Source organism: Tursiops truncatus, chromosome 8 (genome assembly GCF_011762595.2).
Source record: "Tursiops truncatus isolate mTurTru1 chromosome 8, mTurTru1.mat.Y, whole genome shotgun sequence".
NCBI lineage: Eukaryota > Metazoa > Chordata > Mammalia > Artiodactyla > Delphinidae > Tursiops > Tursiops truncatus.
The window spans coordinates 649,073-770,968 of record NC_047041.1 but is presented as its reverse complement, the minus strand read 5'-3'; the positions used below and the strand labels follow the sequence as shown (position 1 = coordinate 770,968).

The following is a 121,896-nucleotide window of genomic DNA, read 5'->3' as shown; positions in this document are numbered from 1 at the left end:
GCTAAGCCTTCCTCAGTCTGATAGCCACTTTTATGTCCCAGTCCATTTCCCTGAGAAAAAGCTCGAGTAGCCACTGTTCTTCATAACAATGTTCCGAAGACAGAAGGCTACGCCGCATGGTTTACAACTGCCTGTGGTAACTTGTTGCCTTTCTTAAAAAATAATTTTTTTTCTTATCAAAGTTACATATGTAGGTCAGAACAGTGCTTTGGAATATAGTAAGTTCCCATTAAATGTTTTTTAACTTAGTGAATAAATAAAAGTTAAAGTGTGGCATCATCCGGAAAGGGAAACTCTCTAATTTTTTCAGGCCCCAGAAGAGAGATATTGAACAGTATTGAAATACCTTGTGTTTAAGTGGGATCTAATTATAACTTGAACTTGATGAAATGATTTTAAAATTTATCTGGAATAATACATGAATAAACAGGAAGCCTCCTTAAATAGAATAACAAAGTCATGGACTTGAGCTATGTAGTGTGCTGTGTTGTGTAAGAATATTCGAATCTATAGAAAACAAATAGAAAGGATAAGACTCGTAAGATGTGTGAAGCATAGATAAATTAGTCACCTGTGGAACTTGTTAGATGATATAGGTAGATCACATGTGTGTAAACACAGAAAGGGATAGAAGGACCAAGCATGGACTAAATATTTACGACGCTGAGAGTGAGGGCCTCCTTAACTTTCGCACCTTGTTTACCCATTCTAGTCCCAGCCCTGTACCGTGGACATAGGCCTGACTGTCCACGGTACGCTAAGTGTGTATGAATCATACAAGGCCCGCAGTACTCATGAGGTCTAATTCCCTCATCCACTGGGGATACTCATTCTGTCCATAGGGTCCTTGACTGCAGAAACACAGAGAAAACCCGTGGCTGTTCTGCAGACTAAATGGAGGACCATTTAGCTATTGGCCATCTCTCCTGTGGGATAAGTGGGTGACCCTGGTCCAGGCACCTTCCTTTTCATGGGGCCCCCTGGGTCCTCATAACCACACCATTAGCAGGACTCAGGCAGTGTCCTTCTGTCCACTGGCACTCTATCCTCAGAGTGCTAACCTACTCTGTCTCTTTCGCTTTTCACTATGTGTTTTTAATTTATTTATTAAACCATGTGATCTGAGTTAATTTGGTCTGTAAGCCTCTCTGTTCCTAGAACTTTGGGATAATTTGCTGGTAGTGTACCTAGAGGTCTACATTGCACTAAAGTAATTTCCCAAACAAAAGGCATTGAAATATTAAAGTATATACTACATGGCCCAGAGGTTAATAGCACAGGCTTTGGAACTCTGTCACCAGGGATTGAATCCTGGGTTTGCCACTAACTGCTGTGCCACCTTGGGCAGGTTACCTAAACTCACTCTGCCTCAGTTCCTTTTTTTTTTTTTTTTTTGGCTGCACTACACGACTTGTGGGATCTTAGTTCCCCAACCAGGGATTGAACCAGCGCCCTCAGCAGTCAAAGCACGGAGTCTTAACCACTGGACTGCCAGGGAATTCCCTGCCTCAGTTCCTAAATCTGTGAAATAGGGATAAAAAGAGTACTAGCTCATAACGTTTTAAGGATGATAAATGAGTTCACAGGTAGTGAGTTTAGAACTGTGTCTGGCATAGTGTAAATTCTCTTTGCAAATTGGATCTGGTCAGACAGATCCAGTGGAATAAATGGAATAAAATACAGAATCCAAAGCAGACACAAGTATATGATAATTTAGTGTATGATAAAGGTCTTTGCAAATTAATAAGGAAAGAATTACATTTAGGAGTAATCTGCTAGCCATTTGGAAAAATACGAAAGGTTCATCCACATTTCAAACTTATATTAAAATAAATTTTTGATGAACCAAAGATTTAAATGAAGAAACAAACTGCAGAAACATTAGAATAAAACATAGGCACCATGGCGTAATCCACAGAATTACTGCCATAATAAGATGTTTAGATCTTAAATGACAGGACTGTAACGAGATCTACAATCAATGCCAAGTGAGTGAATAATTAATATATCCATACAAGCAGCAATACATGTTTTGCAGGAACACATACAACAAAGGACATACAGCCATCTTTCAGTATCTGGGGGGACTGATTCCAGAAACTCCTAAGATACCAAAATCCACTGATGCTCAAGTCCCATCAGCCCTCCACATCCCCAGATATGGAACTTGTGGTACAGAGGGCCAATTGTACAAAAAAACACACTAGAGTGACTAACCATGGAAAGTAGAGGAAAATTAAAGTGGGGAATAGGGATGCTGAAAATTATCTAACAAAATTAAAAGGAAATACAAATTACAAATAATAAATATAAAAGTGTTTAAATACAGCTGATATTTTAGGTTAATTTTTAACGATATTTTAAAACTTTTTAAACTTTTAAAACTTTTTCAGCACTTTTATTTTTTTATTTTTTGCGGTACGCGGGCCTCTCACTGCTGTGGCCTCTCCCGTTGCGGAGCACAGGCTCTGGACGCGCAGGCTCAGCGGCCATGGCTCACGGGTGCAGCCGTTCTGCAACATGTGGGATCTTCCCGGACCGGGGCACGAACCCGTGTCCCCTGCATCGGCAGGCGGACTGTCAATCACTGCGCCACCAGGGAAGCCCAATTTGTTTGTATTTTGTTGAGAATTTTTGCTTCCATGTTCATGAGAGATATTGATTGTTGGTTTTCATTTCTTGAAACATCTTTGTTTGATTTTGGAATTAGGGTCATGCTGGCCTCATACAATGAATTTGGAAAAACTCCCTCCTTTTCTATGTTCTGGAAGGGATTGTGTAGAATTGTTAGTATTTCTTACTTACTGTTTGGTAAAATCCACCATTGAAACCATCTGGACTGGGTGCTTACACCCTTCTTGGCTTGTTGGAATTCATCCACAGGCAGTTTTTCAGGAGGAAGGTTTTACGTCAAGAATATCAAATACAGTGTTGCCTACAATAGCAAAAATGTGAAAAGACCCTAAAAAGTCAACAGAAAAATTGTTATGTATATTATAGTAAATCCATATGATACGATTTTAGGCTTTAAAAAGTCTCCAAAATCTTCAGTGACTGATTTGCCAGTTAGATGCTTAACATTTAGCAAGCTTTATTTTCTACACAAATGTGCTTTTAGGCAGACATGAATAAAATAAACACATTTTATTTCTGCCTCCCCATACTCAGTTGGAAAGGAGGCATCTTTGGCCAGAGAGAGGGTAAGGAGAGAGGGTGTTGTATATGCTGTCTGCAGATTCCTGGTGTGTGTGTGTGTGTGTGTGTGTGTGTGTGTGTGTGTGTGTGTGTGTGTGTGTGTGTGTGTGTGTAGTGGGGGAGATGCAGGGGCAGTGAGCAATGTCTTCACGCTTTTCCCTGCAGTCTGTGTGTCTCTGAGGTGATCTGCTGGGTCACATCCAATCAGAGAAGGAACAGCAGTTTGGTTGTTGGTTCTGGTGTGTGTGTGACAGCAGAACCTGGCATGGAGTGTCTGTGTCTTATCACTCCTGAGCCCTCTGGGTGTAGTCAAAGCTCTTACTGGTAGTGGGCGGATATTGGTGAGAGAAGCCACATAGGCACGAATACTGCAACCAACTTTCTCAAATGACATCACTGGAAAACAATCACATACAGTCATCCCTCCGTGTCCAAGGGGGCTGATTCCAGAACCCCCTGTGGATGCCAAAGTCCACAGATGCTCAAGTCCCTTACATAAAATGGCATACATACTATTTGCATGTAACTTACACAATCCTCCTATATACTGCACTTTAAATCCTCTCTAGATTACTTATACTACCTAATACAATGTAAATGCTATGTAAATAGTTGCTGGCCAGGGACAAATTTAAGTTTTGCTTTTGGGAACTTTCTGATTTTTTTCCTGAGTATTTTTTCTTTTTTTTAAAGTTTTGGCTGCATTGGGTCTTTGTTGCTGTGTGCGGGCTTTCTCTAGTTGCAGCTGAACAACGACTGAGAATAGCAAGGTAAGAACTGTTTTGAGAAACTTCTCATTTAGACTCCGTAAACTCAGCTATAAGAAATTGTCTTAAAGGACCATGAGAAGCCGTCCTTTTGCAGTTTGTTCAGTGAGAAGAAAATGTGCCTGCTTTTTGTTTAACACTTGCATCTATTTTTCATATATTTATTCTGTCTGGATCGAAGACGATTCCTCACAGATGCAGCTGCACGTCATCTTGGAACTCTTTCTCCTCATGAAATTTCAAGGTAGTAAGAATTCCCAGAGAAGATCTTTTCTCCCAAGACTCACAGCTAGAATGAAATTAAGTAATTAAATCCAGTTTATAAAAAGCATGTTGTTTAATGACAGGAATGGTATACATCAAACAGTTCAACAATGATAAAAACTGGTAAAACAATCTTTTAAAATATACCTTATTATCAATATCTTAAATTTTATATATTATATAAATATGTCTATGTATTTTACATTTAAAAATTATCTATTTCATATACATTTAGCTATATCTATTTCATATATCTATTCTTTGTTCAAAGAGGATATTATAGTCTTCCTACCCTTATAAAGCTAGTGTACTCTCTTAATATTCTTATTAGCTGTCAGTGTATTTCCCCATGTGCTTAATTTAAGTATTTGAAAGTTCTTAATAATTGTTTTAGTAGCTTATATTGATAGTTTTCATAATAATCGTTAATCATTGCTTTATTTTACTTCAACTTAATACAATTTTACTTTATTTTTAATTAATTAATTAATTTTATTTTTGGCTGCATTGGGTCTTCATTGCTGCACGTGAGCCTTCTCTAGTTGTGGAGAGCGGGGGCTACTCTTTGTTGTAGTGTGCGGGCTTCTCATCGCAGTGGCTTCTCTTACTGTGGAGCACGGGCTCTAGGCATGTGGGCTTCAGTAGTTGTGGCACACGGGCTCAGTAGTTGTGGTACACAGGTTAGTTGCTCTGAGGCATGTGGAATCTTCCCAGACCAGGGCTCGAACCCGTGTCCCCTGCATCAGCAGGCGGATTCTTAACCACTGCGCCACCAGGGAAACCCCAATACAATTTTAATGTTTCACTTTACGTCACATCTCAGATGCATACATTCAGATATTAACAACAAATTCAAATGACAAGGCTAGTTCTCATTTCTGATTAGTGTCACACTGTTTATATTTGAAATGTCTGTCGCCGAGAAAGCATGATGTCTTGAGTGACCCTGTCAGCTCACCCCAGAGCCTGCCCTTCACAGGCCACTAACCTGTCCACGGCACCTACTCAGATGTAGCTCCAGAAATTCCCCCACTGTCTCTCCTGCTTCAGTGACTTTTCACTCTCTTTGATCACGATCATGTCAGTGTACCATGCTGTGGTTTCTCCCACCTGGAAATGAAAACAGGGCATTACCCTCGATTCAGGGTCATGAGCCACCAGCTACATTCCCATTTATTTATTCCTTCTTCCAGCAAATATCCATGAACGAGACTCATCTGTATCCACCGAGATTCCTCCACTTCCTCTAACCCGTTCCAGTCTCCCCAAACCGCCCCCACCTGCCTGCATCACAGTCACCAAAGTCTTATGTGGTGTATCCACCTGCACGTCTCCTTGATGGCTCAACACCCCCCAGACTGAGCTGGGCTTCTGGGACTCCAACAGGGAAGAGCAAAATAGGACTCCATGTTGGATCTGTTTCTTTGACGTTAACCTTTGCTTTTAGGTGCTTTTGTTATTATAATCACACACAATGGCCTGCCTCAGGGAACCCTGCCCGGCTGCCTGAATGTTAAACTGAAGTGCCTTTGTTCAGCTCAGAGGGAGACAATCTGACCCTGCCCACCTGTGAATGGCTGCAGAAAAGAAGAAATTAACACATCCCCTCCTTGAGGCTGGCCAAGCCAGGCAAAACCAGTGGCCTTTTTACTTTACTTCCTCACCTCCTCCCCCTCTCTGTTCTATAAAAGAAACTGGCATTCCAACGTGATGGAGTCGTTCTTGAATCCTCTTGATTTCTCTCACCCCACAAACGACCCAGGAATCCAGACTCGTCTCCACGCCAGCTGCCACTTGTCTGAACAGCAGCACCTGGCACGCGACCCCTGCGGTAGCCCCTGGCCTGGTCTCCTGTTTTCGACCGCTGCCAGCCCCTGGCACCTGAGTGACCTTTTAAAGCGTAATGGATGCCCCGCCCAGAGCCTGCCCCGGTCCACCCCTGCACACACAGCACCAAGGGGGCGGGCAGACCACCTAAGCTGTCCCTCAGGCCAGAACCCCTGGACCTGCCCCACCCTCACCCCATTTAAGGGAGCAGCCTGCCCCCCTCGGAAGCAGCAAGGGCACCTGTTACTTGTTCTCGCTACCTGGGCTGCAGAGTGAGTCCCAGTCAAGCCTTGCCTGAATTCCTCGTGTGGCCTCTTATCAATTTCTGTTGATTAAAGAGCCTGGGGTCAGTATCACCTTTGAACACACTTTATGGTTTACTAATTCATTTGTTGATTTTTGTTATCCTTCTTCCTCAGCTGGAACAGAAATTTCAGAGGGAGGGGATCTTTGTTTTGTGCACTGATACCTCCCAAACACCTAAAACAGTGTTCAGCACACAGTGGACATTAAAAGTTGTGGATTCCTTCTTAATGAACGAAATGCTGTTGAATCAGACCTTGGCTTTTCAGCCTGAAAAGTGGCATCTTGGCGGCTCTAAGGCCAGCACTGAAGACAGTGCATCCCCCACAAACACACAGGCCCCTCCCAGCCTCAGCGACCTGCCTTTGGGGTGAGAGGCCTTGACTACCCATCTGAACTTGGATCTGTTTTCCTTTTTCTTTTTCCAAGGACAAGGACTTTCTACTTTCTTTTCGTCCAGGGTTGAAATTGCACTCATTTAGTCCCAGGAATTCCCCCTGTTCTTAGTGTTTTGGCTCAAGACTCTTCGGCAACTTGAGTAAAGGAGCTGGAGGGGGTGAGGGCCCAGGGCCCACAGGACTGTTCTGACACAGAAGCCCCATCTTGCATCTTGTCCTAGTGACTTGAAGGGAGATTTTGTCACGTGTTTTCCTACAATTCAGATACACTATATTTAAGGCATTAACACAGTGCGCTCAGAAATAAGATATGCCAATGAATGAATATCTGATCTATAAACCTGTTTGTCACCTTTAAAAATCAAAAGTTAAACAGCTGATGCCGTTAATTTGACGTGACTATTTTGACTTTTTCCGGAGAGTCGCCCCATGCTGACTCCAAGCGAGCAGCTCTTCCTCTCCCGGCTCCTCGTTCACACCTGCTTCCCACCGGCAATGCGGGCTGCGGGAGTTCTCAGGGCGGGTCTGCGAGCTCTGGGTCTGTTGGAGTTCTGACTCAGAGTGGTGGCCTGAGGATATCAACGGGACTTCATTTTTTTAAGAAAACGTTTTTTTTTTCTATTTTCTGAACCCCTGGCATCAGAAAGGCAGCCTGTGCGGGTTATGATCGCCCTGTATCAGGTCCGATCTTCCCACACACCCAGCCAGACCACTTGGTTTACAGCCCCATTAGACAGTTCACCTAACTGTAGCCTCCATGCCCAGTGATTTGAGTATGTCACGGTCCGCTTGGGGTCAAGATCAATCAAGCATTTTGCAAAGGACTGTCTTGAAGGTGTATCTTGCTACAATTTAAAAAACCCAGTCTTGTCTCCTCAGCAAACACATCTGGATTAGAGCTACCTCTGCAGCACCGCCCTGCTATCACAAAGTCCAGATAAAGTAAAACTGTTCTTAAACTGTGAGTAGGGTGTGTCTACAGGTCTGCACTTCCCAGCAGGTTAAGGGGTAATGATTTTTTCTTTAGCACTGAGTTATTTACATTTATCTCTCATAAGTAAAAACAAAGGACACAGGGCTGGGCTAAGGATTTCAGGGTTTTTATAGCCCATGTTAACAAGTTTAAGCTAATATCTGAAAAAAAGAGGAGATGCTGGGACTGTTTAAATACCTTAAGGATGCCCTGGTGTTTAATGGACTGTGCTGTTCACTGCTCAGCAATATCACCAGGAACCAGGGCCGACTGGGCGGGGGCGGGGGGGGAGCGTGGCTGGGGTGCGCCTCCGTGGGTGGCAAGGGGACTAACCTTTGACACCTTCCCCATATGTCTCATGGGCCACCTTTTATCCCAATTACACCAAAATACCTTCATCATAGTCTTAACAACTATCACGCAGTTATGGCTTAAAACGTGGACAGAAGGTACTGACTTTGGAGCATTGGCGAAGGGGGAGAGACTGCTCTTGGGATCCCCAGGGGCGGCTCTGGCCCTGCTGTCAGCCCCAAGCGAGCCCCTGCCACTGCGCTAGGCCTTCCCCCCTTTGTTTGTTCATTTTTTTTTTCTCTCCTGGGTTTAATTTTTGCTACCTGACTAAATATTTGCTGAGTGCTACAAAAAGAACACTTCACACTAAACTCGCCTTGTTTTGTTCCAGAAGTACAATCTCATTGTATTCCTAGCAGCTTTACAAGCACAGGATATGGTTTGAAAACATGCAACGGGGTGTGTGTGTGTGTGTGTGTATTTTCTAGAAACTCTGAGGCTGTGAAGAAACATCAGCCTCCCTAGAAAATGTTTCAGATTTTCTTTCAGTAAAATCTGAATTCTGTTCTTGGGATTAGGTGGGTTTGTGATTGCTAGAAAGCATAAATTTTCCCCACATATTACACAGGCTCCTTTGTGACATAATTCTGTGCCAGAATAAGAATTTTATTCATCCTGGGCGAAGGTGTGGCTGGAAACGGCAAGGGCCACCGTCTGCCACTCTCCGGCGCGTCCTCGGGCTGCAGGCAATGAGCACTGGGGGGCGGGGCTCGCGGCGGCCTGTTGCCCCGGCGACCAGCGCGCGGCCCGGCGACCAGCGCGCGGCCCCGCCCCCGCGCCGAGCTTCCGCTCAGAGTGAGGGCTGGAAAGCAAGCGGGTCCAGGAGCAGCGGACGCGCGATGCCCAAGTGGAATGTCCGGCGGAGGCCTGGCCGCATTCTTGGACTGCTGCTGCTGGTGATCTCGAGCATACTGGTGCTCCGCAGGTGAGCAGACGCCCTGTCCTGTACACCTGCTTTCTCGCCTCCCCTCGCGCCGGGGGAGCCGGCCCGGCAGCGCGCGCACAGCCGCCCGCGGAGCCCGAGTCCCCACGGGGACGGCCCTGTGGTCCCGTCTGATCTGGAGCGCCAGCGCCCGGTCCCTCAGCGCCCCCAGTGCCCTGGGTGACGCCAGGCTCTGCGCTCCCGGTCCCCGGGCGTCTGTACCGAGGGCTCCCCATGCTTTTCCGCGGGAAGTCCGCAGACCTGGCCTCAGACCCCTCTCCGACACTCCCAGCTCTGTGCGCCCCTAGCCCTCTTGCTGAGCCCCAGATCCCCAGCTCTTCTCCCAGGTCCCCACATTTCCTGCCAAGCCTGCTGCGAGGCTTCTCTGTTCGGCAGAGGCCAGAGCTCCCAGGGCTCCCAGCGACGGTCCATCTGGCCGGCCCAGCACGGTCACGGGTCCTACAAGCTTCTCGCTTTGGGTGTAGTTGCCCCGTTCTCGGATTGATGTGTCTTCTCTCTCCACTCTTCCTCCGGTCACCAGCTCATCCCTTCCCACTCTGCCCCCTCCCTTGCAAAGAGTTATCTGGGAGTGCGTTTGGTGATAGAATGATTTACCCACTGCCTGTGTGGGTGCCCGAGCCTAGAATTTTCCTAAACTGTGTCTGTGACCCTATTTTTGAGGTCAATGCCTGGCACTTTCCATATTCAAAACCTCCAGTGTTGCTGGCAGGCCAGCAGCGTCAAGGGCTTTGGTAGGGAAGTTAGTATGGAGGCTGCAGGCTGAGCCCGTGGACCTGCGGCGCGCACGCCACCCTCAGCTTTATCTTCTTCTGCCCCCCTCGTGGCTCCTCTGGACTTCCTCTGGGAGATAGGGACATTTGGGAGGGAGAGAATTCTTTCCATTTACGCCTTTCCAAGACTTAGGCGTCGTCTCTGTTTTGGAGATGGGGAGGGTGTCACAGGGTTGTTGGGAGAAGGAAATGGTGCTCTTCTCCCTCTGGGCTCAGAACACATAGGAGGCATCTTGTTTGCCCAGTTGTTCCCAAGACTTTTCCATTCTGTCTATGATCCCAGCCCCTCCTCTTTGAGGACCGGCCCTGGCTCTTGTAGACACAAGGCTGATGCACACCCCAGAGGGATTCCTCAGAGGAGACGCAGCAGGGGCCTCTGGTATACAGCCAGGTATCCAGGAGCCCACACCCCCAGGGAGAAAGGCCCGAGGTGTGCGAGGAGCATGTGCGTTGTTGTTGGAGGTCAGGGATGTAGCAGCCCATGCAGGGAACCCAGACAGGTCACCATGAAGGGTGGCTCCGAGGGGCTTGAGATGGGCCAGGTAGTACACCCTGACGGTCTGCAGGAGGAGGTGCGGGAAGGAGCCTGGTACTTGTGTCTGGAGGGACAGAAGGTGCAGAAGCATGGGCTCTCACAGGTGAGCGAATGTGTCTCCACCTGGTGGAGTGGCCGCAGGAAGGGTAGGTTTGGGGGGGCTTGTGGGGCCACACAGGAACAGCAGCAGAGGGTGAATGGCTGTGACTCACGACCTGGAAGAGTTTTGGCATGTTTAGGAAAGACGTGGCTTTTCCTGCTGTGCTGTCTTTCTCAGCAGGTAAGATAGAGGCCAGAGAAGCTCTGAATTAGTTCAGGGCCACGTCTTAGGGTCCTCTGGAATACTTGTCTTCTGGGCTTTGTTTGGACTGTATCACCCACACGGATGACTTTCGCTCAATTCCTGCTGTCCAGCTTGGGCTGGACACCAAGGACTATGTCTGGAGGCCAGAGCCAGCACCTTCTTTTTTTTTTTTTTTGCGGTACGCAGGCCTCTCACTGTTGTGGCCTCTCCCGTTGCAGAGCACAGGCTCTGGACGCGCAGGCTCAGCAGCCATGGCTCACGGGCCCAGCTGCTCTGCGGCATGTGGGATCTTCCCGGACCAGGGCACAAACCCGTGTCCCCTGCATCGGCAGGCGGACTCTCAACCACTGCGCCACCAGAGTAGCCCAGCACCTTCTTTGTTGCTCCCTCTTCCTGCCTTACACTAAGGTGACCGGGTCATTAACTGAGTGGGGGCCCAGCTCCCAGCGTTGTAGGGAATGTGGGTGTACCAGTGCGATAGAGGTCACACAGGGACTGGCTGCTCAGACAGCGGCTTTGCCCCTGAGCTGTCAGGATCAGAAGGCAGGTGTTTGGGTGGGGGAGGGGCTGCTGGGTTGCGGCTTTTGTTTTTCTCCTGAACTTTACCTTGGGCTGGTTCGTGGTTAATCACAGCTGTTTGATTACGTCATATCCAAGAAACAGGAGGACCAAGATGACTTTTGAGGAAGATTTCAACCTTCGGCTTTTTAGTTTGAACGATGGTCTTAAAAAAAATTTACCTTCACTGCAGTATAGTCGTCAGGCAATAAACCGCATGTTCAGCAGGTGGAGTCTGCTGGGGTCTGTGTGTGTGTGTGTGTGTGTGTGTGTGTGTGTGTGTGTGTGTGTGTGTGTGTGTGTGTGTGTTTTCCACATCGGAAATACTTTTTTCTTCTATTTTTTTCCTTCTTTTTTAAAATTTTATTTTATTATTTTTTTATACAGCAGGTTCTTACTAGTTATCAATTTTATACATATTCGCTGATGTGTTGCTTTTGGCCACGGGTTATTAGTTGGCATTTTCTGGAGTTTATAGAAGTGTAATCTTCTGTCTTGGTTGGCCTCCCCCTCTAGCGTGTTACTTGGGATCCAGGAACCTCGGCCCTGAGCCTGTCATTCTCCACTAGCACAAGAATGCCTGCTGGGCATGGCTCCCACTCAGGACTTTTCCTCTCAGCATCAGCGCGTCACTGAGCAACGCTCCAGGAGCTCTGCGTCTCTCCAACCCTAGATGTTAGCTGGCAGAGTCAGCAGAGGGGAGGGCTGCCAGGTGGGCGCCGGCCTCCCGCCTCCCACCTCCCTTGGAAGCCTGTCTCTTAGCTGCTTCTGCCCTGCTTGTCTGGGTTCCAGACCCCCGTTCCTCCCGTGCCTCTCAGGCTCCTCGGCAAGGGCAGGTCACTTAGCCATGGAACCAGGCCACTTTCTGTGGTCCAAATCACGGCTGGTCCCGTCCTCTGGGGGCATGTGCAAAAGGTCCCTTCCTGGGCATCTGTGAAGTCACTGATTTTATGAGCTTTGCCTGTTCTGGGCACTGATCTGCATGGGGTCTGAGTAATCGCCCCTGGAACACTCCAGCTCTTTGAGCACCATCCCTCTTGTGTTCTGGCAGTGAAGCTTACAGCCTCTGGAAGTGTCACCCCTGACAGGCGTGGGGAAGTGGGGAGGGGCAGGTATCTGAGCCCCTGTGCCGGAGGAGAGGGTGGGCGTTGAGAGTCGGAAGGGGACCCAGTGTCTCAGTGAACGCACGGACAGTGGAGGTGTATTTGTGATCAAGGGACCGGGGTGCCCAGGAGACCAGCACTAAGAGCTCCAGAGCCTCGGTCCCCCAAGCATCAGGACGTGGGCTAAGGAGTCCTCTACCCCTTGGGGCGAGGAAGGAGCCACCAGTGAAGTAAAAGCACTTCATCTTCGATGATGTGACCCTGACCCCCATCGTATCGCCTGGAATTCTCTTCTGATGAAGAGGCAGGAGATGCCAGGGCTGAGAGAGACCGTCTCAGAACGCGTGGGGCCTGCAGAGGACCCTGGAGCCCAGGCCCTGCCCTGGCACCCAGCAGCGGGGTGTTTGCAGCCCCCTCTGCACTTGGTTTTACCTTTTGCTTAAATCGATTGCTCTGGACGTTAAAGGCCATTGAGAGGGAGTCCCCTTATGTGGTGCCTCCCCTGGGATGGAAGGGCCGGGGATCCTTCGAGGCTCACGGTAACGAAGCAGACGTTTCTCAACAGGGCTTCGTGGACAGAGACCCTTGGTGGGTGCCCCATGCTCCCACCCTCACCCTCCGAGGGACGGTTAGCAGGGCTGTGCCTTTCAAGAGCACATTGCATTGTTCTTGCAAAGGCTATTTTGTGGGTAGGTAATCTAAGAAGAGGATGAAATCTTCAAATAATATAAATGGGAAGATAAGGCCCCCTAGTTCTGGCCCCTGGGCACCCCTCTCCCTGCCCAGAGGCTTCCCTGACCACAGTTTCTCTCCGGAGTGTTCTGTGCACATAGAGACAGCTGTAGACGTTACCCTGTTGGTTCGTTGGGCTCATGAGTTATTTAAACTGCCCCCTTCTGAAGAGTATCCGTGGCTGCAAACCAAGTCGTAGTGAATATCTGCTGGAGATATTTCCGTACATAGAATTGCTGACCGCATGAGATACTCATTTTAAATCTTGATCGACATTTATAATAAGTAAGTAAATAGCACATTCTATTTCTGTTGGATCAGCCTGAGCTCTGTAGGCTCAGGAGCAAATTCCGTTTAATCTGTGTGGGTAGAGTCTTTGTGTCCTGTAAGAACTAGCCCAGCTCTCGTCTATCTTGGTAGGTAAGTCCCACGTGTTGGATTTTAAAAACCCATTTATTTACAATACGTTGTGCCCTGTTTAATGAAATCCTTTTATTCTGATTCCGTGAGTGTCTCTGAGATCAGAGTCTTGTCATCAGGGGTGCCCGGGGGTTAGCTAACAGAGCTTTCCTCTCTTGGCACTTTTCCTATTTATGATGCTGTCAATGGAAATTTCCCCCCAAATGAGAGCACAGTGTCATGTGACATCCGATCACTTTCTGTTGTTGGTATGTGGTTGATTTCGAATGAGGAATTTTTATTGCTGCATGATTGGGTCTCAGGGTTTCCTCTAGTAGACGCTTGTTCACATACAAACTCCTACAGGCTGTAGAAGATGCTGCCTGGCTTGGCCTGCTGGAGCCTGGGTGCGTGACCCACTCTTGACCTACCAGAGCCTTCTCGGAGGGAAGGGCAGAGGTTCCAGGCTTACAATGGTGCCACAGGCTGCAGGGTGCTGCACGATGGCCAGGCATCTCTGCAGAATGAGCGACTCGCTTTTGGATGGAAGGCCTTAGCCCTTTGGAAATATTAAGGCCTCTCCCAGCAAATCAGGAGCCAGAGCCTTGGGCCCAGGCCAAGGAGCACATGCAGGAAGCCAGCGCAGACCTGGGGACAGTGTTTCATTTCCTGGGGGCTGAAGCTCGTGGGGCTCCAGGGTTGGTGCAAGAGGCAGTCTTCTGGGTTGGGGACGTTAGGGGCGCTGGCCGGGACCGGAGCGTGGGTGGGCCCCTCCTTGGGCCCCCAAACCTCCCAGCTGAGGGAGGCGTGCACAGGGCTGAAGGCTGGTGAGACCTAAATACCCCGAGGGGGCAGTTCATGGGGTCCAGCCGAGGAAGCTGCACCTCATGGGAGCCTGTAGCCACATCAGAATCTTGAAAGTGATGAGGAGAAATTTGTAATTTAGACCCAAGTGAGGAGGTTTCTGTGTGTGATGATGTCTTCTGGGCAGTTTAACATGTCCATCTGGGTGATGGTCTCCGGCATGGCCACGTGGATGGGCGGAGTGTTTTCTTGGTCAGCATCTTAATATGAAGCCCTGGACCCAGATTCAGTTGAACATTTGCTTAGGGCAGCCCGAGTGGGGTCACAGTGTACATTATGTATGGAACCAAACTGCTGATGCCCGGGACCAGTGAGGACTCATGTTCTGGGGATGGAAGGACTGTTTCTGCAGGTTCCTACCTCGAGTGCCAGCTTGTTCACACCCTTGTTAGCCTGAAATTGTGTGAGCCTGGCCTGGTCGCCGCTGGAGGCCACACGTCCCGGGAGTTGACGATGCTATTTCTGCCGTGTCTGGTTGCGGCGATGCTGTCCTGCCTGGATCTGGACACATGCGTACGTAGGACGGAAGACAAGGGGGTGGCTGTGTCTCAGTGTGAGGCCTGCCGGTCCCACCATGACCTCGGTTGTAGTCAGTGTCTGCAGCTCTCACAGGGACGCCCTCTGGCTCAGCTGGGACGTTTCAGAGCGGTCCTCATCAGCCTCATGCAAGGAGGTGGCAGGATCTGCCCTTCTACCTCCCGCTGCCCTGAGAGACCCTCTCCGAAAGCGGAGGATCACTTCCTGGGCTCACCTCACAGGAAGGAGGTGGTAAGCTTGTCACCTACACATCTGCCCGTTCTTTTTGTTTGTTTTTTTTTTTTTTGCAGTACGCGGGCCTCTCACTGTTGTGGCCTCTCCCGTTGCGGAGCACAGGCTCCGGACGCGCAGACTCAGCGGCCATGGCTCACGGGCCCAGCCGCTCCGCGGTATGTGGGATCTTCCCGGACCGGGGCACGAACCCGTGTCCCCTGCATCAGCAGGCGGACTCTCAACCACTGTGCCACCAGGGAAGCCCGAGAAACATCTTGTTAAGCCCCTTGCTATATGCCTCACAGAAGAACGTGCTGGACACAGCTGGTAAGGACCATCATGTCACAGGTCCTTCTACTGCATTTCCCTGGTGTCTGATCCCCATGCAGCCCTTGTGAGCAGTCAGGACAGGTGATGGCCCCGTGTTACAGGGGAAGATCATGCCCTCGGAGCCAGAGTCTGTAACCCATGGGGACGGCGCTACCAAGGGGAGGGCCAGGGCTCCCGTCCAGACCCTCCTCTCAAAGATCCTGCATTTGTTTTCACTTCCCCACGTCTGTGGTCCTTTGGGAGAACTGTATTTTGAATTGTCATTTTAAGTCACTTGGAAGGTGGAACTTTTTGGAGAAAGAAACCAGTGCTAGGTTGCCAGGTTATCCACAGACGACCATTCCTGCGATGATGCAGCAGAGCTGGCGTCCACAGCTGCGGTAGAGGGTGTTGGGTGCTGGGGCTGAGAAGGAGAGTAGGTGGAAACTGTTTCCTTTGTCCAGGACTGGCTCTAGACAAATTCCCAAGTGGCCAGTGATGTCTGTGGCACCTTCCGCCCTCTTGGCCTCCTGCGGCCCTGTGTCTGGCCACCCGGGGCCCCCGGCCCTCCTGAAAAACTCAACCCCGCCAGTGGCTCTCAGCCTTGCCCTGAGGATCTTTCTAGGACCAGTGCCTGTGCCCACCTCCAGAGGGAGTTCATTGGTCTGCGGTGCAGACTGGGCTTCAGTTGTTTTTAAAAGTTTACCAGGGATTCAGGTACGCTGCCAGCTTTGAGAACCATCGTGGCCGCATGCAAACCCCCCTACCTCTGGTGTAGCTGAGTCTAGCCGGGTGTCAGGGAGGCCACAGTGGAGACTGCATGTGCTCTGGCCGCTCCCACATCTCCATCCGCTTGGGCCCCACGCTGGTACATTGCCTTGGTCAGTGTGCTTGTCACAACTCCGTCTCCGTGACCACAGCTGCCTGAGGGCAGCCCATTGTTCCTGTCTAGAGCTACGCTTCTCAGCTTCTCAACCTGTTACTTGGTGAAATACAATAAAACCAAATTGCTAGAAAAAGAAAATGGAGAGAAAAAAAATACAAAATACTGCACCAGCCTTTCTTTCTTTAGTTTTTGGGCGCACCCTGCGGCGTGTGGGATCTTAGTTCTCCAACCAGGGATCGAACCTGCACCTCCTGCATTGGAGGGCAGTCTTAACCATTGGACCGCTGGGGAAGTCCCCCCCCACTGCCCCGAGCCTTTAAAAAAAAATGTTCTTTTTAATTAAAAAAAACTGTTTATTGGAGTATAGTTGATTTACAATGTTGTGTTAGTTTCAGGTGTATAGCAAAGTGAATCAATTATATATGCATACATATATCCACTCTTTTTTTTTTTATTCTTTTCTCATATAGGCCATTACAGAGTATTGAGTAGAGTTCCCTTTGCTATACAGCAGGTTCTTACTAGTTATCTATTTTCTATACAGTAGTGTGTATACGCCCATCCCAATCTTCCAAATTTTCCTCCCCACCGTTATCTACTGGTAACCATAAGTTTGTTTTCTACATCCGTGACTTAACTTCTGCTTTGTAAATACATTCATTTGTACCCTTTTTTTAAGATTCCGCATATAAGCAATATCATGTGATATTTGTCTTTCTGCGTCTGACTTACTTCACTCAGTATGATAATCTCTGGGTCCATCCATGTTGCTGTTAGTGGCATTATTTCATTCCTTTTTATGACTAAGTAGTATTCCATTGTATGTATGTACAACATCTTCTTTATCCATTCATCTGTCGGACATTTAGGTTGCTTCCATGTCCTGGCTATTGTAAATAGTGCTGTGATGAACATTGGGGTGCATGTATCTTTTTGAATTATGGTTTTCTCCAGGTATATGCCCAGGAGTGGGATTCCTGGGTCGTATGGTAGTTCTATTTTTAGTTTTTTAAGAAACCTCCATACTGTTCTCCATAGTGGCTATACCTGCCCCAGCCCTTGATGATTAGCTTCTGCAGACGTGCAGTCGCTCTTGTCACTGGGGAGGCGTCTCAGTTTCTGTCCCGACCTCAGCGAGGACCAGGCGGTGATACCACCCCAGCCTGCACAGCTGAGGAGCACGGGCTGGGGTGGGCCGTGCACACTCCCTGTCCCGTGGACGGTCAGAGCTGAAGCCCTTGGCGTGTGGGCAGAGGAGAAGCCGGTGCTGGTGGCGGAGGTGGGGAGAGAGCCGGAGGATGGCGCATCTGCATGGTGCCCGTGGCCGGCGAGGCTCGAGTGGTCCCTTTGAAGACCTCAGCCCATGCCTGGTTCTCCTGTGTCTCTTTCAATCAGTGTGTGGTTTTAGCTTTTGTTTCAAAATGAATGGAAAGAACAGAAGTGATGCAGGGACCTTTTAATTTTAATTAATTAATTAATTAATTTTGGGGGCTGCGTTGGGTCTTCGTTGCTGTGCGTGGGCTTTCTCTAGTTGCAGCGAGCGGGGGCTACTCTTCGTCGAGGTGTGCGGGCTTCTCACTGTGGTGGCTTCTCTTGTTGCGAAGCACGGGCTCTAGGCATGCGGGCTTCAGTAGTTGTGGCTCACGGGCTCTAGAGCGCAGGCTCAGTAGTTGTGGCTCACGGGCTTAGTTGCTCCGTGGCATGTGGGATCTTCCCGGACCAGGGATTGAACCCGAGTCCCCTGCACTGGCAGGCGGATTCTTAACCACTGCGCCACCAGGGAAGTCCAGGACCTTTTTAAAGCAGAGGAAGAGGTACCAACTGAAATTTGCTTTTGCCCCAACTCACTTTTGGTTTTCTGTCTTCAACTTTCCTAAATTTCCAGCTTCTCTTGCTGCTTCTCTCTGGGCTGTCAGGAGATGGGGTGGAGAAGAGAGGGAGAGGTTCTCGGAGCCCCGAGTCACGGGGGTCATGTGAGGGCCTCCCCCTGGCCAACCCACAAGACACCAAGAGGCGCTTTTTGGGAACTCACCCCTCCTGGCAGCCCTCCCGGGTGGGGGGCTCCCTGTCCTGCTCGGGTGCCCCTCAGCCAGCACTCCTTCTCCAGGTGTAACAATTAAGACCTGGAAATTCAGTCAATGAGCAGACACCGTTTCTAACCGGTACCTCTTTCCAGGTATCTGCACCTCCAGCCCGGTGGCTGTGACCTTGAGGTGGCTCAGAGGTACCGTGTCAGGTAGCTGCTGCTTTCATGTGTGTCAGATAGCCTAGCCGTGTGGGCCATTGTAGGCACCCGCATCTGCCCCCGAGTCCCCCCAGCCCTGGCACCTGAAGGCAGCTTCTCGGCCCCAAGAACCTCCTCCCTGTGCTGTGTGTGCCCTGACTTCCCTCCTGTGAGCACGGCCTCCATGTTGAAGGCCGAGTCTGTCGTGTTCCTGGCAGGCCGCAGGGGCTGGGGGTGTGGGTGGTGCTGCGTCTGGCCGCCCGGCACAGGCCTGCTCGGGAAGGGATGCCGGGGGTTGGAGAAGGAGGCGGGGAAGCCTGGCTCCGAGGTGCCCACTCAAGGCCCAGGCTGGCGAGGATGGGCACTGAGGCTGCCTGTGCTCCCTGCAGGGTGAACTGGCACAGGCTGACCCCCTTGTGGCTGCGGCATCGGCGCTTGGGGCTGCAGGCCAAAGGGCAGAACTTCATGCTGGAGGACTCGGCTTTCTGGATCTTCGGGGGCTCCGTGCACTACTTTGGGTGCCCCGGGAGTACTGGAGGGACTGGCTGCTGAAGATGAAGACCTGTGGTCTGGACACCCTGACCACGTGAGTGCGCCCCGACACCCCGGCCACCGTGCCTTGTCGCCAAGGGGGCTCCTGGGCCTGCGTCCAGGCTTCTCCGTCACGTCGGGAGGGTGAGCCCTGCTTGGTCCTCCCCCTGCGCAGCCTGGAGGAGCATCTTCGGGCTGAGCTTTGTGAGGAAAGATTAGCAGGGGCCCAGCCCCTGGGTGGGTGTGAATGGGGGCAGCCTCCCCACCACACACTGTCAGGGGGCCGAGCGGTGGGGGCTGGACGTGGGCTGGGGGCAGAAGGAGCGACACTGGCTGAAAGAACCCAGTGAGCGAGGCCAGCGTACACGCAGCAGGTGGTGAAGTCATCACAGTCTTTCAGCCAGCCCTCCACCTTGCGTCTGTACAGTAGGTGCGTGTACACCTCTCCAGCACAGCCCACGCGGTTTGCAACCTTCCTTTCTGGAATCATCTTCAGAGCTTTGGCTTCCACCCTAGAACAAGCACAGGGTCAGCACGTGGTGGTCACTCAGTGCAGTGCTGACATGTGAATCAGTTAAAAGCGTGCTCAGTGGGGAGAAATATTGGATCATTTTGTGGATTTATTTTTCAGAATTTCCAACGGATATTTGGATCGAAGTCTATGAAATAAAGTGGGTGATCAGGCTGGGTTTTATTAAAATTTCAGGCAAAAATGTGTGATTACAAGTCAAGGACATGGATTTTCTTGGTGACGTATGAACTGCTTTGAAGACAGCCCTAAGTACGGGGGTGTTCTCACCTGTGACAGCACAGTTGAACAAAGTATGTGATTTTCCAGGAAGATTGCCTAATGGGGTCCATTTATTTGCATGTGTAAGTCCTGGTCCTGCGGGTACGTGCTCTTGTTATAGGGCTCCTGAAGCTTGTAGGAATATTGCAGGGGGAGCATTTCGCCTCACGAGAGCAGGATAATCTACATAATCTCTGGAGTGTGAATTGGGAGCCAGCGAGCCCCTCCTTCACCTGGGCACCCTTTGCAGTCAGAGGGGCTCCCCCAGAAGCTGGGGGTGGGGTGGGGTCCAGGAGAGAGGCAGCTGGAATTACTGTCAGCACACTCTACATCAGGCCCTTCAACGAACTTACTTCATTTCCTTATCCTTTCTTCAGAGTAAGAACGTCTGTCCTGTTCCAAGGTTTGGAATTCTGGAGTTTTCATTAAAAATAAGACTGATGATTAGGGTTTCTTCTTACCCTACTTTTGTTACCGACCAGGGTTCTTGGACTCTTTAACCAATAGAATTTGACAGGAGGCCAGATGAGGAATTCAGGCAAAGCTTGACTGGGACTCACTCTGCAGCCCAGGTAGCGAGAACAAGTAACAGGTGCCCTTGTTGCTTCCCGAGGGGGGCAGGCTGCTCCCTTAAATGGGGTGAGGGTGGAGGCAGGTCCAGGGGTCCGGCCGGAGGCAGGGCTTAGGTGGTCTGCCCGCCCCCTTGGTGCTGTGTGTGCAGGGATGGTGCACAGGACCCTGCTCTTGCCCCCAACACCCCAGAAATGGCAGTTGGGTTTGTGGCCTTTTTGTATCTTGTGGTTGATAATTTGCCCCCTGAGCAGGCCTGCAGTTATTTTTAGTCCCTCATAGTTTCTTTGTATCTGTTGTTGGAGGAGACATTTGTCCAGGTGCAGATCCTGCAACAAAGGGCCCAGGTCCCAGCTTGTCCCACATTTAACTGGTTTTCCTATAAAGTTACTTCTTTTTCTTTGATGAAGAGAGAGGATGATGGGGAGGGATGGGGGAAGAGGGAGTCACCAGATCTCCTGGGCCTTCTCTCCCTCCTTCCAGGGAGAGGACTTGCCCTGGCTTCTCCGAGGTCCCAGGTCTCTTCAATTTGTTCTCGGTTCGAGCCCTGACAACACTAAGACAATGTACTTAAGAAATACATCTTTGGGCTTCCCTGGTGGCGCAGTGGTTGAGAGTCCGCCTGCCGATTCAGGGGACATGGGTTCGTGCCCCGGTCCAGGAAGATCCCACATGCCGCAGAGCGGCTGGGCCTGTGAGCCATGGCCGCTGAGTCTGCGCGTCCGGAGCCTGTGCTCCGCAATGGGAGAGGCCACAACAGTGAGAGGCCCGTGTACAGCAAAAAAAAAAAAAAGAAATACATCTTCAACCATCGTGAGGGATTTTAGGGACGAAGGTGCTCATTTGGGAGACAAAGTGGGATAAGTGGAGAACTCATGCCTGTAATTATCATTTCTACCACAGCTACGTTCCGTGGAACCTCCATGAGCCAGAAAGAGGCAAATTCGACTTCTCTGGGAACCTGGACCTGGAGTAGGTGCTCCTGCTGTGCGACCCAGCCCGGGGCAGGGGGGTGCGGGGGCTCCTGGGGTGACTGGGATCCCCAGGGGCACCTGGGCTCTGCCGTGAGAACAGAGGGAGCCTGGGGTCTGCAGCCTGTTCTCAGGACCCGAACGCTCTCCAGCCATGACCCCCTTACTCCCGGGGGCCCGGGCCTGCCTGCCCTGAGCCCAGACCTGTTTGCTGCAGCCCAGAGGGGCCCCATCCCCCAGGTGGGCCCTGCTCTGCAGGGTGGTTCTGCCACCGCCGGGGTGGGGGGCCGGCAGGGTCAGGCTCCCCATCGGGACCCCTGTGCCCCTTCTGAGGCCCGTTGTCCTCATGCCCCCAGAGGTGCTGTGCGGATGTCCTAGACTGGGGGCCACGGCTGTGACCCGGCTGGGCATCCCCTGCTCTGCTGGGGGGTCGCATCCTGCTCTCAGCGCCCCCAGCCCCCCGGGGGAGGGGAGGGGGCGGCAGCTCTGCCCTGCGGTGGTGCTGGGCCATCCCCCCTCGGCTCCGAGGCCTGAAAGCTGGTGACACTGACCCCCCAGGGCCTTCGTCCTGTTGGCCGCGGAGGTGGGGCTATGGGTGATCCTGTGTCCGGGCCCCTACATCTGCGGTGAGATGGACCTCGGGGGCCTGCCCAGGTGAGCGGGGCCGGGGACCTCAGCTGTGTCCGGAGTGGAACATCACTGATGCTGTAGTCCAGTCTAACGATAACAGCGCCTGTCCTGTGTTTCCCCGCGCACGTGTTGTCTCAGGGAACGCGGTGGGTGGTGACGCGCTGAGAGGCCTGTGCTGCTCCAGTCCCCGAATCCCTGGTTCACCGATGAGATGTGGGTCTTGGTCGTGCAGCCAGGAGTATGTGGGGGAGAGGAAGCGTCAGCTGCTCGTGTTTCTTTCCGGGAGGGAGCGAGGCTGGGGGCCTCAGCTGTGGCCGGAGTGGTCCTGTGCGCTTGTGCAAAATGCTAAGCACCAACGTAGGTTTAATTTGGCTGTTAACCTATACTTTTCATTCTGTGCTGAAGTTCCTTTTCAGAATGAGTGGCAGCCAAAGGGCGTCGTTGTCAGCAATGTCAAAGTTGCTGTCCTCTTCAAATTCCACATGGCTTCCCTGCGCGGGCGCGGGGCTGGCCCTCCTCACTCCTCAGGCCTCTGCTGCGGGGCTGGCCCTGTCAGGTCACGTCTGCTGTGGATGGGCCTCACTTTCTGAAAAATGGGAAGAGTCAAACCCGTCCTTCTGTTTCTTAGGGATGTTACCAAGCATTTTTTAAAAGTGCAAGCATTTTGACAAAGTAGAAGAGAAACAAGTTGTTTTAGTTGTAGCTTTCATCTTCAGATCTCGGGCCCTGATGAATTACCTTGGGGTGTGGTCTCCAGGGGGTCAGTAGCGGGTCTGTGGTCAGGTCAGGAGTCAGGTGGGATCAACTGGCACCACGGCCGGCCCTCGTCCTTGTCGTTACTACCACTGGTGTCCAGCACAAGGGTTTTCTGTTGACAGGCACGGGGTCCTGTCCTCCCAGCCTCCGGCCCCGCTGCCCCGGAGGGAAAGATGGTGCTTTGCCTCCTCCGCCCGCCTCGCTCTCATCTCCAGGGCGACCTGGGCCCTCCCTGGGCTCAGGCCGGCCCCCTCCACTGCCTCACCACCCAGGATCCCTTCTCTGTCGCTGGGCCATCCTGCTCGGCGAGGGGCCCCAGACAAGGCTCACACAGCCACAATGGCCTCGCCACCCCTGCGGATTAGAAACCCGTGTGTCAGCGATGTACCTGGGCTCGGGCCCGGGACGAGGACGGATTAAGTCTGAGCTGAGAAGCAGCTCAGACCTCCCTGCGCCCACCTGTCCACTCAGGTCCGGTTGCGTTGGGGAGGGACTCGTGGGTGGGCACCCCCGGGAGGCCGAGCTGGGCGCGCTGGAAACAGGCAGAATCCCAGTGGGGACGAGAAACCCGAGCTGTCCGCGTGCGATGGACGTGAGGTGTCAGACCAGAGGAGACTGCGCTCTCGTCCACAGTTACCTGACACAAATTGGTAGTTTTCTGAGCCTGTTCACTTCTTGCAGATGAGGACGAGAGAAGCATCAGGCGTTTTGTAAGAAAATACAAATGTTTCTCAGAATTTAGAATGCGAAGGGAGAATACCTTGGTCACGCTCTGTGTTACCTGGCGAGTGTGATCGCTACAGACAGGTTGGGGGCAGCTGGACCAGAGCGGGGAGACCAGGGCTAGCTTCTCAGCTGCCGGTTCAGGCTTCTTTTTCTGGGTGACACTGGAAGGTGGCACATGTGTCCTCCAGTCCCAGTGATTCCTGATCCCTTTGTCTTCACCTCTTTGTGATGAGATTGTAGTGTAAACGCTTGAAAAATGGGCCTTGGGTTCAATGAGAAGCTTTTCTCCCTCTGGCAGCCAGACCTATAGCCATGAATCAGAACTAGAATGGCCACCGGTGCTGGTGTCCTCGGGTGGGAAGCAGGCCCAGATCCATGCCCGTGTCTGCCCCGAGTCCTGGCTGAGTGGACGTGGGGGGAGACTGGTCTCCACACTCATTCCTGGGCTCTCTGAAGCTGGTTCCTTTCACCCATCACCCTGCCCAGAGCAAACCCCCAGACAGTAAAACTAATCACCCCTCCCCTTTTCATTCAAGCTGGTTACTCCAAGACCCCGACATGAGGCTGAGAACAACTTACAAGGGCTTCACCGAAGCAGTGGACCTTTATTTTGACCACCTGATGGTCAGGGTGGTGCCACTCCAGGTAAAAGCGAGCAGACCCTTCTCTGCCCTCTCCATCCTCCCACTGGTGATAAAGAGTCCAGGTGAAGCTCTCAGACCAGGGCTCGCAGCCCTTTGCACACGGGACACCTTCCCCCCACTGCCTGGGACGTGCATTTGGAGGGCCTTGAATGGTGGTCTTTGCAGAGGTCTGTCTAGTGCAGTGTTGCCTTAGGTGGGATGCAGATGTTGCTGGCGCCGTGCCAGGGCTGCAGCACTTGACGCCTTGGTAACTGGAACACCCACCCATCTGCGTCCCAGCAGCACAGTGGTCCAGCTCTGCTAGAGGGGAGCTTGTGTGGATAGGCCCTCGCCTGTGAGATGGCAGGACTTCTTGTCATTATAGTTACCACTGATGACTTTCCAAAGTGCATCCTTCTGCTACCAAAAAGGTGCTGCATGGTACATGATTATTATTCAAAACATATGTCTTAAAATGCATTTTGGGGAGAAGGTATCTTAACTTGGCATCTAATAATTGGAAGCAATGAAAAAGCAGAAATGGGAATAATTAACACAATTGCTTCTGTAAGTGTGACACTGAGAAATTTGTACATCAGTAAAATATTAGTTCATCAATAAAAAGTTGTTTTTTATTTTTTTGCGGTACGCGGGCCTCTCACTGTTGTGGCCTCTCCCGTTGTGGAGCACAGGCTCCGGACGCGCAGGCTCAGCGGCCATGGCTCACGGGCCCAGCCGCTCCGCGGCATGTGGGATCTTCCCGGACTGGGGCACGACCCCACGTCCCCTGCATCGGCAGATGGACTCTCAAACACTGCGCCACCAGGGAAGCCCTAAAAATTGTTTTTGAGTCAGTGGTTTGGGATATTCACAGCACACATAGCTCAAAGGAACTGTTGGTCATTTGTAGTGTAGGCAAATAAAACACAGGATACCCAGTTAAATGTGAACTTCAGATAAGCAAGGAATAATTTTTTTTAATTAATGTATATCCTAAATATTGCCTGGGACATACTGACATTAAAAAATTCATTGCTTATTTAAAACTTTCATTGTAAATTCAAGTAGTGTAACTGGGTGTCTTGTATTTTTATTGACTAAATCTGGCAGCCCCAATCATGAAAGAAGCAAGAAGCTAGGACTTTAGCCTAGACTTTTACAAGGAAATGGGATTACTGGGGTGATTCAGTGAGTTGTAGTAGGTTGGGGGGTGGGCGTGGGCATGGAGGCTTTGTCAGGAATGTGGCCCAGAAGCATTCTTAAGCATGGAAAGGGCATCCCCAATCCATTAAAAAAAATTTTTTTCTGGGTATAACATAATTATTTTATTTTTTTATTACGGTTAAATATACGTAACATAAAATTTACCATTTTAAGCATTTCTAAGTGTCCAGTTCAGTGGCATTAAGTGCATTCACATTGTTGTGCAGCTGTCACCACCGTCATCTCCAGAACTGAAACTGTCCCCATTAACACATTATTGACTGGGGGATTTTTGCAGAAACTAACGCCTGTGGCCATAATATGTCTCCTGTCAAGAATGTGTTAAACACGAACTCCCATTCTCCCTTCTCCGTAGCCCCGGCACCCACCATTTTACTTTCTGTCTCTGTGAACTTGACCCCTCTAGGGACCTCATCTAAGTAGAATCGTACAGTCCTTGTCCTTGGGTGACGGGCTTATTTCACTGAGCGCAGTGTCTTCAAGGTTTATCCATGTTGTGGCATAGGTCAGAATTTCTTTCCTTTTTAAGGCTGAGTGAGATTCCATTGCACGTATATACTGTTTTGCTTTATCCGTTCGTTAATCAGTGGACGCTTAGGTGTTTTTGCTCATTGTGAAAAAAGCTGCTCTAAGCGGACTGTATGGATATCTGTTTCAGTCCGTTTTCACTTCCTTTGGATATATACCCAGAAGTGGTATTGCTGGATTACACAGTGATTCTGGGTTTTAAGTTTCTGAGGAACAGCTATAAGTTTTCCACAGTGCACCATTTTACATCCTCAGGGGCAATGCACAAAATTCCAGTTTCTTGACATCCTGGCCAACAGTTGTTGTTTTCTGCTTACTTTATAAAAGCCATCCTAATGGGTGTCAGGTGGTATCTCGTTGTGGTTTTGATTTGAATTTCCTAATAATTAGTGATGTGGAGTATTTTTTCATGTGCTTACTGGCCATTTATATATCTTCTTTGGAGAATTATCTATTCAGATTCTTTGCCCATTTTTTATTGGGTTGTTTGTTTTTGTTGTTGTAGGACTTCTTTATATCTTCAGTATCTGTCAGTATCTTGTCAGATGCATGATTTGCAAATATTTTCTTCCATTCCGAGGGCTGCCTTTCACCCTTGTTGATTGTGTCCTTCCATGTACAGAACTTTTTAATGTTAAGTCACACGTATCTTGTTTTTCCTTTTGTTGCCTGTGCTTTTGGTTCCACCTCCCAGAAATCATTGCCAAATCCAGTGTCATGAAACTTCTCCCCTGTGTTTTCTTCTAAGAGTTTCAAGGTGTTAGCTCTTACATTTAGGTTTGTGATGTCCTTTGAATTAAGTTTTGTAGATGGTGTAAAGTAAGGGCCCAGGTTCGTTTTTTGCACGTGGATATCCAGTTTTCTCACCACCGTTGAAAAGATGACTGTCCTTTCCCCATTGAATGGTCTTGTCATCCTTGTAGAAAATCTTTTGGCCATACGTGTGAGAGTTTATTTCTGGGCCCTCTATTCTATTCCATTGGTCTGTATGTTTGTCTTTTTTTTAATTAATAAATTTATTTATTTATTTATATTTTTGGCTACGTTGGGTCTTCGTTGCTACTCACGGGCTTTCTCTAGTTGCGGTGAGCGGGGGCTACTCTTTGTTGTGGTGCACGGGCTTCTCATTGCGGTGGCTTCTCTTGTTGCGGAGCATGGGCTCTAGGTGCACGGGCTTCAGTAGTTGTGGCACTTGGGCTCAGTAGTTGTGGCTCACGGGCTCCAGAGCGCAGGCTCAGTAGTTGTGGCGCACGGGCTTAGTTGTTCTGTGGCATGTGGGATCTTCCTGGACCAGGGCTTGAACCTGTGTCCCCTGCACTGGCAGGCGGATTCTTAACCACTGCACCACAAGGGAAGTCCTGTATGTTTGTCTTGAGGCCAGTAACACACTGTTTTGATTACCATAGCTGTGTAGTAAGTTTTGAAATCAGCAAGTGTGAGACCTCTAACTTTGTTCTTTTTTTTTTTCCAACATTGCTTTGGGTATTCAGAGTCTCTTGAGATTCCATGTGGATTTTAGGATGGCTTTTTCTGTTTCTTCAAAAACATTGCAGTTTTGACAGGGATTACATTGAATTTGTAGATCACTTTGGGTAGTACTGACATCTTAACAATATTAAGTCTTTCAGTCTATGGACACAGGATGTCTTTCCATTTATTGGCATCTTCTTTAATTTCTTTTGGCAACATTTTGTAGTTTTCAGTGTCTAAGTATTTTGCCTCTTTGATTACATTTATTCATAAATATTTAAATCTGTCTGACGCTATCGTAAGTAGCATTCGTTGGTAGTGTATAGAAGCAACTGATTTTTTTTGTGCATTGATTTTGTATCCTGCAGGTTTGCTGAATTTGTTTATTAGAACTAACAGGTTTTTTTTTAATCCATTCTGTAAATCTGTTTTTGGTTGGGGAGTTTAATCCATTTACATTTAAAGTAGTTACTAATAGGGAAGCACTTACTTTTGTTGTTTGTGTTCTGTATGCCTTATAGCTTTTTTTCTCCCTCATCTCCTCCATTACTTCCTTCCTTTGTATTTAGTTGATTTTTTAATGACAAGTTTTTATTCCCTTTTTTTTCCCTTTTGTGTATCGTCTACAGATATTTTGGTTGTGGTTACCATGGGGATTATATACACTGTCCTGAAGTTAAGACATTCTATTTTATATTTATACCAACTTACCTTCAATCACATACAAAAACTCTACGCTTTAAAAGCTCTGCCCCCTTTATATTATTGCTGTCACAAATTATATTTTTATATATCATGTACCAATTAATATAGATTCATAATATTTTTATGCACTTGTTTTAAATCCTGTAAAAAATAAGAAGTGGAGTTATAAGCTAAAATTACAATAATAGTGGATTTTACATTTTTTCACATATTTACCTTTACCAGAGAACTTTATATTTTCATTTGATTTTGAGTTGTCATCTAGCATCCTTTCATTTCAACTTGAGGAACTCTGTGTAGCATTTCTTGTAAGGCAAGTCTAGTGGTGTAATGAATTCCCTCAGCTTTTATTTGTCTGAGAATGTCTTAGTTTCTCTTTTACTTTTGAAGGACAGTTTTGCTGGATATAGAATTCTCACTTGATAGGATTTTTCCTTCAGCACTTTGAATATAGTATCCCACTGCCTCTGTCCTACAAGATTTCTGATGAGATATCTACTGATAGTCTTATTAGGGATAGTTAGCAGATATTTGGTCCTGTCCAAAATGTTCATAAGACATTTGGTCCACACTAACAGGGCTTTGATGTTTGGTTCTGTCCAAAACCATTTGGCACGGACCAAATATGCTCATGGACATTTTGGATAGAACCAGATTTCAAGGACCTTTTGGCATGAACTAAATATCTTATGGAATGAATGTCTTATGGACGTTTTGGACAGGACCAAATGTCCTGCAAGGTTGGGGTCCTTTGTACATGTCTCGTTGCTTTTCTCTTGCTCCTTTTAAGACTCTCTCTTTGTCTTCTGACAGTTTGATAATGTGTACTGGTGTGGGTCTCTGGTTTAATGCTACTTGGAGTGCACTGAAGCTTCTTGGATTTGTATATCCATGTCTCCTCCATTATGTCTTCAAATAATCTCTCTGCCCCTTTCTTCTCCTTTTGGGGTTCCTGTAATGAGTATATTTGTCTGTTTACTGATTTGCATAAGTCTCTCAGGCTCTGTTCACTTTTCTTCATTCTTTTTTCTTTTTGCCTGTCAGACTCAGTAATTCAAAATGACCTGTCGTCAAGTTTGCACACTCTTTCTTCTGCCTGTTCGAATCTGCTGTTGAACTCCTGTGGTGAATTTTTCTATTTAGATAATGTACTTTTCAGCTCCAGAATTTCTGTATAGTTCTTTTTAAAAATCATTTCTGTCTCTTTATTGATATTCTGACTTTGTCCGTAAGTCCTTTTCCTGATTTCTGTCCATGTTTTTCTTTAGCTCTTTGAGCATATTTATGACAGCTGTTTTAAAGTCTTTGTTTAGTAAGTTAAGTGCGTGTGTTTCTTTAGAGACTGTTTCTAGCTTCTTTACAGACTGTTTCTAGAGACTTATTGTGTTCCTTTGAATGAGCTACGTTTTCCTGTTTCTTTGTATGCCTTGTGTTTTTTGGGTGAACATTGGGCACTTATAAAAACAGTCCTCTCTCCCAGTGTTTGCTGTCTTCTGGGGACACCTTTACTATTTAGTGGGCTCCTGAGCCTTGAGATCAGCCTGGGGTGCAGGCTTAAGATCTTCTCAGATATTTTCTTGGCATGTGTCCTATCTGGCCTGTGTCTGTGCTTTTCTTTCTTTCTTTTTTTTAAAATTTCTCCCAGCTGCTTTTACATCTTGATTTCTCAAAGAGTGTCTCCCTGGCTTCTTCTTGTGACTTCAGGTGTTCTATCGTATTCCTCTGCCTGTAATCCTTTGCCCCCAGGCATCCATGGGTTTGTAGTCCCCCTGAAATGTTTACATGCTGTGACCCTTCACAGCCTTCTGCAGCTTCCAGCCTGAGGTCCAAACTATGCCAACATTTTCTGTCTGATCTCCAAGTCAGGTGAGACAGAAACTAGTCCCCTGGGGAGCCTACAGACAGCCCAGGACATTGCAAACAAGTTCCATCTTGCTCCTTCTGTCCTCAGGGAGGGAACTGGAAATAGGGATGCGTCCTTTTGACTGCACCATGCTACGCCAGGGAGGGGGTGGGACAAAGGTGATCGAAACCATGGAATCTCCTACCATTTTGAACATGTCTTTTTCTTGATTGGGTATTCACTCATTTGCTTAAACATTTCACTTGTTTCCAGAGCTCCTGTAAAGTTATTTCAGTCAGCGTGCAGTTGTTTGTTTGGTGTTTCCATAGGGGAACGAGGGCCTGGCGCTTCCTACTCCCTGTCTTACTGACACCACTCAATTATATACCAAACCTTTTGAGACTTGCGCTTTCTAATGGGTTGTTTTGCTATAATTGGCAGTAAGTGTGGTGACATTAGCTAGTACAGTTCCCACTGCACACTCAGCTTCTGATTGTTCTCTCTTTTCCCAGTACAAGCACGGAGGACCCATCATTGCTGTGCAGGTGGAGAATGAGTATGGTTCCTACAACAGAGACCCTGCCTACATGCCTTACGTCAAGAAGGTAAGAGTCAACTTGGGTCACCTCTTCGTGGGGTGTTCTGGGCTCTGGTGCAGTGTGAGGGTCTGATGTCACCCAGCACCATTTATTAATTGGTGAATCTTTTCTCCAGACCTTTATTCCAACAGGGTCCTCACTTATTTGCCCTCTGTTGGCTGAGTTTAATGGGGATCGCAGTACATACAGGGCTGAGAGTAATGGAACTACCTTGATTGAGGGCGATGGCTGGAGGCCTTCCTGGAGGGGTGGGTTGCTCCTCTCACTCCAGCACCCAAAGCAGCGGCCCCACTGTCAGCTGCACATTGGCTTCATCTGGGGAATCGTTTAAACTCACTGTGCCCAGGCCATATGCCATCCCATTAACTCAGGGTCTTGGGGGTGGAGCTCAGACATCTGATTCCAGCGTGTGGGTGGCTGGGAGCCCTTGACTGTGTGTCAGAGCAGGGAGGGGCAGGCCCAGGGCAACACTTAGAAGAACAGGCTTCTGCTCAGAGGTGGTTCCTGTCACTTGGTGAATGAGACCTGGAATAAATTGCATTCATTTTTCTAAACCCCCACTTCCTCTTCTGTGCAGCTGGGGTAACGAGAGGATTTGCCTCTCCACATTGTGCGTGTAGTGAGGTTGCAGACGCAGTGCCGTTCCAGCATCCAGTGAGCAGTCAGTAAACAGGACCGTGATGTTATCAGCAACACCGGTGTTTTGTGCTTGGAAGGGTCGGCACCCGTGTGAGGTGAGGAAGCTTTAAGTGGCCTCAGTAACTCCACTAATTTAATTAGAGCTGCTCCGGCCCCTGGTGTCCTGGGTGGCATCCCTTCTGCTGTCACAGGCAGAGTTGTGTCCATCTGGAATTCCTTTAGTCCCTGCAGATGGCTTGTAGGTTCTTACCCACTCTCCCCTGCCCCCCACGCCCCCGCAGAAGCCCCCGGTGTAGGGGCAAGGCTGTCTCTGGGGAGGGTGGTGTTCCTGAAGCTGGATGGGGAGAGATCAGTCCTGACGGTCAGGCCCTGTCACACTCTGGCCTCCTCCTTGGGGTTGGCTGGAAGGAGCCCGGCCAGGGCTCAGGCCAGGAGGGCATCTACTGCCCCAGCACAGACCCCGAGACTCTCCTGGGCTGGGCTTCCCCAGCAGGTGCTCACTGAATCTCTGGGCTGCAGAGAAGGAAGCTGCCCTGCTGGGGACGGGGGCAGCCCCGCAGAGACCTCCCCTGCGCAGTCGTGACTCTGGTGTCTGGGAAGGGGTGCATGTGAGACAGGCGGACAAAGGGACGCCTCTGTGGTCGCAGATGGACGGCCTGTCAGAGCCGCTCAGCAGAAGACTGCAGGGCTCCGGGTGGAGGGGCCGGGACCCCAGGGCAGCCCACCCCTCCCTGCGTTGGTCCTTGCTGCAGCCATGCTCCCGGGGAGTTGGGAGGGGCGCCTTGGAGGGTGCGGATCACAGGAGGAAACCGCAGCGCGTTTCGCGCATTCCGCGCGTGGTGCTGGGGCCGACCGGCATCCTTCCCCGGGAGTGGCGGCCGCGGCTCAGGAGCCGCGGCCATCATCACTGAAGACCCTGAGTCGTGCGTAGCTTCTTCGGGGCCCTGCAGATGTGGCGCTGTCTGCATAGGACGGCCATGGGCAGGGCACTTTGCCCTCTGAGCCTTAGGGTCTCCACGCGCACAGCAGAGGCGGGAGCGTCCTTGTCTTGGCCCTGTGGGGAAGCAGTGAGGTGGTCGGCACAGCCCAGCTCTGCCTGGCGGGTGGCGGGTGCTCGGGGGCAGCGACTGTCCCTCGCGGTGCAGGCGGTCAGTCTGTGCCCCTAGGAGATGGACATTGTCAAGTTGTGTTCCCCCCACCCCCCAATGCCGTGCACAGGGGGGCCTGAGCAGGGTCTGCTGAGCATCGGCGACAGGCTGGCTGCTTCGATCCTGCACTGGCCTCCCCCGACTGAAGTCCTGAGAATAAAGGCCTCTCTGCTGCGTCCTCACGGCCTCCGGGCAGATGGGAGCCTTAGTCACTGCTCACTGCCTCACCTCTTTCCAAAGGAGTTTGGTTGAAATAAGCAGTCTTGTCATAATACCTGAGGAAGAAGTGTCAGGAAGGTGCCCTTGCTGGGGTTTCAGGTCCGCAGGCCCCAGGCCCCATGCGGAGCCCAACGGGGATGGACCGGCTCAGGTGCGCACCTGCCCGCCAGCTCTGGACGCTGCAGCCCTTGTCTCTGAGCCTCCTCACCCTGCAGTGAAATGTCAGGTGTGAGGCTGACCAGGATGGCCTATGCAAGGGGCTTGCGGGGACGCCCGCATGATGGTGATTGTTCCTGAGCCGTGGCTGCCGCTCCCGGGGAAGGACGCCGGTCGGCCCCAGCACCACGCGCATTCCTGCTGCGGTTTCCTCCTGTGATTTGCACCCTCCAAGGCGCCTCTCCCATCTCCCCGGGTGCATGGCTGCAGCGAGGCCCAACGCAGGGAGGGGTGGGCTGCCCTGGGGGTCCCGGCCCCTCCATGCGGAGCCCTTCAGTCTTCTGCCTGGCGGCCTTGCCAAGTGGCTCTGACAGGCCGTCTATCCGGGACCAGCAGCCAGCTGCCCAGCGCCCCTCGGGCCTGACAGCCAGCCACGCGGTGGGAGCTCAGTGTGTGATGTGGCAGGAGGTTTGAGGGACAACAGGTTGGCTCATCTCACTCCCCCACAGGCCCTGGAGGACCGGGGAATCGTGGAGCTGCTCTTGACCTCAGACAACAAGGACGGCCTGAGCAGGGGGATTATGGACGGAGGTACCTGCCTGGAGGCTGTGTGCAGGGATGGGGACAGGGGACGGGACGGCGGCCTGGCCTGGCTGTGCTCCCTGGATAGCCTTAGCCACAAAGGAGTCTCTGATGCCTGTTCTCCTGCGTGCGTGGGGCTGGGCCCCAAAGCTCAGGGCCTCAGGGCTGGAGGGGCTGCGAGAGGTGGGCTTGCGTAGCCGAGTCGCTGAGCACCAGGGACGCTCAGGGCCCTGCAGGACACGGGGCAGCGGAGTGGGCATCGGACACGGTCCTACAAAGAGGGCCGGGCAGACCAAGTGCCGGGTGTCCCGTGGGGACAGCTCGCTCAAGTCCTGCCCGGGGCTGCGCAGCCCACAGCGCCGGCCGGTCATCTGGGTGGCGGTGTCCGGGGGTGAGCGCGTGGCTCTCGTCCCGCGTCCCCGTGCCCCTGCTCCGCCTCTCTCCCTGTTGCTGTGGACGCCCCCACCTGGCACCGCTTCCAGGTCAGACACCCCCACCTGGAGCGAAGCCCTTTCTCCTTCTGCCCTGCCCACGTCACCCGATTTCCCTGCCCTGGGTCCTTCCCGCCCGCACACGCCTGTGTAGCTGTTTCCTCCTGAGAAGCCCCCCGGCCCGTTCCCCGCAAAGCTGTCTCTCTATCCCCACTCTCCCCGCGTCCACGCTCACTGGCTCCCCGGCCCCTTTCCTGCTGTCTTAGGTCCTGTGATCATCTCTCCGCTGACACCACCCTTTGCAGGGTCACAGTGACCTCCACCTGACACATTTAAGTTGTCGTGCTCATCACCTCTGACCCGTCTGATGGGGCCTTTGGTCCCTTTTCTTCTCACTGGCGGTCTGGGGCACCATTTCTCCGACCTTGACCTCGGGCAGCTCGGGCAGCTCGCTGTGTCCTGTTCTCCCGAAAAGTTTCCCGTCATGTCCACGCGGTGGCGCTGTGTCCCCGTGGCGGCTTCCAAGGCTCCCCGCGGTCCGCCTGTCAGGGTCGGGTCAGGGCCTGGGAGGGGCTGTGGGGCTTGAGTCCTGCGGGCGGGACCCTCTGGAGGCGGGAGCACGTTTCAGTCGCGGTGTCCGCAAAGGGGGCCTCCTGGGCTTCTGGTCCCCACGCCCCGTCCACCGCAGGCCCTGCCTCTCACCTCGACCCCGGCCCCTGCCCCACGCCTGCCACCTGGATTGACTTTGTTCAATTAGTTAAAAATGTGATTACAGGAAGGCTTTCACAAGGTGTGGAATTAAAACCTTAGAGATGCTTATGAAGAAGCCTCGCCTGCCCAGGAGTGACCATTCTGAGCTGTAGCGTTCCCTCCTGGCTCTTCCTCCATGACTGTAAATACCACGACGCCCAGAGAGCTCTGTACTTAGGGACGTAAAACACTTGTTCCGGTTGAGGGCTCAGGTCTCTCCTGCCACCCTCGCCCCATGGCTTTCCTGGGGCAGGCCCCCCCCTCACGCCCCCCGCCCTCCCCAGCCCTCATGGACGCGATGCTTGGGGCCTGCGTTGCGCTGGGCGCTGCGACCGTTGTTCTGGACAGTGTGGTCGACTCGCTTCCAGTGTAGTTATCTCATTGGTTTAACTTTCCTTTTAAGTTCTTTTCTGTCCCTCCTTCTCCTTGTCTCTCTCTTAAACAAACACTTTATCAACAGCTTCCAAACCCCCATCATGGTGTTTTTAGGCGCCTCTGTGTGTCGGATTCTGATCCAGTCCAATGGCACCGGCGCCCCACTGTCCCCAGCCTGATGGCAGCCCGGGTCCCCTGGAGTCCCACGTCCTGGGACGTTGAAGCTGTCGTCCTGTCGTTTTCTGCGATCCGCTGTCGCTGCCAGAGGACGAACACGTCCTGTTGTGGGATTCGGGTTCAGGGTGTCTCTGAGGGACTCGCCCCTTCGCGGATCTGACCTGGACAGTGTGATGCTTGTGGTGGCCTCTCCCTGCTGTGCTGTCCTGTCTCCTCTCTGCTTTGCTTGTTTCCTTCTACTTTCTGGGTGACCGCCTCAACTTTCTTCCCCCAGTCCTTCTGTTTCCTGCATCACGTTCTTCGTGGAGACATTTCTTTACTCACAGCGTACTTGCCAGCAGCTGTGACCAGTGGTCCCCGCTGTGGGGAGCCAGGAGTGGGGCTGGGAGGGCTGTCTTTCGTGGGATTGACTCCGGAGGGGAGCCCTTTGGGCCGTCATGGCCGGTATCTGGGGGCAGGAAGGGGCAGGAACCGCCTCCTGAGCTGTCCTCGTCCCGTAGGCCCTGGTGCCCGGGGCTGCTGTGCTTGGCTTTCCTGGGGGGCTGGCCACGGGGCGGTGGGGAGGCTGGAGGGGGGCAGGAGGCAGGGTCCGCGGGAGGCCTTGGGCTGGGGTGGGTGGGTGACCTCTGCTCCCACAGGCTGGTTACAGGCCCCCAGACCCTTTTCAAGCTCCCAAGGTGAATCGTGGCCTCTGCTGTGTCTCCCGCCCCGTTCGTTCTCCCTGTGGCCGCCACCTCCTTCACCTGTGTTCGCCGGGCTGTCGGGGGTGTGGGGGGGAGGGATGGGAGCAGGTGCGCTGGGCTCCGAGGTTTCTTCTGCCAGGTTGGTTCAGACCGGCCCCCTGTCTTCAGGGGTCTCCACTTTAGGTGAGGAGGGTCTGGATGTGGGGTACCCACATCGGGTGGGCCTGCTCCCCGGCGCTGTGACCTTGAGGCAAGTTGTTTGGCCTCCCGGAGCCCCCGCTGCCGTTTGTTTGTCTCTAATCACTGGTGATCGGGGCTCGGGTCTGACAGGAGGGCGTCAGGGTGGCTGGGCGGCAGGCTGGTCCAGTGACCATCCCACCTTCCCAGGTGCAGCAGAGCTCAGGCCCGGGCATGCGAGACCCCCCGTCCAGGCACAGGAAGCAGGCGAGGAGCCTCAGAGCCAACTTCTGCTCCAGGGTCGGCCACGTCCATGGCCGTGGGCAACACATAGCACATCTTTCTCGGGCGTACCTCTCCCTGGTGGAAAGCCATGGAAAATATTGCTGGGGTGGGACAGAAAACTAGCTCTCATCTGAGATGTGAAAGGGGAATCTTCGCTTAGATCGTCACCCAGTGCCGGAGGCCGGAGGTGCAAAGTAAAGATCAGACTCCGGGCTCCTGCAAGGAGTAATTAACAGAAATGCACACTCTAGTTGTAAAAATTCCATAAATCGAGCACAGATGCTTAGCAAGTGGATCTCTGTGAGGTCTGTGCTGAGTGGTGGAATTTCCAAGATGATCCGGCTAAGTCTCCTAGTGTCAGAGGAACTAAACTCTGGTTGGAGGTGGAAGATGGTGTCAAGATTAATTTATTTGCAGGTGAGTTGAGAATGGTCAGGGGAATTCTGAGTCCTCCTGGCTTTTGGGTGATAGCTGTTCTCTCTTCGCCTTTCCACCTGCAGTGCTAGCCACCATCAACTTAACAGTCACAACACGAGCTGCAGTTTTTAACCACCTTTCTGCTGAGTGTCCAGGTGAGTCAGGAGGTGAGCTGAGCCGAGCCTGGGTGTCAGGAGCTTAGCTGGGCCAGGGGGCCTCTGGGCCCAGCCTTGCAGCTCTCAGCCCCCCTTCCCCCTGCACGGCCCATGCCGCACCCGCGTGGCCTGCCCCTGGCGACGGAAGCGGTGTGACGGTTGCTCTGAGGGGTCGCTGTGTCAGCTGGTGCTTGGAGGTGGTTTCCAGCTCCTGAGAAGGGGCCCTTTCTGAAGCTGTAGGCGGGTGTGCTCCCAGAGGCCTCTTTACTAGAGTTCTGTGGACTCGGCTGGCCCCAGATGGGCTCAGTGTGGGCCCTGGGGATTGAGGGGAGAGACACGTCCCTGCCCTGTGTCTGACCTTCACTGGTCAGGCTGCTCTGGGCCCAGGACTGCTGTCACCTGCCAGACGGGGGCCTGGTCCGCCCAGGCCAGAGGAGAGAGGCGCGTCGGATGTATCTCAGCATCCATGGGGCTGGTGGGAACTTGCAGTGAAGTCCTGTTTTGTTGATTTCTCCTCTCCCCTAAGGGGAGAGAAGGTCCAGCTGAGGCAGCCCATTGGCAGCATGGAGGCCGCCTTCACCCTGTGTTGTGTACGGGGCCTGGATGCCGCCCTGAGGCCTGTACCCGGCAGGGATGTTGGAGGGTTCGCTCCCCCCACCCCGAGAATAGATGCCGGTGGGGGTGGTGGGGTGCCTCCCGTTCCAGCTACTCCTTTTTTAGAGCAGAGGTGGCGTCCAGAGGCTCGGCCGCAGGAGGCCCCCAGGGCAGTGTGAAGCCCCCAGGGCTGAGGGCCACCATGTGCTGCTTAGAGGGACGGGAAGGGGGTGCCCAGGAGGAAGCAGGATGGGGGGGCCCGGCGGGCTGCTCAGCAGACTGGGGGCGACAGCGTGCAGGTGGGTAAAGGCCCAGCCCCCTCCCTCCTTCCCGCGCCCTGTACCGTGCTTGCTGGGCGTGGGTCCGCGACCACAGGGTCTCTGCCCTCGGGGAGTTTGTGACCCACTTGGAAGAGACGTGTTAGGTACGTAGTTGCCCAGGATCTGAGGGGGGTCGTCCTTGATGTTGTCCAGGACAAGGACGGTGCTGTGACCCTCAGCTTCTCTTCCCTCTTCTGTGAAGTGGGGATAGTGCTGGCACCTACTCGTAGGGCCGTATGAGGGTCAAAGGGATGATGTTTGGAGAGCCCCCAGAACACCCATGCTCCCCACGGGCGCCTGCAGAGTCGTCCGTGGAGAGGTGGCCCCAGGCTGGCTGGCCTGTCCATAGCGCCCGTGGCCACCGGCCTCTCTCCCGCTGCTCAGCCACGTGTTTTCCTCCAAGAAGGGGCCGTGGACTTGTCCCTGTTCAGATCAGAGGCCCCTGCAGATGGTCACTGGTGGCCCTGCTCCGCTTCACTCAGGGTGTCCGGCTGTGCCTTGCCGGCCCGGCCCGTGTCCAGTGACGGGAGCCTGGATGCGGGTGTCTCTGGGCGCTTCCCAGGGCCAGGCAGCGTGTGCTGAGGGCTCCAGGTGCCTCATCTCATGTGACTGTCCCAGTAGCCACGTGACTGGCCTCCGTGTAGCCGTTTTACAGTTGAGGACACAGACTCCAGGACGGTGTCCCCCGGCAGTGGCAGGTCAGGGCACGTAGCACAGGCGGTGCCGAGCCAGCCCTGAGCCACGGTGACCTGGGCCGTTTGGTGGACGGCTCAGCCCAGCCCTCAGGTGGGCCCCTCCTGGCACTGGAAGCTGCTGACCTGTGTGATGTAGTGACGCTCTTTAGTGACCCAAATGTGGTACGAGTGTCCCCTCGGGAGGTAGGCAGCCCTAAGAAAACCAAGCCCCGGGCCTTGCTAGAAAATCGCCGTGACTTACGTGGCCTCTCCCATGGCGTGTTTGGGACCTTCTGCTCAACAGACCCTGAATCTGCTGCCCCCTGGGTGGGGCGGTGATGCTCTGTGTGCCTTGGCCCCGGACGCCAGGCCGACAGCCACAGGGGGTGCTCGGGGCGGGAGGAAGGCTCTGTGGCGCGGAAGCTGCGGGGCCGCCGTCGGGGCAGCACCTCCCCTGCTGCTTCTGTGCACGTGGGCAGAGCGGAGCTGGGCCTGGGCATGGCTGCTGCGTCCTGGGGGCAGTCTTGTGCAGCCTCAGGGTGCCGAAGCAGTGTTAGACCTTCGAGCGTCCTGGCCGAGGCTGGGGGGCCGGGCTGCAGAGCCCGCACTGTGGTAGCTGGAACGCTCTCATGTTCTGGTCCAGTTTTGCATACTTCTGTTGAAACCAAGCTAGACCCGGGAGCGGGGCCGCTGCATAGCCCCCTGACTCCTCCGGCCAGACGGACGCAGCATCTGAGGGTCTGTGTCCATGGTGTGGCTCTCAGAGATGGGGTTTCCCCGATAGAACATCCTCCTGCCCTGAAGAGGACGCACGGGGCTTGATCAGCAAGCCGCTGTCAGGACTGCAGGTCAGGTGCTGCGTTCTTGAGAAAGCTCACCTTGGGCAGGTCCCCGGGTTCCCCGCCAGCGCCGCACGCAGCACCGAAACCACATTAAGGCCTCGGGCCTGCCGTGCCCACTTTGGTAGCTCCATCCACCCCCTGCCACGTGGCGGCCGCATGTGGAGGACGAGCCAGTGCGGGTGCATTGGGGGCTCCCCTGTGCTCTGCTGGCAGCGGCCTCGAAGGCCAGGTGTGCAGTCAGGGAAGGGTTGGGAGGACGGAGGTGCCGGCTAACTTCTCACTTTGTGGTGCGCAGGGCGTCCAGCCCAGGATGGTGATGGAGTGTTGGACGGGCTGGTGTGACTCGTGGGGCAGTCCCCACAGCATCCTGGATTCTGCAGGTGGGTGCTTGTGGGGCCCCCGTCCAGCATGTGTGCTGGCCTCAGATGCAGGAATAAGTTCCAAATAAGGTGCTAATCCATGTGAATTAGCTGAGGGTGTGGGGCTCTGGGAGTCTCTGCGTGGACAGTCAGCCCTGAGCGTCCAGAGCTGTTTGTCTTGACAGGGGACACGAGCGGTCAGACACGGCTTTGGGGTGTCTCTATAATTGCTCTGGAGTAATGCATGCCAATCGCAAACGTCTAGCCAATGCAGGACGTGTATAAAGGAGAAATAAAAACCCCGGAGCCCAGAGCAGACGTTTCGATGTGTGTAGTGTGGGCACCCTCTGTCTCTCTGTCTGCCGCCCCGGGTGCACGTGCAGGTAGAGGTGTGGGCAGGTGTGGGCAGGTGAGGGTGTGTCTGCTCCACCTGCCTGTTCCAGTGAGACACGCGGAAGCCCAGCTGCCTACACTGTGAGGTGTGGATTCCAGCCCTGTTCTAGAGAATGCAGAGAACCCCGTTGGGCTGGTGTCGTACCCACGATCGCTTATTGATGAGGACCTGGGTGCTTCCAGGGTCTGTGTTCACGGACCCCGTGCAGCGGGCGATCCTGCGCGTCAGTTTGGCTCACCTGGCGTGTTTCCCTGCGATAAGTTCCCGGCAGTAGCCCTTCTTCCTCCACGCGGGTTTGATCTGTGTTAACTAAACTGCCCTCCAGGAAGAGGACGATGCTCCCTCCCCTGTTACACGAGATGCCCATCCCCTCAGGTTCATCAACGCCGAGTGTTAAATGATTCCCCTCAGGTTCATCAACGCCGAGTGTTAAATGATGTCAGCGTTTGCTGTCTGATAGGTCCTTGTGTAGGTCTCATTTCTTTGACCAATGCCGGGGTTTTAAACTCTGTATAGATATTTATTAACCATTCATATTCCTCCTCCGCTGTTTCTGTCTGTGTCATGGGCTCATTTTCCAGTCCAGGTGGGGCAAGGAGGTGGTCAGAACCGTGTCTCTAATTAGGTCTCGCTAACTGAGCCAGGTGGGCCTGAGCCGCAGCCCGTGTGAGGTGCAGACTCGCCTGGGACTTGAAAGCAGCTGGAAGCCGGGCTCTGGGGCTGGGGTCCCGTCCTCCCGCCATGCACTGCGGTTGGGTTTAGGGAGACCTAAGGACGGAGCTGTGAGGGGGACCCTGAGCGGGGACCGGGCTCACGGCGTTCCAGGCGCCAGCTCTGCGCACCCTTCTCCTCCCACAGAGGGTTTGAAAACCGTGTCGGCCATCATCAACGCTGGCTCATCCGCCCACCTGTCCATGTTCCACGGTGGCACCAACTTCGGCTTCATCGGTGGAGCCGTGCACTTCCAGGACTATAAGTCCGATGTCACCAGCTACGGCAAGTACCCCTGACGTGGCGCCCCACGCCTGTGCCTGGGCTCTCGCGGGGCATCCCTCGGGGACAGTGGCTGGCACCTCTAATGTGAAGGCAAGGTTTTGTCCGTCACTTTTAAGCTGCCAGGGCCGTAGGCGACAAGCCAGCTGACGTGCCTGGGCCTTTGGATGCCAGCTGGGGAGGGGAGGGGGGCCCAGGCCGGGAGGGAAGGCCCTCAGGTGGGGGTAGCCCCTCCCCTCCTCAGGGCCTTGGGATGAGGTCACCCTGGCCCCTTGCCTGGAATGTAGGGTCTGGGCAGTTTGGGGGCATTCGGTAGTGTCTAGCACGTGTGGTATTTTGACTGACAGCTCACATCAAGTGTTCTGCCTCCCAAATTGCTGGGGCGAGGACCCTGCTGCCCCACCAGCTCCTCCTGTCTCTCTTTGCCTCCACAATGCTGTCCTGGGGGCTGAGGCCTGTGACACGGCTAGTGTCTTGCAGACTATGATGCGGTGCTGACGGAGGCCGGGGATTACACGGCCAAGTACACAGGGCTCCAGGAGTTCTTCGGCTCTGTCTCAGGTAGTTGCACGCGCAGGCGCAGGCCCAGCTGGGCACCGGCTGGCTGTTGCTCTGAGACCCCAGGAGACTTGCTTCTTCTGCCCTCAACCCCTCACCCCCCGCCTCAGCCCCAGGTGATGCATGTGCAGGAACGAGGACGGGCAGGTCTGAGCGACTGTTCTCATCCCAGTTGGGGTCTTGCCGCTTCACTTTCTCCTGGGTGTCAAGGTTCCTGAGGATGTGAGCAAGCCCCTGCCTACCTGCCTCCTGGCCTCGTCTTCCTGGCGGGGTCTCGGCGGGCTGGGAAGGGCCTGTTCTGCTGGGCTGGGGCAGGAGCTGGGGCCGGGGGGGGTGGCGCTGGAGGCACGACTGTTGGGGTTCTTTGGGGACGACTCTGCCATCTGCTTGTGTTGCAGGGCCCCCACTTCCTGCCCCACCTGACCTTCTTCCCAAGACGGCGTATGAGCCAGTGATGCCAGCTTTATACCTGTCCCTGTGGGACGCCCTGCCCTACCTGGAGGAGGTGCGTGCTGCTGGCGGAACGGGCTGGCCCAGAGGAAGCGCCACCGCCTTGGGCTCCACTCCCCAACCTTAGAGCTCAGAGGAAAGAGGACAAACGCACGTGGGGGAGAAGCAGGAGGGACGAAGGGAACCAGAGGAGGAGCTGGTAGCACAGCAGGCAGTAGGCAGAGAGGAGGGAGGAGGCTGGGCGCATTCCCCAGCGCCAGCTCAGGGCTGCCGTGGTGCAGAGATGACACTGGTCACAAAGCGCCGAGGCCACCGTGCGTAGCCTGCCTTCTGTCCTTATCACGTGCCCTCCGTCGCTGTCCCCGAGAACCTGGAGAGCCTTGCAGACTGTGACGAGAAACCAAATTCAGGATTGTGGAGCTTGACTGTGTAATAGAAGTCAAATAGAGAAAACGTTCCACCCCCGCGTGCTGACCCCCGTGGGGGCTGCCGGCTCCCCGCGCCCCCAGAAGGCGAGGCCGCCTTTCTGTGCTGAGCCTCTGCCTCCCGTCTCGTGTCTGTGCAGCCGGTCACCTCGGGAGAAGCCGGTCAACATGGAGAACCTCCCGATAAATGGGGGAAACGGGCAGTCTTTTGGATACACGCTGTACGAGACCACCATCACCTCTGCTGGCATCCTCAGTGCCTATGTGCGGGACCAGGGACAGGTAGGGGCGACCCTCTGAACCGCCGTGACCCACCGCACACCAGACCCCTCCCCTGAGGCTCTCATGTGCAGCACCCGTGTGCGGAGATGGCCCATCCCCGCCGGCCGTGCTGCCCACTGGAACCTGGGGCCTTCGTTTCCCCCCGGCCCCTGTGCCATCACCTCTGAGCGCTCGGCAGGGACCCCCACGCCTCCCCCCTGCTGACACGGGGGGGTCTTGTCTGCTCCTCTGGCCGGTGTTTGTGAACACGGTCTCCATAGGGTTCCTGGACTATAAGAGGGAGAAGGTTGTCATCCCCTCGATCCAGGTTTGTCCCCGGGGTTGGGAGGCTGGTGCCAGGCGCCTCCTGGGCAGGTGTGGCGGGAGGCCTGGAGGGAGGCCTGGACGAGGGGCTGCTCAGCCGCAGAGCTGGGGGTGGGCATGGCTTTCTGATGAGCAGGGACCCCCAGCCCGTCCTCAGAGTTCAGGGAGGACTGGGCTCCACAGCTGTGAGCCGGTGGTTGGGAATCAGGCTTCGTCAGCGCCCTCTGCTCCCAGCAGGGGTTCACGATGCTGAGGATCTTGGTGGAGCATCGCGGGCGAGTCAACTACGGGACTAATATTGACGATCAGCGCAAAGGTGGGTCACAGCACACGCGTGGCTGTCCCTTCTCCACAGCAGCACCTGCAGGTCATGGAGGCTGATGCTATAGGTGGGGCCATGGGGGCCCATCGCGGGGAGGTGGGTCCTGGAGGCCCCTTGGAGGGAGGTGGGGTCATGGAGGCCACCGGAGGGAGGTGGGTCCCGGAGGCCACTGGATGGAGGTGGGTCCCGGAGGCCAGTGGACGGATGTGGGGTCATGGAGGCCCCTGGAGGGAGGTGGGGTCATGGAGGCCACTGGACGGATGTGGGGTCATGGAGGCCCCTGGAGGGAGGTGGGTCCCGGAGGCCCCTTGGAGGGAGGTGGCGTAGGACCCGTGCCTTCTTGGTTCTTCACACTGAGTTTCTTTTTGATCCACCTTGGAAACCTCTGGGTGACCTCCTTTGTGGTGGGGAGGAGGGTACAGGACGTACGTGAACAGCATGCTCTTGGTGGCCCTCCCCGCGGGAATATCCCACCGGGCTCTCTAAACCTCTGCTTGAACTTGCCTCTTTCTCATCATTTATCAAAATGTGGGTGGTTTTATGTAAGTTAGGAAATAGGATCTCAGACAATAAATCCTACCCTGGAGCAAGCCTGGTGGCCTCCTAGCTCTCGTGGCTGTTTGCTTTTGTCACCTCGGGGAAGTGATGTGGCCCAGCCCCGGGGACTTCCTGTGTCCTGGGGATGTGCCCCTCCAGAAGGGCCTTGGTGTGCTTCCGCTCCCCCCCCCGAAAGCCCCCCGAGTTCCTCCCTAGGTCTCAGCTTCTTCCCTTAGGAGCTCGTGGTGCTGGCCGCCCTCACTTCCTCTGTTCTCCTGGGGGCAGAGAGCATGGCAGCCTGCCCAGTCGCAGGCCCTGCCGGGGGTATGCAGTCCTGTCCTCTGGAAGGGTTCAGTGTTCACAAGTCACAGACCTCCTGTCCAGAGCCGTGTGCACCCCCTACACCTGCACCTGCAGTTCAGGAGGGTCTGCAGCCCTCTGAACACCCCCAGCCTGTCTGGGTTCCCAATCTGGCGACTCAGCAGCTCTGTGACTGAGAGGATGCAGGACACCCAGTGGAACCCACCCCGAGGTGCTGGGAAGTCACTGTTCAAGTGTGTGCAGTGCCTTAGCCTTGGGCATCCTGGCCACGGTGGTGTCTGTTCACAATTTAAATACTTGAAAAAAAACCTTTAATGCTGGCTTGTGTAGAAGATTTCTGGCTGAGTTACTAGGTCTGTTTCGTCTGGGACTCCACTGAACAAACCTCGAAGCTAGGCTGGAGCCACTGTGACCTCTTGGAGGACTCCTTTCATGGTGTTGGAATTCTCAGCCCCCAAAAGGGAGCGTCCCCCTCCCAGGGGCCGGAGGCCGACACTGCCCTCGGGCGCCTCCTTCCCTGCACACTAGGGCCTGGCAGGTGCTGCTGTCACTTGCTCTCATGGCTTTGGGGCTGCAGGGAAAGGTTTTATGCGTGCAAAGAGCCCCCTAGGGGTGCTGGCCCTTCAGCAGGAGTCCTTTGTTGAACCTTCCAGAAACGTTCTGTGTATGTGCCCAGCCGGCGGGTCAGCCGTCCCCCCACCGTCGGCCTCGCTCAGTGTCTCTGCCTCGTCCCTACAGGTTTAATCGGAAATATCTATCTGAATGATTCTCCCCTGAAAAAGTTCAAAATCTACAGCCTGGATATGAAGAAGAGCTTCTTTCAGAGGTGGGTCCTGCCCTGCACAGCGTGGGAGCAGCTGGACGGCCTGCAGGAGAGCCAGGAGGCCCGAGGCTGCCCCAGGCTTGGTGCCCGCCCCACACCCCTCCGCCACGGCCTGAGAACCGGAGCCTGAGCGCTCCCCTGCTCCTCCGCCCGGCTGCCACTGCTGTGCCGGTTCACAGTGCGGGAAGGACCTGAGAAGGCGCCCCCCACCCCTCATCTTCTGTCCTGCCCATAGGTTCCACGCAGACAAGTGGAACCCTGTCCCTGACGTGCCCGTGTTCCCTGCTTTCTTCTTGGGGCCGCTGTTGGTCTCCCTCTCCCCCTGTGACACCTTTGTGAAGCTGGAGGTTTGTAGCCCCGCCTGCCAGGTGCTCTGGGCTCCGCTCCTTGGGCCCCCAGCCTGGTGCTTGGCCTCCTGGAGCCCCCCTACCACGTGTGCCCGGAGGGTCTCCGTCGTGGCCTCCCTGGGTGGGGGTGGGATCAGAGCAGAGGGACCACCTGGTGGGCTTCTCAGGTCCGGGCTCCGGTGGTCCGAGTGCCCTGCCGGGACTCAGCGCTAGAGGGAACGGGCTCTGGCGCTCCCCTCCCGGTACCGAGCGGCTGTTGGAACGAGTCTGGTCCCTGGGAAGCTGAGAGGAGAGCCCAGGGCCTGTGTGTGCCTCTGCCTCCCGTGTGACTGTAGGTTCGGTGGTTTATGTGGTCAACTAACACCTCCCCTCCTCTGCTTAAAGGGCTGGGAGAAGGGGGTTGTATTCACCGACGGCCAAAACCTTGGACGCTCCTGGAACATCGGGCCCCAGGAGACCCTCTACCTCCCAGGTGCCTGGTTGGACCAAGGCCTCAACCAGGTGGGAGCACTTTTCCTGGGACCCTTTCTCATCCCTGCCCTCCCTGTCTCACGGTGTTTCTCCGGGGGCCCTTGGTGGGCAGGAGAGGACAGAACCCGATCTGGCTCCGGGACAGACTGGCCGTGTCCCCAGGTCATTGTCTTCGAGGAGAAGAGGGCGGTCCGGTGATACAGTTCACGGAAACGCCCTGCCTGGGCCGACACCAGTACCTGAACTGAGCAGCCCCCAGGCCTCCTGGCAGGGCAACAGCAGGCCCTCCTGCCCACGGCTGCAGTCCAGACCCTCCCCTGCACAACCGGAGAAGCAGGTTGGGGGCGAGGGAGGGCCCCTCCCCGAAGAGCTTCCCGGCTCTGTGGCTGCTGCCGTCCACCTTCACTGCTCCCGCGGGTGGGATGGGGGGGTCTGGCTGGGACTGTCCCCCGTGGGGGTGAGTGGGGCACAGCTCCTGGACAGTCTGCTCGGAGTGTCCCCGTGGGCCCTGTTTCTGAGCCGGGGGGCGCGTCACCATTTGTGGAGGGTGGGGGCACCTGGGCCAGCCTTCTCCGCCATCCAGGGAGGAAGTCGGTGCGGTGGAGGGACCCCGGCCCCCTTCCACCCCGCTTGGATCGCCTCTGACGGTCAGGAATGCTGGGCCTTACCTCCCAAGACAGCATGTTTCCCTCTCATTCCACGAGGGGCAGTGCCAGCCCAGGAGGAGAGGCAGCTGCTCCGGAGGGTCCAGGAGGCTGTGGGCAGAAGGTGCGGTCGCAGGGGCCTGGGCAGGAGTATTGGGGTCCCGGGGCCCCCGCCCTGGGCCAGGCGGCGGGCCAGGGGCAGCCTTCCTTCCAGTTGTCCGTCCAGACCCCAGACAAGCCCCCACGGGATGAGTCCCGTGTTAGGGCTCAGGTTCGCTGCCTTGAATTGCTGTAAAGCCACAGAGTTGCATCTCATCCTCCTTGATGGTGTTTCTCTGACCCCGCTTGTGCCGGGCACACGCTAGCCCGGCCGTCGCCGTGTCAACGAAGACTCGGCTGTTGTGGTGTGGTGGGCAGGGTGGGGCCGTGTTGGGTGGCCAGGAGCGGCACGTGCGCTGGCCACAGTGCTGAGTCTGCCTCCCCAGCGACGTCTGGATCCTCCTGCCACAAACGGACGATCTCCATTCATAGTCCAAGTGGAAGAGCGGATTCCTCCGGGAGTGGGGACCGGGTGGGGAACAGCAGGCTGAGAGCCTCCCAGCAGCGCCCTCCTCCCCACGGCCGGGAGCCCGTGCTTGGCTCAGGAGGGGTCTGCACGGGGGCAGTGGTGCGCAGCCCCTGGGCCCAAAGAGTGGAGCCGGGTCAAGGGCAGACGGTCACAGGGGGCTGGGCCCAAGGGTCCCGCTGGGGGCAGAGAAGTGGAGCTTATTGAAGTGAACTTGGTGGACCATGGCTGGGGGTCCCAGTCCCTGATCTCGTCCAAACTCACCAGCTCTTCCTGTGCCGCCTTGAACGGGGAGCCCGGGGCTGGGCAGTGAGAGCGGGCTCTGTGGACGGGGCCAGCCTGGGCGCTGAGCCACCCTGCCTGATTTATGCCGCGTCCCATGAAGCGCGTGGGGGGCTTCTGCCGGGGAGTGTGCACGGAGCTTGGGTTTGGAAGACTCAGGGTGACGCCGTCTATGTGATGAAGAGTCCCCTGGCATTGCTTTTCCGCACCCACCTGCTCACAGACGTGCGGCCCTTCCTGGGTGAGGTCCCTGGGCCAACCTGCCTGCCCAGTGACCCCAGCTTCCTGTCCAAGCACCTTGGCAGGCAATGCCCTCCTCGTCACCCCGGCCTCCAGGTGCTGGGCATCTCAGGCTGCTCCCAGGCCGCCTCTGCCCTCACTCGGTGTGGAGGCCTCGCCCACGGGCCTTGACAGCAGTCTCCACACTCGTTCTCTCCCACGTTCATCCCCGTCGGGGCTCCAGGCACCACTGTCCACTCACCTCTCCTGTGAGTGTAACAAGCACATGACCCCAAACTTACTGTCACGTTGTCCCCGGCAGTCTGCCCGGAGCAGTGGACACAGTTCTGTTCTGTCTTGGGAACTCGTGGCTGTACTTGCACCTCACGTCCAGCCCATCAGCAAATTCCTGACCCGTGTCCAGAGCCCGCCCGCTGCCCTCTCATCAGGGCTGCGCCTCGTCCGACTCACCGTTGTCTCGGGCCACCTGCCCGTGTCCTGTTTGTTCGCAATACAGGAAGCGAGCGCTTCTTCTAAAAGGCCGGTTAGACTGGGTCCGTCCTCTGCTGCAAACCCTCCGACAGCCTGTTTCACTCCCTAGCTGCAAGCTTCGCCCTGGTTCTGGAGCAGAGTGTCTGTGCCCCCTGCTCCCACGTGTGACCCACCCCCCACCCCCAGTGAGCTGCCCTCAGTGGCCTGTTAGCTAAGCGCTCTCCCGCGGGGGGAGCTTCTCTTTCCTGGACCCAGTTCTCTGCACGTCGGCTCGGAGGCCACCTGGCCAGGGGGGCCTTTCTGACGGCCCAGGTGGGATGCCAGCACCTCCCCAGCTGCACTCCGCCCCGCTTGCCTCATCCGTCACCTTGGAACTGATGACGGTTGTCGGAGGACCTTGGCCCCGAGCACCTGTGTCCTCTCCGGAGAAGGCAGCCCTGGGCAGGCAGAGCTCTGGCTTCCACGGCCCTGTGCTGTCCCAGGAACGAGGCGTGTCCCCCCAAGGCACCTGATAGTACAGGTTGGACGGTTAAATGAATGAGGAAAACTAAGACAGGGCTGAGGAGGATTAAGACTGTTAAAAACCATATTTGACTTTTAATTTCAAAACAAATTAAATACAGTTAAATTAAAACAGACCCGATAGTGCAGCTTGGGGGCTCCACCTTCCCCGTCTCTGTCCTCCGGCCCCCACCCCACTCCTGTACAGGGGGGAGCAGGGAACACACTGCGTTTGGAAAACAAACTAGCCATGGACCCAGTTCTGATTCATAGCAAACTCATTCCCAGTGAAGGCGAAAGCTGCAGTCCATCGGGTTGTAATTATAAATAAACACACGTGCAGCTAAGAGAGGGTATTAGGTGAAAACAATAGAAACACCATCTGCCAAAGAAAAGAGGAGACCATGTTGTCGTTACCAAGTTTCCTGAAACGAGCCCTGGGTTCCGGGCCAAGGCGGCCCGAGCCCAGCCAAGCCGCCCCTGCGTTTGGGGCTGGTCCTGGCGAGTGAGGCAGAGTGGTGCCCTGCATGAGTTCACTCGCTCGACGGTGCCCGCCCTCGCCCACCCTCCCTTCCCCTGCCACCCAGGTGGTTCCCAGGTGGTTCTCAGGCAACCATGGGTGTGGGACGTCCTGCAGGTGGCTCAGGACCCTCAGGGACATGAGCCCTCCCTCGAAGTTTTCGTGACTATGCTGAGGAGTTAAATCCACTTCAAAAACAGGCAGCCGATACTCCGTGAATGTTAGGTCGCTGGGCTGCGGCCCACTGCCCACCCACCCATGCACCCAGGAGTGGGCTCTCCATGGCCCGCAGACCCATCCCATGAGTCTAAGTGGAGTAGGGGCTATTAGCGGTTAAAAGTAAACACCTGTTCAGCGGGCTCAGGCCCTTCCTCTGCCTCCACAGGGGAGGAAAATTGTGCTTCCAACGCTCAGGAGTGTGAGTGGAGACCGGCGGAGGGCCGGCCCCGTCGGGAAGCCAGGGAGACAGGCACCTCTCCTCCTGGCTGAGGGCCGCACACGGTTCCTTGTCTGGGGCGGCTGGGCGGCCGGACATGAGGCCGGCTTGCTCTTCGCGCCCCCAGTTTAAGGAGAAGGGAGGTTTTACTTCCCACTCGGTGTGTAAATCGCATGATTTCCAAAGCAGTGTGTGCTCAGGTATCCTGCCCTCGGGGTCCAGATCATCTCTGCCCCCTTCCTTAAACCCCTCTGCTAATCCAGAGTCCCCCAGCCAGGGGCAGGGAGGAGCCCTGGGACCGCCCGGGCCCCTCCTCTCTCCTCCTGGCCCACCTGCTCCCTCAAGCCCCTGAGGCCTGTGGTTCTCATGGCTTTGGGTTGGGGGCTCCTGCTTCCCCAGTCCCAGCCCAGGCGAGGGGCCCGGAGCCCAGTGGGCGTTGGGGAGGTGCCGTGTGGTCTATACCCTGTGCTGGGTGGAGGACCCACCTCCTTCCTTGCGCTGGGACAAGAGCCGGGGAGGGCGCTCTGCTCCCTCCACGAGGTTGAGGTATGGGGAGAGCAGCCCTCTGGCAGCCTGACTCCCCGCACACAGGGCTGGCTGCCTGCCGGGAGCACAGACAGCCTTACGCTCCGCAAGCAGGAGCCAGAAGAAAGCCGGCCGGAGGGGCTGCATCTCCTCGGAGCAGCTCGTTCCTGATGCCGGGGGTGGGGGCTGCTTGCCGTCTTTCGCAGTCCCTGGCCAGGTGTCCTGTGTGGTCGTGGGGCCTCGAGGGGGAGCTGGGGAGCCCTCTGCTGGACTGCTGGGGTCTTTCGCCCCCTCCCAGCCTGGCATCACTCCCGGGCTTGGGGCCCATGGTGTCTGCCCCGGCCGGCCCTGCCAGGGCAGATGGAACAGAACAACAGGTCTGAGGTTTCTGTGCTTTAGGGTCTCCGTCCTTTGTCCTGGCATCAGGCTGGTCTCTCTGAAGGCCCCAGAGTAGAAAGGAGGGTGACGGCGATTCCACAGGAGTCCGCCTCGGAGGGACCACCCGCGTGGGGAGCACAGGTGGCCAGGAGCAGGTCTGAGAAGGGGGCTCCTGTGACGGGGAGAAGAATGGGGGAGGCGTGAGGGAGCCGCTGGATCCTGGGCCCCTGAAGCGTGACCCAGGGGCTCCGCAGAACCCACCCCCGGGTCCCACTGAGAGGCCGGGAGCGGGAGAGGCAGGGAGTGATGCTCTGTCCCGACACAGTCTCAGTGGCAGCGACTGAGGTGATTTTCTAAGTTCAGGGGACAAGATAAGCAGACCCCCTGCGGTCCCCTGTGGGCAGGGCCATTGCCCAGGTGATACAGAAGCTTCAGCCTGACTCCAAGGCCAGAGGACAGAGGTGTGTCCCACTGTCTGAGCTCCCACCTCTGATGAGATCACAGAGAAGCTCATAGAAAATTCCTGGCTTTGCCAATCACCTGGCACAATTCACTTCAGCTTTACTCCACCTCATTCCTTTGCCTCTAAAACACAGATGGAGCCTGTGACCTACAGCAATACAGGGTTTTAACCAAATAAAGGCACTTCTCCGGAGGTCCAGTGGTTAGGACTCTGCGCTTCCACTGCAGGGGGCATAGGTTCGATCCCTGGTTGGAGAACTAAGATCCTGCATGCTGCGTGGCTTGGCCAAAAAGAATCAAACAAATAAAAATAGCAACACTTAGGCAGGACTTATTATGTGCCAGACTGTTCCTGGTGCCTCAACAACCCATTCTGCAGATGAAGAAACTGAGGCCTACAGAAAGAAAGGTCAAACCGAGCAAAGTGGTAGCTTGGGAGTCAGGCGAGGCTCCTCGGTCCACGCTTTCACCAGGACGGAGGAGGCACCTGCAGGAGACAGAGCCTGGGCGGGTCCACACAGCAGCGCCTCATAAGGGGACTGGCTGGTGGCCAGGATAACAGTGGTGATGACAGGGAGCTGTCACCAGGCAGTGCCTGGAAGGTGAGGCCTTCCAAGCAGCTGGTGGAAGAACCACCCAGCCACGGGGGGAGGCTGGCTCCTGTCGACTTCAGCTATGCTTCCTCTACTCCACGGGGCATTTGCTCTGACCTTCACGATTAAAGACTAAGAGAAAAGTCTTGGCAGATTTACTCTGCATCCAAGCTTGGGTGGCCCGCCCAGTGCATCACCTGCCTGCATCCCCCTACCTGTGTCCTGGGGCTCAGATCTCCACCATGGGGTCAGTGAAGCCTTTTTTCCCCTCGTTCACCAGCACCGGCTTCTCAGTCCGTGTGTGCCAGACCAGGATCTGTGTGTTCAGAGACGTGAGACCACATGGGGCAGGCCCCTGACCTCGCCCTCCCACCCCTGCCCCCTCTCCTTCTGCCCTTGTTCCAGCAAGATTTTCTCCATTGTTCTTTATTTCTACCTACGCCCTCATTCTTGCTTTTTGTACATAGGCTGCATTCAAAATATCTGTTGGAAACAGAAAGTCTACAGCTACAGAAAAGAGACAAACAGGTCTCAAGGTTTCCTCTTGCTTCTCATCCTCCCCTGCATTTCTTGATGGGTCCAGAGGGAGAGAGAGTTCCGGGACCTTCAGCTCAGCTAAGTGACAGCCCAGGCCCTGGCTGGAGAAGTCCAAACTTGAAGCAGCGTGTGTGTATATGTGTGTGTGTGTGTGTGTGCATGCATGAACATATGTGTACGTGTGCCTGTGTTGTGCATACGCACACCCATGTATGTTCCATGCATGCATGTGTGTATGCGTGCACATGCATATGTATGTGTGCGCCCGTGTCTGTGCATGTGTGTGCACACATGGAGGTGTGTCTGGCAGGAGGGTCGTGGAGCCCAGCTGCTTCGAGGTGAGGGAGGGATTCAGTCCTGGGCTCTGTCTCGCCGGTCGCCCCTCCCTGCTCCCCCACCTGCCATCACCGTGGCTCCTGAAGGGCGATAAGCTGCCGTCTTGGGAGGCTGTCTGGGGCCCTATTTCCTTTTCCCTGATCTAGAGGGAGGGCTTTGTGGGCTGGAGAAAGCTTGCATTGCAGCTGTCAGCTCTGCTGAGGGGCTTACCTTGGTGCAGTTGGCCGCCTTGGGCTCCAGGTCACCGAGGGTGACAAGTTCTCGCAGGAGGCTGCTTTCCTGGTAGCCTCCCTTCACGCCGCGGAGCTTGAAGTAGGCCTGGCTTCGCTGCAGAATGAGCCGCAGGTTGACCGCAAACCCCGCCATGTCTATTGCAAACGGCCGGTGGGGGTCGAACACAGTCTTCCAGCCGACCACCTTCCCGGCCCCATTGACCCTCGGGGCCTCGTACCGAAGGCCGCCGACGAAGGCTACGGGCCACACGGACACCCGCCTGGTGCTGCGCATCTACAGAAGGAGAAGGGTCAGGGCGCCTGGGCGGGGATGGGAGTCGGGGCACCCGGGCTGCTCGGGGTGGGCATCTGCGGAGGAGCACGCCTGGGCTGTGGGCAAGGCCACCCCTCCAACCAGCTGATACTCGCCTTGTCACGTGACCTTCCCTCTTTGTCCTTTGCTGCAAAACTTCTGTCTCCCCAATTTAGAGTCTGAAATGACTCCTTCCCTTCCCCCCACACTGTCGTGACTCCCAGACCCGGAGGACACTCAGAGAGTCGACAAGGAACCCCCTTTCCCTGTCCCCCCACTGGAAGCCCTCACGCAGACAGTGCCCGGAAGCCAGGGCTGCGGCCAAGGCCGATCTCCTCCCCCTTCGCCAGCCGGGGCTGAAGGCCGCGCCGGGTCCGCACCCTCCCCGGGCCCCATATACGTCCACGAATCGCGCACCTCCTCGAAAACCTCCAAGCTGTAGGTGTTGTCGTCGTCCGCGAAGTACACGACGCCGGGCTGGCTGGAGTTGCGCGGGAAGGTCTCACGCAGCCAGCGCAGGGCCAGGTTGCGCTGCATGGTGCCCCGCGGGATGCGCGGGTCGCGCGCGTCCCCGCGCAGCTTGTAGTTGCGCGGCGTCTCCACGTGCAGGTGCGTGTAGTTGAGGCCGGTGTCGCGCAGGAGGCGCGCGGTCAGCGGCGTGCGGCGCGGTGCGTCCTCCACCACCAGCCAGTGCAGGTTGGGCACGTGCAGCAGTGTGTTGGCCAAGCGCGTCAGCTCAGCCTTCTGTACCGGGCGGCTGTAGGTGGGCGTCACCACGTGGATGGTGGGCAGCGTGTCGGACCAGGGCGGGGGCCGCGTGTACACGTACTCGGTGCGCACCACCTCCACGATGTCGCGGTCGGACATGCAGTACTCCCTGGGGTCCACGCCGGGTGGCGCCTCGCGTCGGGGATCGCTGCCGTCATCTGCGGGTTGGAGGGGGGGCGGTGTGGGCAGCTCCGCAGCAAGTACCTCGGCCCCCCCGCCCCATGCAGCTCTCCTCTGCTCCACCCGCGGGAACGTCAGCGCATCCCTGCCTGGGGCCCTGTGGGCTGAAGTTGGCGGTCAAGGCTGCTTGCCTGACATCCTCCCCTGGGTTCTGCTAGTTGTGACTCCCGAGATGACACAGAAATAACCTCTCCCTCCTTCTCGCATTTGACAGCTCTGTAGCTATTTGACGGCAACTGGCCAAATTCCAAGATTGCATCCGCGGTTCGGGTTTTATGTGACAAAGTGTCCTCTCCTTACCACCCTATACCCTTCACACCTGGTCAGAGCTGACTGCACTGCCTCGCACCGGCTGGGGCTGCAGAGCCCCGGGCACTGCCTCCCATGCCGGAGGGCAGCGTTAGTGCTGTCGTGGCTACAGCACACCGTGGACCCGGGAGTCTGCGGTTACCTCGCCCCGATTTTTCACAAACCCTGGAGTCAAGCGGGGCTTACTGAATCTTGGTGCAGAGTATCTGATACTTAACTACTGCATTTTCTTCTAGGGTGTTGCCCATAGCTGGCAAGATAATTCTGAACCCTGTGCCTGTCGTCGCTGACTTTATTCTCACATTTGTGCAAAGGGGCAGAGGGTGGAGACCCATCTCAGCTCTTCTGGGGTTTGGTGTCTGTCTCCTAATCTGCAATTTCCGGTCACACTCTTTCAGCCACCTGGAACCCTACCTGCCCCACACCCAGCCACGTGTGCCCATGTGTCCCCAAGGACCCCAGGAGAGGCGTGTGTGAAACCTGGCAGAGGCCTGGCCTCTGTGACACACTCACAGGGATGAGAGCCCCTCTCTCCGGAAGGCACCCTGCGCCCGCTGGGGCGGCTCTAATGACCAAGCTCTCTCTTGCATCCTGGACATTCTCCCCATGGGCAAAGCCAGCAGTCCTCTAATGAGGGGAAATCAGCCTATGGGTATTCTTTTTTTTTTTTTTTTTAAATGGTGTTGATTCATATCTTTTTAAAAAAATTTTTACTTTAAAAAAATTTATTTATTTAGGCTGCGTTGGGTCTTTGTTGCTGGGCGCGGGCTTTCTCTAGTTGCAGTGAGCGGGGGCTACCCTTCATTGTGGTGCGTGGGCTTCTCATTGTGGTGGCTTCTCTTGTTGCATAGCATGGGCTCTAGGGTGCTCAGGCTTCACTAGTTGTGGCATGCGGGCTCAGTGGTTGTGGCTCGCGGGCTCTAGAGCGCAGGCTCAGTGGTTGTGGCGCACGGGCTTAGTTGCTCCGCGGCATGTGGGATCTTCCCGGACCAGGGCTCGAACCCATGTCCCCTGCATTGGCAGGCGGATTCGTAACCACTGCGCCACCAGGGAAGCCCCCACGGGTATGCTTTTTCTTAAAGAGTCCCTTCTCTCTGAGGTGTGTCTTCCTGTTTGAAAGGCTGTGGGCCCCTCACTGCTCTCACACCATCTCAGCAGGAGGTGGCAAGCGTCAGAGGACTGACCTAGGGATCTGAGTGCCTGGGCTCAGACCCTGTGCCACTCTGTACTAACCATACGGCCGTAAGCAGGGTGCTTGGCTTCTGGTGCCTCAGTTTTAGAAACTGCAAAATGGAGCCAATACCTGCATCTCCTTTATCGAGTTGCATGTGTTAAAGGGCTCGTAACTCTGCCCCGAGGCTCACCATCCCTGGTAAGCGGCCCTGTTCCTCATGGCTTCTTGCAACTATGGAAAGGATGGCGTGAGTGGTTACCTGCAGGGGGTGAAGTGGGGTCCAGCCAGCTGCCGCCCCCTCCCTCCTTCCCATGGTTCTTGTTAGCCCGGGTGCTGGCGTGGGGTTGGACGCTGGGCACCGAGGGGCGGGGACACACGTGCTCCCGCCTCTCAGGGAGCTCCCAAAGGCCAACCAGACACCGACAACGAGACACACAGTGGTAGTGGGAGCCTGCGCCTGGGCCGTGGGTGCAGGGTCGGGAGACTAGCGCAGATGCAGGTAGCCAAGAGCACTTGCAGGAGGAGTTTTGGGTCAGACTGTGAAAGACAACAAGCTTGAGGAGAGCAGCTTCTGACCAGGGTATAAGTAAAGTTTAGTTTATCCTGCCGTGAGTAAAGTTTTGGAAACCAAGGCCCGGGAAGGACACTGAGAGTCCCCCCCCCCCCCCCCCGGCTGGTGGGTCTGTGCCCTGGTACATTCTCCGCGCCTATGACAGGGCTGGGTCAGGGCTTCTGCCGCCTTTGGGTCCTAAGGCCTCCCTAACTTCCTTTGCTGCTGCCTTCGTTCTGTCTGTCTTGGCTGCTCTGGGGAGAGTGGATGCCAGTTCCCTGTCCTCAGGCAGGAAGGGCAGTGCTGAGCGAAGCAGCCTGGCGTCTCTGACCCCAGAGCCCTGCCGAGAATGGAAGCCACGTGGTATTATGTCCCTTTACATGTGGTAAATGTAGTGATGTGCTGTTGGGTGACAACTCTAAAATGATAAGCGCCAGGGACTTCCCTGGCGGTCCAGGGGTTAGGGCTCGCACTTTCACTGCCAGGCCCCGGGTTCAATCCCTGGTCGGGGAACTAAGATCCCACAGGCCCAGCAGCATGGCCACAAAAAAAAAAACAAAAAACAAAAGTAAGCACCAAGGAGAGGTGCTGGATTGGGAGGAGGACAGCTCCAGGTGCCCCCGCAGGCAGTGGGCACTTAGCCATCTCCAGCCTGGCCCTTCCTCACGGAAGCCTCAGGACCCACTGGGGCTGAGCAGGCCCCAATGTGTAACTGTGGAGCAGCCCAGCTTCAGACTGTGGCTCTTGGCCCTGCCTGCACCCGAATCATCGATTCCTAGCATCCCCCCACCCACCCCAGTCCTGTCAGCTTTCTCCCTGGGACGTGCCTGGGCACCTCTGTGTTTCATCAGGCTCCCCGGGCTCCCATGGGAGAAGGGATCGAACAGAGAGGGGGGGAGTGTGGGACTGGAGACTGGCCGTGAGGGGCAGGCGCGGGGGGATGCGCACGTGTACGGGTTTGGGGCATAGGGGGCCCTGGTGTGAGAGGGAAAAGCTCTGGGCTGGGAGCCAGATGAAGCCAGTTCTAACCCGGCTCCAGGGGACTTGCCTCTGTCCAGCCTATTTTCAGCAGGTGGCACTGGATCAGGGCTTCCTGATCAGGAAGAGAGGAGCGAACAACACACTCGCCCTGAAAGGTTTTAAACAACGCAGGCCGGGAATCCTGGCCACCCACCCCTGAGCCCTCCCGGGTGCACGTCCTGGGAACAGGTGCAGAGTTGCCCCGTGAGTCTGTGCCTGTATGTGTGGCATCATCAGAGCCCCAAACGGGCCGAGACCCCCCCGCCCACGGGGGTACGGTCATCAGCCTGGCTCGTCCTCGGTTCCCCAGCTACCGAGCGGGTGAGAGTCAGGACTCCAGAAGCCCTGGCTGTGGTCACCCCATCAGCAAAGCCCGGCAGGTGGGGCCGGGCGGGGGCTCACCCTTGTGTGCGGTGAGCAGGGGCGCGATGGTGCTCTGGTGCCACACGGTGACCAGCAGCGTCCAAGGCAGCACGATGAGGAAAATCGCAAGGATGTCCCGTCTCTTCGGCATCTCCAAGGCTGGCTGGGCCCACAGCTCCTCGTTACCTGAGCGACGGCAGCGGACGGCGGCGAGCACAGGGGAGAAAAGAACAGGAATGGGCCGGGTGGGCCAGGCACGGGGCAGCAGGAAGCTGAATGCTGGCCAGCAGGCCTGACCACGCTCACAACCCACCCATTGCCGAAGCAGGTCTGCGGAGTCCGGCCCTACCGGAGTCTGGTGGGTGCTGCCTTCTGAGGTGGGTCAGGAACCCTGCGGGGTGGACACCTGCAAGAGAGAGCAAAGGTGGCGGCCAGAGACCTGGGCAGAACAGGTCCCCGCTGGCCGGCTCGGGACGCACAGCATCGTGTTTTCAGGGTGGAACCTGGCTTCTGCCAGTCCGTGGGGTGCGGCCAGCCTCTGTCCTCACAGGTGGCGGTGGGTGCTGTCCACTCAGGGTTCAGACACACCTGCCTGGGTTTAACCCCAACTCACTTCTGTGCCTCAGTTTTCTCATCTATGAAATGGGCGCCTTCAGCACCTACTTCCCAAGGCTTCTGGGAATTAAATGCGTTAACACCCGTGGAGCCCGTGGGCTGGCACCAGATGGACACAGCAAGCGCTCGGAACGAGTCAGCAGCTGTGATGGTCGCAGGCTTGTGCCCAGGTGGTTATTTCACAGCCTGGATTAAGGAGTGGACCCGGACACGATCTATTCTTGCGAAGCCCCCGCGGAGGTAGGGCGGAGGCCGGGCGCTGCAGCTGGGCGTCAGCCAGGAGACGTGCTCCCGGTGGGGCTGCCACGTCCCGGGGAGATGGCACTCAAATGGCAGCAGCAGGGGCTCCGGGAGCTCCAGGAGAGGTGCCCTGTGGGTAGAGTTCCCCTCTGGCCCGGCTGCCCACATGCCAGGAGACAGGCGCTCAGCCTCCGGACCGCCATGGAAACTGTCACATCCCAACGTTCACCTTCCTCCTCACTTCTGAGCTGAGTGCCGTGCAAGATGCAGCTGGGGTCCACAGGGGGAGGCGTGAGGGAGGACAGCCATGGGCGGCCCTGGCCTGTCCCAGTGTGTGGGCCACCCCAGTGCCCAGCACCGGCACACCGAGCCCCCGAGGCCGCTCGCTGCCCACCCAGCCCCCCGCAGATGCACATTCGTCTCCCGCAGAGCTGAGAGCCAGGGCTGAGCAGGATCTGGGCTCCCGTTTTGGAGGCAGTGTGTCCTCCTCCTTGCCTGGTCCTCTCTCTGCCAGCAGTCCCCATGCCTGGTGCAAGAACCGTGTTGTCTTCCAGTGACAGGCACTGCGGTCTCCCGGGGTGGCCCCGCTGCCCCTGCCACCCCTGGCTCCACAGCCTCCTTGGAGTCAGATGGTGCACGGCCTGCCCCCCTGCCACCGGCGTTAAACGGTGCAGGCACAGAGCAGGGAATGATCCTGGGGTGCGAGCTGTCTCCTCCACACTCCTTGTCGTGGCCCGAGCAGGTGGGAGCCCAGAGTCCCACCCAGGATGCCTGTCTGCGTCTCCTGTGCTGCGTGAGCTCGTGCTACATCCCCGCCCAGCCCCTTCCCTGCTCCAAGGCCACAGGTAGGGCTGCGAAGGGCTGAGCTGGGGCCTCGGTTTGGCGGGGCTGTCTCAGGCCACGTGATGGGGGTCAGAGGCGCTTCCAGTAGAGCTGGCTGGGAGGTCTCCTCTGGTCCTGTGATCGCCTTGGAGCTTTTCCAGGCATCCTGGTCTTGGGGAGGCTCTGGTTCCGGCGGGGAAGCCATGGGGAGCTGGCCTGCCCTGGCACTCAGGCAGCTGCGCTGGGGCAGCCTCCAGCCTCCGGCACCTGCCCCTCCCTCGGCCGCCCGGGCTGCAGTTTGAGCAAAGAACAGCTGGTGGGGAGCATTTGTGGGGCCAGAGATGCACTTGACACTCCACGTTCAGTCTTCCCAACGCCTGGGCCGCAGGCGCTGCCCTCGACCCCTTCCACCTGGAGTTTGCAGAGGCCGTGAGGGTCCGCATCTTGTCCAAGTCACCGTCGGCATGCAGTGGGGCCAGACCTGAATCCGGGCCCTTTGGGTCTGAGCTGCATCAGGAGCTCGGGAAGGAGGGTCAGGCCCCAGAGCCCCTTCCGGGAGGCCCCCTGCAGGGCCCAGCACCCCCCTGGGGGGAGCAGGAGGGGTACCAGGAGAGGAAGGGGGGCCGTGGACGCCAGGGCCTTGGAGGGAGGCTCTGATCCCATCCGCTCTATCTGGTCAAAACTTCTATGAAAGGAAGGGGGTGGGGCGGGCAGAAAAGCTCTAAAAATAAACTTAGCCATAAACCCAGTTGTGCATTAATTACTCTGGAAGCCATTACGGCTTGCAAACCCCATAACTTTAATGGAGGCTATTATAAGCATAGCAGCAAAATCAGGGAGCGAATTACCAGGCGGTTATGAAGCAGAGCAGGGGGAGCCCCCAGCCTTGGAGAGCACCAGCTGGCCAGCAGGGGGCGGGTCTGAGGGAAATGGGGCCTGGGCTTGGGCGTCAGGGAGCAGAGGCCTGGGGGGACCTGGGCTGGGAGCAGCGGAAGCTACCCCAGACCCAGAGGCCCAAGTGTGAGACGGGGCTGCAAGGATGACCACTGGCCTCGGCCCACTTTTCCCGCCTGGCCCTGGAGGGGTGGCGGGCAGCCTGCCTCTGGTCCAGGCTCAAGCAGCCGCAGACCCAGGGCCGCCCTGGGCCCTCGGTGGCCACGGGCAGAGGAGTCAGTGCAAAGATGGAGGAGGGGCTCGGCCGCACCCGGAGCCAGGAGGAGGGGTGCGGCAGGGAGACTGCGGTGCTTGAAGCGAGGTCCTGCCGGCGAGAGCGAGGGTGGGGCCCGGTGTCCGCCGAGGCCAGGACTCCCCACCAGCCACCGCAGTTCATGTCCGTGACTGGCCCCCGCCGCCCAGCCCCTCAGCAAGTGCAGACGGGGGGCCTCGGCTGGACACAGACAAGGCTGCGCCGAGGGGCGTGTGAGGCCCATGGGACGGCACAGGGGACGTGAGGGGGCGGGACAGTGCTCTGGCTGCTGCCCCCGGGTCCCCTGCTTGTCCTCCTCGGCCTCCACCCTCATCTCCACACACAGGGCTGGACTGGGAGGTTCTTATGAAGTTTCAGTTCTGCCATTTTAGCACCTTGAAGTTAAGACAGGGCTCTGGCGGGAAAACGGGGTCGGGTGGCATTCAAGGCCAAAGTCAAAGCAAGAGGCCAGTGTAACAGCTGATTCATGGGCCAAGCAGCCCTGGAGACTGGCCACATCTGGGGAGACCTAGTTATAGGAATTTGCCTATGGGTTTTAGGGTGTCATGGGTTGTGAGAACCAGGGGGTGTCTGGGACCCAGATGGGGGGCTCCGATGTGTCCAAGGCTGGGCTGTAGCCGGGCAGGCTGGACAGGAGAGGCTGGGCCTGGGGAGGCAGGGCCAGGGCAAGGTTGGCTTCCAGGCTGGACGATTCCAAATGCATGGATAGGCTGCCTCCTGAGCTGCAGGATTCAGACGAAAACCTCACCCGCGTCCCAGTACCTGCGGAGGAGGCTGGTTTAATTCCATTCAGCAAATATTAGTTCAGCATCGGTGGTGGGCAAGGCCCTTCTGGATTCCCTGGACCACACGGCAGCAGGGAAAGGGGCTTCACACGGCTCCGTCCCATCCCTCAGGGAGGTGCTCCGGAGATGGCGTGTGCATGTGTGTGGCGGAGGTCAGTTTCACACAGACCACTCCAGCCCTCGCCTCTGGAGCAGGATAGGAGCCGTGGTGCCCATAAGCCCGGGACGGTGGCGGTCACAGGAGGCCGCGGGGTGAAGAGTCCTTCGAGGTGATGCGGACACTGCACGTGTCCCGACAACTGCACGATCAGCGGTCCTGTCCCCGACCACACGCTCTTCACTGGCCAGCGTGGCACTGCCCGCTTGGGAAGCAGGGCTGAGGCCTGTCCTGGGAGTTCGCCACCCTCTGGGAGTTGCCCCGCTGGGCACACCGCCTTTGGCCTCAGCGACGACTTCTCGGAAGTGATCCAAGACCTTGGGACACTCGGTGAGGAACCTGCGCCGCATCCTTTAGAATTGTTATGTTTCCCACCAATCTTCACCTCATTTGGAGAACGTTTTCCCTAGACTCGCCTCACGGAATCTTCTGAGAGCATTCAGCTTAGTTTTCCTAGGAACGACACATTTCTTTCTTTCCAGCTCGTGTTTCTTGGTTTATGTCATATTCCGTGATGATGAGAACAAGCAGAAACTGTTGCAAACAGGCTGGGAACCAACATTATGGACACTTGGATCACTGACCGCCAGAGGGGACCCCCAGCCCCCTGAGGACATCAGTCCTGAGTCACTGGAGGAGAGGTGGTGAGGAGAGCACTGCCGTGCCCGGGAGGAAAGAAACGGGCCCAACACCGGGAGCCTGAGTCCCGCTGGGGCCGAGCAGATGTCAGGGCCCGGGTTATGGGGGGCCGGGTGGTGGTGTGAGAGGACGGGCGGGGGTGCCAGGGGCTGCAGGAAGCAGGACACGGGGAGGGGTTAACAGCAGACAGCAGGCGGGTGCAGTTAGGGCTCCAGTTCTACCCTCCAGCCCCAGACAGTGCCCGGGAGGGAGGCTGGACGCCGTCCCCGAGAACTGCAGGGGCCCTAATGGGATCAAGGGATTAGTATTGATCCTGCGGCCGCTGCTCAGGACAAGCCAGATGCCAGAGCTAATCAGCTCCTGTCCAGTCAATCCACACTCCATTAACTGGCCCCAGGCCTCTCCTCCCTGGCCACTGCACCCACACCGGCTCCACGGGGGAGGGGGCAGGACACGGGGGCCTCTCCACCCACCATCTCTGTCCACTTCCTGCTCCTGTCCCCACCACCCGCAGGGGACTGGACACAGAGGGGTCCACAGCTCCTTCCACCCACGAGGAGGGCGTGATGCCCAGGAGGGCTCAGGGTTGGCCCTGCAGCTCACAGCCCTGCCCTGGGCAGGTGGGATTCATTTCTTCATAAAGCCGGTCCATTATCTCCACAGCAGCCTGTGGGGCAGGCAGGGAGGTTTCATACCCATTGTACACGCGAGGAAACCGAGGCTTGGAAGGGCCCAAGGTCCTGGAGTCAGCGGAGCTGCTCACATCCAGGTGCCCCATGCACAATGCCCCCTGCCTGCAGGCCGGCCCCCCTAGGGCCACCCCAGGAAGGGGCTCCCCAGCGGGCTTTCACGGTGGGGGCTGAGAAGGAGGGGTTCTCGCCAGGAGGCCAGGCCCCGCTGGGGCAGAAGGACGTCGGCTCGGCTCGGGCAGAACAGCTGTGGGTTTCTTTCGCCCGAGAGTCAGGAAACACAGCTCATCGGTCGTCTGTCTGAGGTGGCTCCCTCGTTTTCTTTCTTGGTTTTTCAGATATAGCCTTGGGATCAGGTTTGGATTCTTAGTAAAGAGTGAAAATGGGGGTCTGGTCTGCATGGTCTCCCCTGCATCACTGCAGGAATTTGAATGGAACAAGCTATCAGCAACCGTGGGTTTACTGGAGTTCCCAAATCAGCGGCGTGGTCTTTGGGCAGAAGGGCGTCCACTCGTCCCACAGCCTCCCTGCAGGAGGGCTTCACCTCGGGGGTTTCCTGCTGCTGCTCTGGGCTGGGCCCGGAGCACACGGGTGACCCGCGGCTTGGCTCAAGGTGGGGACAGCGACCAGAGGGACACAGACCGGATGGAGAACTGCACCGTCTGACAGTGGCCGGCTGGGCCGAACGCCCCCTCTGAAGAGCCACCACGCAGAGGGTCTTGGGGTGGCCGTGCAGGGCTGGGCGGGGAGGGCACCCAGCAGCGAGGTGCTGACGGGAGCCCTGGGCAGGCGGGCAGAGAGTGGCACGGCCGCGGTCCTCCCCTGGTGGTGGGGGGGCAGTGAGGGCAGGCCCGGCTCTGCCATCTGTGGACTGGGGAGCGGCCGCTGCATGGAGTCCAGCTTCTGGCCCTCGGCTTGGGGGAGGCTTGGTCTTGGCAGGAGCTGCCTCCCCGACCCCCTCTTCCCCCTTCCTCCCTGTATCTCTGTCCCTGCCCCCTTTTGGCAACCACGCCAGCTTTTAAGAGAACGTCACTGTCCCCAAGACAAGCACCCCTGTGTTCTCCCGCGGCCGACCTGTGGTCACGTGCTTACAGCTCTAACCACCCAGTTCTCTTCCATCTCCACCTTCCGTGGGTCAGGAGCCCAGCCGATGTGCGGGGTCCCCTGCGCAGGGGCTCCTGGAGGGCTGAACAGGCACGCTTGCTTCCACACCCGGGGTTGGGGGGCGGCAGAGGCCACTGCCCCAAAGTCACAGGACCGTGGGCGGCACTGCCCTCGGCTCCCTGCCCCGTGTCCTCGGCCAACATGGTCACCCACGCCCTGGGACAGCAGGGAGGGCACCCGGGGCAAGTCTGCCGCCGGGACGCGTCCTCCAGGACACTGTGAGACCGCAGGAGGGACAGCCCATCACCTTGACCACGTTCTCCTGGTCACAGGCGTGTCCACACTGAAGGCGTGGACAGCGGGCGTCAGAGGTCACGGGGACACCTTAGGGCCTGTCCAGCACAGCAGGGAGGCCAGGTCACTTCCTGACCCCAGCTCCCGTCTGGCCACGCAGCCGGCACACCCGAGGAGCTCCCCGTGGCCTCCCCCTCCCCCTGCCCGCTCTGGTCTCAGTCTCCTCCTCCAGCCTGGAGCTGTTCTGTGTCTGGAATGTTCCATGGACACCTTAAACACAAAAGAGACCCCACCGTCGTCTTCCTCCCAGAGCAGCTCCATCTTCCTCCTCGTCTCGGCGGCCAGCACAGAAACCCCGGGCCGTTCCCACTGCTCCCCGCATCCGCCGGGCCGTGCCCGGATGCTGGTCCAGGCCTGCTCTTTCCTCCACGGCCTCCCATCGAGATCTGTCTGCACAGCCCACCTCACTGCCTGGCCCGCCCCCCTGACGTGCCCTCCCCAAGACCTCCTGAGTCCCCCTCCGTGGCATCTGAGGCGCTCGGCTGTGCTGCCTCACCCCCCACTAACTGCATCCTCTCTGCTTCCCTTCCATCTCCTGCCACCACCGTCCCTGACCCCACGTCCAGCCCGGCGCCTTCCCTCCCTGCAGCGCTCGTGAGAGCTCTGGACACTGGCAGACCTGCCTTGGTCCATCGGACGGTAACTCCCCTCCCACCCCGAGGTCTGGGCCAGCCCCAAGGCCGAGTCCAGAGACCCAAAAAGCAAGCCAGCCCGGCCCTCACGGCCAGCATCCCCTCATGTCCTTCCTCCCTGTGGCCTCTGACCCCCGCTGCCCCCTTTGCCAGGCCTCTGCCATGGCCCAGCATGGGGGCCTGTGTGTCCCTGGGCCCGCTGGCTGCCACGGGGTCCTTGCCCTGTGGAGCCCCGAGTACCAGCTTCGTCACTGTGCCCCCACCCCCTGCCCGCTTGACTCCACCCGACTGGCCCGATGGCAGCGGCCGCGGCACCTGCTCTCCCTCCTCCTGGACGTGGAACTTGTAGTTTCACTCAGGAGTGTGGCTGGGGCCGAGTCCATGCTGCGAGCTCCACGGGGCCACCCTCTCTGGGTGACGTCACAGGGCTGCCCGTTCACGGCTTCACACACGTGTGCATGCATGTGTGCTCGTGGCCAGCACCCTATCTGAATGAGTGCACACGTATCTGTGGGCCCACGCGTGGGTCTCCAGTCAGCCAAAGATGAGCTCTCGAGCTGACCCAGGTGGGCTTCTTTGTGGCCGCAGCACGATCCCGGGGAGCAGAGGGCTCCACTCGCGGCTCCTGGGACCGTCTCCCTGCCCCCCGGCCTGCCCCCCGTCCTCCCGTGCCACAGCTAAGCAGCACCGGCAGGTAGGCCGCCCTGGCACAGGCCGAGGCCCCGCCCGATTCCAACACGGTCACAGCAAACGCCCTGGACTGAACACGCCAACCTTTCCCGCCAGCGCCCAGCTTGCTGCGTCGCCCAGCATCCTGTGAGGGGTGGGGCAGCTTGGGACACAGTGACACCCACCGGATCAGGCCAGTGCCTGTGGGGGCAGGAGCCGAGGGCTCCGCAGATTCTGATACGAGACAGACGGCGGGGCTGGCGCACCGGACGAGCAAAGCCAACAGCTTCTAGTGGACCAGGGCGGCAAGAGCCACCGGGCGGCTGGGCGGGCCTCCCCTCCTGACCGGCCGCCAGCATGGGTGGGAGCGGTGCGCTCCCTGCCGAGGCTGAGGACACCAGAGCTCAGAAGACGGTGGGGCCCTTGCACCCTGGGCTCCGGGAGCTGGGGTGGTGCAACCGGGTCTCCTTGACCCCCCTCCACTGGGGAGGCCCAGGGAGGCTGAGAAGGGCCCAGGGCTGCACTGCCTGGGGGGTATGGAGTGCTGGCTGCAAGGACGGTCCACAGCGTGGAGCCTGGCACAGGTCCTGGGGACCCTGGCTGGCCAGTGAGCAGGGCATGTGGTCTCAGCAAGGCCAGGGGACCAGAACTAAGCAGGCTGGGTAACCTGGAGGTTCTGGCCCTGGAACTGAGGGTGTGACGCCCGGCTGGGCCAGGACGGCTGTGCAGGGCCGTGGGCGAGGCTGGGATTCGGATGCCCTGGAGGGGTGTGAGCGGCCGAAGGCAGTCTGTCCCCACTGCACCATCCCCTGCCCCCGGGCTGTGCAGCCTCCATTTCCTCTGGTGCTGATGGCGAGCAGTTTGGGGTGGGGTGCTGACCGGGGGAGACCACCTGGAGCTCTGCGCCCCCGGCCATATCCCTCCCCCTTCGCAAACTTTCCCAGGCCTGAGCATTCAGCGTCCACACAGCGAACGGCCAGCCCGCATCCTGCGAGAGCTTGTCGGTTTTCGTGTCTGTCCGCAGCCCCCAAGCCACGGACTCCTCTGGATCCACCCCAGGCCCGGGCCAGGCACGGAGCAGGGGCTGCACCAGTGTCCCTGCGACTGAGTCCCTTCTCGGCGACTCTTACCAGGCCACTCTGCGATCAAATGAGGCGTCCATGGAAAACACTATCACGGCGCCTGGCCCACAGGGAGCACCACGAATGCTGGGCGACGTCAACTGTAATAGAAATTATAGCAGCAACCATGTTGTTTGAATCCAGCCGAGTCCAAGTGTCTGGAAGAGAAAGGGAAGCCAGGGCACCTCAGCTCCCCCCGGGTCAGCACTGACCGGCCTCTGGGCAGTTCTTCTAGCAGATTCCTCCCTCCCAAGGACAAGGCTGTGCTGAGGAGGGTGGTCCATGGGCGTGGGCTCCGCGGCGGTGTGATGAGCGGGATGTCCGGGCTCCTGGCCGTGGGCTGCCTGCCGTGGGCTCACGCAGCTCTCTGGGTGGGCACCGCTTTTCTGTTCCTCTTTTACACATTTGGAAACTGAGCTGGGCCTGCCCTGGTGTTGGGACACCTTCCTGTCCCCCCGCATTAGTCCTGTGTCCCTGCCCAACCTCCAAGATTCGCACCCAGGGCAGGACCGGGGATTTCGGAAGGTCAGGGGTCCCCCGTCCCTCCTCCTGTCTCCAGAGCTGTCAGAGCTGCGGTTCTCCTCCTTCGGGCTGAGCTTGGGGGTGTGGGACCATCGACCCCGAGCTGCCCGTTTCATGCCCTTTCCCCCTGGAAGCAGGTGAGGGCTCCCGGAAAGCTGCTCTCACCACCTCTGTTTCCTGTTACTCCTGCCGGGTCCCTCGTCCCCCCACCCCTGCGTGTCAGTTGCTCCCACTGCCTGATGAGAGACAGTTCAGGGAAAGTGTTGCAGGAGGTGCAGGGGGTCCAGCCCAAGAAGGCCTGTGAGCCCGAGTGGGCAGCACGTGCTCCCCCTGAGAGGCATGACGGATGGAGGGTCCCTAAGCTCGGCCCCCAGACGGTAGATCCCGCCGACACTCTGTCTGTTTTACAGGCCGTGCACTATACAGCCGGCAGCAGGGCAGCACGACGGCTGAGACGGGGCTGAGCACCACGGAGCTGCGTGCAGAGGGGCTGGCCCTGCACACAGGGCTCCTGGGTCAGCAGGGCTCCCGGCCCAGGGACAGGCTCTGCGAGGAAGGGTCCCGGGTGGGGTTCTGGAGGGAGCAGGGCAGGCGACCCCACCTGGTGCCTCTGCCTGGCATGCTCTTCCCTGGCCGGGCTCCTGCCCCACCTCTGGGCTGGCCAGGCACACCCTCCTGGGGACGGTCATGAGGGCTGGGCTCTAGGGACACGCGTTTAGTACTGGACAGGCGGGGGAAAGCAGGGCTCCATCCTCCTTGCTCCTCATGGCACCTGGTACTCAGAGCACAGAGGCGTCTGCAGCCTCCCGGAGGGAAGGGCAGTGGGGAGACACCACTGTTGACCACTTCTGCCCCACAGTCTGGCATCAAGTGACCCGCCAGCCTGATGACCAGGCAGACAAAACACATCCACACGGTGCGATCCAGCCCGAGCGAGGACGAAGCCCTGACCCCTGCTCCGACGTGATGACCCTGGAGGACGCTGCACTCAGGGAGGGGCAGGCGCAGCCCGGCTAAGCCCATGTGACCCACTTACAGAGGCGGGTAAGTGGTCAGACTCATAGGGACAGAAAGCAGAAGGGTGGCTGTCAGGGCTGGCGGCGGGGGGTTGAAAGGGTACAGAGTTTCCAGTTTGGAAGATGAAAAAGTTCTTTAAGCAGTTATCCCTGCTTAGAGACAAGACATGAGGGTCACAGAGAGGTTAGGCGATGGCCCAAGCCACACGGCTGTGCGTGGCAGAGCCAGGATGTGAGTCCAGCAGCCCACGCTCTCAGCGCCTCACTAAACCAGCTTTGCAAGATGGAGATGGATGGTGGCATGACACCGCGAACGTACTTAATGCCAGTAAGCACTTAAAAGCGGTTAAGATGGTACATTTTCATTTTACTTTACGTGTTGTTTTTTTTTTTTTAACTACAGAAACGAATCTGTCAACCAGAAGTTCTGGTTAGATGGGTCAGCAATGACCCATCCAGACACCAGGGGGGCATAAGAGGGCTTTCCTTGCAGCGGGGCTGGGTGGGCACCTGTGTGTGGTCCCAGTGCGTGGCCCTCCTGCTGGCTGTCACTTGGGAGCGTTACCGTGAGGAAACATGCACAGGGCACGCCTGGGGGACGCAACCCCAGGGGTTCCAGATGAGCTGCTAGGAGTGAGCAAGACGTGGCCGGAGGATGGAATGCACACACACACACATGTGCACTCACACGCATGCAGGCATGCACACGCTGGAACACACAGGCACGCACACGCAAGGCAGCCTGCTGGGTCTCCAGCCTTGGGTGTGGGGAGGGGTGGAGGCTGGAATGCTGGTTCTCGGAGGGAGATTTACAGGAGGGAGAGGAAGTTAATATCGGCAGGTGATGAGTTAGGTGAGTAATGCTTCGGCTTTAGTTCAGAAGCTTTCTGAGGGAAAAAGAAAAGCACCTGCTCAGAGGCAGTACGGCAACCCAAGCAGAGCCGCCTGGGAGCAGAGCGGGCCCGGGGCCCAACGGGCAGCCCCGCTGTGAGCCGGTCCGTCCTTCTGCTCCGTGCTGTGCGGGGAGGGCTTCCCCGGAGGCCTGGTGTGGCCACTCCACTGGCCGCACCTTCCAGTAACTGGGCCTCCAGGGATGCGGCCTGACACCCCAAGTCCACTCTGACCTCCAAGGGCATCGGGTCAGTGACGGGGGAGGGGGCTGAGGACGAGCCTGGATTTCCTCAGGCTGCAGAGGCCGCCCGGGGGACCCCAATCAGCTAATGGGGACCCAGGGCTTCGGGATTGGGCTGAGTGGAGCTGGGAGCCCCCAGAACCGGTCTCGAGCCAGCGAGGGCCCCGATGGCTCACCCAGCCTGAGGATTTCCAGGCTGACCTCGCCCCTCTGGTCAGAGTGTGCAAGCACATACCACGCAGGCTGATGATTCACTGGTTTAATCAAGGTTTCCAGGGTATTTTTAATGCGTTGCCTGTGGCCTGAACCAGCTGACCTTCCCTGGGGCCCTGTCAGGATAGTTTAGCTGGGTCCTCCTGGGCCAGCTATCATGGGAGGAGAGCGAAGGCCTGTGCCGGCTGGTGGGGGAAAGGAGCCCGGCTCTCAGGCTGGGCCTCTTACCCCGAGCCTGGGGGGCTGCTCCTGTGGTCCTGCTGCCTGTCTCTGTCCTGCCTGTCTCTGTCCACAGGGGACCTGAGAGAGGGAGGGGTGGGCATTGGGAGACTCAGGTCACAGTCTGGGACAAGGCACCAAAGTGCTGTGTGACCTGAAACAGGAGTGGACCCTCCCTGGGCACCGGCTTCCTTATCTGCAGAAAGAAGGAAGCACCTACAGCCACAGAATCCTAATCCCAGGCCAGGCCGTCTGCTGGCCTCAGCGCTAGTCCATGGCTGCGGATGCGAATTCCTGCTCCCAGATCCGTTCCCTCTTCCCTTTGCCTTCTCGGCTGGTGGGCTCCCCACTCCTGCCTCCTGCTCCTGGGGCGTCCGTCATGGAGAGCTTACCAAGGGAAGCGGCGTAATCGCGGTGGGAAATGTTCACATGCTTCATGCTCCTTTCATTTCAGATGAGGAGATAGAGGCTCCTGAGATTCTGTCACCCAGAGAGCGGCCGACACAGCTGGGCCTGGAACCGGGCTCAGCCAGCTGACCGCTAATCCCGTCTGGCCCAGGGCCCCTCTCGCTCCGCTGGACCTTAGGTCCAGGGCTGGGAGCCCAGGCAGAGACCTCACGTCCCCACCGAGATGCTGGCGGAGGCCGGAACCCCATTTGCTCCTTTTACCTTGAACACACGGGGGCTAAGGAAATGCTCTTTGGTGGGAGGTGCGTCTGCTTCCCTGGGGATCTGGCAGTGTTCATCTGCAAAGGCAGACACACACCCCACCTCATTTTCTGTCCCCGGAGAGTGGTGCAGGGCTTATTAGCCGGCCATGCCCCCATCACAGGGGAGGAAACCGAGACTCAGGGTGGCTGGGAGACGGAAGCAAGGCCACACGCTGGGCCCCTCGGCACGCCTGGCACCAAGTAGGCTGTTCCCTAAGTGTCTGTTAGGTGAAATCTTAACTAAATGAGTAATAAAAAAAAATTGCTAAGCAAAGCACTCCTCACGTTCTAAGTGAGTAACATGATTAACTGTAATCCTCATTCCTGCCTCACAAACATCCTGTTATCCCTGCTTAGAGACAAGACATGAGGGGCACAGAGAGGTTAGGCGATGGCGCAAGCCACACGGCTGTGCGTGGCAGAGCCGGGGTGTGAGTCCAGCAGCCCACGCTCTCAGCGCCTCACTAACCCAGCTGTGTAGAGCCCGGAACAACACTTGCCAGGAGAACTTGGGGACGCTGGGCACATCCTACGTGCACCCACGCCATCCAGTATGGTGGCCACAGGACACGTGTGCTACTGCGCTCTTGAAATGTGGCTGGTGTGGCTGCGGGATGCCACCAGGGAGGGAGAGCAGCCGCCCCACGTCCAGTGTTGGGCTCTAAGGCTTCTGAGCGCTGGTTAAATGAACAGCCCAGAGTCCTGAGCCTAAAGACACTCATGGCCTCCGAGGACAGATTGTTCAACTACTTCACGCAGAAGGAAGCAAGACGGGAGAGGAGTGAGGGGGAGGTGACCGCATGCGCCCAGGCTTGCATGGGGGTCAGCAAGGACCCGCAGACCGGGTCCCCTCCTAATACCCACAGCCCTGCCCTCTGGTCTCTGCTCCCCCTGCTTCCCTCCCCCCTCCTCATGAAGCAATAATAACGGCTCACGTCTTCTACCTGCAGGGCAGGAGAAACCCTGCTGACAGCTCTAATACTGCAGGCAAGGCTCATCGCCAATCCAGCCAACTCTTGGAGGTCCAGACTGAGACTCCCCACTTTTGGGCTTATCGGTGGCAAAGCCCTAATCCCTGCCAGGCGCTTGGCTGGAAGGCCGCTGTCCCGCTGTCAGCTGGTGTGCTCAGGGAGTACAGATTCATTTTAATATTGGCTGAAGCTAAACCTCATTAGAAAAGTAAATTTGCTGTAGCTGCGGAAAAAAAAAAAAGCAACCCACACAGTCCTTCCTCCTAAAGCTAAACCGGAAACCTGATTTGATTTTGGATTGTTTGACGCTTTACGTCCCCAGCACTGGCCCAGAGCCTGGAACACAGTAGGTGCTCAGTGAATGTGTGTGGAAGGGGGCTTTTGAGCGACTTCCGCCTACTCTGCCAGCTTCTAAGAGGCCACCGGCCTGGGGTTCTCGTCAGTTGTGTGGATTTTTGGGGACAACCACTGTCTGAGACGTGCAGTGACCACACTGACCACCAATTAGACACGGGACCCATGTTGCTGCCATTCGGCAAGGAGACACCAAGCATGTCTCGATGCAGAGGCATGGCAGGGGCTGGACAAGCCCCAGAGTCCGGAGGCGTGGGAGTCTGAGGGGAGAGCCGGCAACAAGGCCAATGTGACCGGCCCCAGAGTGGGCCAGAGAATTGCTACTCCAAATTCTAGAGCCATCCAGACCCCAGAAGAAGGTGGGGGGGAGGTGAACGCAATGCAGATGTTACAGTAACATCCACCGAGCACTTCACCTACAAACAGCCTGGTGGGAGAGGCTCCTGGATTTATGGGCCTTTGGGAAACCAGGGCTTACAGGGCTCCGCTTTTCCCGAAGTCCACCCAGCTGGTCACAGAGGGGCTGAGGCTGCCTCGGCCTGGCCAAGCCTGTGCCCTGCATGGCACTACCTCCCTGCCCCCCACCCCACGCTCTCAGCAGGGTCCCCAAAGGCCTTCTGGCCTGGAGGTGCAGGAAGGAGGTTTTCCTTTTCCTTCTCCCCAGGTGCTGGATCCCCCAGAGTCCACTGTACCCCGGGGCCGGGAAGGGTGTGGGGCAGGCACCAAGAGATGGGTCTCCCTGAGAGTCCCAGATCTCACAGCCTGTCCCCCTTCTGCCTGAGGACCTCCCTCTGAACCCCACATTCATCCGAGCCTCGGGAAGAGCCCTCCTCAGTAGGCCGTCCCCCCTGCTCCACGGAGGGCCTCCTGCCCTGGCTGATGGCTGCCGGGGGGGGGGGCATCCTGGAAGGAGGCCCGAGGCTAGCCCACCCGTGCCCCTGGGCCCCCGTCATCCGTGCCTCCGTCTTTGTCTGCTGTCTCTCGCACGCTTCCCTGCCTGCCTCAGGCTCTCAGATTCTCTCTCTTCCCCAGCCCTGCCCCTCTCCCCCTTCAGTTCTCAGCAGAGGGGAGTGCTCAGGCCTCTCCACCCCAGCTCAGGCCCTCCTCCGGCCAAAGCTGAACTAACACGCTCCCTGATCCTAGAGCCTGGCTCGGGGCAGCTCACCCTGCCGAACCCGCCACGCTTGCAACGCTCCTGCCCTGCCTCATACGCCGTGCCACGACCAGACAGGTACAGCCGCCCGGGGCCCCTCACCCCTCGCCCTTCAAAACTACGGTGGGAAAATGCAGGTCCGTCCAGAGGCCCGATGCCGGGGACAGGGCAGGCCCCACCGGCATCTTCCTCTGGAGCCCCTGGTCTCTGCCTGTCCCCATGCTTCAGGTGGACGGTCAGTGCCTGCTGGTCCAGAAACCTCTGTGCACGTACTCAACCCAGCACCTGTGAGCCTCCAACAGCGTGAACAAGGAGGGATCCCCCAGCATCTGCGGGTCAGGTACAGAAACGTGCACAGCAAGCCACTCGGCGCCGGTGCTGAATGGGGCACAAATCCATCAACCCTCCCTGTTCCATAACCGGGGCAAGCCTTCCCGCTCCCATCCAAAGGGGCACAGGGGAGTGCATGCAGCTCCAGAAACTTTGGGGGTGATGGGCATGGACTGGGCACAATGGATAGTCTCTTTGAAGGTCTCACGGGGAAGGGTCTTTGTTCCAAACAAAGGAAGGGGGGGACTTGACGTTTGGCCCAGTACGGGCAGTAGCCGTCACCAGCTAAGCAGGTTTGGGAGGAAATGTCTCAATCTCTGTGGTGAGGGACAGAAGGCAAATCTCAGAGGACCCTGGAGCCACCGTCCTGTGAAGCCACGCGCCCCACGACGCCAGTAACTTACGCAGCTGTGCCCCGTTTCCACACAACCACACTGGAGGTACCACAGGCTCTGTACTGGGACATCCGTGCCCAGTCCTTTGAACTGGTACATGTTGCACAGCCCAAGCTCCCGATGGGTACCCCACCCAGACTGGTACCCACGCAGGTAGGGCTGTCCCCACCAGCCTGGGGCGACCAGCTGTCCGCAAGGCTGGCTTCAGCGTCCAGTGCAGAGAGCTCCCCGGAGCCCCTGAGACCCAGTTTCTACAAGAATCCAGGCAAAGGGTGCCCAGCTGAGACTAGGCCCGGCCAGGGGAGGTCGGGGCAGGGGGGCCGGTTGGGGCCTTGTTTATGCATCTGTGTCTGGGTGGGTGCGGTCTCTCCGACCTCAGCTGCTGGGTCCTGGGCTGTCCCCAGGCACAGTTAGATCCCTGGCCTCCTACTCCAGTCTCTCCTGCCTCACCTCTCTGTTCCTTCTCAGAAGTTGCGGGCTCTGGCTTGGGAGGGACTAGGACCCCAGGCCGGAGCCCGGCGGCGGAGGGCGGGTGGTGAACTTGGTCGTGCCTCCCCCGCCCCCTGCACTGTACGTCCTAAGGACGCTGGGTCCTCTCAGCACCGCTCAGCCCCTCAGCCTCCCGGCAGAGCTTCAGAGACTTAACTTGCCAGTGGCTGGAGCCTCAGAGCTTGGGGACGACGCTGGGGAGCCGCTGCGGCGGGTGCTGGCCCCCGGCTCCCGGCCACCGGGAACCACCTGCTGAGGTGGGGAGGGAGGAACCAGCGAGCTAAGAGCCCGGCCGGTTGTTGGAAACTGCCGAGAACCAGCTTCCCCTTCCCGCCGGCCCGAGGAGGGCAGGCATCGCCCAGGTTTCGTTTCGCAGCCCCTCGGCGGCGGCAGCGCCTTCCGCCCCGGCCGGGTCCCCAGCTGGCTCTCCAGCCGCCCCACTGCACGCACAGCCATACACGCGCGCGCACACACACACACACACACACACACACACACACACGGGCGCGCGCATACGCGCTCGGGTGGACATGGCGCGGGGACCGATGCGGAAGCATAAAGGGGCTCTGTGCGCGGCAGCGGGGGCACTGACCTGCGGCGGCGAGTCCGGATCGTCCCCGGCGCGCTCCATCGCGGTGGCGGCCCCTACGCGCCGGCCCCGGCGCCCCCAGGCTGTTGGCCCGGGTCGCGCGCGCCTCCAGCCCCGGGGGCTCTCGGGTTGCGGGCCCCCGGGGGCCCCTTCATCGCTGCGGGGTCCGCGCCGCCCGCCGCCCCGGCCCGGCCCTTCTGCGCTCGGCGAGGCGGAGGCCGAGCCCGGGAGCGCGCGGGGGGCGCGGGGCGGGGAGCCGGGAGGGGAGGCCAGGGGGGCAGAGACGAGCGGGGCGGGCGGGCCCGGGCGCAGGGCGGAGGCGCGGGCACACCGGGGCGCGCGGCCGGAGCCCAGCCGACCGGGCCGGCGCGGAGTCCCCTCGGCGGCGGCGGATGCGCCCGGGCGGCCGCTTCTGTGACAGCGCCGCCAGCCCCGCCCCCGCCCCGCGCCAGCCCCGCCCCGCCTCCGCTCCCCGCCCCGCCCCCGTCCCCGCCCCCGCCCCGAGCGAGCGGAGGCAGCCGGCTGGACCCGCACAGCTGGTGGTCGGTACCACCCTCGCGGGCTGAGGCGGGGCGCGAGGAGGGAAGGACCCCGGAGTGGTACCACCCTCGCGCCCTCCCCGGCCGAGCCGGCCCCGGCCCCTCGCGCTGGAGCTGGGCTGCGGGCGGGGCGACACCGCCAGGCCTCGCTCTCGGGAGTTAAAACCCTCCAACCCCCACCCCGCCTCCATCCAGGCCGTTCCTGGCGCCCAGCTTGGCAGCCTTTCTCAAAGGGTGATTGTTTCCGGGCTGGGCAGTTGGGGGGCGGTTCTCTTGGACAAGGAGGCAGAGCGGGAGAGTGGGGAGGGTGGGCCCCCCCCGCTTGGCTTCAGGCACCCGGAGAGGGAGGTGGCTGGTGGGGGCGGGTGGTACCGATACAGGGTGCCTGTGGGGTGGAGCTGGGGGGGTCCTCGGCTGTCGGGGCACTGCTGCCTTGTCGAAGGCACGCCAAGCTGCTGTGGGTCAGCCTCCCCACCTCCCCCTATCAAAGGACCCTGGACTTTCCAAAGAGAAGGCAGCAGGCCATGTGGGGGTTTGGAGAGAGGCTGGAAAGGGATAACAGGAGCAGAGAGGAGCAAAGGGCCAGCAGGTATCCGGAAATGTCAAGGGCTCCTTGGGCCAGGAAGCCCCTGCATGTTCCTTGCTTGCGTGTGCCCCGTGGGCTAGGGGTGTGAGTCCTATGCGTGCGCATGAGAATGTATGGGGTGCAGCTGTAGCCCTCCGTGGAGATACTGCCAAATGCTCTTTTGTCAAGTTGCCGGAGACTTAGAGGCCATCCTTGTATATGTTTTGAGGTTTTGCACTCCCAGCGGTCCTTCTCCCGGACATCTGTAGTCAGGGCCACCCTGGTCCTCCTTGCAGCCCCAGGAAGGCCAGCTCCAGTAGGTGGGGTTCTGGCCCCAGCGGGACCGGAAACATGTCAGTGCTTTTTAGTTGCTCAGAGGCCTCCTTCCCTCACTCGGTGACTGACTCTCGACCCTCTGTCAGGTGTTTCTGGATCAAAGTGGTACCACTGGGCAGTGTGTCTCTGTGCATTGGGGGACCCCTTCCCCGTCACCTTCTCTGGCCTGATCAGTACGGAGCCAGGCCCTGCTTCTTGTGCTGAGTATGTGAGGCAGGTGGGGCTTGGGTAGAAGCAGGGGTAGGGGCTTCACAATTAGCTGCTTTGGTCAAGATCTTGAAGTGAGGAAAGGGTCCCACCGAACATACCGTCTCAGGGACATTTGAAAATATAGTTAATTACTACCTCTAGGGACAATTGTCCCTTCCTCCACTCCCTCTTCCACCCTTGTGTTTAATGGCCCTCTATGCCATCAGGGAAGTTCTGCCAAATCTAACCTGAGTATCTCCTGCTGCAGTGCAGGATCCTTTCTTCATTCTTGTAATGAGGCAGGAATTACAGCAAGTCCTACTCTGCTTTTTCCTTCCCCTGTTGGAATAATCCTTGCTCCTTGAGACTGCTGAGAGGCCGTCTCCTGATTCAGTGCTCTCCTTGCCTCCTCGAGGACAGTGGGGGTGGGGGGAAGAGGACCGTGCAGAGGAGCCCGGGGCCGGGGGGGGGGGGGCTGGCCTTCACTTTGCATGGATACCCACTGCCCCATTGAGTCATGTGGTACAAAGGGCAGGGCAGAAACCACCCGGAGACCTTTAGTTCTGCCCTCATCATACAGACAGGGAAGAGAGAGTGTGGAGAGTGGGTGTGAGGACATGACGGGGTCACCGCGTCCCTCCATCAGTTCCCCCAGGATGAGGCACTGCCCCCAGCTGCTGAGCTCGGGGGAGGCCGTGTGGAGGCCTGGCTTTCAGGCCGATTCTGAAGGCCCTGCCTGAGTGACCCCCTCCCTGGCCGCCAGTCTCTATAGGAGCAGTCAGTCGAGAGGTTGGACTCACTGTTCTGGTCCTGACTGCCGCGGCCAGGCCAGTGGGCCCTCTCTGCAGCTGTTCCCGCCTGCCCTCCCTTTGTCTAGCAGGAGGGGAGCCAGATGGGACTGGGCGGGGTGACGGGATGTACCCTCACCATTGTTGGAAGAACAACAGTGACAGTAAACCCTTTTCTAGGGACCTGTCTTGCAGTGTAGCCCCAGGCTCTGTTTATGGAATTAAAAAATTTTAATTTTTAGAGCCAACTTAACACAATAAAATAGGATTAAAATTAGCATGGTAAGGTTCGGTGAGGAGAGGACAGCTGCCATTAGTTTAGGTGGGAAGTTTTGGCAACACCCCAAGTGCGTGGACACACACAGATGCGCACACAGCTATGTGGACACAAAACATGCACACAGAGGCAGATACACACACAGACACACGCACCTACGCCCTCTGATACCCCGCAGGCACATGCACATGCGTGGACCCCCGCACACAGGCAGACACACGTGTGCACACCCACAAGCCGCCACAAAGTGGTTGCTGAACGGCTGCCTTCCTGCCCGTTCCCTGTCTTCCTGTTGGCCTGTCAGGTCTGTGGAAATCTCTCCCTTCCACATGTGGATTTAGAGCCCTGGCTCCAGACATCTGGAGCAGCCCCTGGGTCTCCAGAATGACTGACCGTCCCCTCCGACCTCTTCCCCTGCCAGGACTGAGCCCCTCTTCTCAGAGGCCCCCAGAGCCTAGCGCTAAAGTGTTTAGTATGCAAAGCCGAGTCTGTCCTCAGGGACAAGCCTTTATGTGTTTATTGTGTAGTTAAGCCTGACGGGAGCCCTGCCCCGCTCTGGTCCTGGCCCAGCTCCTACAATCTGCCTCCCAGAAGGGTCCCATAAAGCCATCATCTGCAATGCAAAACCCGTAGAACATCTGGAAGGGTCTGTGGGTTTTCTCCAAATCACCTGTGCCCTAATTTAGTATGAATAACAATTAGTTTGCTCGTATCAGCTAATTGTCCCCCTTGTGGGCTCCCTCTGCCTTGGCCCTCTTTCTGCAGGAGCTCTGTTTGCTCCTGATTTCTAAAGATGCTTCCTTTGCCGACAGCCCTTTCTGCTCCCCTGCCCCCCTTCACCCCCACCCCACCAGAGGTGCAGGAAAGCAGCTGAGCCGCTCCCTGCTGGGCCGCTGGGATCCACTGCTCCCCTTAGCTGTCTCATTGCTGGGACCCCCATTTCTAGGAGCCACCCCCCGACCCGGAATCTACAGCAGTGGTGTTGCTGATGTGAGTGTGAAGGTCCAGGGAGAGCCCTCACCACGTGCTGCAGGTGCACAGGCCTCCCTCTTGGCGGGGGTGGGGGGGTGGGGGGAGGAGGCACAGCTGCCCCCTACCCAACCAGGGAGGCGGGGCGAGCCTTGCGGCATCTGGCGGGCACGCGTGAAATGCCCCCGGTGGCTCTGGCTGGCCGTGCACCTGTTGTTTTGGGTGGTTGAGCTCAGGGCCCGGAGAGAAAGGGAAGGAGGCCTTTTAACTCTCCTTCACTGGGTTGGTCTGAGCTCTGGACCCTGAACGTTCCTGCTTCCCGTGACAAATTGGAAATCATCCTTTGATCACCAGGAAGCTCAGCCGCCCTCCCCTCTCCCTCCCCTCCCGGCCATCGGGCTGGCATTCTTCCCGAGCTGAAGCAAACTTCTGCGTCCACAGGAAGAGGCCGTCCATGGCTTCAGACTGCTTCAGTGATGGAATTTTTGTCTCGCTTTGTTTTCCCGAGGCAGAGGGAAGTGTGAGAGGCGGCGGGAGGGCCCTGGACTTGGAGGGGCGTCTCCTTGAGGTGAACGTGGGAAGAGAAAGCAACCCAGGTGGCCCTTGACCTGCCCACTGCTCCCTGACTGCTCCCCAGAGCCCATTACCCCCAGTCCCTCTGGAGCCCCTTACGATCCGGGCTGGGGTCAGTCGAAGAGCAAGGCCTAGGTCCCCCAGATCCCCCAGCTCTGGCCCTGTGCTCTCTTCCTGCAGCCTCTCCGGATTCCCAGGCCCCAGGAGATGGACCGCCTTCCTCAAGTCCTGTCACACTTCTTCCGGTCTAACCCGCAGGCTCTTCTTGATGTGTGCATGCCTTCGTGTGCCCAGCTGACGCTACGTGCCCGTCATGAGCTCCTGTGTTTCGCCAGGCGCTGTTCTGGGAGCCAGGATGTAGCAGGAAATACAGCCGCTGGCAGAGTTAACTTTGATGAGGCCCTTTGTGTGTGCCAGGTGCTGTTTGGAGTCTTCACGGGCAGTAACGAACTCCATGACGTAAGGTATTGTCTGTGACGTGCTGCTTGTGCTCAGGTCCTGTTATAAACTTTATCTTATAGGTCAGGAATCTGGGGCGCAGTATTCAGGTGATTTAATCAAGATCGTGTGTGCAGTAAGTGACAAAGTTGTCATTTGATGCCGGCAGGCGCGTTCCAGGACTCAGCGCTGCTCATCACCCGGATGGCAGGCGGAGAGCCGGGGAGAACCGTTGGAGGGGCTCTTCGCAGTCGAGGGCCAGGGAGGCCCCTGTGAGAGGTCATGGTCCAGCCGGGACCCACGGCTGTGTGTGGAGCTGGAGGCTGGGGCAGGAGTGGGGATGGCAGCCGGCAAAGCTGGGGGGAGGGGCTCCCTGCGTTTGAGAAACAAAATTGAGCAAGTGCCGGGGAGTGGAGACCAGGGGCAGCGCGGTGGGAGCTGGGGTTTGAGGACGCGCGTGTGTGCCTGACCCCCGCGCTACTGTCTTCCAGGGAGGAGTGTTCAGGAACACGACGGGTGTGGTCCTGACTCCCCTGCCCGGCCCCCCAACGGCCGGGGGGGGTGGAGGTGCACATCCCAGACCTTCGGGGTCGGCAGAGCTTCTGCTGAAGTGACTCCCTGCCCCTGAGCCGACACTCACCCTCCGCCATGGGATTTGGAAGAGCTGGGGCAGCAGCCAGGTCTTCCCTATGGGAACTCCTTCATTCCTTCAGCCACCTGCCAGGAGCTCCGATCGGTGCTGAAAAGAGGGAAGCGAAAGCCCAGCTCCTGCTTTCAGCCCGATGGTCCCCTCCCTCAAGCCTTAGGTTTCTGTGTTTCAGCTTCACCGTCTGCTCCTCCCCACGTGAATCCCCTGGACTCTTCGCAAGGAAGGAAGAGAAATACGGAGGGACGGGTTGTCTGTGTGTGTGTGTGTGTGTGTGTGTGACAGGGGCAGACCGAGACCTGGGCAAGGGCGGCTACTGACAGCACACACAGGAGCAGAGGAGGGGCAGCCGTGGGCAGAGGCCCCCACTTTCTCTTTGTCGTTACCCAAGATGCTGGGTGTGATGACGTTCTGGGTGGGAGAGGAGGAAGAGGAGAGTAGAACAGTCGCAGGGAAGTTTCAGACTTAGAGGAGTGAGTTTTCTACCAGGCACCTTCTGAAAGAGAAGTTTTGCATTAAAAGGTTTGAGAAACCTTTTTGTGCTCAGTGTTTCAGAAGCAGGTCTCTCTCCTCCCTCAGGATTCCTCAGGCCTGTGAATTCCTCTCTCCCTCCCTCCCTCCCTCTCTCTTTTTCTTCCTTCCTCCCTCCCTCCCTCTCTCTCTCTCTCTTTTTCTTCCTTCCTTCCTCCCTCCCTCCCTCTCTCTCTTTTCCTCCCTCCCTCCCTCCCTCCCTCCCTCCCTCTCTCCCTCTCTCCCTCCCTCCCTCTCTCTCTCTTTTCCTTCCTTCCTCCCTCCCTCCCTCCCTCCCTCCTTTCCTTCCTTCCCTCCTCTTCCTCTCCCTGGAGCCAAGAGAAGTCACACACCGGGCAAGGGATGCTCAGAATTTGCTGGCCTGATGCTCTTGTCACCCTGCATGTGGCCTGATCTAGCTTTGGCGAGTAGGAAAGAGAACTCACACTTGGGGCTTCCTGAAGCCCGTTGATCTTGGGAAGCTGATGGGCTTGGTGAGGCAGTCCAGTGTGTCAGGATTTCTGGGAAGCAAGAAAGAGGAAGCATGGGCGGATGCACGGAAAGGGTGTGAACGTTCAGGATCAAGATTTTCCTCGACGTTGGGAAGAAGTGATGGGCCGAGGCCACTGGAAGCCTGGACACAGGCCAGCATCAGGCCCTTCCGTGAGAGCCCAGGGCCGGCAGTCCTGCCCAGACATCCTGCCCAGACACGGAGCCCCCAGGCCAGGTGGCTGCTCCCCGGGGCCATGCCCAGGGATGGCTGCACCTGTCTGTGTGCACTTGGGGTCTCTTCCGGGGGGTGGGTGACCTGTCTTCAAGCAGCCTGTGATGGGTGAAGGGCAGGAGTCAGGGAGTCCTCTTATGGGGCCCTCGGGGTCAGGGCACACGTCTGACAGTCCTAATTCTCCAGCCCCGCTTTCTGCAAATGGATGGTCATTTTGGACTTTCTGATCTCTCATTCCTCATTCAGCAGAGCAAGCACCCTAAATCCCCAGCAATGTAGGTTGTACAGCCTCCCATGTACACATGTGTGCTTCAGCACCAAGGCCAGCGCCACTCACACCACGTGTGTTCTCGCATCTGGACACCAGCAGTATCGAGACTCGGGACGCCCCTTGGGCTTGGCAGGAGGGCCACATGTCGTGGGGGCCAGGCTCACAGACGGCCCGTTTCCAGGCCCCGTAGCTGTGTTTCTTTGAAAAGGACAGGACCTTCCTTAAAGTAACAGCCAGATGAGGCATTGAGTAGGACAAAGTATTTGGGGGAGGACCAGAGACGGTTGGGGGGCCCATATTCCAGGCGAGGGGACGAGGGGAGCTCAAGGAGGCCCACCAGCCGGTTCAGCAGTTGGTTGTGGTGTGAGGGTGCGGTGTGAAAAGTCTGAGCCGCCTGGGGTGAGCAGGGCGCGTGTCACGGGCCACGGTGGGGTTTGCCTTGAGTGGGTGGGAGGATAGTAGTGGCTGTTTCTGCCGACTGGATAACATCTCAGATCCCTGAACTCCCAGGATTATTTTAGCCACTCAAAGATCAGTGGCTCTATGTGTTCTCTTCTTTCCGTTCTTTTAAAAAAATCACCCTCATTTGTGCACTCGTTCAGCTGCCGTTTATGGAGCACCTGCTGGTCTCTGGGCAGCTTGGTGACTTACCCTCCATGAGCTTCCAGTCCAACATGGAAGGGGGCAACTAAAGACACGCGACATGTGGGACAAAATCGCTGCTGTGAAACTGGTGATGTGTTCTTGGTGCAGTGGAGATGGGATGTGGTCCTGGCTCAGGGCTCTCCACATCAGGTTCCAGCATTGTCTGCACGCTGGTGCCCACCTGGTGGAACCTGGAGGGGGCTTTCCATGGCCCAGCTGCAAGGGCCAGAAGAGAGGTCCCCAGTGGGCCATCAGGTTGCTGGAAACCCACCTTGACAAGTGGCTTTTGCCTATCGATGCGACAGTCCGCCTGGACGCCTGTGGTCACCCGCACACCACCTGGCAGAACTCCATGGCTGCTACACGGGAAGGCCTAGCAGATCCCCAATTTGAAACCACCTTAAAGCTCCTAGCATTTTTTGAGGGGCACTGGGATGCCCACATTCCAGATTAAGGGCTCAGGGGAAGGATGGGAGTGTGTTGGCAATGAGCAGACTTGGGAACACCACCAGAGATGCTGGGACGACCTGTCCTAATGACCTTTCTCCTTGTTCCCTGGTGAACCGCTATCATCTTGTGAATTTCAGCAGACTCGCTTGTGGTAGACCGGGCTTAAGAAGCCTTCAGCGACGGAAAGTGGACATGTTAACTTCACACCTGGGCCCACAGAGGTGCACGGAGGAAAGGAAGCTGCCCAGGCCGCATTGCATGACACTGGTCCTCCTGCAGCAGGCCCAGGGAGCCAGGACACGACAGCGGTCGGGGCCTCCTGAGGCTGAAGGCTGCAACCCTATTCATTCATCACAGTGGTGAGCAGTGAATCTTTCTGCCTCTATGGAAGATCCCACAATTAAACAGGCAGAGAAATGTATTTCATAAAATATGTATACTGTTTGCTTCATACAAAAGCATTTTAATCTCTCTTAGCTCATAGCCAAGATGAGCAATGCGGGGATCAGTCTTTCACTGCACATTGGAAAGGCTCTGGGCAGCAGCATCTTCCGGGGTGACTGCTTGTCCCGTGGTCTGCATCAGCCATCATCACTATTAGCGCCGTCACCACCATCAGCACCACCAGTAGCATCACCACCGTCTCCACTGTCCATTTGGTCAGTGCTGTCTAATTTCACATCCTGCAGGAGAACAGACTGTGTCTTGCTCGTTAAATCAGCCCTTTCACCTGGTACAGTGTTCAGTACCTGCTAGATGCCAAATGAATATCAGATGTTGTAAATGTTTATTAAAAATGAATGAATGAATAAATGAGGTTTCACCTATGTTAGGGTGTTTGTTTGTTCCTAAGTAAACCCCAGGAGATAGTCTCACCAGCCCCAGTCATACATAAGGAACGGGAGGCCCAGGTGGGTACGTTGTCCTGACCTGGCCCTGTCTTGTGGTCTGACCTCCCAGGGATGAGTGTCCTGCTCTGGCCAGGCGTTCTTCCCTGGGTAGAATCTGGGCCCCGGCCTCCCTGCCCTTGCCTCCCTCCTGGCCCTGGCTGGGTGCCCTGCTGAGGGCTGAGCCAGCCCTCACCCCACTGGTTCCTGCGTCCCTATCAGACTAACCTCACCGCGTGGATAATGGCTCCTGCCAGCCCAGAGCCTGGGGAGCGAACTCTTCATTATCAGATGGAGCTGGCACGCAAGGACAGTGGACTAAATTGACTGTATTTTCCAAATCACCCAGCTTCTAATTCTATCTGGGAGATGGACTAATTTGAACAAGAATTAGCTTCGCAATGCAGAATCCCAGCCCTTGACCAGGAAGGGAGGAAAGGGTCTTTGTGAAATCAGATGGAGGAAGGTTTGTGGGCTTGTGATGGGCACAGCAGCTTCCCCAGAAAAGGGCCCTGTGTGCAGAGGAGCTAAGGTATGGTTGGGACAGGCCCCCACCAGTTTCTGCTGCCCTGCTTTCTCCTTCTACCTGGACTTTGTGATGGTGTCACAAAGCCAGCCTGGGGGGTCCTGGGCTTGTGTGCTGCCCCCCTGGCCCCTGGAGAGAACCAAGGCAGTGGGCAGAGGTGGGATGAAACCCCTCCTACCTCAGAGTGAGCGGGACCCACAGGCCATCCATCCAGCCCTGCAGGATACCTCACCCTTCAGGCAGCACCCCTGAGAGCAGCCTTTCCTGCTTCTGTTCTAGCCCAATGCCAGAGGCCCGTTGGCCTTTGACACAGCCCGTTCCAGCTCGGTCTGCTCCCTGAACTAAGAAAGAAGTTCTTTCTACTGAAACCGAAAAGTGCCTCCTTTTAACTCTTTGGGCCGTGTCCTCGAGGGCGGTGCCTCTCAGACCGCAAGGTTCTTCCTTAGGAATCTCCCGATTCTGATTATAGAGTCTGATGAGAACGTAGATGCTGACTGGGTAGGCCCGAGATCCTGCCTTTTTAAAAAGTTCTGAGGTGATGCTGCTGCCCTGGGTCCCTGAGGTTCACCCTGAGTAGCGAAGGCTCGTGGGCTCAGGACAGGGTAAGAGTTTGGAGGCAGTGATAACATCCATCTTTCAATTTCTTTTCACCAACATAAACTCCTACATTCCACTAAGTTCATAGCAAACAAGTTTTATCAGTTCGTAGATTGTTGAGTCTGGAGGAGACCTCCTTCTAAAGAAATCTTGCTTAAATTTTTTCGTCTTGCAGATGAGGAAACTGAGGCCCAAGAGGGTCGAGAGATTTGCCTAAAGTCACAAGGCTGGCAGAGCCAGGAAGGCTGGCCTGAGCCGGGGTCTTTTCTCCTCGGGGTCCGAGGGGCGGGTGAGAGAAGGCATGGGATGTGGTCCCCCAGCCTCTGTGTGTGGGGTTCCCTCACTGATGGGCCACAGGATTCAGGATGGTGGGGCTTAGCTGGTCCTGCATGGAGACGGGGGAGTGACAGGAGGAGGAGGTGTCCAGAGAGGTGGGAAGAGCTGTGCAGGGTGAAAGCAGGAAGAGGGCGAGGTGATCATGAAGAGGTGCTGACGGTGGACGGAGGGACGAGGGACCGGACCCCTTAACGCGTGCTGGAGAAAGTGGGCCGGTGCTTCTGGTCCCGCAGCACATCTGACCCGGCGTGGTCCTCACCTCTGAGCAGCGTTTCCTGGTTACTTAACTGCTTCCCCACCTGTGTGCAATGAGCGTCTTGATGGTGGGACACAATGGGTCCACCATTACTTTCCAAACCTAACGCAGGGCCTGGTGTACAGCTGGAACTTAATACATATTTTTCGAATGCTTGAATACCTGAATAAATAACTAGAAGTAGAGGTCAAAATCTAGGACCGTACAGCCTAATAAGGAAAATTCAATTACTGTCGACATGAGAAAAATATCTTGATAGGAAAGTGTGGTGAAAATGTGGCAATTAGACCTGGGGTAACCAAGAAGACTCACGGGTTTTGGACACACAGGATGAGGGAGGTTGAAGACTTGACGATAACGCCTAGGTTTGTGGATCAAAGATTTAGGGGAGGGCTTCCCTGGTGGCGCAGTGGTTGAGAGTCTGCCTGCCGATGCAGGGGACGCAGGTTCGTGCCCCGGTCCGGGAAGATCCCACATACCGCGGAGCGGCTGGGCCCGTGAACCATGGCTGCTGAGCCTGTGCGTCTGGAGCCTGTGCACTGCAACGGGAGAGGCCACAGCAGTGAGAGGCCCGCATATCACAAAAAAAAAAAAAAAAAAAGATTTAGGGGAAGATGGGGAGAGTCAGATTTCTTAGGAGAAACCAAGGGGTCTCTTTTGGGCATTAAGTTTGAGATGAATGTTAGATATTTGGGGGAAGGTCTGAGAAAGCTGTTGGGTGTGGCCAGTCTCCCTGGGTCCAGAGATGCTCTGGAGGCTGCAGGGGTGGCCTGAGTCCCTGCCCAGACGTACGGCTGAGAGCTCGCGGCCCCAGGCCACGGGGTAGGAGCAGGGATCGTCACTTGTGGAGCTGTGCTGGGGGCTGACAGCGCACCCCCAGGGCTCATGGGAGTTTGCCATGGCTCAAGGGACCTCAATGGCTCGAAAGGCTCCGCGACGCAAGTACGGGGCAGCCTCGGAAAATGGAAACACACCCGAGGGTGACAACGACCAAAGCACCCAGAGCAGGCGGCTCTACCAGAGGCCACGGGGAAACTTCTGGAACTGAAAGTCATGGGTTCTGAGTCGTAAGATTCAGTGGCTGAAGTGAAGAGGAAGGTGGCACCTCCTGAGAAGTGAATTAGTGCCTCTGAAGGTCAGGTGGAAGAACTATCTCAAATACGGAGCAAAAATAATGAGCTGGGAAGTGTGAGGAGAAAGGAAATGAGACATTTGGAGGACAGATTCCAGAGACTTCACACGTAAACAGGAGAAGCTCCAGAAGGAGAAAGAGGGACAGATGGAGACACAACACATAAAGAAATAACACAGGGACATTTTCTTGGTTTGTCAAAAACCTTGAATCTGGAGATTGGACAAGCTGGCTGAGTCCTAGATGACACTGGCGAAAATCCACCCCCTGCCCCCCTACCCCGGCGATGCTGGGGGATAGGAAGCTCGTCTCATCCCCCTGCGTCCGGTCCCCTCAGAGCTGGAGAGAGGAGTGTCTTTACCCCAGCACATTGACGCCCTGTACGCTGACCTGGGAAGAGCTTGGGCGTCTCCAGTCTGATGGGTCCCACGGTCAGGGTGAGGGTGATGGGAAAGCCAGCGGCTTTAGACCACACCCAGCCATGGAGGCAAGACCCAGGCCTGGGGGTCCTGGACATCAGTCCATGTACCCACAGAGGGGGTAAGGGACCAAATCCCAGATGCTCGTGGAAGCAGGTGGTCAAGGAGCCCGAGTCTGGGCTCGGAGGGTGTATTCCAGATGCTGCGGGCTCTCCCTCGAGGCTGCCCTCCCACTTCAGGGGCCTGGGACCAGTGTCTCTAGGCTGCGGGTGAGGCTTGGTGATGTGGACCCGTGCTCCATCCCGTGCGCCTAGCAGGATCGGTGCACCAGGGCAGAGACACCTCAGCATCACTTGGTGTCTCCCCGGGACCAAGGGACCAGGCAGAGCTCTTTGGAAGAAAATGTGTGGAAGCCACAACAAATTCACCTGACAGAACAGGAGGTGCCGGAGCTCTGCACGACCCGGAGCACTGTGACCGCTGACCAGCCTGGACCCCCATGTGAGCGGCGTGGGTGGGCCTGGAGCTGGGCGCTGCGGGAGAGGGTCTGAGGTCCCAGCGCCTGGCGATGGGCCGTCAGGGGTTCGGACGCGGTCTCCTCTGCTGGAGGACCCGGTCCTATTCCCCTCTGTGCTGAGAGCTGGCCCACCGGGCCCCCGGACAGAAGCTGCAGGACGTGGGCTGTTGGGCCCATCTCTGTCCTGCCCTCCTGGACTCGTGCTCAGGAGAAACAGCCATGTTAGCTGATGTGCACAGCACCTCGTACAGTGTAGAAATGAGTCCCACACGTCACCTCTTTGTCCCGGTGATGTTCCGTCCTGGCCGCTGGCACAACCAGGTGGGGCAGGGGTGACTGAACCTCTTAGGATCACTGGGGACCGAGGCCCTTCTGCAGGTGGAGAGGATGAGAATCTGAGCACTGCTTGGCCGAGTCCCCTGCACCCCCCGAGTCTGCACCCTTGTCCCAGGCTTACGTACGAAGCCTGGGGCCCCTATTCTTTGGCTTTGGGCCTGTACCGCTTACCTTGGACGTGGGAACGGGGTAGAAGTGGCAGCAACCCCCTCAGAGGTGGACCTAAGGGACCTCGTCCGCCTCGGCCACGGCTGCGAGGTGCGTTGCTGACGCTCAGCCTGGACCCCAGAATCACCGCGTGTGGAGTGGACCCCCAGCACCTGCCCACCTGCAGCTGGTCTGTGAGGACAAATGGCTGCGGTGTTAACCACGGAGGATTTTCGGGCCGTCTCTGTTCTGCGGGATGAGTACGGCAACGGCTAACGGATGCTCTTTGAGAAGGTGTGTCCCCGAATTCTTCATCCACTTCTGTGAGCAGAGGAGTCCCTGAGGCTGTTGTGAAGACAGACTCTCAGGACCCCAGGGGAGTCTGATCTACTAACTCGGGAGGGGCCCAGGAATCTTCATTTTAGATTCGTGCTTCGTGCTGCAGGGCCAGATGTCTGCCTGCTACACACCGACTGGGGACATGTTCCCAGCCAAGGACTTTGCCTCTCAGAGTCCAGGAGTTTCCCCTGCAGCCTGGGTTCCACAGGGCAGTGTGTGTGTGTGTGTGTGTGTGTGTGCGCGCACGCGCACATGTGTGTCTGTGTGCGTGTGTGTCGCAGGGGCACGTGTGCGTGGTGGGGGACGTGTATGGGGTGCAGCTTGGGCCCCCCTCTGCGTGCTGTGCCTGGTGTGGTGCTAATCGGGCAAATTGTTCCAGGAACCTGGTTAATGCTGTGCTCTGTGCTGCTCGCAGCTGCAGCTTCTTGAAGGCACCGCCCCTCCCGAACACACACACACACACACGCACACACGCACACACGCACGCACATGCGAGATGGCACTTTTCTGTCTGCAAAGATCAAATTGGCCTCCTTGTTGCTAACTGAAAGCAGCTGTTTATTTGTTGTTTTCATGTTTTCAACTGTTGTGATGAGGTTTGCTTCCTTCTCGTCTAACTGAATTACGAGTCATTCAGCTCCACACAGCCTGCAGAGGAGCTGGATCCTCCCGTTGGGTGGGCCTCAGACTCCTTCTCCGTGCTGCAGCCCGACTAGACCAGCGCAGCCGCGTGCTTGGGCGCCGAGGGAAGGGCCAGAGCACAGGGCTTCTCCGCTGAGTCTGCTGTCCTTCGGTGTCTCACCTCCCTGGGAGGACAGCTTGGACCGAAGGCTGAGAGGAGCGTCTGGTCCCCACACCCCTCCTCACGCCCACATGGTGTGAGTGTCAGGAGTGTGGGACCCACGTCTGCTTGGCCTCGGGTTCGGGGTCCGCTGGCCACGTTGTCTTGGAGCTTCTCTGGAGGGTTCATTAGCCAGATGTTCCCTCCGTTTTCCCACTGCTGAGCCTGGCCTCCACCCCCCTGCCATTTGGTCTGATCTCCACGTAGGTACACCCAGACCCTCTCCATTGCCCCGCTGGGTCCAGAGGAACCGTTTGTACCTTCATAAGTGACTGGGTTGCTGTGTGACCCTAGTCATCGTTTCCCCTCTCTGAGCCTGTCTCTCTTTAACCCTGGAACGGGGTGGCTGGGCTAGATGAGCCATGTCTCAGATTTCTGCTAACTCTAAATGTCTTTGACTGGCGTGTATGGCTGTGTCTAAACTTAGTGACTTCTTAGTAATTCTGCAGTGAAATGGTTTGGCGTTGTCAGTTTAGCATCGTGGTGATAAAGCTGCTTGATCCTCAGGTATATTAGGAAGGGCAACCGGCTTGATAATATTCAAAGGGAGCTGGGTAGACTCTGAACCAAGGTCTCTAAGATCCGAAGTTGACTCAGCATCAAGTACACTGGGGGTGGTGAGGTCAAGAGAGCGGGTGGAGCGAGGCAGCCCAGGGCGGGCGTTAGCAGCAGGGAAGCTGGGCAGATGGATCCCGGAGGCCGGAGGCTGTGGGCAGTGGAGGTGGGCTAAGAAAATGAGAAAACTGGATATCATGATATCAGTTCTTCCCATATTAAGTCACAGGTCTAATTTTTCTGCAAACTCTGATTTTTCAGGGGGAGGGGAAGAAGGCCCAATATTTTTTAAGTTCATTTGCAAAAATATACAGGTGAAAACAGCTAAGAATTATGACAGAGAAGTTGACTGAGGGGGCTTTGTTTTACCAGCTATTAGAACAAACCACAAATCACTACTAAGGAGGACAGTGCGATAGTTAAGGAAGAGGAGAGAGATTTACAGCCCAGGATTGCCCGGAGGAGGGGCCTCAATGTGGGACGGCGTGGGTGACGGAAGAAATACTGCCGGGAAATATAAGCAGTTTGGAACCTCGCTTTATACCATATATCAAAAATGATATATGTTAATGGGAAAAAATCAAACCATATTGATATGAGAAGACAATTTAAGTCAGTGCTGACCTCTAAGTGAAAAAGGATATTCTAGGCATAAAAGTACTTATGGAATAAATAACTATGCATTTGATTATATTAAGAAATCCTATATATCAAAAGGATTCTACAATGAAAAGGCAAAACAATGGAAAACTTACAGCTTTCAAAACCAAAGAATGAATTATGTTGACACTGGTTAAAAAAAATTACTAAAACTCCAATAGGAAAATAGGCAAAGATTATAAACGGGCAGTTTGAAATACCAATGACTAAGAAAGTGCTGTATCAAAAATGTTAATTCTTCTTAGAAATCAAATGCAAATGAACAACAATGAGACACTATTTTCACTTACCAGATGAGCAAAGATTTTAAAAGTATACTTTTTTTGTGCTTCCGTGAGTTGAGGACGTCCTGATACCCGTGCTGGTTGCTGGTGGGGGATCACTGGTAATATCTTTACCTAAACAGTACGGACACACGTGTTTAGAAGCCTCTATATATGTACAAATGATCTGATTAAATAATTCTCCTTTGTGTTTGAGAGTCACGCACAGAGGTTCATCACAGCGCTGTTTGTAATCACAGCCCAAGTGTTCATTCATTCTTTAAGCAGCTGATTCAGTAGATATCAAGGTTATGTTGTAAATCTGGATCAGATGTTGGGGACATGCCGGTGAGTAGAAAGCACACGGTTTCTGCATTTTGTGGAACTTACCATTTAGTGGAAGGCAAGCAACAAATGAGTTAACAAACAGCTAATAATTGCTCAGCAATTATGGTAGAATTATGGTGACTCCTTACAATAAAATTTCATGTGACTGTAATGTGATGCACGTGTAGGATGGCTCCATCCATCTGTCCATCCAACAAGCAGGGGTTGAAGACCTAATGTACACTGGGGACTCTGCTAGACTTGAAGGACACAGTCGTCAAAGTGGACACAGTCCTGCCCTCAGGGCCTCACACAACCAGGAGATTCTATGACTGTTGATGGGGACCCTGTAGAAGAGGTACAGGACCAAGGTGGCCGCTGGGAGAGGCCATTCCCTGAGAGGTGGGTCGTCAGGGAAATCTTCCGGGAAGAAATGCCATCCGAGCTGGGACAACCCAGATGATAAAGAACGGGAAGAGAACCGTGTCACAATCAGACCTCAGGGAGGGTTAAGATAATGCAGGACACAGGATGTATGTGTAACATGACACCAAGGGCATAAAGATCTGTGAGCCGGAGCAGGGGGAAGTCTGCTGAAATGTTACAGAGCTGGTGGGGCCTTCCGGGCCCTCTCCTCTCTGTGGAGTCCAGCCCAGGCCTGACCACTGCCCTCTTTCCACAGGTGTCCCCTGGGAACCGCTGGCCGGTCCTCAGGCACGGCCGCCTGGCCACTGGCTACAGTGGCACCCAGCCCAAGAGGTGGTCCTCTGCACTCCAAATCCTCCTCTTGTTAGGAAAGTGCCCAGAGCAACAGGGGAAGAAGAGACCTCCCTCCCCACCGCAGAGAGAAGGTGGGGAATCTACTTCTCAAGATGAGCTGTGCTCAGGCGACCTCGATGTTTTCGTGTTGTTTGTGATAGAAAAGCATCTCTTGGAATAAAGAGCAGGAAGGTCCACACGCGGTGTGAGATGGGCTGAAGGCCAGGAGCAGGGTAGGGGGGAGCCGGCGGGGAGGTGGGGGACAGACGTGTTGTGCCTTCCCTGTGCCCCTGCAGCCCCAGACCTGCTTCTGATGGGGGAACTCTCCTCCCCGCCCAAGCCACTCCCTGGACCTGACATGCCACGGCTGCCTGTTTCCAGGAACGACCCCAGCTCTGCAGCCGCGTGTTCCAGGTGTCCTGAAGCTTGGCCCTTCTGACCTGTCCTCCATCTGGAATCCCTCCCCTTTCCCCAGCTGTGCCAGGAGAGCCAACTCTTGTTGTAGGATCCTGTGAGAAACCTCACTTCTCTGTGTGTTTGTGTGGTCTTTCCTGATCACCCCAAGTCAAACAGGCATTTTCCTCTAGACTGTCTGGCATTCGCTGTCAGAAACACTCATTTGACATTTATCCCATTCTGCCTTTTATTGCCAGTTATTTGTTACTGTTTGAACAGTTACTGTTTGAACTGTTTGAACCCCGCCCCCCGGTGTGCAGCGCTTTTTCTCTCTGCTTAGGAGGTGATCCGTCCCTCTTCCGTCACTGAACCTCGCAGGCCCAGCTCACAAGCCCCCGGCCTGGGCTTCCCCTCTGGCTTTTTGTGAATCACAGTCCCTCAAGGCTAGCAACTATATCTGACTTATCTTAGCGTTTCCAGAGGTTCCCAGCTCAGCGATGGTGTGATGAATGCTGAGTCAGCACTGGGAGTTTCTGAGGACCGTTTGATGTGTCCTAGGTCATAGGTTGGCAGCATCGTGCTTTTTTTCCCTATTGCATAGAAAGTACTGTGCACGTGACAGGTGCTTAATGAACAGGAAACACTATTAGTTGTGATGTCTGTGTTGATAACAGCATTACCAACATTATTGTTCAATGCTGTGGCAGAGGCTGTCAGGAACAGGCAGGTGCTTGGTCCATTTCTCATCCTGGCCAGGGGAACCCCGTCTGGGGTCGTCCTTGTTGACAGGGAAGATGCCAAGGCAGCTGGATTCCAGCACAGCCCTGGCCCGCGTCTGGGGGTTGGTGCTCCGGCCGGCGTCCAGCTGCCTCACCAGACAGGGTGCTTTTATGAAGCACCCTAACCCTAACCTCCATCGGGGCTGTCTCGCCCTGTGAGGGCCTCAGGTGCAGGAGTAGAGCCTGGGTCTGCTTCCTGTCTGCCCGCCGGCCCGGGTGCACGTTTAACTATGGACCGTGGAGGTGGGATTCCAGGAGCCACAAAGTGACCGAACAAGTGTAGGGGGTGTAGAACCCCTCTTTACCTTTCTGACTTGACCGTTAAGGCAGGTCTGAGCTCTGGGCCTGGCACCAGGCTGGTGGTTTACGTGACACTTTCAAAGCCGGTGGCTCCACCCTCCTGTCTCCTGTGAGCATCTCGGTGCAGGGAGCTGGCTGTACCCACAGCCCTTCCACAGAACATCTCAGCAAGGAGAAAGAAAAACAAAACAAACCAAGCCCCCTAACCTCCAGCTCAGCAGAGCCGTGCTGCTGCCTGACTGTATTTATCCTGACAATTCTGTCCCTTGTCTTTCTCCCTGAGTAAAGCTGTTCTTTTGATCCCAAAATTCTCGGAGAGAAGCGAGGCACAGAGATAATTATTTTTTAAAGTTGCTGAGGCGTCATAGCCATAGAGAGTCACGCCTCCATACGAGGGCAGATTCTTCGGGAGAAGGTCCCCAAGCTGTCTCCTGGGCCCTCGGCTGTGAGCCTAGTTGTGGGCAGAGGTGAGACGGCACAGGTGCCTGCAGGGTGGTTCTGGCCCCTGCCTGCTGCTTGGACCCCAGCCTGCCCTGGCTCTCAGGAAAGCCCTCACGTGATGCGTTTGGGTCCTGCTGTCCTGGCAGAAAGCTTTGTTGGGTGACAGTTGTAAAAGGACCTGGGGGTGGGTCCCTCGGAGAAGGGAGAGAACAGGCAGCAGCTGTCACCGGGTGATGGGCGAGCAGAGGAGGGAGACAGATGGAGATGCGTGTGACTCCACAAGAAGCGAGCCGGCTGGGGGCGGGTGGAACGGGAATCGGGTTTCTCAACCCACACGGTTTCTGCTACCAAACCCACCATCCTGGAGACAGAAATGGGTGACATAATGTCCGTTGTACGTCAGGGAAGATTCTGGAAAGCATGGTGGAGTGTGGAACCCGTTCATCCTTGGGCTTGCCAGCCTGCCCCTGTGCCAGGGTTGTGGGAGGAGCTTGACCCCAGCGGGGACTTGGCTGGGAAGGGCTGTCTCTGGCTGGGCCGAGCTCTGCAGCCTCTACCGCAGTTCTGAGGCCATGCTAACTCGGCTGGATCCCTTTGGCCGGACCCCCTTCTTTATTCCTGGCCCCCCCTTCCACGCGGGTTCAAGGGTCACGCAGCTCTGGGTGAGATCATGGGCTGCCCTGCTTCCTAGAAAGCTCATCTGCCCTCCTGGCCCATCTGTTTTCCTGAGGGTCCAATCAGGTCACGTGGGTGAAGCCCCCGAAGTCCCTTTCCCCCAGGGGTCATCCTGCTGCCCATTGGTGGGCCTGGTACCCTGGTTCCGGGGAAGCCAGTGTGGCACTGGGGGGACATTTCTACCTGGCACGTTCTGAATCACTTCTGTGATTCCAGAAAGCACAAAAAACAGAGCCCGGCCCTTGGTGACTGGGGCAGGCTGGGCCCTGCACCGTGAGCCCGCGTGGCGGGCCTGGAGGGCCAGCATCACACAGCCGGGTGGGGAGGACTTCCCGTGCACGTGGGCTGGGACGTCCAGACTCTACAGCCCCGGAATGTAAAGTCTTGACCGTGAGCCAGCCCTCTGGGAACCAGTGGCTTCTCAAATCATCCAGAGATCAGAAAGTGGGCTCTAATCTCTCTCTGCACTTTCCCCGAGGCTTTTGCTGCAGCATCAAAGCCACATTAGTGAGCCCAAAGCCCCTTTGTAAATGGTCTGACTCGAGGGTCTGCTCCCTGCGGGAGCCGTCTGTTTGGGGGCTTGTGGTGGCTGGGAGGACTGGAAGCTTCTGGAAAATGCCCGTGGGCTGGGTGTGTTGCAGCCTCTGTGTTCCCATCTGAGAACGAGTGGAGAGTTGCCCAGTTTTCTGGGCGGGTCCTAACACTCATGGCCTTTCTGTCCCACGTCCTCACAAACCTGGCTGAGCCTTAAGATCCCCCGCAGTGGACAAGTGGAGGAAAGCTTCACTCCCCGCGACCCAGCGATCAGGGACCACCTCCCTCATCTCCCACCAGCACTCCCCCACCCAGCTCCATGGTTTGCTGCAGGGACCCCTCCTGTTTCCCCCAGGTGGTGGATAGAGGGCTGATGACACATTTGATGAGTTTAAGGAAAGGATGAGAAAGAAACAAGAGATAAAATGCCCTTCACAAGCGGATCCCCATCCAGGCCTCAAGGACAGAAGACCCAAGGCCTGTGGCCAGGGGAGGAAGCTGCCCATGCTGAGGACAGGGGCCGGCCCTGCTCCTGTCCCCTGGCGGCCCGCAGGCCTACCGCCCGTCTTCCCGCCCCTGCATGGAGACTCAGGGAGGAAGAACGGTTCATCCGTCTCCATCTGCCTTACAAGTGTCGTTTCTGTCTTAGAGCATCCCCTGATGGCCTCTGCCACGTCCTCCGCGGGTGGGGCCTCCAGCAGTGCTCTGGTGGGCGGTGCTGTCCCTCGCTGGGGGCTTGAGGAGGGTGGAGCTCCCCTTCTCTCTGTCACTGGGTTGGGGGTGGCGCCCGGGGACGTCTCTGTTCTCTGCGTTCCCGCAGAGGGCTCGTCCCCCACTGCAGTTTCATGCTCTGAGGGTACCACAGGCAGCAAGGAGGGCCCCCCTCCCGCTAAGGGCAAAGGCCAGCTCTTCCTCTTCTCCTAAGCTCCAGGCTGGCTGTATGTCCAGGTCATCGTATTCAACACAAAACTCATCACCTTCTAACTTTCCTGTAATCTCTGGCATCTTCATTCTCCTGGTCACACCCCAAACCCCAGAGTCACCAGTGACCACACGGCCCCTTGCCCACCTCCATCCAGTCTTTGTGTCCAGCTGGTGCGTCCTTCTCACCTCCTGCCACATCCTTCCCGCCAGGCCCAGCCCTGACTCGGGCCCTCTGGCCGCACCTCCGCGGGGCAGCGATCCCCTCCTGGGCTCCCTGCAGATGCGCACAGGTCTATCGTGCCGAGGCTCTGCTTTGATTACAGCACCTTTATAGACACATAAAAAGGAAGCAGTTAGGCCGTCAGTCATGGTAAATGTTAACCATCTTTACAGATTTTTTAGTGCAGCCCATCAAAATTGTCACCCACATTTCCAGGGTCCAAGGGAGCACCTGCCCGGATAGGAGGCAGCAGGCACCTGGGGACACGGGCGCAGAGCTGGCTCTGAGGGCTATGTCCTCTCCCAGGTCTGACCTCACATGCCGGGGCCGGCGCTGACCTACCCCGGGCCCGCTCCTCCTGGGTCTGCCCAGAGCCCGCGCTGGCCTCCGGCTTGTTTCACTCAAGAGGGATAAGCAGTCGCTCCCTCTGGGCCCTGTGAGCACTCTCCGTGAGAGGCCGTACATCACAGCGGTTAAAAATGGGGGTCATGGGGTGTTAATCTCTCAGCTGCTGGATGGGGGAAGGCTGGGGTGTCCTAGGGAAGCGCTGGGGCGAGTGGAGCGGACAGGCTTCAGCAACAGATATTAACCGACCAGTAGGGGAGCAAATACACCCACTCAGTGATGGGGCTGGATGGAAATGGAGCCAGGATTTGCTGGGGTTGGGCTACGAGGGGTTGTTTTCTGTTAAAACCCAATTGATGTTGCTGCCACACATGGGGATAATGAAAGAGCCAGCACTTCTGAAGGAATGAAGGCACTGGGAAATAAAAACAATTTGGTGGGTTCTGGAGTCAGACTCCCTGAGTTTAGAACCCAGCTCTAACCCTTACTGTCTGTGTGACCTTGGCCCTGACACTTACCCTCTCTGGGCCTGTTTCTTCATTTGTAAAATGGGTATAAAACAGGGTTGTTGTTTTGAATGAGCGACTCAGGACCTGAAAAGAGCTTTGGCATAGCAAGTGCAGCTGTGGGGAGGGGTGCAGGGGGATGGTATTGAGGGCAGAGGTGCTGCAGTGCATGGTATGGGTAGGAATGCTGACCAGCTCACCCTCTGGGTGGCCTTGTTCTAAACTTGCCTCCTGCACTTTGCTTGCGTGGGTCTGCTGCTCCAGGCAGGGTCTGCTGGGTGTCCTCCTGACGCCCCATCTGGGCCTGCGCCCCAGGTACGCCCCTCCTCCCACCCATGAGAGGGCTGTCGAGTTTGGTTATCTAGCATCTCCACCCCAGTGAAGCCTTCCTCTGGCCGACTCAGCTCGCCAAGGCCTCTGCGTCCTCTGGTCCCAGGGACTCACTCTTGGAACTGTCCCCTCGGCGTCGGCTGTGGCTCCTAGAGCTGTGCGTGCCAACGCAGCTGGAACTGGCTTTCCCGGCTGGTTTGTCCATGTGCTGTTAGAACGTGGACTCTGTGCAAATTCCTACTTGACCCTGCGGTGTGCAGTGTGACGCTACGCACTCCAGGAGTTCTGTCTGATTGATGCTAATTCACTCCCAAGCCCGCGTGCTTGCTGCCTGGTGGCCGGGGGACTATGGGGCGGAGGACACACGGGTCCACCTGCAGCATGACCACAGGCCTGAGGTTGACTCTGCCTCGTTCTCTCACTGATGGCCCCCAGAGCCACCTGCTCAAGGATCAGAGCCAGTGTGGCCCAGCAGGCTCCTCTGCCCCTGCTGCCCCACGTGGAGCAGAAGGAAGGCTCCCGGGCGGGTCCACGTGGTGGGGGAGTGGACGGTGAGCTCAGGCAGGGATGGTCGCCCCCTCGGCTGTGCAGGGCCTGGCACTGCAGACGCACAGTGTCTCCAATTTGGACTCGGCCTCTGGCCTTCCAAAGCCGACGGCAGCCCGATCTGGAGAGTCCTCGCCTTGAAGAGCTATTGGGAAGAGGCTGGCTCTGCCGTGTGCTTCAGCCTGCAGGAAGCAGGCTTTCTGTGCCATTAAATAATGAACGTGGTGCTACACAGAGGAAAGGCTTTGGTGTTAGTAAAAGGCTTCAATTAATTGCTTTCACTTTAGCCATGTTCTGCATCTCCAGGAGGAGACAAGAGAGGGAATGCGGGTTTTGAAGCCGAGCGAGAGACACATCCTCATAAAAGGCGACAAATGCCTTCTTCCGGTCACGTGGGGCAGCCCAGTCACGGGAGCGTGGGCCGTGGCAGCCACCGCCGGCTCCAGGCTCTGGCTCTCTTCCACTGGCTCCTGGGGAGCTGGGCAGGGGGTGTGGGGACCAGCTCCTTGCGGAAGGGTGATGGCCTCTGATGGGCTGACCCAGCTCTGAACAAGGCTGCGGCAGTCACGGGTTGCTGTGTGATCTGCTACTGGAAGAGCCCGAGTCGTCACAGGCCTGCCGGCCGGGCCTTGAAAGAAAAGCTACTGTTTCCAGGAAGTGGCTGTCAAGGCTGGGGCCGCACCTGGTGGCCCGTGATGCCGCCGAATCATGAGGTGACGAGGGGATGGTGTTTTGCACTTTCATGGCCCTGGGCCTGCCTCATTGTGCTGTCGTCTCTGGTCTGTGTCAGCCTCCCCAGATGTCCATCGTCGAGGGCAGACACCGTCCTTGTCTTCCTGTCGCTGCTCCAGCGGTGCTCAGGGCCTCCAGCCCCATGCTAGGACGTGGAGAGGCCTCCCGGGACTGCTTTAATGAGGGAAGACGGACTGTAAAGAAATAAAAAAGGAAAATGTACAGTATTCTGATGGTTTTGAGGACAAGAAGAACAACGCAGGAGCGGGGTGGAAACGCCAGGGCAGGGCAGGCACGGGGGCAGCTGCATGTTGAGAAGGGCGGTCAGGGTTCTTGCATTCAGGCAGAGGCTCAAGGAGAGGGAGATGCCGTGTGTCCGAGAGCACAGGGCTTTCCCGGCAGAGGCCCTAAGAGAAGCACAGACCTGGCATGACTGAGGCACCCCAAGGAGGTGCATGAGGCTGGGACTGACCTCGAGGGAGGGTGATGGATGCAGCCATCAAAGAGGTAACGGGACCCGACCGTGCAGGCCTTGTCAGGGCCTTAGCTTATCTTTGATAGGAAGTTATGGGGCAGTTTGGAGTCTCCGAGCCCTGCTATGGAGATAGTAATGGTCCCAAAGACAGGGCCCTGAGAACATGTGCAGGTGATTAAATTAAGGCTCTTGACCTGGGGATAACCCTGGATTACCTGGGTGGGCCCAGTGCCATCGTGAGGATCTTTATATGAGGGTCAGAGAGAGGAGGCCACGGGGTGGGGGAAGCTGAGTCACAGTCAGAGAGGCTGGGACATGCTTGGCCGGCGACTCTGAGGATGGAGGAGGGGCCACCAGCCAAGGAGTGAGATGCTCCAGCAGCCGGCCCACCTCGGGCTCTGACCTCCTGAGCTGTCAGGTAATGAGGGATGACTTGTCGCGCAGCAGCAGCCCACAAGCCCAGATGTCAGGAGTGCTGCTCTGTGACGGGCCGGTGGCCCCGGGTGACTCAGAGTCAAGTCACTGGGAAGAACCGGGCCAGCGGTGGGGAAGCCGGGTCTCGTCACCGCGGTAACGGAGGGAGCAGGCAGCGAGGTCGCCAGGTGGGTTCCAGAGACCGGCCTGGAGGGAGGTTCTTACACAGACCTGCCAGGCATGGAAGCAGAGGAGCCTGCCCGGTGGAGGGTCCCACCTGAGCTGGTCATCTGAGGGGCTGCATCTCCTGGACCAACCCTGGTGACAGAAGAGAAGAGGGTGCTGGGGCTGGGCGGGGATCAGCTGCTGGAGCTAAGACACGGGTGGGCGGCCGTGGTGGGGCCGGCGGTGCAGACTTCAGAGGGAGGGGCGGCTCCCTGGGCTCCCGGCACTGCGGAGGGCCCGGAGGACAGCGTAGGAGAAGAGCAGAGGCTGCAGCGCGCTGCTTGTGCCCCAGGTCATGGAGAGGACCGTCCCCTCCAAGAGCTGCCCCCCGGCCCCACTGGCCTGGGCCTCCATCCACCTCCAGAGCGTCTTCAGCGCGGGCGGCCCACTCTTGTCCTCCACCTGGCGCTGAGTTTCATCCTCCAAGTGGGTTTTACATCTTCCTCCTTCCAGAAACTTTCCAAGAGTAGTCAAGGGAGAATCAACAGCTTCTTTGGCCCCACTGGCTGGGAATCCTGACCTCGCAGTGTTCTTTTCCCAGCGTGCTTTTGATATTAAATATGCTGCTATCGACTTACTTTGGTCCATTGCGGGCTAATTCCCCATATGCCCCACTCAGTGTTTTTTTTTTTTTTTCAAATGAGTGGCCTTCACAAGGTCTTTAACAAAGCCTTTGAATCCAGGAGATTCCTAGAAATCACATCCCCCTCTCTCTCTTTCCATCCCTCCATCCCCACGTCCCTCCCTCCCTCCCTCCACCCCTCCCTCCATCTCTCCATCCCTCCCTCTATGCATCTATCATCCCTCCATCCCTTCATCTGTTCCTCCCTCCCTCCATCCATCCAGTTTCATTGAGCTCCTACCGTATGCCAAGATCTGTTCGCAGCATCAGGGACATGGCCGTGAACAATGCAGGTTTAGCTGTTGTCAAGGGGACTGCATTCCAGTGATTTTGATCTAATGATATAAACCAACACTTAATTAAGTCTTTTGGTTGTTGGTTACCTCAGAAACGGAAAATGTCAGGGCTGGAAGGTACCTCATAGATCATCTAGTAAAACCTTCTCACTTTACAAACGAGGAATCTGAGGCCAGAAAACGAGTGTGGGGGCCAGAGGTCCCTCAGCTGGTCAGCGGCCAGGGCGTTTGCCCGGCATAGTGCGGTCCACCTGCCCACAGTCCCAGGCTTGCTCTGTGTCTGAGTGGCTGGTTTTCAAGGCTGAGGAGAGCACACAGTGGTCCCAGTCAGAACAGGGAACATGGCGACTTTTCAGGTGACTGGAATCTGGGGTGAGTGGCAACACTTGTGGAATGGAAACACCTCATGTCTGCGGGACGTGTGGTGATGTCTCCAGAGGGTGGGGGGTCCCTCTGAAGCACCCTGGGACGACTTCCAGATGGGGCGGAGGAGACAGGTAAATGCAGCTGGCCCTGCAGGCCTTCACCTGGATCGGATTTGAACCCCAGGTCTGGGCTCCCAGGTAGGGTAACAACCCCAAAGCTCCCTTGCCCACCTGGCCGGGCTGGACTCCTGCCGCTGGAACCGCAGCTCAGGGCCTTGCCCCCCAAGCCTCCCTGGGAAGCTGCAGAATCTGTCTGGCCTGCCCACCACCTGAACATCACCCCTACCCGGTTCTCCCTGGTTCCTCCCAACCTTGCGTGGAGAACAGTGTTGAGTGGCGCACAGGGTGGGCTTGAAAGTGATTCGGGGGTGTCTATGTGGGACTTGGAGAAAATGGTCATCACGTTCTTTCTGTATTACTAAGGTTGATGGAAAGTTCTAAAACATGCAATTTAAAGAAAGATATTAAGTAATACATTTGTAGAAGAGTTCTAGAAATCCGTAAAACTTTTCAAATGAGCAAGTTGAGCTGGCTTCCACGAGCATAACTTTTTTACGTGTATCAGTTTTGATGCTACCTACCGAGGTTTCCCCCGGAGGCCAGGCCTGAGGGAAGGCCTTGGAAGCTGTTTGTCTGGACAGTGATGCCAGAACTGGGGTGAGGGGCTGGGGAGGGAGACGGGCAAGGAGGTGCACTGCTGAGCCAGCCATCTCCTGGGAACGCCGGGCTCCATCCTCCCGGCCTGTGTGTAGGATGAGCATCACCATCCCCTGAGGGGTCGGGGAGGGCCTTAACGTGCCCACCTTCCAGGGTGGCATGTGCAGAGGACAGGCTGGCCCCAGTCTCTGGTCCTTAGTGAGGTCGAGGTTCTGGGAGGCCTGCCTCTGTGATGAGATGTGCCTTCCCTGGGAAAAAGTGATGCTGTGTGTGTGGGGGTGGGCAGCAGAGGCCCAGGAGGGACAGGACCGCAGGTGTGGCTGGTGTGCTCAATGCGGGGGCAGAGCTGCGTGTGTGCGGGTGGGGGGGTGGCTGGGCCTCAGAGAGGTGTCAGGTGAAGCCACGGCACCTGGATCCACGGGGATCAGGGACTGTCCTGCCAGACGCGGCCCTAAGAGATCTGACCACCAAAGGAGCACAGTGTGCAGTGTCTGCACAGCGGGTGGGACTGCCCAGCAGCCTCTGCCTGGTTTCACTGCAGAACGTGGGCTGTGTGTCCTCAGTGAGCCCTTTGCTGCCTAAGGTCCCGAGTTAAACATCCCTCTAGTGACAATTTCCCCCAACACCTGGGATCCAGACCCCACCTGATGACAGGTTACTGGCCAGGGAACAGCACACTCATAAGACATTGTCATCAGTTAGAACTGCATTGTGGAAGGGAGCAGGGCGTGCTCACCACACACGCACACACACAATCATCACGGGTTCTGCTCTGTAAACGGGCCGAGCTGACCTCCCTCTGGGTGTTCCCGGTGGTCAGTGCAGGTGCGAGACGGCGACCTTGTGGGGTTGAGCCGGTGAGCAGAGGGCAAACGTTGTACCTGATTATACAGTCTGAGCAAACTTCTAAAAGGCTGCTTTTCGGAAGATGTATTTGTCCAGTAGCACATTTAAGATCGATAAGGATTTCGTAGAGTTTATCCAGGGGAGTAAAACATTAGTGATCTTTCTGTTGGTTGAGACGTTTATTTTCTTTCTCTCCTATTGACATAAAGAACTCCCTTGTTTGGGGAGGGGCTAATCTCGTCATAGGACTCCTGTGTCCAGAGAAGGAAAAGCAGAGACGCGACCTCAGAAATCCTCCAGTGCGTGTTAACGGGGCTAGTGTCTGGCGCGTGTGGGATGCCCCTCCTGTACCAACCCTGGGGGGGGGGGGCGGCCCACTGTGGACTCTGCCCAGAAACACCAGCGTAGTGATGGGCATCCCTGCCCCCAGCGCCAGCCCCTCCCTGCGCAGGCCTGCCGTCCTCGAGTTCTTAGCGCGGCCCCATCTACTTTAGCAGGATCATCAGGGCCTTCCACAGGTGGGCCAGGCGCTGCAGACCACTTCTTCCCGAGAGGCTTGGTGAGAGCAGCCCCCTCCCCTCGTCATTCACTCTCGTCAATGACGTGGAGTAAACTGGGAAAGTCGCTAACTTCTCTGACCCTTGCCTGTCACCTGTACAACGGGGAAAGGGCAGAGCCACTGGACCGGAGGCGTGTGGGTTACAGGTGCAGCTGGTAGGGTGAGCTCTGTAATTACCCGATGTGGTTGGTTTCGTTTGCCCCCAGATTTCACTCCTGCGCAGATGGTGCCACAACTTCCCGCGGGGGCTTCCACTGGGTGTCAGCCACCCCAGGGCTCGCTGCTGGCATATGCACAGATGCCCAGGGCTCCAGCCTCCAAACCTGCAGGCTGGCCTAGAAAAGCGCCCAGAGGACAATGCAGGTGGGTTTTCTAACCCACAGGGATCAAACCGCCGTGGGGGAAGGAGAAGCAGGCATGTGTGGTAACCCTCCCAAAGCAAGAGCCAAAGTCGGTCAGCTCGGCGTGATTGCAAACCTGCTCTGGGCTTCCAAGGCTTTTAGTTCTAATATAGTTTCCTTTAAAAATGTTGCACCAGCCAAGCTTGTGACGGCACAGAAGACATCGTGTGGAAAAACCTGCACGTCACTGGCCTTGAATCAGGAGAGTTGGATTCCGAATGGGAAGAAGTTTTAAGAACATCTTAGCCAATTTATCAATCGGATAATTTTCTTCTTGCATGTGTAAAAGAGTAATATATAATAAAAAACATTGCCAAAATGAGCCTAAACAGCTCTTTGAACAAATATAGATACAAATTACGTCATAAGAATGCATTGCACCTAGTTTAATTGGCAGTCTTTTCTTTCCTCAACCAGAGATCGAACCCTGGCCCTCGGCAGTGAGAGCACTGAGTCCTAACCACTGGACCGCCATGGAATTCCCTTCTTTCTTAATAAATAGTACGTAAAATAAAAAATACAATGCAATTGTTAGTGTCTTAGATTCGGTGAGATGCAGTATTAGGAGAGTGACCAGTATCTGTGGTTCCTTTAAGTAATTTCCATAGGACACGGTCCAATGAGTGTGTTTTCCCTCTCCTGATTGAGTTTGGGTTGGTTTGCCCATGTTTTCTTCGTGACGGTTAATTTTTGTGCCAACTATGGTGTCTGTTGCTCAGTCAGATGCTAGTCCAGATGCCAGGGAGGTGTTTTGTAGATGTGATTAACATTTACAATCAGTGGACAGCAAAGAAGTAGAGTATCTTCCATAATGTGGGGAGGGGCTGATGCATTCAGTGTGGGGAGGGGCTGATCCATTCGGCTGGGGGCCTTACGACCAGAAGAAGAAAGGGTTCTGCTTCAGGACGGCAGCACCAGCTCTTCCCTGAATTTCCATCCTGCCCTGAGGATTTGGGACTTGCCAACTCCTGCAACCCCGAGAGCCAATCCCTTCGAAGAAATCTCTGTCCTCTTGGTTCTGCATCCCTGGAGAACCCCGACGCACGTAATCTTTCAACACGTGTTGGTTAGAATTGAACAGTGTGACCCACGTAAAGCAAAGGAGAGCCTTAGAGGTCAGTGTAGAGAGACGATTTCTGCACCAGTGGCTCTCGCTGCAAGCCCCGCACCCCGCCTCGTGCCCGTAGTGTGGCTCAGCCACAGCAGACCCCGTGTCTGCCCCGAGTCACCCCGTCTCCCTGCGTTCGGCCCGGGCTTCAGGCTACGGGTGCCCTCCCCGCTCAGGGCCGGCACCGAGCTGCCCCAGGTCTGCTGTGAGTGCCCCAGGAGGCCATGTCCCTGTCCCGTGGGGCAGGTGGGGTGGCACTGACCCCGTCCTCCCAGCGGCCGGCGTGGAGTGGCTGCCCCGGGGTGCCCAGCATCTCCAGAGCCACCTGCTCTGGGCCCAGCTGCACATGGGCAGAAGTGAACAGCTATGTTAATAGTTTCCCCAGGATAATCCATCATCCCTCAAGGGTGCATTCCTGACAGGTAATTAGAATCCACACAGCGGAATAACGAACACCGTGTTTAGAATGACAACCACTGCAAAACAGCAGGGCAGCCGGCCTGTGGTCTCTGTCCTGGACGCCTCCCGAGCTCACCTTCCAGATCCTGTTCAGCGCGTCTTCAGCCAGTGATCCCGTCGAGTGGGTTCGGACGCCTTCACCACATGGAGGGCCCGACCTCCCTGGCCATGGGCAGGGGTCCAGGCATGGACAGAAGGGAAACCACCGGGCTGAAGGCAGCAAAGCCTTGCCTTTCCTGGGGCCACAGTGATGGGGGGACAGGAGATGGGAAAGCTTGAGTTAGAGGGACCTCAGAGGAAGAGGATGCAAACATCCCCCCACGCCCCCACGGCCGTGCTTTCCAGTTTGTCCACCTGGGTTGGGACCCTGCGGCTGGCTAGGGAGGTGTCTGGCCTCCTGCAAGGGCGCCCAGCTGCTCAGCAAGTAGAGAGCCGTCCTGTCCGGCTGCCCCTCCATCTCAGCCCCACCTGCTGCACCTGCTGGAGAAGTGTCCCTGGCTCACCTGGTGGTGATGACTTCCGTTCTGCCGTCACCTTGTGGGAGGCTGGTCCCACCCTAGAGACCAAGAGGACTGTGACCGGGCTGGGGCCTGCGAAGAGCCAGCGTCATTCGATAACCTTCGGTCTGTGCCCCTCCCCCCAAGGAAGTGTCCTGCTGTATTCTTTTTTGCGGTACGTGGGCCTCTCACTGTTGTGGCCTCTCCCGTTGCGGAGCACAGGCTCCGGACGCGCTGGCTCAGCGGCCATGGCTCACGGGCCCAGCCGCTACGTGGCATGTGGGATCTTCCCGGACCGGGGCACGAACCCGTGTCCCCTGCATTGGCAGGCGGACTCTCAACCACTGCGCCACCAGGGAAGCCCTGCTGTATTCTTTGCGGGCACACCCACGTTCCCTGGGTGCCCCGTACAGGTCCCTTGGTGGTTTCCAGGAATTAGAACCCACATCCCGGCTCTAGTCTGGGACGAGGTCTACACGCTTAGGCTGTCTGAGATTCAGTTCCCTCCTTTGTGTAACGGGCATAAAACTGTCTGTTTCTTAAATTCTAAAAGGAATAAACACTGTAATAGTGTAAAGTGCTCAATGAGTACGAGAGAAGCCACCATGACCCTTTATTCTCAGTCTCCCAAAAGGCAGGAGCTGCGTCCTTGGGGGAGAGGTCACCTCCCTGCCCTGCCTTGCTGGGGGGGGGGCAAATTTCTAGGGCCTTCTGACCCAATGGAAGCCTTTGCTGGTCTAGGGACAGGACGTGTCAGAACCACTGTAGGAGTAGTTTAGAGACGACCAGAGGTCACTTTATCTTGGCGCCTGGGCTGTGGGGTGGACGTCATCGCCCGCAGGCCTTGAGGCCTGGCGTGCAGCGCGTGGATTCCGTGGTTCGGAACTCCTGCCGTGGCCGCCTTGGAGCTTCTGGTCTGGCGTTGGAGCTGGAGGGATGAGGGCCTTTGGCTCTGACCACCAGGGAGGGCGGGTCCAGTGAGGTGGAGATGGGACTGCTGGCTGGTCCAACACCCTGTTATCGCCCCCCTCCTCACACCGCCGCTCACGCCGCCGGAGGCTGAGGCCGCTCCTTCGCCTGGTTCTTCCCGAGTACGCACAGCCGGTCTGGGACGGCAGTGGCGCTGGGTGGTTTTCGAGCCGAGCTGCAGCCCAGAATCTCCTAGAGCCGGTGGCCTTTCACCCCCTGTGTCACTGCGTCCCTTCTGAAGCCCACAGCCGGCTGTGGAACGTGGCCCAGCGTTCACGAGAGACGCTGTCAATCACGAGTCACACCGGGCACAGCCGAGGAAAATTAAGGAGCCTGTGAAGATCCCATGGCACGAGGCCTGGGGCCCGTGGGGGCCTGTGTCTCTCCTGTCCCACTGAGAGCTGCACCCAGGAGCTTGGCCCTCTCCTGCTTTTCACAGCAGAGGGTGGGCGGCCCATACCTTAGTGTTCCTGGCCAGCTGGGTCTCAAGTGGTCTGTGCTGACCACACCCTGCCCCCTAGGGGGTGTTCGGGCCCCTCCCCAATCCTCTAGACCAGCCAACCTGGGAGGCCTGCCCACGGGGAGGCTTCAATCTCTGACCCCCCGACCTGCCAGGTGGGAGGGAGACGCAACCCAATGACACAGGTGGAAATGCCTCGTTACAGCTCCATGAATCAATCAGGTGCCTTGCGGGGCGATCACAGTATCCTGGATGCAAATCCCCACAAGACAATAAATATAGATTCCTTGGTCGTAATCACAGCGGCATCTTCACCTGCCTGCAGTGATTAAGGTGTAACCCAAGTGCCATTTAACTTCATTCCAGGCCATTTCTGCATTGTGTTGTGTAAAGACGTCTGGACACAGAAGCACTCCCTGCAGCCCAGGCCGGGTGTGAGGGACTCTGGCCTGGAAGGCGCAGCTTGCGCAGGGGTCCCGCCCCTCATCTTGGACCATCTCTTCAGGGGGCGTCCCTGGCCTTCATTTGGAAGCCCCCTCCACCCTCCCATCTGCTTGCAGCAGGTGCCTGCCCTGCAGCTCAGAGAGGCTGAGACCCTCCAGGCCCACTGACCAAATCCCAAAAGAGAGCTGTTTCCAGAGAGGCTCTGCCCACACCTTCCCTGGGGGCGAATGCACCTCTGCAGGGAGGGCGGCCTGGCTGCACCGCAGGCCTTACCTGAGCCGGAGGGAAGAGGGCAGAGACCTCTTGTTGGCTCAGGGGTGTCTGAGGCCTGGGCTGGGAGAGGTGAAGAGGTAGCCATGGAGGAGGCCAAAGTCCCAGGTGAGCCAGGGACTGGGTCCAGCCGGGCCGGAGGGGCTGCCTGGGGGCTTCGCTGCAGCCCCTGTGACCGACAGCTGACCCACTTGCTCCGGTGGGTCTTTGAAGGCTGGAGCGCCCGTCTGTCTGCACGGGGCTCTCAGGAGCTGGGGTGGGGCTGTGTAGACTGATTCACATGATGAGTAGAGACCCCTAGGGATGCCTTTCCACCTTGTCAGCATCCGGAGAGAGAGAGGTGGGAACAGAGTGTCTAGGGTGAGAAGGGACGGTGGCTGGGGTCCCAGGGCTTGGGGGTGGGGCTGCGACTGTAGGAGCTTCTGCTTGCTCCCCCGCAGGAGGAGACGGCTTTAGCTCATGCAGGTCCTGACAAATCCGGGACCCCATTGTTGTAAGAGTGCACCTTGGAGGTTCCAAAACAGAGCAAGGGAAGAGGGTGCTGAGTAGACCGGGAAACACGTGTGTGTCTTTGCGTGCTTGTGTGTGTGCACATGTGTAAATGTGTGTGCACGCACGCACACACCCGGGGGTGAGCTCTTAGCTCTCTGTCTGCGGGACGGACAGAGCAGGGGAGGAGAGGGTGGCGGCCATGGTCTGGGACGCCTGGAGCAGCCTTACAGGAATTGCTGCCTGCAGCCCAGGCCTGGAGGGAGGGCCTGGGACCTCTGAGAGCATCACTTATGGGGCTGCAGAGGCCTCCTCTCAGAGCCAGCATCCAAGGCCTGGAAGCTCTCAGCACGAGCAGGCTGACCTGAGGGAGGACGGGGCGGGCCCTGGACACAGGGCAGCAGGATGCACGGCCACATCGGCGGTCAGCTGAGGTCAGCCTGGCAGGGAAGGCAGAGCCCATGGGCTGCGTTTCCTCCGAGCCTGAGAGCTCCTCCAGGCGCTGTGTCCTCTTTCCCATGACCGGCTGGGCCCAGCACGTGGGCGCTGGTCAGCGGATGGCATCCCAACCCTGGGGCCGACAGAGAGGAGCTGGAACGTGGCCTGTCGGGCCCTGTTCCTCCTCGTCTTGGAGATGGGCCTGCCCTGTCCTGTGCCCCAGGGTCCCTCCCACTCGCCCCCAACCCCCGCCCGCCCGCGGATTCGCCTCCTGTGTCCTCCAGTCCACTCACGGCTCTCCGGCCCTTCTCGCTGGTTCCAGCCCCACTGGGTCTCGCCTGCCCACTGCAGAAGCTCCAGCCGCCCCCCAGCTCTCACTGTTCACGAATCTCTTCCCATCGTCCCTCTGCTCCGAACCCGCCGATGAGTACACGCTGTCCAGGCGTAAAGCCCAGCTCTCCTCTGGGCCTTCCTGATCCCAAGTCCTGGGACTCCGCCAGTTACCCCTCTGCACACAGCCCTGGCCTCCAGCCCCGTGAAACTCCGGTCCTGCCCCCAGGGTGCTTCGCGTGCTGTTTTCTGTGGACATTGCATCACCGGTTCCCTTTCGCGTGACCCTCCTCCCTGCTCGCCATGGGGCTAGCTCTTCACCCTCCGAGCTCAGCTTGGGCACCTGTGCTGTGTCCCCCAGGGGTTCCCGTGTCCAGCCTGCCCAGCCGCACGGCTCTCAGATGACCCCCACGGCTCCCCCATCTCTTTGTGGCCTGTGGGCGCCCTGACGAGGGACCCCAGTGGTCCTGGTGTTGCGCTCAGTGCCCGGCCCAGATCGGCCCTTGAAACTGTCCTGTGTTTCCTTCATTCTGAGGACTGTCCACACCGCAAGTTGCCCCGTCTGTGTGTGTCATAGGAGGAAAAGGAACGTGGGCACTGGTATTTCTGACTGAGTGTGCATTTACCGAAGCCACTGCATTTCTGCTTCAGGGAGGACCTTCCTTCCTTACAGTCTGAGGGAACCTTCACAGGAGCCTCACGGCGGCCACCGCGGTCCTTGGCGTGTGCCTGAGTGGATGGACCTCTGAGGGCTCCAGGATTGCGGTGTGATGGCGAGAATATTGGAAAAGGCCGTGATTTCTTCTGCTTTGGCTATTTGATTAAACTCAGTTTTCATTTTTTTCCTATATTGACTTACAATTGCTGGAAGTAATGTAGCCCGTCTCGAGAATGAGTCTGACGCTTTGGACAGATGCTGCTCTGCCCTGAGTGATGTTCCCCTGGGATGTGTGCTGTGGTCCCCCTTCCTGGCAGCCCCAGGCGCCCGTGGTCACATGGCAGTAACTGAAAGGCCACCTCCAGATGCACGATCGGCTGTCCCTCCAATGCTCGGTTCTGGGGGTAGCCTTTCTGAAGACAGTTCTGGTGAAAATTATAGATTCGCCTTAAAGAGGAAACTGCACTGACTGCGATGCTAGCAGATCAAAGCTAACGAGTTCACCGCCTGGGACACCGCGGGTGCAGGGATTCTGCGTTTGCTCCACCCGCCTCCGCCCGCAGCAAAGACGGCTGTGCTCAGATTTACTTCTCTACCTGCCGTCTGTCCGCACGTTTCTCCCGACCTCGCGGTGGGATTTCAGTGACACTCAGTGTGACGCCACCTAAGAGCAGAGGGACGCGGTGCCTTTATAAAGTGACTCTGCCCCTTTACTAAAGTCTGGCTGCCTCTCTCAGACACCCGAATGGCTCCTTAATTGTCTGCAAGGTCGTGCTTACCCTCTTGGGTCTTACCCCGGGTGGGGCCTCCCTCCTGCACCCCGACCCCTGTTCCGCTGTGTTTTGTTCCAGGGGTTTCTGGAAGGGCAGGCGTCCCCACTCTGGACTCAGAGGATGATCGCCCCATCTAAGGAAAGGCGCCCGTTGTCTCTGCTGCAGAGGCCCTGCAGGAGGCGGGGTCCTCAGCCTCACACCCCTCTGCCAGGTTACTCCCACCAGGCATCGGAAGGGTTCAGGCTCTCGGGCCCTGCTGCGTTTCTCCCCCATTGACTCACGTGCTCTCTCACTCTCGAGAGCCTTTGTACAGGCTGGAGGGGTCCTTAGAAGATGCTGCCGCTGAAGGGGTTGGGGGTTGAGGCCCCTCTGTCGTGCACCTGGGGGGCTTCCCTGTGGAGTGAGGGTCCCGGGTCACCTGCTGCAACCTCTCCTCCCGCCAGGACTGTGGTGCAGCACCCCCATCCTTCTAGGGACCCTCCCTCCTGTTTCTCTTCTTTGGCCTCTGTCTCCTTTCCAAACATCCTGGGTGTGGGTGAGGCCTCAGCGAGGGGTGACCTCAGGGACAGAAGACTTATTCAGGCTTGAAAAACCCAACCCCACCCACTGCTTCAGCGACACTCAAATCCTGGGTGTTGGATGGTCGCCCCACCCCGTCCCTGGCCCTCGTGCTGTCACAGCATTCTTGCTGCAGAGAACACAGGTGATGATTATTTAATAATAATCCACATTTGAACAGTTATTTTCAAATTGCAAAGCACTTTGACTCAGGGTATTTCAGTTTCTCCTCACATTGGCTCTCCGACTCACTGTCATTCCCCTTTTACAGATATGGACGAGATGAGCTGGGGTTACTCATTCATTTATGTGTGTTTCGTCCATCAGGAAGTACCCCCTGGGTGCATAGTGTGTACATACCCCTGAGTTAAACTGTGTGTAAAGTATCACATAGGAAGGAACATATAAAATATGGAAATAAGGTAACACGAGAAGCGTAGAGGTAAAAACTGCTGTGGGATCACACATGAAGGGGAATTGTGTTACCTGTAGGAGGTGGTCTGCTGTGGTTGGTACGCGGGGGCGATGATGTTAGAAAGTTCTCTTGGGAACTAAGAGAGGGTGAATTTTAGAAACGCCAGGCAGGAAAACTGTCCTTTATATTACAGCAGCTGGGGTGAGGGTCATGGTCCCCCTGGCAGGATGGGAGGGAGGGCCCGGGAGGGGGGTGAGCCTGGCCTGAGGCCGGGGTGGTCAGCCGGTAGCAGAGGCGGCCCTGAACCCCGGGTCCTCGCTGGCTCCCTGACAGCTGGCTGCTGTGCTCTTGGTGAACGCCTCCGTTTCAGGCACGGAAGGGGAGAGGGAGTGAGAAGACCCAGGGAGCTGTGGCCAGCTTGCCTCGCCTGGGTCTTTTCCCTGGTCTGTCCGGAGTGCAGGGTCTGTGCTGCAGAGGAGCGGTGATCACCCGGGGCTCCCGGACTCAGGAGGCTGCTCTGTCCCGGGTGCGACAGCTCAGCCGAGCGTTCTCGGGCCAGAATTGACTTCCCCAGAGGGCGCAGAGAGAGCCTTTCCTCTGCTCCTGGCCTGGGATGTGGGCCGTGAAGTCCAGCAGGGTCCTCCTGGCGCAGGTCCCGTGAGCAGGAGGTGACAGCCGTCTGTGAGGGTGACCACCCTCTCTGGCACTGGGGGGCCGGGGGAGGAGGGAGGGAGCCCTGGCCCTGCGGGGCGCTGAGCTGCTGTTGTCACGTGGGTGAGGTCCGAGTCCTCGAGGCAAGAGCTGTGACTCCCATCTCCCCCTTAGCTGCGTCTCTGTCCCTCCATCGATGGTAATTCACAGGTCAGTGACTATAATGTGTGGATGAGGGACACCCAGGCTGGAAGGGGTGCTGAGGGTCCTGCTTCATTCCCCAAACATCTCTGAGCACAACTGAGGTAACGACGTAACAGCGGGGAGGTAACGATGGTGGTCAACGGTCTTTGTTTTCCAGGAGCTTCTCACCCAAGGAGAGAAATATCTCAACTTTGGCAGTGTTGGGGGCTGGGGTAGTGCTTCTGGGCTCTGGGACCTGGGGCCCAACAGCCCCCTTCAACTCACCCCTATTCACTTTAATTCAACCACCTGTGCTGAGCACCCATTTCTGGGGAAGCACGTGGGTGATGGGCTAGGGCGGTGGGAGGAAAGCAGAGTCTGGAGCCCACCTTCCGCTCTCTCCTCCATGTGTCTGTCTGTCTCCTCCTCTCTGAATGGACACCTGTGCGGCTCCTACCGCACGCCAGGCCCTGTGCTTGGAAACTGGGGAAGAATGAGGAGCTGGAAGAACCTCATCCTCGTCCTTGTGGAATCTCCCCACGCGGGCGGGAGCGTCGACACCGACCAGATGGGCACCGAGTGTGCCATGAGGGGGTGTGGGTGACCCGAGGGTCAGTCTCGCTGACGGGCCACCACCTGGGCCTGTGCCACGGCACCGGGGCAGCTGAAGCCCCTTGGTGCTTTGCTGTTGGTACGTTTATGTTACACGAGATATAAAATATACACACACATGAATATGTATTATATCTTACATATACTATATATTATAGAATAGACATTGCATTATGTACACATATACGTATATTTTAAATTGCAACCCGTAGGGTATGGTTCCTGCAATAAAAAGGAGTCTGTTTCAAAAACTAAACAGCAACAGAAAATAATTCACTCAAAGATTTTACGTGTTAAAAGAGGACAGAAAACATGGAAGAATATTTGTATAATCTTTGGGTGGGTAAGGCCTTTCAAAAGCACGAAGGAAAAGGTTGCTACTTCTGATCACATGACATTTTAAAGCTTTAGAAACCGTGGGCAAAACCGAGCAACAGGTGAGAAGTCTCACAGGTGGCAGGTTGCTGACGTCACCTGGCCTGCAAGGGCGGTGCAGCTGGACCACAGGATGCTGCTGGCTCCCAGACCAGCTGGCAAAGAGCTGCTTCCCTGGGCTCCGAGTGACCTCTCCCCTGTCACCAGCTCCCCTAGGACCCGCCTCCCCTGCCCCCCACACAGGAAAATGCAGATTTGTGCCTGAAGGGTGCTGCCCAAGGGCACAGCCGATGTTCATCCTAATTGGCTGATGCTTGCGCTACATGATTGTCAAAATGTTTTGCGTTTCACCCCGGCTTTAACATGTCACTGAATGCTTATTTTGTGCTAGGCACGGGCTTACCTGTGTCAGACTCACTAACTTACATGATCCTCACAGCGCCTCCAGGAGGACGGGGACGTTATCGCTATACCAGGTAAGGATGCAGACACACAGAGAGGTCTGCTCTCGCCCAGGGTTATACAGGTTGGAAGAGGTGGAGCCGAGACTCACAACCACTGGGCGCCACCGCCTTTTCAGATCAGCAAGAACAAGGACAAAACCCAATAGAAAAATGGGCAAAGTGTTTGAACAGGAGATTCTCATGTACAACATACATGAGACACTGATGGACAATAAACCTACAGAAAGACCTCCATCTCCAGTAAAAATCAAATAAATGCAAATAGCAACAATAATGAGACATTTTTCATGATCATATTGGAAAGAATTTAAATCATATTCTCTTCCATTATGGTTTATCACAGGATATTGAATATAGTTCCCTGTGCTATACAGTAGGACCTTGTTTACTCATCCTATATATAACAGTTTGTATCTGCTAACCCCAAACTCCCAATCCATCCCTCCCCCATTGCCCTCCTCCTCGGCAACCACGAGTCTGTTCTCTATGTCTGTGAGTCTGTTTCTGTTTTGTAGGTATGTTCATTTGTGTCATATTTTAGGTTCCACAGGTAAGTGATATCATATGGTATTTGTCTTTCTCCTTCTGACTTACTTCGCTTAGTATGATAATCCCTGGGTCCATCCATGTTGCTGCAAATGGCATTACTTCGTCCTTTTTGTGGCTGAGTAATATTCCAGTGTATATATGTACCACATCTTCTTTATCCATTCATCCATCTGTCAATGGACATTTAGGTCACTTCCATGTCTTGGCTATTGTAAACAGTGCTGCTATGAACATTGGGGTGCATGTATCTTTTAGAATTATAGTTTTGTCTGGGTGTTTGCCCAGGAGTGGTATGGTAGTTCTATTTTTAGTTTTTTGAGGAACTTCCATACTGTTTTCCATAGTGGCTGCACCAATTTACATTGCCACCAGCAAGACACTGTAACTCAAAAGTGGTGATTCAAGTGAAATCTTTGAATGACATTTTGCATGAAACAAGATGGTAGAACAGCTTATATAGAATGATGCCATTTGTAGAAAATTATATGCACACGTCTATCAAGGGGCTGCTCTGGAAGGAGGGTCGCCACAGAGTCAATGGTTGGCATCTCCAGGCCAGGGAGGTTTCTCCTCTCCTTTTTGGGGGCAATTTTCATGGTGTTTGAATTTTTATACTTGAAAGGTGTCATCCAAACGTCCAATCCTCGACCTGCTCAGCTGCCTCACCCGTTCCTTCCCCGACAGCCACAAGCAACCGTTTTGCTCTGGTTACCTCTGCTCTTTCTGGATCCTGGAGCTCCCCCGGGCACCCTCCTCTTGGGAACCGTGAGTAACAATCTACCTTTGGGGACAGTCGCCTCCTGATCTGCTGGCCTCACTGTGCCTGATTAGAACTAATCTTGGGTACTTTTCAAACAAGAGTCCATCAGCCCCAAGTAACGCAGGCGCTTAAAATCCCCAGTTTATTCCGAATTATTCCTAGTGGGCTCAAGCCCTCGGAAGATCTACACCCTCGCTTTGCTGATGGATTAACGACTCCAGCAGAGGAGCCCCTGGAGGGCGAGTGCACTTATGATCCAATCCGTCAGAACACTGCCCAGGGGCTGGCTTAGTCCTGACCTTTACGCTCCCACAGCGTTGGATCAGGACGTCTAGATAAGGATGCATTTCAGCGCTGAGTATTTGGACATTTGCAGGAGTACTCATTCATTCAATGGCCCCGAGAGAAGGCGGGAATCAAGGCGGGAATCATGTCTGTTCGAGAGACGTGCCAACAATTAAGGCAGCGCTTTTCCGAATCTTTTCTCAAAGGTCTCTTGCTGGAGGTGTTAAGCCGCCTAACACCCTCCCCGATCACAGCAAGATGCACCTGCAAGTGAGGACGTGGCGAGCATAGCTCTCTCTCACATCCTTCTTGCTAAAAGACGGTGTGAAAGCTCTCAGGCCAGTTCACACCAGGGAGACGTTGTGCTGGAGGCGCTCAGGCTGTTACAGGAGGTTGTCAGCCAATCTCTTAAGCTTCTGGGAGCTTCCAAGGGCAGAGGAGGGTCATTCCTCCTGGATTCGAACACAACACCAATTCACCTATGGAAGAGACTCCTTCTAGGAGAACAGAGGCTCAGAGCTCCTCCACGCTGGGGTGTGGTCCCGGTGGCTCTCGGTCAGGGACCCTGAGTGCCCTGCGGGGCTGCTCTGTTTTCCATCCTGTCAGTCCTGCCCAGGCAGGAGGGGGGGCTAGGGGGATGGTGAGAGAAGCTGCAGGGGGAGACCTCGTGGGTGCCACATTCACCAAGAGAACTTCTACAGACCCCGGTCTCCTGTTCTGTGGGGAGGGAGCCACATTTCAGTGGTGTCCTGGTGATGGGTGAAGTGCGGTGGTTATAGGGGAGGGATGAGAGCCCAGCAGACAGACAGCCTCCCTACACCCCATGCTAGCAGGACCCCGGCCCGAGTGTGCTGCAACTGCTCACACGTCCCGGGGCCTGTGAGGCCCACGGTCCTCCCGGCGGTGACCTCGTCACTCCTTACGGTGACAGCGTAGGGTTGTGATTACATCCGTGGACGCAGGGCCCAAGGCTGGGGGTGAACGTCTTGCCTGAAGTTAACGGACAGGGAGGGTCAGGTGTGGACTTGAGCCTGTGTCTGACACTGATGCCTGGGCTGTAGCCCGTGCTGCAGGGGGACCATGTGGCCCGATTCACTGCGTCTGCTCTGGAGGGGAGCTGAGGCCAGCACCCCCGAGGCAGCTGGTCCTCACACGGTCTCCTCCCCAGAGGCAGGCATCACTGGCCCTCCCTGTGGAGCCCCTGGAGGAGGCTCTGAGGCCGGGAGACCCCATCGCAGGTGCTCGGGCAGGTCACAGGGCTGCAGTGACTGGATGGAGAGTGGAAAGCTGGTTTTGGAACTGGATGCTCCTCCAATGGGGCACGCAGTGTGCTGGGCTGGAGTCCTGATGGCCCTGCGGCCCCCGGGCTGCCCATCCTCCCAGGGACCTGTCCACATTTACAGAAGCCCCTGTGAGCCCCTGGGCCCTCTCTGGAGACCCCTGCTTCTCCTTGAGTACAGGGACCCTTTGCCTGGGCTCCAGGTGGGGTCTGAGCAGCAGGTATGGGGAGGGCAGGTGTGGGGGGCAGGGGGCCGCGAGGGCAGACGGCACAGGCCTCCCTTGGAGGCTCACGTGTTCCGACTTCACCTGCCTTCCTGACACTCATATTCTCCTTCTCCAAAGCGGAGGAGATCACTCCAATCTCAGAGGATTGTTGCAAAATTTAAATAAGATTAAATAGGTAAAGCCCTTAATGTGCTTAGCTCATGATCGGCTCTCAGAGATGCTACTTAGGCCCCTCCCCCACCATCCTCTCCCCCACCATCCCCTCCCCCTCCCCCTCCCTTCTCCTTCCCCTTCTCCTTTCCCCTCCTTTCCCCTTCCCCCTCCTCACCCCTTCCCCTCCCTCCCCTCCTTTTCCCCTCCCCCTTCCCCCTCCCTTCCCCCTCCCCTCCCCCCTCCTTCCTTCTTTTCTTTCTTCTCTATCTTCCTCCCCTGACTCCACTTGCCAAGGCAGCCTCCAGAACCAGGTGCTGCAGGCGGGTTAGGACACGAAGAGGAAAGCTGACCCCTCAGGCTGCACAGATGCTCCACGGCCTTGCCCTCAGCTCCCTGACCCTGGAGGCAGGACCGGCCCCACGGCACTGTCACCCTAATGACACGAGAAAGGGAAAGAGCGGGGTGGAAGCAAAATGAGGGCTGGTGGCCTCTCTTCCTCCTCTGGAGAAAAATGAAATTTCTGGGACTGTGAAGCTATGCTTCCCCTACAAAAGAGAAGACGATGAAAACTTACTTCTGCTGTGATGTAGTAAAGATAGAAATAACCGTCAACATCAGGAAATGGCTCTGCCTTTTTTTCGTGTCTGAAACCACAGGTCCTCTCTGCAGCCGGCTCACTCATCCCAGAATTAATTTTCTATTAAGAATAAAACTAATGAGTTTAGCCAATTTCTGGTGCCCATAAAGTCGTGCTTTTCATTGCCAAGTTTAAAAGACTGCTGGAGACACCAGCTCCTGGAGGGGAACCAGAGCCAGGGCTGGCAGGTGCTCCCCGCTGGGGCCCAGGGCTGACCCCCACCTGTCCTGCCCTGGGGCCCCGGAAGCCTGCTTCCTGTCCCTCCCACCCCACGGGAGAAAGGGCACGGTGTCCACTGCACGCTGTCACTCTGAGCCCAGCGGGGACACGCTGCTCACCACGCAGACGCGCAGAAGGGCTGTTGGAGACGACTGACAGGCCAGCTGTCTCTGCCACTCCGCCCCCACTCCCCCAACAGGACACATGCCCGACTCCCACGGCAGCCCCCAAATCCCACCTGGTCACTGCTGCCAGGCCTTTCAATGCTGTGTGACTGGCAAGGCCTCGACCTCGTCCCAGGTCGGCTCCCAAGGGCTTGAGACCCATGAACAGAAAGCTCTTCACTCCAGCCCACCTGAGACTCCACCATGCAGAAAAGCTAACATAACCACCAGGGAAAATGATCCACCCTCCATCCAGGAAAGGGGAAGAGGAACCGACGACCCGTCCATGGCGGTGGTCAGCCCTGCCGGGCAGGGATGGGGGGAGCCACTCCTCGGCCTCCGGGAAGCTCCTTGGACACGTCCTCTGTGTCTCTAGCTCCAGCCCGGGAGGGTCCTTGCCTCCTTGGTGGGGCTGGGGAACCGGGCTTTCCAGCCTCAGGCGGCTGCAGGGCGAACTCTGCAGAGACACGGTTCCCTCAAACCCGTCTCAGTGAGCAAATCACCGCAGCCACATTTCTTCAGTCTGGACGTGGCTTTTAAGCGGAATATTTGTGTGTCTTACTCACTAGCCCCTGAAGCTTGACCCGCCCCCTTAGCTCGTAAATTAACGGTGACTGTGGTGATAACACCCTTATCTGATCTCTGTGGGGCGCAGACTCCAGCTGTCCGCCAGGACTCTTAATAAAAGGGCTTGATAAATGCTGGGGTCACGGTTTTCTCTTCCACCAGAGCTCCGGCTCACAGCCCCCATTTATAACTCTCAGTTTGGGGGACGGCGGCTTGCTGGGTCTCAGCTTTGGAAGAACTCTCCTCCAGCCACCGCATGGGGTGTAGAGGGGGGACGCGGCACCCCTCCCCTTCTTCACACACAGCCAGCTCTGCCTGGGCCCAGCTCGCTCCTGCAGCATTTTGTTGAAAGTGACAAGAGTGGGACATTCTCTTTATTTCTACCTTTTCCCAGGGCTATGGCTCAGAAGGCCTGTAGCCGCACTTCCCAGGGAGCAACACGCAGGCTGGACTGGGTGCTGTGCCGGCCTCCCAGCCCAAGGCTTCCCCAGGTGCTGCCCGGTTCCCAGGGCAGAGCTCTGCTGCCTCCAACTCTGCCGGTGCAGCCCCACCTCTGACCGCTGGTCCTCGTTAGAAACGGCCTCTGGCTCTTATTAGGCTCTTACTAGGGCCTGACCACAGGCAGCTTAAACACATGAGGGTCTACGGATGGTGCGGATGCTCTTTCTGAGGTCAGGAAGTGCGGTCGGCCGCTGCCACCCAGCACAGGGGCCACCTTCCATGTCACCAGCTGCGGCCACTCTACCTGAGAAAGAGGCGTCACCATTCTCCTGCCTCGCGGGGCTGCTTGAGATGATGAGGTTCGGTGTAAAGGTACTTTTTACCATATGTTGTCCTAGGAACATTCGACGTCATCCTGGGGATGCCCTAGGAATATCCGATGTTACCACTAAAGTGTTTACACCTCTGAGAAGCTGATTTGCATCTAAGAGGAACTTTCAAAGTCAGATCCCAAGCAGTGATGCTCCTGGGAAATTTCAGGCATCAGGCCGGCCAGTGTTACGAGGTCACAGGACACTGGTGATAGCTTCCAGCCCCTTCCCTGTCATTCTTCACCACCTCGTCCTTCCTACGTTCCTCCCCGACCCCAAACCCTTCCCTCCGCTCCGTCCCGCCCCCGCCCTGCCACTGAGCAGCAGCTGGCCTGGTGAGGGAGGATGTCCCAAGCGCAGCATCATTTGAGAGGAGCCAGGAGGTCAGGAGGGCACCGGCAGCCTGTATCTCAGGGACCAGGAGGGTTTCTCACGGAAGTTGGCACCAAACTGGAGAAGCCCTGTGGCCCCCACGGGACAGACAGTGCATGGTGGCCGAGCTCTGGTTGGCTGCACGGGCAGCAGGGGGGACCCGGACACGCATATGGAGACATTTGGGGACATCCTTTGTGGGCCTGGAAGGCCGTGGTTCTGGATGCGGGAGGGGAGGCTGGGAGTCACGGGGGCTGTCGGGGGGGCAGGGCGCGGCCCCCAGCAGGCTCTGCTGTCTGGGGCAATCCCAGGGGCTGGGGGGCTTGCTGTCCGCACATCTGGCACGGCGATCCCCACAGCACCCGCGTCTCAGGGGCTGACGCTAGAACACGGGCTGGAATCCAGACCTCTGATGTCCCCTGGCAGTCACTGCCCAGAGCATCCTGACGTCTGGGGACTGCGTTCCTGATCAATCAGCAATTCATTCCCCTCTTTGGCCAAAGTAATTCAGCTAAAGCCAGATCTGAGCCAGGTCGTTCCCCTGCGTACAAGCCTTCAGTAGCTCCCCGTCACGTAGAGACAAAACTGCTGCTCTGAAAGGGGCTTGTGTGGTCACTGTGCCAGCTCTGTGACTCGTGCCCCCCTGGGAGGGATGCCCCAGGCCACGTGTTTCTCACCTCCGTGCCCTCTTCTGCCTGGGCCCCCTCATCCTCCTCCGGTCAGCGCCCAGCCGCCCCTGCAGGCCCGGCTCAGGTAGGCCTCCTGGGAGCCTTCCCAGCCCCTCCCCCAGCCACTGAACTTGTGGATCCTGCCCTCTGCCCCCTGTACTGCACGCGGCCGGGCGTGTGTCTGTGCCCACCAGCGCCGGGTCCCTGACTGGCTCTGGACTAGGCAGCTTGCCGGTTACGGGGCTGGAGGAGGGAGTGACGGGATGGCCCTTCTCTCTAGCCTTTGGTCTGGGAGCTGTGTCAGTGGGTGCAGAGGAGCGTTCGGGTGGGGACGCGTCACGGTGCTTGTCCCTACCTGCCCTCTGGGGGATCCTTCCAGGCCGGCAGCTCTGGGGCCCCGGGCGGTCAGGACGGTGCTGAGCCTGGGCTGCACTTGGCAGGGCTTGTGCGCGGCCAGAGCTCAGCCCCTCGGCCTCACATCCGAGCTCCGCTTTGGCCGCGTGCCCAGCTGGTGTGTGCGGCCTTGGGAAGGTCACTAGGCTTTCCTGGGCCTCAGCGTCCCCGTCCCTAAAACTAGCAAGGAGGTCCCACGTTCCTTCCACGTCTCCCGGCCCTGATGCTCTGGGGCTCCGAGCTCCTTTTGCTGGAGAATTGCCTAAGAGCAGGGGCTCGTGGAGAGAAAAGCGGGCAGGGAAGAGATGCCTCCGCTCCCCTAGCTGGGGGCCACGGCTGCGAGTCACAGCCGGGCCTCCCACAAGCCTCGGACAAAGGCTGAAACCACCATTTCTTTGCTTTCGCCATAAAGAGCATTTATCTGGGGGGCAGAACGAGGGAGTCAGGCCCCACACGTCAGAGCCCTGTGCCCCCGCCGTGCTGTAGCCAAGCACCAGCGTCAAGGGCCTGGGCCTTCCCGGGGGCCTTCGCCACAGGGTCCGGACACCCTCGGGCCTTCTACAGCAGTGGGAATTCCGGAATCTCTTGCAATATTTCACAAGAGTCTAATAAAAAGTGTGCTTAGACCCACCTGAAAGCTGCGAAGGCAACTGAAACGTCAGAGTCTTGGGTTTTGGCTTGAATTACAGCAGCTAGGCAAGTGAACCCAGGCCTGTCACCTCTGATGGCTTCTTGTAACATGCGCTGACTTGTTGAAAAGAAGGGAGATGAAGCAGCAAAGAGAGTCCAGCGTACGCTTCTTTGCCATATACGGCAGCCGCAATAAAAAGAAAGGGCCTGGAAGCAGCGGGCTGCTCCCTGGGCTGGTAAGTGGGGGCTGGCTGGGCTTCCCTCTTGGAGGGACTGGCGCTCCTGGCGGGGGGCCCTCGGGTGAGGATGAGAGACGGGTCCAGACTGTCCAGGCCCCGTGTTCTCTGGCCGCCTGTCCCTCCCGCTCCTGTCCCTGCAGACTCTCGGGGAGCCAGGACAGGGTATGCCCGGGGCCCCGGCTGGAGCCCCTTCCTCAGCCTCAGAGGGGAGGGGTCTCTGGGCGCGAGGGCACGCCCTGGGCTCAGTGGCTGCTCAGCTGGTCAGGGACGTCAGCAGACGGGGCTGCGCGGGGCCGGTCTGCAGCGAGCTGGGAAGCCTGGAGCCTGCCTGCCAGCTGGGAAGTGACCAGGGGCGGCATCGTCCTCTGCAGGGGGAAGGCGGGGGCCCCCGCCGAGCCAGCACTGGCCGCGCAGGGAAGTGGGCATTTCACGTTGAGGCCAATAGCAAACGCCTGATGGTGGGGCCTGTTTTCAGACGTGGCAGCCAAGGCTTAGGGTGGGCGTCAAGCCCCTGGCCCTAAGTCCTGTTATTCATAAGGGAAGGAGCTGGGATGGGACCTGGGGACCCACTGGTGGGGCAGTGCCCCTCCTGCCCTGTTCCCCCCACCCCGCCCCAACCCGTGGCTGAATCTCACGTCGGCCTGAAAGTTCAGTGGAGGCGGCTTTGGGTCGCGTTTAACTTCAGGAGATTCACCCAGGTAGCCTTCCCCCTGTCCCACGTCACAGCCGGGGGGACCATCTTCCCCAGGACCACATGTGTGGGGGCTGGGCCTGGCTGCTGTTCCCCTCCCCCTCCCGCGGGACCGCAGGCCCGGGGCGACACCCCCGTTCTGTGTGCGGCTTGGTTGTGTCTTGCTCAGCCCTGGGGAGTGACTGCTGGGGGCGTCTGAGTACATAGGGTTGGGAGGCGGCCTGAGTACACAGGGCTGGGGGGCGGCCTGAGTACACGGGGCTGGGGGGCGGCCTGAGTACACGGGGCTGGGGGGCGGCCTGAGTACACAGAGCCGGGGGTGAGCAGCCAGAGAGGGTCCGGGGGGCGGCCTGAGTACACGGGGCTGGGGGGCGGCCTGAGTACACAGGGCTGGGGGGAGGCCTTAGTACACAGAGCCGGGGGTGAGCAGGCAGAGAGGGTCTGGGGGCGCCATCGCCTTTGTGGGTGCAGCTTGGAGCCGGTGCTGGCTGTTGCCT

General features: G+C 57.0%; 2 protein-coding genes across 10 annotated transcripts; one reads left to right on the top strand and one right to left on the bottom strand.

The window, feature by feature from the left end:
• Positions 1-8,881: 8,881 nt before the first annotated feature.
• On the top strand, positions 8,882-46,021 carry GLB1L2 (galactosidase beta 1 like 2). The gene is given in 22 exon segments (XM_073807953.1): positions 8,882-9,003; positions 18,845-18,969; positions 18,972-19,041; positions 21,250-21,318; positions 21,876-21,971; positions 23,966-24,074; positions 30,335-30,427; positions 33,093-33,174; positions 36,544-36,563; positions 36,565-36,615; positions 39,341-39,425; positions 40,657-40,794; positions 41,272-41,352; positions 41,748-41,854; positions 42,365-42,506; positions 42,767-42,813; positions 43,047-43,125; positions 44,728-44,815; positions 45,048-45,159; positions 45,544-45,660; positions 45,793-45,811; positions 45,814-46,021. Coding segments are annotated over 22 exon segments (1,881 nt in total). The 5' UTR covers positions 8,882-8,917; the 3' UTR covers positions 45,879-46,021.
• Positions 46,022-48,400: 2,379 nt separating this feature from the next.
• B3GAT1 (beta-1,3-glucuronyltransferase 1) lies at positions 48,401-74,519 on the bottom strand. 9 transcript variants are annotated; one of them, XM_073807955.1, is made up of 7 exons: positions 74,140-74,519; positions 66,053-66,201; positions 57,323-57,415; positions 57,049-57,195; positions 53,063-53,697; positions 52,331-52,627; positions 48,401-50,364 (listed from the first exon to the last, which is right to left on the bottom strand). In XM_073807955.1, the coding sequence occupies exons 3-7, from the start codon at positions 57,324-57,326 to the stop codon at positions 49,912-49,914; spliced, it is 1,536 nt and encodes a 511-aa protein (XP_073664056.1). In that variant the 5' UTR covers positions 57,327-57,415; positions 66,053-66,201; positions 74,140-74,519; the 3' UTR covers positions 48,401-49,911. The 9 variants fall into 9 exon arrangements, with proteins under 9 accessions (XP_073664056.1, XP_073664057.1, XP_073664058.1 ...); XM_073807956.1 differs by lacking the exon at positions 74,140-74,519 and adding an exon at positions 66,256-67,433 and having other exon boundaries at positions 66,053-66,144; XM_073807961.1 differs by lacking the exon at positions 74,140-74,519 and adding an exon at positions 51,463-51,563 and having other exon boundaries at positions 50,231-50,364; positions 66,053-67,433.
• Between the last annotated feature and the right edge of the window lie 47,377 nt (positions 74,520-121,896).

Coding starts and splice junctions, on each gene's coding strand:
- B3GAT1 (XM_073807955.1), bottom strand. Junction 53,698..57,048: donor CCTGCTCACCGCACACAAGG/GTGAGCCCCCGC, acceptor CGCCAACTTCAG/CCCACAGGGCCCCAGGCAGG. Junction 52,628..53,062: donor GCTTGGAGGTTTTCGAGGAG/GTGCGCGATTCG, acceptor CTCCTTCTGTAG/ATGCGCAGCACCAGGCGGGT.